Source organism: Thalassophryne amazonica, chromosome 6 (assembly GCF_902500255.1).
Source record: "Thalassophryne amazonica chromosome 6, fThaAma1.1, whole genome shotgun sequence".
NCBI lineage: Eukaryota > Metazoa > Chordata > Actinopteri > Batrachoidiformes > Batrachoididae > Thalassophryne > Thalassophryne amazonica.
This window is the reverse complement of record NC_047108.1, coordinates 90,781,491-90,925,669: the sequence shown is the minus strand read 5'-3', so window position 1 is coordinate 90,925,669 and position 144,179 is coordinate 90,781,491. Positions and strand designations below refer to the sequence as shown.

The 144,179-nt window shown below is 41.4% G+C and overlaps 4 protein-coding genes across 5 annotated transcripts in view; 3 read left to right on the top strand and 1 right to left on the bottom strand.

Moving 5' to 3' along the window:
* The window catches only part of LOC117512642 (dual specificity protein phosphatase 7-like), a 10,358-nt gene extending 8,224 nt beyond the window's left edge, over window positions 1-2,134 (top strand). The window contains exon 3 of the mRNA XM_034172791.1: window positions 691-2,134. Within this exon, the coding sequence (XP_034028682.1) occupies window positions 691-1,001 (311 nt within the window). The 3' untranslated portion in view covers window positions 1,002-2,134. The remainder of the gene's footprint in view (window positions 1-690) is intronic.
* Window positions 2,135-19,299: 17,165 nt separating this feature from the next.
* Window positions 19,300-26,004, bottom strand: tnnc1a (troponin C type 1a (slow)). The gene is made up of 6 exons (XM_034172790.1): window positions 25,879-26,004; window positions 24,555-24,585; window positions 23,909-24,055; window positions 21,375-21,489; window positions 20,724-20,860; window positions 19,300-19,935 (listed from the first exon to the last, which is right to left on the bottom strand). The coding sequence occupies exons 1-6, from the start codon at window positions 25,900-25,902 to the stop codon at window positions 19,904-19,906; spliced, it is 486 nt and encodes a 161-aa protein (XP_034028681.1). The 5' UTR covers window positions 25,903-26,004; the 3' UTR covers window positions 19,300-19,903.
* Window positions 26,005-70,964: 44,960 nt separating this feature from the next.
* LOC117512639 (sodium- and chloride-dependent GABA transporter 1-like) lies at window positions 70,965-107,912 on the top strand. Of its 2 annotated transcripts, none has more exons than XM_034172789.1 (15): window positions 70,965-70,982; window positions 97,011-97,402; window positions 97,532-97,663; window positions 97,763-97,863; window positions 97,971-98,080; window positions 98,234-98,366; window positions 98,890-99,024; window positions 99,124-99,227; window positions 100,807-100,931; window positions 101,095-101,207; window positions 101,780-101,911; window positions 102,133-102,235; window positions 106,300-106,400; window positions 106,564-106,731; window positions 106,858-107,912. In XM_034172789.1, the coding sequence occupies exons 2-15, from the start codon at window positions 97,171-97,173 to the stop codon at window positions 107,269-107,271; spliced, it is 2,103 nt and encodes a 700-aa protein (XP_034028680.1). In that variant the 5' UTR covers window positions 70,965-70,982; window positions 97,011-97,170; the 3' UTR covers window positions 107,272-107,912. The 2 variants fall into 2 exon arrangements, with proteins under 2 accessions (XP_034028680.1, XP_034028679.1); XM_034172788.1 differs by lacking the exon at window positions 70,965-70,982 and adding an exon at window positions 95,840-96,202.
* Window positions 107,913-113,687: 5,775 nt separating this feature from the next.
* On the top strand, window positions 113,688-122,638 carry LOC117512638 (sodium- and chloride-dependent GABA transporter 1-like). The gene is given in 10 exon segments (XM_034172787.1): window positions 113,688-113,884; window positions 113,981-114,084; window positions 115,656-115,712; window positions 115,714-115,778; window positions 115,941-116,053; window positions 116,626-116,757; window positions 116,980-117,082; window positions 121,134-121,234; window positions 121,398-121,565; window positions 121,692-122,638. Coding segments are annotated over 10 exon segments (1,359 nt in total). The 5' UTR covers window positions 113,688-113,782; the 3' UTR covers window positions 122,106-122,638.
* Window positions 122,639-144,179: the final 21,541 nt, after the last annotated feature.

The window sequence follows — 144,179 nt, the reverse complement described above, 5'->3', positions numbered from 1 at the left end:
CAATAAATTGAATATTGAGACATTTGAAGGAATCATCATGGGCTCTGGAAAGCACTGTTTGCTATTTTTCACCATTTTATAGCCCAAGCAACTAATTAATTGGCCAACTATTTTCTGTATTCATTGATTTGTCGCAGCTCTACTTTCAACAAGTTTGTAATTTATATATTGTTTTGTGGCTGATTGGTTAGGGAATATAAAAGAGCCAGCTGATACTGACCTTAAAAAAATTATGGCTTAGTGAAACCCAACCATGGTAACCTTTGATGTGGTCCAAGATGCACTCATGTGGTATGTTCAGTTCAAATTAGATGAATATCTTGTAAATTTTGAAGTTATCACAGGCACAAGGATCAGTGTTCTGTTCAGTAAAGTGGGTGGTCTTTAGAGGGTCTTTGTGAAACCCCGATTGTGCTCAAATTTGCGGTGGTGCAAGATGCACCTATTTGGGATGTGTTGTTCATATTTGGTGAGAATCTGATACATTTTGTTAAAATTGCTTTGGGCACAATGATCAGTACTCTGTTCAGTAAAATGTGTGGTCTTTAGAGGATCTTGATGAGATTTGACTTTTTTTTTTAATCAAAACTGCGTTTTTGTACATTCTCCTGTCCTTGTGGTTGGCAAGCGATCATATGATTTTCTGCTTGTTTGTGACTGCTGCTGACCATATTTGTGTATCTCTCACAGATGAGGCTCGGTCCAAACAGTGCGGCATCTTGGTCCACTGCCTGGCTGGCATCAGTCGCTCAGTCACAGTCACCGTGGCCTACCTGATGCAGAGACTCAACCTGTCTCTTAACGACGCTTATGACTTTGTCAAGAGGAAGAAGTCAAACATTTCCCCAAACTTCAACTTCATGGGCCAGCTGTTGGACTTTGAAAGGACGCTGGGGTTGCAGAGTCCCTGTGACAATCGTTCCACCAGTGAGGAGAAGTTGTTCTTTACCACCCCAACCAATCACAATGTTTTCCAGCTGGACACACTGGAATCTACATGAGGGCTGATAGGACGGACTTCTTAATACAACAGAGACTGTATGCAAAGGACATGCTCCCTTATGTCCAATCTGCAGTGCCTTAATGTCTAACACAAGGACAAACTTTCTTTCATCTGCACAAGACATTATTAAATGGTCATGTGCAGCCATAACAGTAGGACAATTAACTTTTCTGTTAAGTCCAGGGTTATGCTTTGTTTTTCTTATTCACCAGCTATAAAGTGGATGTCTATAGATTGCTTTTATCAATACAGTTATTGCCTTGATGTTTGATAAGAAGTGTTTGGCCAATGGGAATGTTTCCTGGGGACTAGACTGCAGTGTTTTGATTGTACCTGAGCTGAGAGGAAATAAGCTAGTAGTGATCCAGCTCTGAATTATTGTCCAGTTTGCAGCAGAAGGGAATAACCACAGAATATTTTTCTTTTGCTCAGAACAGCTACAACAGTGTCTTTAATTCTTTAAGTCTTTAAATAGTTAATCTGATGTCAGGCAGTTGTGGCCACCGGCTTCAAACGTTAAAGTAGATTCAGAAAACCTCATAAATATTCTCTTGGTTGTTACTGCATTATTTGCATGTGATTATGATTATTAAAGGACCTTCTTTTGTACTCTGTCGTATCCCTTCCGGTCTTGAACTCGCCTTATTTTGAATACAATGTCAGATCAGGTCAAGGCGTAATTTATTAGCTCAGAATCGGTGTATAAAGGAATGCATGTTGGCTGTGCTTGTGTCTGCTGCACTGTGTGGCGCAGTAGCATTAGGAAACGTGTAATTGGCTGTTCTCTGTTGTCACTCGGAACAAATGGGTCGTTTGGATGTGTGCGGGGGAATGAAAGGAAATTAGTTTGGCTATCGTGTTCATACCTCACAAAGTTGTTTTCAGGGATTTTTATATACCTCATCTGTATCTCATCACAGCCTTTCTGGATGCGTCTAAGGGCTGCTTTGCTTGGCATGCTTGTAAAAAATGTACATAAAACCTGGCCGTTATGGAGACGCCATTTGTAATCGAGGAAAATGTGAAAAGTGGCACTATTTTGTCCCCAGTGTGTAATATATGTAAAAGTAAATGTTGAAGACCTTCTGTAAAAGTTTATACAAGAAATATATTGTATATTTTTTACTTGAACATTGCTTATTTGTCTTTATTTAGGTTTGACTTTAGAGTTAATTTGAAGGCAGTCAGGACTTCAGAAGTCAGAGAAGATTAGTTTTACATTCTAATCGACTGCGAGACATGCGTTGTTGTTTGGTGCATGTCCAGCCCTGGGGTTGGGTGTGGTTAGATGTCTGTTTTCTGGCCCCTCTGATTCTTGGCTTCCTGTCTCTCACAGGCGTTCTGACAAACAGACGAGTGACAGGGTCAACAGCGCAGTGCAGACACGCCCACCAGCCATCACTCAAACAGTGTACAAAAGGAAGAGGAAGATGACAGCATGTGCCCAACCACAAAGATCTTGTTTTATACTTCCAGCTGGTCTGTGCTCTGCAGCGTAGCGTTTTAAAAACATTTATGTTGTTCAATAGGCGTGGAGGTGTATTAGTCTGCTTGCATCGTTTTTTTTTTTGTTTTTTTTTTGAGGAAATAAAACTTCCTTTATTTTCACCTCCATGGTGCCCTTTAAGAGAAAAGGAAGTTCACAGTTCTTTTTTTAATTTCTTTATTTATTTTAGCCTTTTTGTGCTGTGTTTTTACGATTTTCATGAACCAATGTGTGTTTGTGGAGGAACCATTGATTTTTCATAAGTATTTTGCTCAGTTGTTACTGTTTTCTCTGTACAGCAACACAACAGAGTTGAATTTAAACAATCAGCATCAGCCTGTAGTGCGGACTTTCAGCATTTTGTATATTTAAGAATTACAAACATTTTTATAGAGTTCATAATTAGATAACCTAAATATTAGTGCAGCAGCAGTTACTTAATTGATTATTAGTCGGTGATTGAGGGCGTTGAGCTCCAGGGTGTTCTGTCTGCACCAGGACACCAGGTGGTCGATCTACCACCTGTAGGCAAACTTGTCTCCATCAGAGATGAGTCCAATGAGGGTCGTACCATCCGTGAACTTCAGGAGCTTCACATACTGGTGACTGGAGGTGCAGTTGTTGGCATGCAGGAAGAAGAGTAGAGGAGAAAGAACGCAGAACAGCACACAGATTATCTGTGATGGTGTTTGTTTTGCGCCGATATCTGTGTATAAAGACTTGGAAACTTCCAGAATAGGCTGTTGAATAGATGAAAACAATGACTTAAACATTATAAAATAAAAAAAAAGCCTTTTTTAATTTATTTATTTATTTTTTTTTTACTTTTTGGAAGTATTTATACCAAATTTATTGCTTCTATAATCAACTGAGCAATTCTTACACTTGTCTGCTGCATTAATCTAGTCTCGAGTCTCCTTGTCAAGCAAACTCTGGCTAAATGCAGCCTGAACTTTCATGCCTTCTGTTGTTATTAATCCTTCCAAAACTATATCGACTTGGAAATGTTTTTGGATATATCCTCTGACTTGTTTTAAGAAAATTGCCTTTAAAATTTATTATTTGTATAAACAACAATACTTATATTTTGTTTGTCCAATTACTTACAGACTATGAAAATGGAGGGAATGTATGTAAAAATGGCTGACATTTTTGCCAAACCCCTTGAATTATTCAAACTGACAGTTTAGAGTACAAGGCCATCTTGATTGTTTTCTTAGAACTCCAGTGTTGTGTCACTGTTCAAATATTTGTATATATAACTGTCGGCCTCTAGAAGATGTTATCTGAAAAACTACTACAGCTTGGTTTTTACATTTCCATTCAAAACAAGATTCAGGTGTTCGCGGACTGAATAAGAGTAGATGTTAAGATTGCTTGAGGCTATACTTCTTAATCCGAAAATAAGACTAGATGATATTTGAAAAGTTCCTGGAAAACGCGTTCTTAGTATTTACTCAGCTTAATGTTGCTTTCTGCTTCCCCGAGTACCCATTTGAGTTAGGTATTGTTCCTTTTCCATTAGGAAGATTTATTCATGTGTTCTTTTCCAGATGACCCAACAACTCCCCCCCACCCCACCCTAAAAAAGAACCTGAAGCAATGAATTCCCATCCCTGAAGAAATGATTATATGAAGGGAACCCAGCCAAGCCAGGAAAAATAGGTGGGCAAATGTTCTGTGTTTGAGCTATGCAACAGTTTCTGGTCCAACAGCTGTCACGATATGAGATTTAATGCCTTCACAATACTAAAATGGAGACGAAAGGTCTTTAGTTCCAGCTCCAGGCTAGAGATGATTGAATATTGTAGTGAGTTAAAAGTAAAACCTGAAAAAAAAAAATTCACAGCAGTGGCAACATGAGTAGACTTGCTTAGCAACACCTTGCAATTGTGATAATAAAAGGTGTGTAATGGTTTTTCCAGCATTACTGAACCTGGCTGTCCACATACCTGCGGGGGAAAAAGCTGTGATCAGGCCGGAAAGACACCCACGTTAAGGAAGAAACCGTGAGAACACAAACCATTCATTAGTGTTCAAGTAATGAATTTGCTTCGTTGAATGGAACATTCCACCTTTCAAGGAATGGAAAGCATTTTTTCCATTGCGCAAATGGAAAGAACACATGTTTGTCATTTGATATTTTACTTCAAATGAGGCAGAAAAAACATACTAATGTCTGGTTTCCTCAATCCAGTAAAAAAAAAAAAAAATCATGATAGGAACTTCTTCACCTGAAGGTGCTTCAAGGGCCACTACAGATGTTCCTGAGAACACTGAGACATCAGTGGAGGGAAACATAGAGCCAGAATGAACAGTAAATGGAAATAAATCGCAGGGAAAATGCCATCATTGGATTAATTTTCTCTACAGTGGTACAAATAATCAAAGCTACAAGACATAAAATCCACCAATGAAATGACAAGAATGTAGGTGTTTTATAATGAGGATTCATGTTCTGATATATACTGCACATGAAGGTTAAAATCACAAATCTAATGAGTGATAGTTGTTAAAATGTATTAATAGTGAAGATATTTTATTGCTGTCTAGGTACATAGTAAAGTATCTGTGTGTGTGTGGCACTTAATTATTGAGGCATTTCTGTGAGGTTTACTTGCAGCAGCTTTTTTTTTTTTTTTTTTTTTTCGGTACTTTTTTGGCAGCACCTCATCCACACTGGTGGTCTCACCTGAGCTTTAATGAAAGTGTTTTGCGTTCTGTAATTCTAAATCCTTTGCAATGCTCTGGCCTTCACACTTGAATTTACCTTGAGAAGCCACCAGGAAACAGAGTGGGTACTCAGAGAGCACTTTTTTTTGGGGGGGGGAGTACAAAGTCAGTGCACGGCATCTCTGGACTACACGTCACAATTTGGACTCCTATTTAAAGTTTGTGTTGGACTTTAGCAGCAGTGGAACACCAAAATGTAAGTCCCTTTTCTGTTGTTTATAAATTAATAAAATATCAAATGACAAGGATCTATTTTAGCTGTTATATAAAACAAATAATGAATGTTTTTACATTCTTTCAATGGAATGAATATTTCATGAGGTGAAAACTGAAACATACCATTCAACGAGGCGAAGCCTTCCGCTGAACTCATATACATTCATTATTTGCATATTACCACTCTACATATGCTTATTATTTTTTTATTTCTTTTTTTGATACAACAAGCCCCTCGGCTGCTTCCTTGTTTTCACTCAGGGTCGCTACAGCAGATCCAAGATGGATCTGCACATTGAATTGGCACAAGCTCTACACTGGGTGTCCTTCATGACCCAGCTTCACATTACACAAAGAAATGTGACAGGGGTGAGGTTTTGAACCGGAAATCAAGCGCACTCTTGGCCACCACCTCTGCACTACTTTAAAACTACTCAACCTATTTTCTTGAAACTTGGCAGAAAAGTGGAGTACAGGCTAAGGAAGAAGCCATTAACTTTTGGAGTGAGTACAAAAAGGGGGTGGATGCAGGAATTTCTTTCCCCCTTACAGAAATTTAAACCAGGCAACAGACCGACAGCTAATGGTAAAAACAGGACCTGGTGCAGGTAGAAATCAGTATAGATCTTTACCGGTGATGACATAGATTGATCGGTTGAACATTTGATACATTGTTGTCATTTTGCGTGTAATCTGAAGCACCGTCGGGGTGTTACAGTATGTTCTGTGTGGCAGCTAAACGAAGAAAAGCAGATGCATTGCAGTGGGGGCATGGGGAACAGATGTGCATCAGAGTGGACGGGTTTTCGTTTTTATGTCGCTATTTGGATACATGCATGTTGAGTGATGCTGTGATTTAGAGGAAGAGAGGTGGAGCAGCAGTCAGTCAGCTGGCTCACACCTGCTGTGTTAAGAGCATATTTAGCATACTGCATAACCGACAATAACTTCACAGCTGGTTCTGACGCTGATGCACAAATCGCTCGCCCTCACAGATAATGAATAGACTGCAAGCAACGAATCACCCTGTCCACCTGTCTGTCCATCCATGAGCCTTGTCAGCACAACTCCTCCTAAATCATTTGGTGGATTTCACAGAACCTGCATGCAAAGGTGGCACACCATATGAGTGTGTGCAAGAAGGAAAATAAAAAGGGATCATTGGACTTTTTATTTTGTTTGTTTGTTTTTAATCCAGCACATTTGTCAATTACCATATTTTCTGGAGTATAAGTCGCACCAGACTATCAATCACACCTTCGGGATAATCAGCTGTTTAATTTTCTGTTTTTTGTGTCTTGTTGTACTGTATTTTTTTATTACTGGCATTTATTCTTTTATTTTGTTTAGTGCATTGATTCTTGGAAAGTTCTATATAAATAGTCATTACAATTACTATTATTAATAACAAACTTGTGAATTTTCAATATATAAGTTGCAGGGTAAAATAGAAATAAGCGTGACTTATACTCCAGACATTATGGTGAATACACAAGAGATGCAATGATTAATCCATTTCTATGTTATTAAATTAATTGCCAGCTATTCAATTTTAGAATGTCTAAATTCTCTGATTTCAGCTTCGTAAATGTGAATATTTTCTTTTTTTTTTTTTTTTTAACTCCTCTAGGACAGTAAACTGAATATTTGGGTTGCTCTGTGTAAGCCTGATCCTGTCAGATCTCAGAAGCTAAGCAGTGCAGGACCTAGTACTTGGATGGGAGACCTCTTTGGAACACCAGCGGCTGTGTGTGTTTCTCCAGGTAACACTGGAGTTGCGTCAGGAAGGGCATCCGGCATGAAACCTGTGCCAAATATCAGTGTGAATCTGGTTGTATCTGCTGTGGCGACTCCGAACACAAAAAAAACCAGGAGCAGCCGAATGGTCAACCGGACAAAAGAAATTTGAGGAGGTCATCTTCGGCTTTGAGAAACACCAATATTTTTTGTAATTTCATGAGCCAAACAACTAATGGATTAACCCGCTGCTGAGATCATGTCACGCAAGAGCTAATGACATCATTGATTCAGTGGTCTTCACTGAGCCGTGCTGGCTTTTATATTTTAGGGGAGGCCACTTTACAGTGGTTATTTATATTTACGATGGCCCTACCTCACAAGCAGGAAGAGGGTATTAAAAAGGATTATTTGTGTCTTTTAGCGCTCTCTAAACTCCAAAACTATTTCTCCAGTTTTTATCACTATCTCACAGACATTAAGTTGCAATTTGGACTAATTCCTCCTCCAGGATGACCCAGATTAGCATCCAGTCATTAATTTTACACTTGTATGAAATTATTCCTGACCTTGAGAGATTGGGCCATGTTCAGATAGCTATACTGCTCAGATTGACACAAGTTAAAGTATCAATAGATCGAAGCATTGCTTCAATCTGCGAACCACTGCTTGGATTGGTTCACGGTTCAAAGCAAAGCCGCGCTGCAGAAAAGTTGATTACAGGCGCACATGACGTGAAATATATATATATATATAAACATTAAACTGAAGCCAAGAGTAACGAGGCTGTTTGTTTTAAAAATGTAAGGAATAGAAAGTACAGATACTTGTGTGAAAATGTAATAAGTAGAAGTCAGAAGTAGGCAGAAAAATAAGTAAAGGAGTAAAGTATAGATACCTAAAAAGTGTACTTAAGTACAGTAACGAAGTATTTGTACTTCGTTACTTGACACCTCTGATATTAGGCCATGGAAGACTCCATTAAATTTTGGAGTGAATCAGGATCAAGATCCTGATTCTGGACCATTTCTTAAATTTTCACCATTTCGAGGATCATCTCAAATCTGCTTGATGGATCTTGACAAAATTTAAATCACATGTGGCTATTGTACAAAGGAAGACCCTGTTAGTGTTGGATGTTGGGAGTGATCTGAATCAATATGCAGGTTCTGCAGCAGAAACATACATCACAATGCAAAACCAAGATCAGGAAGACTGTTTTGTTTCGGCTTGTGAATGAAATATCAGATGGCAGCATCTTGATCAGTCGGTCCAGTCTGGATCAGTATGCAATTATTGCATTGTGTTATGGAATCTGGATCCATGTAAAGTCGTAGTCACAACATGAATCACATATCTTTTATTTTGAGTCCTCGTCAACCCTTGGCGGATGTCACAAATCTCTGATTGCTCTTGTTTATATGTGTTTTTTCAAGAAAACATGGCAGTTTTCCAAGATTTCCAACTTGGGAATTGAGTCGTCTTGAATGCAGACACAGTGAAATCTCACATCTAACACCACCCTGCAATTTTTTTTTTTTTTTTCCCTTTGGCCAGTTTTCATATTTATTACCAAGGCAGGAGGCAACAATGGCACTTTTGGTATTGATACTCTTTCAAATGAGTATGTAATTTGGCAGTAGTTATTTTATTTTGCGTTGATTAGTATCTGAGTTGTTTTTCTTTGTTGTTTTTTAATTTATTCATTAATTTATTTTCTATACCCGCTGACTCCAATCAAGGGTCATGGGGTTTGGAGCCTATCCCAGCAGTCACAGGGTGAAAGGAGGGGTACACCCTGGCCAGGAAGCCAGTCTACCACAGGGCTACATATACACAGACCAAATGCATTATACACAGACAAACATCTACAGTCAGTGTCTTCCAAAGTTTTAAGAAATTATTTGGGTAAAATCTTTCATCTCACTTTAGCGGTCAGACATAACATTGGTACCGTAATCGATATTGTGATTCCAGTGACCTCAAAGTGAGGTCATGATCTGGGATCATTCTTTTTTAAATTCTTTATGGCTGTTTTAAAACTGTAGCTATAATATATATATATATATATATATATATATATAATATATATCATATATTATATATATATATATATATATACACTCAACAAAATATAAACGCAACACTTTGGTTTTGCTCCCATTTTGTATGAGATGAACTCAAAGATCTAAAACTTTTTCCACATACACAATATCACCATTTCTCTCAAATATGTTCACAAACCAGTCTAATATCTGTGCTAGTGAGCACATCTCCCTTTGCTGAGATAATCCATCCCACCTCACAGGTGTGCCATATCAAGATGCTGATTAGACACCATGATTAGTGCACAGGTGTGCCTTAGACTGCCCACAATAAAGGCCACTCTGAAAGGTGCAGTTTTATCACACAGCACAATGCCACAGCTGTCGCAAGATTTGAGGGAGCGTGCAATTGGCATGCTGACAGCAGGAATGTCAACCAGAGCTGTTGCTCGTGTATTGAATGTTCATTTCGCTACCATAAGCCGTCTCCAAAGGCGTTTCAGAGAATTTGGCAGTACATCCAACCAGCCTCCAAACCGCAGACCACGTGTAACCACACCAGCCCCAGGACCTCCACATCCAGCATTGTTCACCTCCAAGATCATCTGAGACCAGCCACTCGGACAGCTGCTGGAACAATAGGTTTGCATAACCAAAGAATTTCTGCACAAAACTGTCAGAAACTGTCTCAGGGAAGCTCATCTGCATGCTTGTCCGTCCTCATCGGGGGTCTCGAACCTGACTCCAGTTCGTCGTTGTAACCGATTTGAGTGGGCAAATGCTCACATTCGCTGCCGTTTGGCACGTTGGAGAGGTGTGTCTCTTCACGGCTGATACGAAGGAGATGTGTTGCACTGATGAGGCAAATGGTGGTCACACCAGATACTGACTGGTTTCCCCCCCCAGTAAAACAAAACTGCACCTTTCAGAGTGGCCTTTTATTGTGGGCAGTCTAAGGCACACCTGTGCACTAATCATGGTGTCTAATCAGCATCTTGATATGGCACACCTGTGAGGTGGGATGGATTATCTCAGCAAGGAGAAGTGCTCACTATCACAGATTTAGACTGGTTTGTGAACAATATTTGAGGGAAATGGTGATATTGTGTTGTGGAAAAAGTTTTAGATCTTTGAGTTAATCTCATGCAAAATGGGAGCAAACCAAAGTGTTTGCGTTTATATTTTTGTTGAGTATTATATGTTTGTTTGTTTTTTTTTTATTAAATCATAACATTGAGTTCATTGGGTTGCCATTCAGTTCTCAGAAACCTTGAGTCACAGTGAAGCTAGGGCGGCACGTTGGCTTTAGTGGTTACCACTGTTTGCCTCACAGCTAAAAGGTTGAATGGGAAAGTGTCCAAACCTTTGACTGGTAGTGTATCTGCTTTAGCAACACCCATCGAGTCATACTTGACTTGCTGTCCCAAGTACACAGGAAGTATCTTATCTTGACAGAAATGCACCACAGATAGCCTTTTCAAACAGTCATGCTACGTCTTGTGAAACAAGTCTTTGCTGAGAACCATGTATGTCATCTGAGGAGGAAGAGAAATGTGAGTTTTGGCAAAGAGAAGAGTGGGTCATGTGTAAAGTACAGCCACATGGAATATTAGTGACAGAGTGAGGAAGCCATCTGTTAGTACCAGAAGTCTCATTTTGTGGCCAATTCTACCATCCGGTGAAGTAGAGTAGGCCGTTTTTAGCCATCAATGGGACAAAGCAATATTTGTTTTCAGTTTAATCGGTCCAACTGAATAAAAGTGAGAAATCCTCATGCCCTGCTAAACCAACATGAATTAAGGTCTTGTGTGTTTTATGTGCTTCTACGAGACCTAATAGGCATGTTGGGATCTGGTATGTCGTTCACATTAGGCCGTATGTTGGTGACAGTAAGGACTTTTTGAGTGAGCTATCCTTTGCCTCAGGATGTTGCCTTTTTCAATACTGACCACAATAATGACATCATAACAGAGGGCAGGAATCTCTGAGTGTCTGAGTGGAATAAACATCTCCAGGTCAAATATACACAATATGATTCTCCACTTTCTACAACAAAATACTAAATTTCACTCATGAAGTGGTAAAAATAGATAAACCCTGCAGTGGTACACTGAAACCAAACAATGGCTGTCATTCATTTGATTCTGTGAATAGTTATTGTGGAATTGTGAGAATCTGTCTTTGTAGTCTTGGTCTTCTGTGGCCCATTATGGATGGCCCGTCCAGAAACAGTACTTCAGTGTTCTCAGCGGCACAAGTGGGATGGAGCATCACCATACAATATTCTGTCTGTTCAACTTTGACTTGGAGTCCTTCCACTCTTTCTTTGTCTGAGCGCACTGCTTCCTCATTGTCTATTAATGGCAACAAAAACAACCTCGCCTTTTCAAGCCCATAACAGGCAGTCCTACAAGACTTATTCAGAATACGACACCTTATTAATATTCCATGATTCCACTTTAGCTTAGTGAGGTTGTTGTTGTTTGCAAACAACATAATCAGGCACAAGAAGCATGAATCATTATTATGCGACCTAAAAATAATAACAGCTTACAATCTGAGCATTCTTAGAACTGTTATCTATTTAAACAGTGGGTAAAAACCTGCGTATTACTAGCCCTCCTTTACATAGGGTACAGTTCCTCCTAGCATGTATCTAACATTGTGAATGAGATTTCTACAGGTTTGGCTGTTGCATTGGGAACTGGACAGCTTCCAAGGCCATGTAATACATGAAGCTAGAAAAACAGGAATCCTCTACATCCAAAAAGGCGGAAAGCTTTAAGCAAGGTCGGCATGCGTGGGAGGGAGATGGTATGATTAGATCACACCTCTCAAATTCCAAAACCTTTTCCAGGGTATTTCCGTCACTGCTGGAAAATTTTATGACTTTTATGTATCTGTAAATCATACAGTACTGTGCCGAAAACATTTCTGTAAACAGTGTCTCAAAGCAACAATTTATAAATGGTATTACTTTTATTTGATATGTGCTGTAATATGAATCAAAGATTTTTCTTTTTTTTTTTTTGGAAACTAAAAAAAATTATAAATTGTTGGTTTGATAACGCCAGTATGCTAACTGAACATTTAGCTGAAGCTACCACTAACACGCTACCTTTTATTTATGAATAGGCTGTTGGCTGTTTTATTTGTTGTTTAGCTCTAAAACCATGAAAACAGACCCAAAGAGGTGAAATTTTAATTTTTTGAACCGTAGACATGGAGGTTCCCGAAATTTAGCCTTACAAGATCACATGATACTCGAATGTACATATTAATTAAATGAACAAATTGAAGTAAATAGTAGTTGACATTCAACATAGTTTATGCAGCACAAAGAAAGTATTAAATAATTATGAAATGTGAAATAAAATGCACATGAAAAGTAATTTGGATAATCAATGCATTTATTTTGGTTTGACCCAAGGTGTTGCATGTTGCTCTTTGTGGGATGTTGATTTCACTTAGCTGATTTGTGTATAAGCTCCAACAAGGAACAAATGTGATCACCGTGCTCAGAGTGCCGCTCTCATTGGACCGACATCTCTGCTATTTGGAATTGTGGGATAGCTTGCTCGCACAGTTTGAACTCGCCGGATTACTTTGGCCACACTCTCACGAGCGCCACTATTCCCAGATAGATCTCTTTCAGTGCAGCTTCTTGTTCTGACTTTAACATGAAGTTAACACCCAAGTCTTACATCACCAACTGTAAATGGTAATCAAAACATTCCAATCATATCTTTCTGAACTCAAACTCCAATTGTGTCAATGTTTACATTGTGCTTGAGCAATAACAGGTGAAGTTGCTCATAAATATGTTATTACAGCCACTCTAAACTTCAGTTATCTTTATAATTTTATTACTGGTAAAATTTTAAAATTGATTTAGATGAGATATACTCATTATTTCACAGGAATATATCACAATTATCTGGTAACTACTTTTTTGTGCAGGAATTCATCAAGCACGTCGGCCGCGGGTGCGTACTAACACAGAATACCCAGAAACTGCGGACAGTTGTTTGGCCATAACGAGAGCGTCCACATTTAGTTTGCCATAAGCTAAGCTAGTGGCGCTCGTGAGTAGTGTGAAATGTGTAAGCTACACAATATTTTTCAGCAACTAAGTGTTAGCTGACTTAAATTTAGCGGAAATGTATTGGAAACTAACTGGTCTGTCTGTGGTTTTCAAACTTGCTGGAAAAGCTAACTAATAACAAAGCTGTCTTTGCTAATTAGCTTTTAGCCACTGTGCCGACCACTGCTTAGCCAACAGAATGGCTCCTTATATGAAAACTGAATGAATTCTGATGCATAATATGGGTTACTGACTATTACCTAAAGTATTTAAATCCCTTATGTTATGTCATAACGGTCCATGTTATGGACGTCGCTGTTACGCACCACAGTGAAACAGGTTAACAGCAGCTTATGTGTCCCTAAAGTCTACATATCAAAGATAGCTCTAAACCACTGTGTGGTGTGTGGTGGTGTGTGTGTGTGTGTGTGTGTGTGTGTGTGGGTGTGTGTGTGTGTGTGTGTGTTGTGTGTGGTGTGTGGGTGTGTGTGTGTGTGTGTGCGTGTGTGCGTGTGTGTGTGTAATAACAGCAGGCATGAGTCATCAGCCTTGTCTGCGTAACTGCGTCACTTCTCCACCCAAATAGCTACTAGTGCACCACACCCCAGGTTCATTCACAGAACCGCTCTCCGGACTGCCAGGCCTCCCATTGACGGCAAAAACAGCACATCTTATTTTTGTTCCACGCCTCACGAGTCTATGAACAAGTCCGGCAGCACAGCTAGTCTGATCTGCAACGGAAAAGATTCAAACCATCATAAATTTTCGTGACCTATTTTCAGTGTTTGGAGTCTGTGTGCGACTACTTTAAGGAGACAACGGCCAATGGAGGGTGTAATTCTATGATGGTGAGATTGGAGCCGCAGCGCAGCTGTGCTTCATTGCTCAAAAAGATTATAATCCCATGACTAGCACAGAGCACAGGGACTGAACTGAGCTAAAGGGACTGTCGGGGGAGCAGACGGAGTGATCGTGGGAGGAGTGTGTGAGTGCGGTGGTTGGGATTTGTCACTGACATACAACATAATATTAAAAAAAAGCTGTTGTATCACAGAGCTTTGCATATCCTCATTGTACAGTACATACTGTCTGTCACATATCTGTTCATTTTCTGTATTTACACTAAATTTTATAATTCCGATGTGTGCAATGATATACCCCCACCCCCCAACAAAAAAAAAAAAACACACAGTTATATATCAACACATTTTCCATTTTGACTTTGTCTTGGGGAAACAAAATCTGAAATTGTTTGATGGAACAAAAGGTCTTTTTTTTTTTTTTTTTTTTTTTTAAAGATTTGGGATATGTAGTCGTATTCTTTAAAGAAGAGACAGCCTTGCTGTCCCACTTACTAATCCAAACATTCCAAATGGTGGTGTTTTCTGCTGACATCAAGTGGCCAGTTTGCTTCACTACATCACTCCTTACCATGTAACAATCTGGAAAAATATCTCAACTAGAGTGTGCCAAGAGCACGTACTGAACCTCCACCAACACTTCACACATATCTCTGTAACTGTTCAAGATCAAATTTTTTAGGATTGTGCAGAAACTATGAAACCAGTTTCCTTCAACTTGGTGAAAGGGTGGGGTACGTGTGGGCCAAGCAAGGAGCTGTTAACTTTGTCGTAGGGTTTTTCCCACTTTTCTTGAACATTTTGAGAAAAGACATTTTCATAAATTTCTCAAGAGATCTTTATGAAAACAGAAATGATGAGCATGTAGCTGAGTGGATAATTCGCTGGCCTTCCGATATACGAGGTCTGGTCCGTAAAGTATAGGGTCCTTTTTATTTTTTTCAAAAACTATATGGATTTCATTCATATGTTTTTACGTCAGGACATGCTTGAAACCCTCGTGCGCATGCGTGAGTTTTTTCCACGCCTGTCGGTGACGTCATTCGCCTGTGAGCACTCCTTGTGGGAGGATGTCGTCCAGCCCCTCGTCGGAATTCCTTTGTCTGAGCAGTTGCTGAGAGACTGGCGCTTTGTTTGATCAAAATTTTTTCTAACCTGTTGAGAACAATCGAAGTGGGACATGGTTCGAAAATTAAGCTGGTTTTCAGTGAAACATTTTAACAGCTGATGAGAGATTTTGAGGTGATTCTGTCGCTTTAAGGACTTTTCACGGTGCGAGACGTCGCGCAGCGCTCTCAGGCAGTGTCATCAGCCTGTTTCAAGCTTAAAACCTCCACATTTCAGGCTCTGTTGATCCAGGACGTCGTGAGAGAACAGAGAAGTTTCAGAAGAAGTCGGTTTCAGCATTTTATCCGGATATTCCACTGTTAAAGGAGATTTTTTTAATGAAAGACGTGCAGGCGGATTGCAGCGTCGGCTCACAGCTGCCGTGACGCTCCGCCACAGGAAAAACACCTCTGTTGGAAGCCTTGAGGAAAAGTTGGAACATCTCCAGCTGATAAACAATTTCTCATATACTCTCTCCACTGAAAGCCATCAAAAGCCGCCTGGATTTTACAAATGGTTATCAACACGGAGGTGTTTTTCCTGTGCCGCCGCGTCGACCCGTCCGCACGTCTTTCATTAAAAAAATCTCTAACAGTGGAATATCCGGATAAAATGCTGAAACCGACTTCTTCTGAAACGTCTCTGTTCTCTCACGACGTCCTGGATCAATAGAGCCTGAAATGTGGAGGTTTTAAGCTTGAAAACAGGCTGATGATGCCGCCTGAGAGCGCTGATGCGACGTCTCGCACCGTGAAAAGTCCTTAAAGCGACAGAATCACCTCAAAATCTCTCATCAGCTGTTAAAATTTTCACTGAAAACCAGCTTAATTTTTCGAACCATGTCCACTTCGATGTGTCTCACATGTTTAGAAAAAATTTTGATCAAACAAAGCGCCAGTCTCTCAGCAACTTCTCAGACAAAGGAATTCCGACGAGGGGCTGGACGACTCCTCCCACAAGGAGTTGCTCACAGGCGAATGACGTCACCGACAGGCGTGGAAAAACTCACGCATGCGCACGAGGGTTCAAGCATGTCTGACGTAAAAACATATGAATGAAATCCATATAGTTTTGAAAAAAATAAAAAGGACCTATACTTTACGGACAGCCCTCATATAGACCTGGATTTGAATCCCACTCAAGTGACCTGTTTGTGTCCTTGGACAAGACACTTAATGTACATCATCTCAGTCCACCCAGCTGTAAATGGCCTTGGCTGGGGAAGCAACCTGCGTTGGACAGGCGTCCCGTCCACGGGGAGTCGTGGACTCTCATCCGACTGACGCTACAGAATCCGGAGATGAGCACAGGCACCAATAGACCTCCAGGCCTACATAGGACTTAACTTCTTTATGAAAACGATCAGGCATATGTAGAGTACTAATGTCTGTTATCTCTTGAAAATGTCACAAATGTTGAAAAATGACCTGTCTCGCAAAGAAAGCAACAAAAATCCTAGACCCACACCCTTAATCGAATTTGTTCCAAATGTTAATAGGTTTCTTCCTTGGTCCATACCCACACTTTCACCAAGTTTCAACAGGAACGATTTTGTAGTTTGTGTGTAATCCTATGAAAAAGTCAAACAAACAACACAGGAAACCTTTTTTAATAGAGTTAACTAAACACCATTTACAACAGTCACCAATTCAGTATGTAATTAGGAGGTTGTGATTTTTGTGGCTATGAGCCTAAAGTCTTTGAAAGGAAAAAAAAAAAAAAATATATATATATATATCAAGAATTGTGTCCAAATTAAAGCTACTGCATCAACAGGAGTGTTATGTCTTTGTACTGCAGCTGCCTTCTGTATAAGGCCAAGGCATCTGATGTCAAGTGGTGTCGGTCAATCCAGATCCCCTAACATGGGCACTAACATGATTAGACATAAATAGCTCCTGTCTCAATACACTGTGTAACAAGATACTTACACAGAGACCATGTGAATACTTCACATGCCGCAGACAAGCAACACTATCCAATATAAATTACACATAGATATCTAACATGAAACAAAATTGAAATTAGACAACTCCATTTATGTCAGACTGTGTTGTTTTTATGTGACAGTGATTATGTCAGGACTCTTGCTTCTTTATTTTCTGTGTGAGCAGTTTTTTCCCTGCACATTGTCAGCATTTAAAATCTGAAAGGAGTAAATCTCACAGCAGTTACAACTAGCGCGTTGCCCGTGGGGATCCAACGGGCTCTAGATTGGGTAGTGTTTATGAAAGAGTAGCTGACATTTTTTCAAGGGTGGTAATAAATTATGCCAAAGTTTCTATAATGAGTTGTGAATGTCGTGTGAGTTCAGAATGTTTTTAGAACCTTAGACCTCACCAGTTTTTAGAGGAAGAACAACAACCTCAACAGTTTTATTTCCTGATAATTACGTAATTTTTAATGTTAAATGACTGTCTTAATGTATTTATAAATTGTTTAGGTTCTTGTTATCATATACACAGTATTATTATTGTTGTGTTGTGCAATAGGCACATATCAGTCTATTTGCATCTTTTTTTTTCTTTTTCTTTTTTTTAGGAAATAAAATTTCCTTCATGTTTTCACCTCCATGGTGCCATTTAAGAGAAAAGGAAGTTCACAATTTTTTTTTTTTTTTTTTTTAGCGTAGCAGGGGTGGTGGCCAAATGATTAATGCACTTGGTTTCAGTGCGGAAGGCTCCTGGTTCAAATTCCACCCACTGCCACATTTCTCCATGTAATGTGGAGTTGAGTCAGGAAGGGCATCTGGCATAAAACTTGTGCCAGTTCAACATGCCAATCACCTTGGATTTGCTGTAGCAAAACAAGGGAGCAGCCGAAGGGACTTAATATTATTATTATCATTAATATTATTTTATTTTATTATTACTTCTATTTTGTCATTTGATTTGTAAATGGACCACAATGGAAATAAATGTTTTCACTTTCTTGTGTCATCCATGTATTTTAAACATATTTACAAATATATTATGTACTTACATTGAACTTACTTAATAAAATCACGCATACATGTACACAGATGCTATTTCTCTTTTAATATATAGATGATTTACTACCCCCTGCTAGAATGGCGTGTGAATCCAGAATGTAATTATCAATGTCTATTGTTCAGTGTTGATAGCTAATATCCATAGTTTTCTAAAAACAATCTTATCAACATTCTATTTTGGTGGCATTCATCCTTGACCCAAAATACAGAAGCATACCAAACAGCAAATGTCAGCTCTCCCCAGTTTGTCTGTGATCAATGTTATACACACACATATATGTGCACAGGCGCCACTTCACTTTTAATATATTGTGTCAACCTGCGCAGAAGAATGAAAACTGAGCTAGAGCTTTTTTACCTTTTGTGCATTCTGCCCCAAGCAAGTGCTTTTAGTTTTACACACCCACATACAGAGACAGTGGTGGAAGACATCAAATGCTCTACACTTCTCACTCATGGTAACAGCAACATGACACTTAACTGACTAAACCAGTTGAACTACAAAATCACAATAAATCAGTAACACTAACAACACTCTTAAACTAACATGAACCACAATAACAACATTTAAAACCCAAAACTTCCATGGTACATTGCAGCACAACATCCATTGTCCCCTGTTATTAGCTCATATCGCTAATTTCTCCAAAAATATTTGTCCTGTCAACTTTCTGTTTTCACAGCATTCTTCCTTAACCCAAAATACATAAGCATGGCAACGAGCAAATGTCAGCTTGCCCCAGTTTGTCCATGATCAAAGCCGTACTCGCACATGCGCACATACAGACGCAACTTGGCTATTATAATATAGATAATCAACAACACATAATAACACATACGGATATAGTCTTAAAAATGCAGAGAACGTTGTGTCTTGCCATCCTGTTTCCAAGTTTGCACTTCACAAAGAACAACAATGAGCACAACACGTACGCAGATGATAAAATCTTGTGCTCACCAATCTTGGAAGAAGAGCAAAATGAGTTATTTTTGAGGACCCACAAATGTATGAAAACACAAACCAGGTGAGTTCTCTGAACAATTGCATCTTGTTTATTCTTGGTAAATAATGAATTCCTTTTTATGCAGGACTATTTTTCAGGGGAGAGTGGAATACAAAGTTGTGAGGGTGTGAAACACACAGAAACATATGCAGCGGGCAGATCATAACATGTATCCTGTAAAGATCCAGTACACTGCTTTTGCTAGAGTTTAAAATTGTGTTGACTCACGGATCTGCCTTGCATTGTGCACACGTGTACTTTCTACTCAGATGAAAGCAATATAAGCCTCTGATGTGCGATCTGGCTGCAGTACTCGAGTGATGTTATATAATTGCAAATATAAATTGATATTCACAGCAGTCACACTGGTCTAGAATTAATTCTTTGCAGAAAATTGAGTCATTTTGATACATTTACACAAATCTAGTATACTCAGGAACTACAATTACTTATAAACTGTATTTACAACAGTGCAAGAGATGGAAGAAAAGTACAATTAACAGATAAATCTTGCAAAGTCATCCCATAGTTCTGTAAACTGTGTCAAAAATCAGCTTCCGGGTTTCCACAGATGACATATGGAGTCACATAAATACAAAATTAATACTATCGCTGTGGATCTTTAGTCACTCAGGGTTACTCCACTCCTTTCATGAACTCCAAGAACTCTATATGCAGGAAAGAGAGAATGTAGTGAATATCAACTGAACTCAAAAGTGTAAACATCTGCTTTGAGTTATATTTTTGGCAATTCTGTTGCTTCTGTTGTTTTTGGCAATACTGTTGACTGTTTTTAAAGGGGTCTTATTGTGTGCTTATTGAAGTCTTTCTTCTACAGTTAAATATATTTAGGGTTACATGTAACATTATCAAAGTTCAAAATCCTATATTTCTCTGCTTTATTTAGAAACTCATCTGCTGTAAGCAAAATTTTGGCCAGAAACAGCTTGTTTTAGACTGCCATGACAAACGTAACAGAATCCAGGTCTGGATTTTTGCTCACTTTGACACAGCGAAGTGAGACACTGAACAGGTGTATGCTGTGTAGGACACACCTACACAATCTGTGCCAAGAGGTACCTGGTCTGGAAAGGCAGAGGGGGTGTGGCAAACAATACCTCCTTTCAGTTTAAAGTGACAGGCACAGAAATAGGTCACTTATTAAACACCTGAAATTCTGGGTGCGTGTCAGGTGGTATTAGCGACCGATTTAAATAACTATTAAAAATGCTTTTTGACGTGGGTGATTCTATGGTAACGGAATTACAATCTGAGCACATTTTTAATGGGGAGCTAAAATATGGCCAGATTTTCCCGTCGTCATAATTCCGTTACCATAGAATCACCCATGAATTCACAGAAATGTTGGACAATATGATTCCTTGAAATGAAGGATAATTTGAAGAAAAAGCATAATAACTATCCAATCTTCTATTAGTGTAGAAAACCTCCTCACCATCGTAATCAATTTTGCCGTCATTGTTCTTGTCTCCGTCTTTCATCAGTTCTTCTATGTCATCCTCAGTGATCACTTCCCCTGTAGACTCCAGCATGATTTTCAGTTCTTCCAGGTCAATGTAACCATCTGCGTTTCTGCAAAAATCAAAGCAGTAAAAAAAGTGCAAAACAAATCTGAGTTAAGCTTTGCAGATGGCAGTGGAGGAGGTACATAGAGTTGGATATATCACTATATCCAACTCCATGAGGTGGTATGAGCGTCTAGTGCATGTGAGTGGTTTTATCCTAAATCTGAGTATTTGACAATGATCATAGCAGGAAAAAAGCAAGTTTGTTCTTTGATGCTCAGGCGAGGTGTCTGGCTTACATGGAGTGGGTGTTTGCAGTATTCTCTGCTGTCAAAAAGGATTAGGCAGCAAACCACAAGATGTACTTTACACAGCTTCAGTATTTGGCATTTTGTCAGTACACATAATCACGTATGGAGAGAGTATTTTGATACAACCACTCGATGAAGAGGGGGTTGACTATATCACTGGACTGTGGTGAATTTCCGGTGATCCTTGTCCTGTGTTGCAAATTGATGCCAAAACTTGTCGTCATGTTTCTGGTTCATTCAGATTATTAAAGCACAACACTCGTGACTTACTTGTCAAACATGCGAAACAGCTCTGCCAGTTCCTCCTCTGACTTCCCTTTGCTGTCATCCTTCATACACCTCACCATCATGACCAGGAACTCCTCAAAGTCCACCGTGCCACTCCCTGCACACATGTAGGTCTTTGCATTTATGGAATTTTCTCAACAGCTCCCTCAAACTGTAATTTAATCTACAATGACAATACAGGAGCTAAACTACCAGATTATTGTGAATGTTTTCTGATGCATTTGTGTGTTTGCATTGCAGTGTTAATAAAACAGCAATTAAGCAGGCTTGTTCCTAGCATTTGGAAAAACCTAGGCATGTACCCTGTAAAATGCTTTGAGTCAATAGATGAGTCCATCCCTCCAGTTTGTTAAAATGGTAACTCAGAAAATGTATATGTTATCATTCTGTAACTCACCAGATTAAAAGGACATAAAATTAGGATAAACTCATTAAAATTTGGTGAAATTTGAAGCACCAGAGCTGTTCAAAAAACTATATTGCTTCACTAGTGTAATATCCTTTATTTCAATTACATTACACTTTCAATTCTGTCAATATTTTTCTTTACGTTAGGTGACCAGACTTGACTTGCATATTCTAATATGGATTTAACACAATTTGTATACAATTTCAGATAAAATGCAGAATCAATTTCAGATAAAATGCAAATTAATTCTAACCAAATTTGCAGCACAGATAGATATTAGGTCTTGGAAGACTCCACTGAATTTTGGAGGTGATCCAGATTCAGATTGGCAGATGTCAGGAATCTCGGCTTGCTGTTGTTTGTGTCTGCCACCTGCTGAATGGTTCGTGGATGTTGTATTGATGATGGATTAGGAGCAGGTGTGAATGTCAGTGAGAGAGACAGAAAATGTCCTCACAAAAATTAACTAAATCTAAGAAGGAAACTGTTGTTTTCAGATTGGTTGATAGCTGTATTTTCTAAAACACAAATAACATGGTCATATCTCTGCAGAAACCCAACAGAAAGGATTTTGCATTGGTTTAGTCGCAAAAGTAAAAAATAGCAACTGAGGTGGTTGAGTTAGGTATGCAGTGAACAGACACCATTTCTGCAGAAAAATTAACTAAATAAGAGAATTAAATTATTATATTCTTATTGTTTAACAATCCAGGTATTTAGGGTTCTGGTGCTTCTTGTCTTACTGTATGGTTGTGAGACTTCAGCACTAACCAGTCACCTAAAACAGTGACTAGATGTCTTTGGTACTAGGTCTCTCCAGAGGATCCTTGGTATCATTGGATTGACTTTGTATCAAATGAGCAGTTGCTTATTAGGGAGACTCAGCAGAGAACTATTGTGTTTGACAGTCAACTATGACATTTTGCCAATGTGGCGTGCTTCTCTAGGCATGACTCAGCACACAAAGGCTGAGTCAAAAATTTCACTTTTGTGGAACCCAGTGGATGGACAAGGCCAAGAGGATGCCCATGGTTTACCTGGCTGCGGAAAATAGATGGTTACTTTCGAGAGTCGGAGATGGGCCAGTGGTCTGCCTGGGTGGTTGCTGTTCAGAACTCAAGGTGTTTCTGTAGTGTGGTGGATGCGGTGACACATGGCGCCAGAGTGTGATCCCAAGCCTGACCTAAGCTTTTTAACCGTGGTTGCATTCTAAAACTCAAATAACTTCTACAAAACTGTGGAAAGGATTTTGTATGAATGAGCCAAAGAAAGCACTTCTTCATTCTCTCTCTTACTGTCTCAACATATTTGTCAGTTTGAGGTTACAACTAGCTTGAAATTAACTTTTGTCCTTTTTATTTACACCCCCCCCCCCCCCAAAAAAAAAAAATCGCTGATTATTATCAGTCATGCAAACAAATATACCTGACAAAAAATAAGAAAAGGTGCTGTAAATATCTCATTATTTCAAAGTTAATCAAACAATTACTACACAATTTCACAATATTATAAAATTGAGATTGTATATTTTGTGTTCTATAACACCTAAATATATTCTTGCTATTTGATTAGTGGATTGTTTGTCACATGACATTTATTTGTCCCACTGTATAGAAAAAAAAAAAACAAATATGATTTTCATAATAATTCGTGAAGTCTGGTTCCATTTACTGTTCAATTTAGTTCCATATGTTTCGCTTCATTGGACGATGCCACTATTTAGGTGTCATATAAAGCAAATAATGAATGCTTTGGCCTTGTTGAGTGGAACATGCCATCTCTCAGCTCATGAAAATATACTGCACTCATAAACACTCATTATTTGTGTACTCTTTCAATATATCAACATGAAATACGTCATTCTGTATGCTGACTCTGTGAACTACATGGAAAAGTCACATTTGTGTGTTTGTCATCTGACATGTACTTTCATTATTGACATATACTGATGTATTCCAAATGTTAAAGGATGACTTAAAATAAAATTCAGCAACCGCACAAAGTAATTATTTGTAACGGTGGACTTGTAGATGGTCCAAAGGGGGTTGAATCAGTTGACAATAGCCAGTAAACTGTTTGAGGTATTGATCAGTAGTGCTTGATTTACCGTCTTCATCCACCTCGTCAATCATTTCCTGCAGCTCCTCCGGCGTGGGGTTCTGGCCCAGCATCCTCATCACCTTTCCCAGCTCTTTGGTGCTGATGCAGCCGTCCTCTGCATCTTGTACAAAGATGTCAAAAGCAGCTTTGAACTCTGCAACACAACACAGTAAAAACACAAAATCACCAACAAGTCAGAGCCTCATTGGCCCAAAGCTTATTCACGATGAGATGATCTTAGTTTTGGGCTAATTGAGATGATTTAAGCAATGGATCCAATGTGAATGTCGCTTCAACTTAAAATTAACTTGTTGGTAAGGTAAATTTAATATTTTAAAATGTTTAAAAAAACATACAGTATGATATATACAGTCACTTTTAAATCCTGACTAAATACAACCAGATTATTGTGGATGTTGTCTTAATCTCAAAGAAATTATGTTTTTTTTTAATGGAGAAAAGTGGTTACAAGTTTTTCTGATTTATATTTTGTACAAATGAGAGATAGATACCTGCTTTGTATTATTTGTGCAAACTGAGTGCAATGATGCATTTGTGGCATGCTTGAAGTTATTCATTATGTATATGCAGTTCTAGTGTGTGGGCGTGTGTGTGTGAGAGAGTGTGTGTGAATTATTGCACAGTTTACCCACCATTTTTCTGTTCATCAGTCAGCTGTTCAACCTATAAAAGGTGAAAAATGTTTGGTTACTCATTACCATCTACGGCATTTATATTTAGTTAACATCTTTAAAAGCAGCCTCTGGACTAAATGGCTTTTTTCTTTAAAATTCCCTTAGCAAATTACTTCACATCCATTCCTGACTAGACTGTATCTATCATGTGAGCAGCAGTAATAGGCGGAGTTAAAAATAAACAGGAGGATCAGGAACCACCGATAAAGGACACAATACAAAGTGCTTTAAATTGGCATAGCTGTGGATCTGGATCAACAATGGCACAGTAATCCTGGAAAAGCTACCACGAATGAGAGAGGGAGACAGCAGCTTATGTAAGAGTTACTGTCTGTCGTCCACCATAGATTAAGTGCCGACACACTTCCTTTTGATGATATACAATAAAATCACGAAACATCACTGGTATGTAACGTACACTCGTTTGCTGGGGATATAAGCGGTGTGGACATTCATCCAGGAAGAAGAGGACAGACAACTATGCAGCTTTCAGGCTCTGGGATAATTCCAGAATTTAGTCATGGGTTGGGGGAATGTGGGGGGTGGGGGGTGAAACCCTTCTGTGGCACCACACGAAGGCAGAGAAGCATTCTGAGCAACCATCCAAAATTAGCCATGTGAAGAAGGACCGTTCCATTTGAAGTCATGAATGAAGCAGTGTAGTAGGGCCAAGGGACCCACTGATAAGGGCCACCTCCTCAGGGGCCCCCCATCAGCTCTGGTGTAACTGAAACAGGAGGACAACTCGGCGTCAAAGCTCGACAGCACCTGATGATGTTCGAGCCGCGTTGGCGGGACTTTTTCAGCTATTTCAGTGATGTAACAAGCAAAGTAAAGTGGGATTAGATGCTGCAGTGAACTCGCATTGATGTATTACAAGAAAAAGAAGAAGTAAGGTCTTATATAGGTCCTGAGACCCATTGGTGACGGCGTTTATCCCTGGATTCCACAGCGTCCCATCCAGGAGGTGTCAAAGACTCTAATCCAGGGTGGTTATGTCCCTAGCCAAGTACCCGTTTACAGCTGGGTGGACTGGGACAATGCGTATAAAGTATCTTGTCTGTGGACGCAGATCAGACATGTAGTGTGATCTGGGAATCGAACCGAGGGTTACATATTGATAGTTCGACACCTATCCCTCTTAGCTACCTACTCTGTCGTTCTTGTGGGGTTTGACCCAAAACATCTCTCGTCCCAGCTACAGTACACACACATATTTAGTGAATATCCAACAAACTAAAACTAAAAACACAAAACCCATCTGCTGTGTAAGAGGACGTACCGCCGCCTTATAGATGTCGTTCATGTTGGAGGCTCGTCCGTGACCTTTCCAAAGGCGTCCTGACAGAGGGAACGTGTAGAGTCCAGCTCAGGGCAGCACGCTGGCCTCGCTCGGTCGGGGTTTTATAGCTGGAACCCAGTGCTGTCTGGTCCCTCCCCAGACCAAGCAGCCTCCCTTCTGTGTGCGTGCGTGTGTGTGTGTGTCATTTGGCTGATCTGTCACAATCACATCGGCTCAGATAAAAATGCAGCAGCTCTTAGGGAGCATACTTTGGAATGGAATGAGGGGAGGAGACTGGGGGGTGCGTGGTGAAGCCCTAATCTCTGGGGAGGGGGACAAAGAGATACTCAACATTCCAGTAGACCTGGACCAGAGATTCTGGGAATGTGTGCTTACGAGGGGTGGCTGAGGAGGACAGAGGCTGAAGACTGGGTTGGAGTACAAGACAAGACTGGAACATGACAAGAAGAGAACTGCAGAACAGGAAGAAGAAAGGAAGAAAAGAGTGTGTGCAGATTACATTTTGGGTTCTTTGCCCAGGTTGACAACCAAATTGGTTGTCTGCCTAGGTGGCTGCCATCCAGGACTCAGGATGTTTCCACAATGCGGTGGATGCGCCAGTGTGCGGCATCAACATATGTTCCCAGACTTGTTCAGGTGTCAAACTGATTCCAGAAAAGGCATGAAGAACCTGAACATTAATTTGAACAATTTATGGTGACCTACTGTCATCATGGACTTGAGTGTGTCTGAACAAGCCCAGACATGTCCTACTGGGCCAATGTCGACTAGTTAAACGAATAAATAAAACAATGACAGCAAATTATTATGTTAACTGATTTCAGCATTGCCCAAAAGAGGAGGAATCACCGATACCTGTATTTTTAGGAATCCGCTAGCTTAGCGTAGCTACTAGCTCTTAGCCGATTTAGCATGGCGGCTTCTCCTGTCTCTCCCGCACTTTTCTGCTCTGGGTGTGAAATGTTTAGTTATTCCTCGGCCTCCTTTAGCAGTAACGGTACTTGTAATAAGTGTAGCTTATTCGTAGCTTTGGAGGCCAGGCTGGGCGAATTGGAGACTCGGCTCCGCACCGTGGAAAATTCTACAGCTAGCCAGGCCCCTGTAGTCGGTGCGGACCAAGGTAGCTTAGCCGCCGTTAGTTACCCCCTGGCAGTTCCCGAGCAGCCGGGAAAGCAGGCCGACTGGGTGACTGTGAGGAGGAAGCGTAGCCCTAAACAGAAGCCCCGTGTACACCGCCAACCCGTTCACATCTCTAACCATTTTTCCCCACTCGACGACACACCCGCCGAGGATCAAACTCTGGTTATTGGCGACTCTGTTTTGAGAAATGTGAAGTTAGCGACACCAGCAACCATAGTCAATTGTCTTCCGGGGGCCAGAGCAGGCGACATTGAAGGAAATTTGAAACTGCTGGCTAAGGCTAAGCGTAAATTTGGTAAGATTGTAATTCACGTCGGCAGTAATGACACCCGGTTACGCCAATCGGAGGTCACTAAAATTAACATTAAATCGGTGTGTAACTTTGCAAAAACAATGTCGGACTCTGTAGTTTTCTCTGGGCCCCTCCCCAATCAGACCGGGAGTGACATGTTTAGCCGCATGTTCTCCTTGAATTGCTGGCTGTCTGAGTGGTGTCCAAAAAAAAAAAAAAAAAGAGGTGGGCTTCATAGATAATTGGCAAAGCTTCTGGGGAAAACCTGGTCTTGTTAGGAGAGACGGCATCCATCCCACTTTGGATGGAGCAGCTCTCATTTCTAGAAATCTGGCCAATTTTCTTAAATCCTCCAAACCGTGACTATCCAGGGTTGGGACCAGGAAGCAGAGTTGTAGTCTTACACACCTCTCTGCAGCTTCTCTCCCCCTGCCATCCCCTCATTACCCCATCCCCGTAGAGACGGTGCCTGCTCCCAGACTACCAATAACCAGCAAAAATCTATTTAAGCATAAAAATTCAAAAAGAAAAAATAATATAGCACCTTCAACTGCACCACAGACTAAAACAGTTAAATGTGGTCTATTAAACATTAGGTCTCTCTCTTCTAAGTCCCTGTTGGTAAATGATATAATAATTGATCAAAATATTGATTTATTCTGCCTTACAGAAACCTGGTTACAGCAGGATGAATATGTTAGTTTAAATGAGTCAACACCCCCGAGTCACACTAACTGTCAGAATGCTCGTAGCACGGGCCGGGGCGGAGGATTAGCAGCAATCTTCCATTCCAGCTTATTAATTAATCAAAAACCCAGACAGAGCTTTTAATTCATTTGAAAGCTTGTCTCTTAGTCTTGTCCATCCAAATTGGAAGTCCCAAAAAACAGTTTTATTTGTTATTATCTATCGTCCACCTGGTCGTTACTGTGAGTTTCTCTGTGAATTTTCAGACCTTTTGTCTGACTTAGTGCTTAGCTCAGATAAGATAATTATAGTGGGCGATTTTAACATCCACACAGATGCTGAGAATGACAGCCTCAACACTGCATTTAATCTATTATTAGACTCTATTGGCTTTGCTCAAAAAGTAAAGGAGAACACCCACCACTTTAATCATATCTTAAATCTTGTTCTGACTTATGGTATGGAAATAGAAGACTTAACAGTATTCCCTGAAAACTCCCTTCTGTCTGATCATTTCTTAATAACATTTACATTTACTCTGATGGACTACCCAGCAGTGGGGAATAAGTTTCATTACACTAGAAGTCTTTCAGAAAGCGCTGTAACTAGGTTTAAGGATATGATTCCTTCTTTATGTTCTCTAATGCCATATACCAACACAGTGCAGAGTAGCTACCTAAACTCTGTAAGTGAGATAGAGTATCTCGTCAATAGTTTTACATCCTCATTGAAGACAACTTTGGATGCTGTAGCTCCTCTAAAAAAGAGAGCTTTAAATCAGAAGTGCCTGACTCCATGGTATAACTCACAAACTCGTAGCTTAAAGCAGATAACCCGTAAGTTGGAGAGGAAATGGCGTCTCACTAATTTAGAAGATCTTCACTTAGCCTGGAAAAAGAGTCTGTTGCTCTATAAAAAAGCCCTCCGTAAAGCTAGGACATCTTTCTACTCATCACTAATTGAAGAAAATAAGAACAACCCCAGGTTTCTTTTCAGCACTGTAGCCAGGCTGACAAAGAGTCAGAGCTCTATTGAGCTGAGTATTCCATTAACTTTAACTAGTAATGACTTCATGACTTTCTTTTGCTAACAAAATTTTAACTATTAGAGAAAAAATTACTCATAACCATCCCAAAGACATATCGTTATCTTTGGCTGCTTTCAGTGATGCCGGTATTTGGTTAGACTCTTTCTCTCCGATTGTTCTGAGTTATTTTCATTAGTTACTTCATCCAAACCATCAACATGTTTATTAGACCCCATTCCTACCAGGCTGCTCAAGGAAGCCCTACCATTATTTAATGCTTCGATCTTAAATATGATCAATCTATCTTTGTTAGTTGGCTATGTACCACAGGCTTTTAAGGTGGCAGTAATTAAACCATTACTTAAAAAGCCATCACTTGACCCAACTATCATAGCTAATTATAGGCCAATCTCCAACCTTCCTTTTCTCTCAAAAATTCTTGAAAGGGTAGTTGTAAAACAGCTAACTGATCATCTGCAGAGGAATGGTCTATTTGAAGAGTTTCAGTCAGGTTTTAGAATTCATCATAGTACAGAAACAGCATTAGTGAAGGTTACAAATGATCTTCTTATGGCCTCGGACAGTGGACTCATCTCTGTGCTTGTTCTGTTAGACCTCAGTGCTGCTTTTGATACTGTTGACCATAAAATTTTATTACAGAGATTAGAGCATGCCATAGGTATTAAAGGCACTGCGCTGCGGTGGTTTGAATCATATTTGTCTAATAGATTACAATTTGTTCATGTAAATGGGGAATCTTCTTCACAGACTAAAGTTAATTATGGAGTTCCACAAGGTTCTGTGCTAGGACCAATTTTATTCACTTTATACATGCTTCCCTTAGGCAGTATTATTAGACGGTATTGCTTAATTTTCATTGTTACGCAGATGATACCCAGCTTTATCTATCCATGAAGCCAGAGGACACCACACCAATTAGCTAAACTGCAGGATTGTCCTTACAGACATAAAGACATGGATGACCTCTAATTTCCTGCTTTTAACTCAGATAAAACTGAAGTTATTGTACTTGGCCCCACAAATCTTAGAAACATGGTGTCTAACCAGATCCTTACTCTGGATGGCATTACCCTGACCTGTAGTAATACTGTGAGAAATCTTGGAGTCATTTTTGATCAGGATATGTCATTCAAGCGCATATTAAACAAATATGTAGGACTGCTTTTTTGCATTTACGCAATATCTCTAAAATCAGAAAGGTCTTGTCTCAGAGTGATGCTGAAAAACTAATTCATGCATTTATTTCCTCTAGGCTGGACTATTGTAATTCAATTATTATCAGGTTGTCCTAAAAGTTCCCTAAAAAGCCTTCAGTTAATTAAAAATGCTGCAGCTAGAGTACTGATGGGACTAGAAGGAGAGAGCATATCTCACCCATATTGGCCTCTCTTCATTGGCTTCCTGTTAATTCTAGAATAGAATTTAAAATTCTTCTTCTTACTATAAGGTTTTGAATAATCAGGTCCCATCTTATCTTAGGGACCTCGTAGTACCATATCACCCCAATAGAGCGCTTCGCTCTCAGACTGCAGGCTTACTTGTAGTTCCTAGGGTTTGTAAGAGTAGAATGGGAGGCAGAGCCTTCAGCTTTCAGGCTCCTCTCCTGTGGAACCAGCTCCCAATTCAGATCAGGGAGACAGACACCCTCTCTACTTTTAAGATTAGGCTTAAAACTTTCCTTTTGCTAAAGCTTATAGTTAGGGCTGGATCAGGTGACCCTGAACCATCCCTTAGTTATGCTGCTATAGACGTAGACTGCTGGGGGTTCCCATGATGCACTGTTTCTTTCTCTTTTTGCTCTATATGCACCACTCTGCATTTAATCATTAGTGATCGATCTCTGCTCCCCTCCACAGCATGTCTTTTTCCTGGTTCTCTCCCTCAGCCCCAACCAGTCCCAGCAGAAGACTGCCCCTCCCTGAGCCTGGTTCTGCTGGAGGTTTCTTCCTGTTAAAAGGGAGTTTTTCCTTCCCACTGTAGCCAAGTGCTTGCTCACAGGGGGTCGTTTTGACCGTTGGGGTTTTACATAATTATTGTATGGCCTTGCCTTACAATATAAAGCGCCTTGGGGCAACTGTTTGTTGTGATTTGGCGCTATATAAAAAATTGATTGATTGATTGATTGATTGATTGATTGATTGATTGATCAGATAGTCTATGAGTCCTAAGCCAAGTTTTACCTAGTCGGTACCACTCAAAGGGACTAAACAACACTTACAGTCCAGACTCAGTATACCATGACCTGTGCAAAATGTATACTGGCCATCTCAGGGTGGAAGCTATAGCCAGGTAGGTGTTAATGAAGGACGACACAGGGGTCAACAATCAAAAGTGCTCCAGTCGTATTGAGACATAGACCACATTATTCATCTGACCATAAAGATTCCAGAAAGGTGTAGTTTGGACTATGTGTGACCAAATTTTATGGAGTTATGGGGTGAAAACAGCTAAAATGGTGAAATGTCAGTTTCAGTTTTTGCAACGCTTAAAGTTGCTCTAACTGTGGTGAAAAAATAATTGGTTGAGCTAATAAGATTAATGAATGAAATAGGTTTCGATGTGTTGAATACTTGGTCTCCAAGGTAATGGACAAACAGGGTCCACATCCGGTGGATTCTACGACATACAGAGGGGTAACTGAGAAGTTTTGAGCCTGACCCAGAAAAAGTAAGACGTGATTCTCCATCTTTTGCATTCTGAGAAACCAACATTTTTTGAGAATGTGTGAAACTTTGACTCATTAGGTGCAATGTTGAGAAATAAAATGTTCTATTTATTATAGATTTTGGCATGATGAATGCAAATATGACAATATAAATGCCTGATTGGCTACTGTTTCCAAGACACTTAAGGGTTTTTTCTCATGTCTACATAATTATATTGTGTTTATAGTAGAGTTTTCATGATAAATTATAAACATATGTCTTTTCATGTTTCTCTAATTGTTTATATAATAATATTTCACCTGTTATTTTTAGGAAGACTTTAAAATCAGCAGTAGAATAGTAGTAACATGTTAAAAATTAGAGTCAATTAACAATTTCAACAATTTCAAAGACCTTTTTTCTCAGTGGATAAAAATGAGTCAAGTTTGACTATTTGTTTAGGAATCATTTTGGCTGTGTAATCATAAAGTGCACAGGCATGTTAACAACTATGCGTTACAATTTTAATATTTGGGGGAAAAAAAACGGGGTTTGAGTTCATTTTGTGCTCTACAGCAGGTTTATGGAAAGAGAATTCTCTCATGTGATGCCAGTTTTCAAAATGTATTCAAGCACTCAGAGACTGATGCAGAGGAGAAATTTTGTTGTATGTATGTATGTGTGTATGTATATGTACAATGGTGATGAAAGGCTATTTTATAATATGTATATGTCGTGGACATGAACGAGCGAAGCTCTTCAGCATCTCACCATGTCAATTAGGTCTAGAGATGGGTATTGATAAGATTTTATCCATATCAATGCCGTTATCAATTCCACTTATCAATCCGATTCCCTTATCAATACCTCTTGTGAATTTTCTGTGTACTAAAAGTAGGCTTTACAGGTTTTCTATGTCAACATTTTATTGAGTCTTAAAGTAGATAAATATGAAATTGGTCACTGGATCCTTCATCTCTGGACATAAATAAAAATAAACAAAATCTGTTGTTTTTGTCCAAAGCATTTCCTTTCAGACATTAATGACATGAATGTCACTCCATAGCACTGAGCTGAGCTCAGCCGGATGTGCTGCACGTCAGCATCAGTGTAGTTCATAAAGAACGCAGGACGTCTGATTTTGGGAGGAAAAAATGTTTTCGTCAATTGTAGTTTATTGTCTGTGTTACAGTGTTTTTGGAAGGAGGTGTCATTTGATTTAAAACAGTGATTCGCTTTGAAGTTATTAATTCCGGTCGGACTCTAACTTGACTCGGCAGAAAGCGGCGCAGCGTTTGGAACATTGCGAACGGAACGGAGGATGATTCTCCTTTCTTGCCTGCAACAAGTGACTTTAATCAGCACAAAAATGACTCATGATTGGCATCTTTAAATGGCTTTGAGAGGGGTTAAGAAGCAGAGAACCAACGAAGCAGTGGGTCGGAGCACTGCTTCGTCGGTTCAAGTTTCAAAGCGGAGCCATTGCAGAAGCGGTTGATTACAGACCCGCTGCAGGGTCTGTAATCAATGTAGAGAAATGATCATTTATCCTGACAAACACCCTCAAAAACAACGGCCACTCTGAAGGACTGATAAGGGAATCGTTAAGCTTAAAGACTATTGATGTTGGTGCATTGAATAATTTCGTGCCATTTCCGGTTTGCAGCTTCGTCTACCATCGGTTTGTGGCTTTTTACGACAATGTTGTCTGGTTTGTGGCTTTTTCTCCACTGGGCAGATTTTTTTGTGCCATTTCAGGTTTGTGCCTTCGTCTACTTGTACCATAAGATCGAGCTTCGCTTGTATTATTATACACCTTGCTTTACATTGTTCTCACTGTAAAAACAAAAACTATGTTTCTGTTTCGGCACTCTGGCAAAACATTTTCCTTCAAGATTAATAAAGTTGTTTCTTATTCTTATTCTTTAGATTTTCTGTCGGGGTTTACTCCCTTAACCTTTAACTTTCCACAAGTCAACCTGCAAGGCAGCCGGTTAATATGAAAAAGTAAGTCCTTTCGGCTGCTCCCTTGTTTGCACTCGGGGTCGCCACAGCAAATCCAAGGTGGCTCTGCATGTTGAAGTGGCGCAACTCCACATTACATGGAGAAATGTGGCAGGGGTGGGATTTGAACCCGGAACCTTCTGCACTGAAACCAAGCGCATTAACCACTCGGCCACTAAGCCCAAAGAAAAAAGATGAACTTGTCCTTTAAATTTGGCAAGAACACAGTCCAGCCAGTCTCACATTTTCATGATCCACGAGGATTTCGCCTTCAAATGCAGCTCCTATGTGCTCGACAGAGGGCGCTGTTATCAGCAGCGGTGGAGGTGAGAAAATCTGGGTCAAACAACCAAACGCAACGCAGGCACGAAATTAAATAGGACTCGTGCACAAGATTCTCCCTGTCTGCATTCTTCAACGAACTTTAAAAAGCAATTAAAGGCCGCCTCGATCGCTCGACTGTGTGTCTGCGCGAGCGCGAGCACAAGCTGCGACACGCGTCCTTAACCGACGCTGCTGCTTTCTAATGGGGCACTAATGGGCACTGGCACAGCCTCCAAGAGAGGGGGGGGCAGGATGCACACGCACGGAGGGGGAGGGGCGCACGCCTTTCTTGTCACTGTTTTGTCCAAATGAATCAATAGCAAAATAAATAGAAGGATTTAGTGGAGAAATAAGACGTCATCAAATGAAATGATCGAGTACTGATGGATCCACGCGCGCGCTCGCGCACGCTGCTTTGGAGAGCTCGGCGCAGTGCGCGCGGTGCCAAGAGCGGCGCGCCGCAGGGGGGCGCCAGATTTCAAACGTTTAAAGCTCTTAGTCTCTCGTGGGGCGCGCGCACGGACCACGCGCCGGCGCCGCCACATTAAAAAAAAAAAAAAAAAAAAAATTAGAAGAAGGAGAGTGCGCGTGTGAGAAGCCGTTTCGGCCGAACTCTCCACCAATTTCCTCTTCACAGGAAGAGGATGAGGAAAGAAGCTGCACATCTCCTGCGCGCGCCGCGCGATCATACGGCGCTTTGGAAGCGTTGCCATAGAAACTCTGCTGGTAAGGAGCGGGGCTGCTTCCCTCTCTCCTCCACCTCCCCTTCCTGCCACCAAGAGTGACTGTGTGATTTTATTTTCTTTCTTTTCTTTTTTGTTGTTCTTTTTCTGCGCTTTGCCCCCACGAGCGTTTGAGTTCAAACTGCACGCACGTTGTGCGAACACAATAAGCCCAAATGATTTCCTCTCACGTGTCAGGCTGTTTGCATGAACCAAGTTGCGTGCAAGTTTTTTTTTTTTTTTTAAGGTGATTTGCAACTTCCACCTGTTTTTGTGATTGCTGCACAAACACTATGCAAAGATTCTAAATGCATCCTGTCACTCGTGTGATGGACTGATTGGTTTGTTGTACATCTGTGGTAGAAGCTGTAGGTCTCTCCTCCATCCTTTTCCTCTGTGTCCTCACCTCCTAGGCTGCAGAGGGGAGGAGGGGAGCTCAGGCTGTCAGCCTCTCTTTCTTCCTCTCGATTCCATCTCCCATTGATGATCATCCTGTGGCAGCCCGTGAACGCGCCGAGTGTGACTGATGCTCTCTGTTCTTCGCAATGTTCAGCTCTGTCTGTTCCACCGAGACGCTCTCTCCCTCACCTCGTTTGCTCTCTCCGCGTTGACAAACATGGAAGTCAAATTGAGTGGTTTGTCTTTCGGGGACGTCAGACTGCCTCAGTGGGTCCCGCGGTTCTGTTTTGAGACCCTTGGTTATGTCAGCGCTCCGATGAGCCACCGGATGCGTTGACTGTCTCTGCCAAAGGCCAATGTTTTCCAGTCCACTGGGCCACCATGTCACCAAAAACAACCTACGCAAAACCTACTTCCCAAATGTCCAAAGACTCCATGAAAATTCAGTAAGGTATACGACGTCTATTAGAAAAGTATCCGACCTTATTATTTTTTTCAAAAACCATATGGATTTGAATCACGTGTGATTGCGTCAGACAAGCTTGAACCCTCGTGTGCATACGTGAGTTTTTCCACGCCTGTCGGTTGCATCATTCGCCTGTGAGCAGAAAAACCACAGACAGCTGTCTGAACGCCATCTCAAAGCCGTCCTGTGAGACCAAAACGGAGGTGTTCCTTTGTCTCGCTCCATCAGCAAATCGGGTCGTGACGCACGAAGCCTCCGCTCGGCTTTCCATGACAAAATCTCTTGTTAAAAGTGAAATCTGCCGGAAAATGGTTGATGTCCAGCTCTTGTGATAACCAGAGAAAGTGCACACAACGGTCCGGCTCCACAGAGCCATCCGTTTAGAAATGATCCGGTGGTTTGTGGCTCTCGATGGTGGCACGGAGCGCAGCGTGACGAGCGTCCTTAAAGCCGTCCTTAAAGCTGTAGTAACAGTCCTTATTCTCTGTGAAGCCCGTAAAATTTTCACCGAAAGCCAGATAAATTTTTCGAATGGTTTCCAGGTGCCAGTCTCTAACAGTTTCTGAAAAAATTCTGATGAAAAAAAGCCCAAATCATTCCGCCATTTCCTGACAATGAAAATCCGCCGAGGGGGTGGACCACTCCTCACTCAAAGCCTGCTCACAGGCGAATGACGCAACCGACAGGCTTGGAAAAACTCACGCATGTGCACCGTCGTCGGCCTGTTTCGACCTGAAAACATCCTAATTTAAGGTTTAATTCACCCAGGACGTCGTGATAGAACAGAGAAGATTCAGAAGAGGCCGGTATGAGGACTTTATGCAGACATTCCACTGTTTAAGGACATTTTTTAATGAAAGACGTGCGCGCAAATTTGCCAAGTCGTTTCCGTGACGACTCGACGAATCTGTGTGTGCCGCGACAGGAAAAACACATCCGTGTTGAAAACCATTTGTAAAATTCAGGCGGCTTTTGATGGCTTTCAACAAGTGAGTAACTGCGAAATTGTTTAACAGCTTGGGCATGTTCCAACTTGCCTGTTAAGGTTTCCAATGGAGGTGTTTTTCCTGTCGCAACCCCCCGCGGTCGGGTATGGCCCGACATGCGACCTTGCCCGCATGTTCTTTCATTACAAAATGTCCGTTAACAATGGAATGTCCGAATAAACTCCTCATGCCGACTTCTTCTGAAAGTTCTCTGTTCTCTGACGACTTACTGGGTCAACAGAGCCTGAAATGTGGAAGTTTTCAACTTGAAACGGCAAGATGCTGCCACCTCAAAGCACAGATCGCTGTCAGGTGCCGTGGGCCGTCCTTACGGCGACACTACCAGACCATATTCTCTCATCAGCCGTTAAAATTTTTACCGAAAACCAGCTGAATTTATCGAATGGTGTCCACTCAGTTGTGCCTTACAGTTTTGAAAAAATTTTGATCAAACAAAGCAGCAGTCTCTGAGCCATTCCTAAACAATGAAAAAATCGACGAGAGGGTGGGCCACTCCTCACTCAGAGACTGCCCACAGGCGAATGACGTAACCGACAGGCATGAAAAAACTCTTGCATGCCCACGAGGGTTCAAGCATGTCTGATGTAATCACATGTGATTCAAATCCATATGGTTTTTGAAAAAATAATAAGGTCGGATACTTTTCTAATAGACCTCGTAAAAGGGAAGAGTAAAATAGGAGAGAAGAAAAGAGTAGAGTAGAGCCACTTAGGTGCCTGGTCTTGAGAACCACGGATAGTGGGTTAAAAAGCTTTTTTATCCCATGGGAACTCTCCCTACCCACCCAAGCAGCTCAAGATAAAGGTATATATAATAATATAATACGTAATAAGACATAAGAAGGATAAGACATCACAGGAGAAGATTGTAGTAAAGGTAATTAGTATGTAGACTAGTAGTGAAATCAAATATAGCTAGTAGGCTAAGCTGTAGAAGCAGAAGCTGTGAGTGTGTGAGTGTACTGGTATCTATCTAAAGTAACTCTGTTAGCATACTATAGGAAAATAAAAAGTATAGTCATTATGCTATCAAATGGAAACCTAAGAACTGAGGTACTATATGTTGATGTCTTTAGAGGAACACATAAACTGATGAATCATTAAAAATCTACACCATGTATAATAGAATTGTAAATTGTAAAAATAAGCTAGTTATGGTAGAAGAGCTAAATTAGCCATGAATAAGCCAACCGTACCCAGCAAGCTAACATGATAAACAAAAATGGTAATTAGCGTATAAAGTATAATAGCATAGTTAAACCTACAGTAACGGTATTAACAAATACATACAAAATAAATGTGGGCAAAAGTATGAATTAATGTGGGTTATCAAATACAAAAGAACCAACTATTTTGTAAGCTACGATGAACGTTGCTAAGGCCGGCTAGATTAGCTAATGTTGCACGACATGACGTATTGACACACACTTATAGGCAAACAAGCAGTTTGTCCATCGCACCTCATCAGTTGTTCATTTTTGGGCTATTAAAGCATTGTCAGGAATCAAGCCTTTGAATGTTCGACATGACAATACCATGTCATACAAAGGCAGATCTTACGCCCTGGTCACATTAGCTACAACCGACAGAGGCAGAGCTACGAGCTGCCATTCATTTTTTGTTTTACAGAGTCAAGAGACAGATGGTCGTTATGCACATTAGCTACAAACGGCGGCAACACATGGTTGCTTTTGTCACTTTGTCACTTGATGGGCGTACCCACTACATCTACCAAAGATGTCTTGTAAATCACTTCAGTTGTGTTATCTGGTTCCAACAACAGTGTTTTTCATTTTAGGAGTGTTCTCGCTAACTTTTACAAAATATATTTGAAACATTAGATTTATACAGAAACGTCTGTTTCTGAGCATTTTTTGATATTTTGCATTATTTTGCTCGAGCAAACAACCAGCTGACGTTACACTGCCTATTCACTCTGATTGGCAGTTGCCGTGTTGCATCGCTCAGAGTGTCTGTTGTCTGTTGTCGCTGTAAAACGCCCACTCTAATTGAAAATGAATGGCAATCTGGGGCTCCACGCAAGATGTCATCCCGTGGGGTCAAAATGATCATGAGAACAGTGAATAAAAATCCCAGAACTACACACAGCAGAGAGGGACTCAAATCCTGCAGTGCCAGGCGTGTCCCCCTGCTTAAGCCATTACGTGTCCAGGCCCGTCTGAAGTTTGCCAGAGAGCATATGGATGATCAAGAAGATGACTGGGAGAATATCATGTGGTCAGATAAACCAAAATAGAACATTTTGGTAAAAACTCAACTCCTTGTGTTTGAAGGAAGAAGAATGCTGAGTTATCATATCTACTGTGAAGCATGGGGTGGAAACATCATGCTTTGGGGCTGTTTTTCTGCAAAGGGGACAGGACGACTGATCTGTGTTAAGAGAAGAATGAACGGGGCCATGTATCACGAGATTTTAAGCCAAAACCTCCTTCCATCAGTGAGAGCATTGAAGATGCAATGTGGCTGGGTCTTACAGCATGACAATGATCACAAACACACCGCTCGGGCAATGAAGGAGTGGCTCCGTAAAAAGCATTTCAAGGTCCTGGAGTGGCCAAGCCAGTCTCCAGACCTCAACCCCATAGAGAATTTGTGGAGGGAGTTGAAAGTCCATGTTGCCCAGCAACAGCCCCAAAACATCACTGCTCTAGAGGAGATCTGCATGGAGGAATGGGCCAAAATACCAGCTACAGTGTGTGCAAACCTGGTGAAGACTTACAGGAAATGTTTGACCTCTGTCATTGCCAACAAAGATTATGTTACAAAGTATTGAGTTGGACTTTTGTTATTGACCAAATACTTATTTTCCACCATAATTTACAAATAAATTCTTTAAAAACCCTACACTGTGAGATCCTGGATTTTTTTTTTTCTCATTTTGTCTCTCACAGTTGAAGTGTACCTATGATGAAAATTACAGACCTCTCTCATCTTCCTAAGTAGGAGAACTTACACAATCAGGGCTGACTAAATACTTTTGGCCCCACTGTATATATAGCATGCAAAAAGTGATTGCACCATTGACCAGCAAAAACGGGGTCAAAAGGCCGTCAGCGCCCTATTTGGCGTTCATAATGCATGCTCTCTAAACAGCAAAATGGAGCGAACACTCCTCAAATGCATCTGTACTTTGCATTTAGTCCTAGTTCATAGATCATCAAGATAGGGCCGTTAGCATCTACAGTTGAAGATGTATTATGGCACGGGTCATAACCAAGGAAAGAAAATTTAACTTAAAAAAAATGGGAGAGGGGTTTGGTATGAGGTAATATTTTCCTCTCCTGGTGAAAATTTTCATGGTGTTCAAAAACCTTTTTAGGATTCACGAATGTCACTTCCTTCTCTGCTTTCCTTCAGTTAATTCTTTGAAGTGGAATCCACATAGTCTGTGAGAATTCTTTGCACAGCCAGATACAAAACAACAGTATACTGTACCTTCATCTTTATATAATTTTGCTACTGCAGCTTTATTTAGTACAATGAGTCGAGCCACTGCTCCTCCACGTCGAAAGGAGCCAGTTGAGGTGGCTCGGGCATCTTTTCCGGATGCCCTCTGGACGCCTCGCTGGAGAGGTGTTCCGGGCACGTCCCATCGGGAGGAGGCCCCGGGGTTCCAGGACATGCTGGAGGGACTACGTCTCTCGGCTGGCTTGGGAATGCCTTGGGGTTCCTCCGGAGGAGCTGGGGGAGGTGTGTGTGGATCGGGAGGTCTGAGCGGCTTTGCTTGAGCTGCTGTCCCCGCGACCCGACTGCGGATAAAGCAGTAGAAAATGGATGGATGGATGGAGGTAACTGACTGAAAGTTAAATCATCAAATATCTCTATGGAGATTCTGGAGAGTGGTGGCAATAATCCCAAATTATTAATCAGATATGATCAATCACAAAGTTAAACATTTCAAATAATCTTCAACTAGTTACAATGAACTATGTTGGAATGTGCAACAAAAGCCTTTTCTTGTTTGGAATGGTGATGCACAGATGGGATCAGGCAGGACATTCCGTGGTCTCCATGGATGATAATGTTTGCAGAAGGAGAAGGATGCTGAGGATGGAGCCACCAGCCAGGAGTAAAAGAGGGAGGCCAAAGAGGAGGTTTATGGATGTGCTGAGGGAGGACATGCATGTGGTTGGTGTGACAGAGGAAGATACAGAGGACAGGGTGAGACAGATGATCTACCGTGGTGCCCCCTAATGAAAGTACATGAAGACCTTAAGACTCATCTTGCACAGAAACCGTTTAACATGATGCCATAGTCAGAAACACTCAGGTACTCTTTAAAAAAATAATCATGGTGCTCCTGTCATGATCTGTATCTACTCCCGTGCTCTGAGCTTTTGTGTTTTATTCCCATCATGCTCCAGTTATCATTGGTTTTGTTTCATTTACCCTCTGTGTTTTGTATATGGTTATGTGCCGTTAGTTATTTATAAAAGTTCTCTGTTTATAATTTATTTCATGTTGTTCATTGCATTTACATTTATACTTTAGCCACGTGTTTAGTTCTGTCTTAGTTTCTATGTTGTCTTCATTTATTGAATTACCTTATTTGTTTTCACTCAGGTCACTTAAGTCTTAGTTTGGATTTGTTCATCTCGTTTCTTGGGTAATTCCTGTGTCACTGGTTTTGTTCTCTATCTTTTATTTTGTTTTGGCTCAGCCAATAGTTTGTGTTGGCACCTTATTATCGTTTATTGCATTTATATTTATTCTTTAGCAAGTATCAGTTCTGTTTTGGTTTTGGGTCATAGTCTTTTATTTGCTTATCTTTCTTTTTGGACTGGACATGTTTGTTCATGTCACTTATTGTAGGTCTTTGAGCACATCATGTTTTTCACCATTGGGTTTTTCTGTCACTTATTTTTCTTGCTTTGGTTTGCTTTGCTTTTTGTGTCACTTCTCTATCTTGCACCTGCCTTTGTATTTGTCAGTCACGCCCCTTCCAGAAGCTTCCTAGCACCTGTTCCTCATTTCACAAACTGATTACCCTGCCCATTATATAAGCCCTCACAGTCCCACAGTTCACCAGATTGTTGAATGTTTTTCACTTTCCAGCCTCTGTACCGTGTCTTGTTTTGCCTTTTCATATCAGCCTGCCAGTATTTGACTTTGTTTTGCCCTCGACCACGTTATTGTCTTTACCTCTGAACGCCACCACGCTGTGCATTTTGACCTCTGCCTGGTTTTTGAACCACGCCTCAGCCTCACGCCTGTCTGTACCTTTGCCTCACTGCTGGACCCCCCCCCATGTACCGACTCCCTGCCTGTTATTCCATTAAACCTTATTCTAACTCCATCAGCTGTGAGAGTTTACATATGTGTCCACCCAGTTTGACCACACCTGACAGTTCCTTCTACAGTTATAGTGTTTGTGATCTCCTGCTGAATTTCTGGAAGGTTCCAGGATGATCTTGGTGTCTGGTACAGGCCCGGCGCCAGAAAAAAAAATATTAAGGGGGCGATGAGTTTATCACAGGGGCAGGGTCGCCCCCCCTCCCCCCCAAAAAAAGTGCGCACCAGAGGGGACGTGCCTCTGAGCGTGCGTAATGAATTGGGTGCGCTCCTGGAAAGCCCTTAGGCTACACCATTGTAAGAGACTGACTGAGTAAGAGTAAAGAGTGATGACAGTATTTTTTAATTATTATTTGAACGTATAGACCCTTGGTCAAGTGATCTCCTGCATACCACAAAACCAAACCAACAACTGATCTGAGAAACGACACGAGACAGTAGATTAACCCCACTTACAGCCCTCCATCACAAGCGCAAACACAGCGCAATTGGGCATGACAGTCACACAACGGGTCAAAGATCAACCTTTCATGTAGATATATTTACAACAATACATAACTTTTACCTTACCATAAAAGTCCATATCTTAACATAAAATTCTGTGTGGAAACTGGATGCTAGCCTACCTCAGAAGAGTTGAAGCCTTCGCTTGGATGCCGCGTTGAATCTTCTGAGAAGGACATCTCGCCACTCTCCGTTGAATTTCCTGGTTAAGTCATTCTCAAATGCCAGCCTTATTAACGGCCATCGACCGTCATGGCTCGTGAGGGTTCCGTGCGCGCTACAAGCGCGTCTACACGCTGATTACCTCGCGCACTGTCGATGAGCAAACACCAGAGAGAGCAAACAGTTCTCTCATGTAAAGTCTTGTGGGGTTTTTTTGTGTGTGTGTGTGTGTGTTCCCTCGCAATAACCTAATATCTTATTAAAGTTCATGCCTATCAGCGCGCACAGTGAGTGGAATCAAGTGGTGGGAGACTGAACGTATATACGCGCGCGCACACACAGCAGACAACAGCAGGATTTGTGGGCAAGTGTAACAGTGTAAGTAGCAACACCTGTTATGAATGTTTATGTTTTCTTTGTTTACTGTCCTCTCAATCATGTTGCTGTCTGCTGTGTGTGAGCGCGCGCATATAAGTTCAGTCTCCCCCCACCTGATTTCACTCACTGCGCGCTGATAGGCATGAAATAAATTTTTTTTTAAAGGAAAAAAAAACTTCCAGCATGTGGTTTTGAACGTACAATGTGAGCAGTCAGATCGCATCAGAGCATCGGGCCGTACAGTGTGAGAACATGAATCGTGCAAACTTTTAAACCCTGCGGTTTTGTCGCACAGTTTGAGCTGGAGCTGAGTACGATTGAAAATATCGTACAGTGTATGCCCAGCCTAAGTTCGCCTTTCGTTCATGCAGCATGCTGCGTCTGTGATCACTGAACACTCTTTTTAATGCTGAGAAAGAGTTCTCGCACTAACTGGACTTGACGAATCCCAGGAAATCCAGCTCTGACACTGCTTGAATAAATTGAGCATGCTTTAATTCGTCCACCTTGCCATAATCGCTGGACTCGGGATCCTTGGCCTCTGCTGCACTGACAAGCGCAACCCTCAACCTATCAAATCACTTGAACACAGACACACGCCATATCTGTTTGTTTTAAAATTAATTACTTTAGCTAATTAATTTGGTTTATTTGTTAAATACGTGATATTATTGAATAAATAATATTTTGCTATATTTTTCAGTATTTCTTTTTCTTTCCTTTTTATTTTTTGATAACTCTCACATCCGAGGGGGCAGGGTTGATGATGTGAGGGGGCGTCGCCCCCAAACTCCCCCTCGTGGCGCCAGGTCCAGTCTGGTGTATTTGTCGGTGTTGGTCTGTGCTTTGTGTTTTGTTTCCAGCAGGAAATGTGATGAAATGTCTCTGTAACTGGGAAACAGTTGGAGCCAGAACAGACTGTCAGCATTAAAGAAGCACCTGACCAGATTTCATGTCACAGGTCACGTGTCTTTTAAAGTATTGTACCAGGAAAAGTGTGATGAGATCAGTCCTGACTGTCTGTTTGTGTGTCTGTGTGTAACTCACAAACTAATGATGGATGCCTTTTGAATTTTTTTTATCTTAATTTCCTTTTTCATCTTCCCTTAAAGGGGGGGGGGGGGGGGGGGACTCTAGCTGTGTTTTTCAGATGTTTTGCGTTCATCTTTTTGCTTGGGGACAAAACTGTTTTAATCGATGTACCAGTGAGGTAGAAAGTGAACACTGGCTAAACACCTACATATTGTAATTGTATGGAGCAAGATAAAAACACAGGGTAAGTCACTTCTTGTCACAAATGAAGAGGTGCAGATGACATGAGGAGTGTTTAAACTTTCGAAAATGAGTCACAGCACAGTTACACTGTCCTCCAAAAGCATTGGGTCTCTTGGTGTTTCACACATTTTAATTTGTTTATGCCATTTCAAATACAAAAAGTAAATCGGGTTTTACAGTATAAATATTTCTAAAATTATCTTCTGTTGGGGAAAGTGTAATGCACGGACCCACAACAGGGGGCGTAAATGAACGGTCAATAGATAACCAATAAATACAATTTATTGCAGCAAATGTGCACAACAGGTCAAATACTGCTTTTAGTCAGTCAATCACAAAATACAACAGGTGATGTGTGGGCAGGCTCGAGGGTAGGAGACGCCTATCCAGAGAAGAGCCGGGACCCACAAGGTTCCACCGCCAACGGAGACCTGCAGTACGCCGAAGCTGCCAAGTCCTGAGTCCCCAGGTGGCCTCTGCTTCCAGCTGTCAGATCCGGTACTGCTGGCAGGAACAAAAACAGGTTTATGGTGGGTGTGTGGACACCCAGTAAGCAGTCAGCAAAAAATCACAGTTCCTTCCTGAGGGAAAATCCACCACTCCCAGAAACAGGAACGCTGAGAACGTGCAGTACCAATAGTATACTTAATGTTCAGGAAAGTGAGGAGTGGGAAACGCCAACTCCCTCCAACCTCCACAAACCCAGCTCCAAGCTGCGAGCATACAAAGGTTACGACTGCAAACTCAGTAGCAAGTAATGTGCGAACGGCACAAAAATGGCTGAGAAAGGTTACCTGAGTGGTAAGCTGTCATCTCGGCAGAGATGTGGTGTCTCCTCCAGGCTTTTATGGTGATGATAATGTTGATTGCTGACAGCTGTCAGTCCTGGCTCCTGGATAGCAACTGCGCCCTCTGGTGCCTGAAACTCAACAACAGGCAGGGCGCCCTCTGGCGTTGGCCAGCAGTACCTCCTCTTCGGGCGGCCCACATAACAGGACCCCCCCCCAACGGGCGCCTCCTGGCGCCCAACCAGGCTTGTCGGGGTGTCGCTGGTAGAACTCGGCCAGGAGGGCCGGATCCGGGATGAAGCTGCTCTTCACCCAGGAGCGTTCTTCAGGTCCGTAACCCTCCCAGTCCACCAGATACTGGAGACCCCGACCCCTCCGTCAAACATCCAGGAGCCTGCGGACTGTCCACGTAGGCTCGCCGTCGATGATGCGGGCAGGAGGCGGCGCTGGTCCGGGGGTGCAAAGGTCCGAGGTGTGGTATGGCTTGAGTTTGGAGACATGGAAAACTGGATGGATCTGCAGTGAAGCTGGGATTTTCAGCTTCACTGCGGCTGGACTGATGATTTTGGCGATCTTGAATGGTCTGATATATCTGTCCATCAGTTTTGGCGACTCCGTGTTGAGCAGGATGTTCTTTGTTGACAGCCAGACCTCCTGCCCGGGCTGATATTCTGGGGCTGGGGCGCGTCGGCGGTCTGCATGGCTCCTCGCCCTCGTCCGGGCTTTCAGCAGGGCAGAGCGGGCTGTTCGCCACACCCGACGGCACCTCCTGAGGTGGGCCTGGACTGAGGGAACCCCGACCTCTCCCTCCACAGCTGGAAACAATGGGGGCTGGTACCCCAAACACGCTTCAAACAGGGAGAGGCCGGTTGCAGATGAGACTTGGCTGTTATGAGCATACTCGATCCAGGCCAGATGTTGACTCCAGGCCGTCGGGTGCGTGGAGGTCACATATCACACGGCCTGTTCCAGCTCTTGATTGGTCCGCTCTGCTTGTCCGTTGGTCTGTGGGTGGCACCCGCACGAAATGTAGGTCTCCATTGATTCGCACTCGGGGTGTGAGAGGTTGTACAGCTTGCTGGACAGATACTCAGCGCCCGGGATCAAATCAATGGCACATTCATATGGTCGATGTGGGGGAAGCGTGAGTGCCAGATCTTTGCTAAAAACATCAGCAAGATCGTGGTACTCAGCCGGCACTGCCGTGAGATTGGGAGGGACTCGAACCTCCTCTTTAGCAGTTGCACCGGGTGGGACCGAGGATCTTAAACACTCCCGGTGGCAGGTTTCGCTCCATTGAGCCACAACCCCAGACGGCCAATCGATCCGGGGATTGTGCTTACTAATCCATGGATAGCCTAAAATAACTCTGGAGGTAGAAGGTGTTACAAAGAACACGATCTCCTCCCTATGGTTTCCAGACACAGCCAGTGTTAAGGGCTGTGTCTGGTGTGTCATTAGTGGAAGAAGGGTGCCATCTAGTGCCCATACCCTCACTGCTGAAGGTAGGGCCACCAGAGGGAGCCCCACTTCCTTAGCCCATCTGCTATCTAGCAGATTCCCTTCTGACTCCGTGTCGATTAGTGCTGGGGTTGAAGGGTTAAATCCCCACAGAGGATCACAACTGGGATCCGTGCAGATTTTCGTGCATTACCCGCATGTGTGTTATGGCCCACCCATAGCCCAGTCTCTAAGGGCGAGCGTTGGTGTTTAACCGCTTGGGGCATTGTTTCTGCAAATGCTCATTAGAGCCGCAGAAAAAGCACTCTCCGCGGGCCAGCCTCCTTTGTCTGTTTTCTAATTTTATTTTGGCCCTGCTCGTGTCCATAGCTTCGTCAGCAGGGGGAGCTGTCGTCCCACGGAGCACTCTGGCTCTGGAGCGTGGGGAAGGCACGGCTGCTTTGGACCGGGAAGGGAGAGGGGCGGCGCGTGCCCAGCCACGTCCTTCGTCTCGGTCCCGTCGACGTTCTTCCAATCGGTTGTCTAAACGTATGACTAAGTCAATAAGCCCGTCTAAATCCCGCGGCTTGTCCCTAGCCACCAGGTGCTCCTTCAGGACCGGAGACAGTCCGTTTACGAAGGCGGCGCGGAGCACTGCCGCATTCCAGCTGGCCCTCGTGGCCGCGATGCGGAAGTCGACTGCATACTCCGCAGGGCTCTAACGCCCCTGTCAAATGGACAGCAGCATAGCGGAAGCAGATTTGCCTCGATTAGGGTGATCAAACACCTGTCTGAACTCCCTTACGAACCCAGTGTATGTCGTTAGGAGCCGTGAATTCTGCTCCCAAAGCGCCGTAGCCCAGGCGCGTGCCTCACCTCGAAGCAAATTGATGACATAAGCCACCTTGCTGGAGTCTGATGCGTACATTACTGGGCGCTGTGCGAAGATGAGCGAGCACTGCATTAGGAAGTCCGCGCACGTCTCTACACAACCTCCGTACGGCTCCGGGGGACTTATGTATGCTTCAGGGGATGGGGGGGTCCGTTGAACGACCACTGGAGGGTCCCTGTTCAGCAACAGGTCGGCAGGAGGAGGAGCAGCAGCCGCGCCCTGTGCACGCGCTTCCACCTGTGCAGTGAGAGTCTCCATCCTATGATTGAGTAGTACATTCTGCTCGGTTACCAAATCCAACCGAGCAGTGAAGGCGGTCAAGATTTGCTGCAACTCACCCATTATTCCTCCTGCGGGAGCCTGTGCACCTTGCATCTCCATTGACTGTTCAATGGGTGGGTTGTGCCCTTCGGGATCCATGACGTTGGCCGAGATATCCTGTTGGGGAAAGTGTAATGCACGGACCCACAACAGGGGGCGTAAATGAACGGTCAATAGATAAGCCAATAGATACAATTTATTGCAGCAAATGTGCACAACAGGTCAAATACTGCTTTTAGTCAGTCAATCACAAAATACAACAGGTGACGTGTGGGCAGGCCCGAGGGTAGGAGACACCTATCCAGAGAAGAGCCAGGACCCACAAGGTTCCACCGCCAACGGAGACCTGCAGTACGCCGAAGCCGCCAAGTCCTGAGTCCCCAGGTGGCCTCTGCTTCCAGCTGTCAGATCCGGTACTGCTGGCAGAAACAAAAACAGGTTTATGGTGGGTGTGTGGACACCCAGTAAGCAGTCAGCAAAAAAAATCACAGTTCCTTCCTGAGGGAAAATCCACCACTCCCAGAAACAGGAACGCTGAGAACGTGCAGTAACAATAGTATACTTAATGTTCAGGAAAGTGAGGAGTGGGAAACGCCAACTCCCTCCAACCTCCACAAACCCAGCTCCAAGCTGCGAGCATACAAAGGTACGACTGCAAACTCAGTAGCAAGTAATGTGCGAACGGCACAAACACGGCTGAGAAAGGTTACCTGCGTGGTAAGCTGTCATCTCGGCAGAGATGTGGTGTCTCCTCCAGGCTTTTATGGTGATGATGATATTTATTGCTGACAGCTGTCAGTCCTGGCTACTGGATGGCAACTGCGCCCTCTGGTGCCTGAAACCCGACAACAGGCAGGGCGCCCTCTGGCGTTGGCCAGCAGTACCTCCTCTTCGGGCGGCCCACATAACATCTTCCTTAAACTCAAACTCAAAGCAGATCTCTACAACTTGATATAAATCAATTAAAAATATAAAAGCCAAGGTGATGGGTTGCATAAGTAATGGGCCCTTTTGGCATAATACCTGTAAGTAATCAGTTTTATTGCTAGTCAGGGGAAGGATACATAAACATTTCCAAGTCAATGAATATGTGTAACTTTATTTACATCAATTATGAAGAAATACATGGAGGATTTTCTTAAAAAGAAGACCTGACCTTACAGCTACAATTTGCCAGAAGGGACATCTTAGATGCAAGCCTAGATTTGATGTTTTGGTTTAAGAAAATCCTCCTGTATACCACGTCATCATAAAGCTGTATAACTGGGGATACAAAATGCAAAGCATACACTCTATTTCTCCAATCACAGCCAGAGAAGCCTATAACTTCTTCTCGGTTGTCTGGGTGTCTTGGTGGCTTTCCTCACTATTCTCCTTGTTGCACAGTCACTCAGTTTTTGATAACTATCTACTCCAGACTAAGGTCCTTCTCCCAGATTGCTCAGTTTAGAGGAGCGGTCAGCTCTAGTAAGAGCCCTGGTGGATCTGAACTTCTTCCATTTATGGATGATGGAGGCCACTGTGCTCATTGGGAGCTTCAAAGCCACAGAAATGTTTCTGTACCCTTCCCCACATTTGTGCCTTGAGACAACACTGTCTTGAAGGTCTACAGATAATTCATTTGACTTCATGCTTGGTTTCTGTTCTGACATGCTCTGTCAACTGTGGGACCTTATATGTAGACAGGTTTGTGTCTTTCCAAATCATGTCCAATCAACTAAATTTACTGCAGGTGGACTCCAATTAAGCTGGAGAAACGTCTCAAGGATGATCAGTGGAAACAGGATGCACCTGAGCTCAGTTTTGACCTTCAGGGCAAAGGCTGTGAATACTTAGACTTAGACAACTTTATTCATCCCACCAGGGGCAATTAATTTCAGCAGCCTGCATACCGGCACATCACCAAAAAAAAAAAAAAAAAAACCCATACTACATCCACATAAAATGTGCAACATACTACATCCACATACCCATACATCCACACCTTACAAGGAATTTAAAAGACGGATAGCAGAAGGAATAAAAGATTTTAACAACCGATTCGTCCTGCAGACAGGTGAAACATAACGACGGCCCGAAGGCAACAAAGAAAATTCACCTGCCAGCACATGTCCGGGAGAAGACAAAACACAATTTGCCTTCCTCACCATTTGCTGTTCACAAAAACTAGCTAGGTCTCTGTTTCCACTCCAATGATCTTTGAACATGTCTTTGTGATACTATGCAAGCTACTTTTATCTTTCAGTGCCAGGCTAGGAAACCAGCAGATGAAAGAAAAACATAAAAGACTTTCAGTAAAGGACTGATAAAAACGACCCATAATAACAGAACTGACAGAGAAGGACTTCAATTTGCGAAGGAGGTACACTCTCTGTTGCCCTCGCTTCACAATGTCTGCCGTATTTACGTCGAATCTTGTTTGTTTGTTTTTTCAATAAATTAGCAAAAATAATAAAAAAAGAAAACCTTTTTTCACATTATCATTTATATTGTCAGTAACATGCCAGTCGTGTGTTACTGAATCACTGCCATTCAACATACAGAGAATGTCTCTCCTTCTTCTCTGTCTTTCCGTTTAAGACACTCTTAGGCTTCTTAAAAGTTCTCCTCCCTCCTCTTAACAGTTTTTCACCTTCGGAGCTCTCTTAAGGCCTAAGATGCTTTGTGAATAACTTTATTGTTACCAAGGGAAAATTCTAAGAATTTGAGGAATTCTAAGATTTTTCTTAGAATGACGTCACTAAGAGCTACTTTTAGTCTTAGGATGCTTTGTGAATATGTGTCTTGGGATGTTGAATTGCACAGAATCTCACCACGTGGACCAATTTGGATGATCTTGACTTACAAAAGTAGCCTTTTGATTATGATGAAATACATAAGTCCTGTATAGACCCTGAGTCCGGTGCTTTATCCCTCTGTATCATGGCATAAAGGAGAAGTTTTTGGAAGTTTTTAACCCTCTGTGAGAATTCAAAAGTACATTTGTATGCAATTCACAACTGTCTCAGGATGGGTTCCCTCCAGAGGCTCGTTTATAACATAAATAGGTCTTAAAGTCATGCAGTCCTTCAGAATAGCATCACAACAACAAACAACATATATGCACACACATTTTTTACATGTTCTGTGCTATTCAGGTTTTGCTCAGATTAAAGAGGTGAAAAACACTTTTACTTCACAGAGCTGTGTCGCTAAAGTCCAGCCTAAGGCCGACTGGGCTTCAGTGAAGTGTGCTGTAGCTTGACAAGGCCAGTGACGAGTTGCACTCCGAATATCCAGCTGTCATGTGACTCATTTTGTGGCCTGAAGGACCCAACAAAAGGTCAGTGTTTCCTGATGCCATTGCCAACAACTAAATTAAGTGATTTCATCATTTGCTCATGCGTCTGTCTGCTCCAATTTAGGAGATGATACATTGGAGGTGCTGCATCACTTTTCTCTCCACACTTTTCTCTGTGCATGTAGATGTACACACGTACCACACATTATGTTTGTTAGGCAAGCTCACCGCTGTCACTCCTGCGCAGTTCAAACCCGTTAAATAGTGCAAAACAGCTCGGTGAAAAGCTCATTTAAGTTTTGGTTTATTGAAAAGATTCAAGATGCAGCTTCATGATGGAACAGAGAAGGACTTTCATATGAGGGTGATTCTTAGACTACGGGCACTTATTATGTCCTTTGATCATATTGTATGAAAAACAGAAAAAAGGGGAAATTTCACACTTTTATTGTTATCTTTTCAATGAACGTGTGTTAAGAAATTTGTTCTAGTAGTCTATGATGACTTTTTCACCTTTTTTCAGCATCATTATATGCAAATATTGCCATTTTGTGCTTGTCCCACACCCAGACTTTTGATCTTCAATGATAAAAATGAATGGTAAAGAAACATTTTTTCTAATGTTTTAAAATTTCTCTGAATAAAATATCAGTAAAATAATCAAAACATAATTGGGGTATTCAATGTCATACAACTGTTGTGATTTTTTTAAAACAAAATGTAGTTGTCCCACACTATTGCCGTAATTTCCACCACAACACTGTAATGTCCCTTTAAACAGTTTGTATGAAAGATTGTTTGGGTAGTTTCTATGGAGATAAACAGTGACATCAGAGCACATGTATATAGCGCCAAATCACAACAAACAGTTGCCCCAAGGCGCTTTATAATGTAAGGCAATGGTGTGGTGGAAATTACATTTACAAGGCCAATAGTGCCCGTAGTTAAAGAATCACCCATGAATTGAATCAAATCTCAGCTCAAGTCTTTCAGGTGCAGTCCAGCAAACTGCAGCTGAAATTTCTTTCAGCTAACTACTGGAAACTATACATATAATTTGTGATTTTTATGCCTTGTGGTTGTTGAAAGGATAAAAGGAACAAACTTGGCTTTCCAAAGTAGTCCCTTGCCCCTATGATTATATCAGCTATTGATGAATGATGGTTCTTGATGCAGTGCCATCTGAGGGATTGGTAAGGTTAGACCTTACTTGTGTGAAGCGCCTTGAGGCATCTTTGTTGTGATTTGGCACTATATAAATGAAATCAATTGAATTGAATTGAATTTCTTGTCTTTTTGAGAAAATCCTTCTCCGGTGATGCAACAGACAAAAGATAAACTGAGGGATTCTCTCATCACAGCCACAGAATCACCCTCAGAGTTGTCATGAGTGACGTAGTAGCTTCCCTCACTCTTCTGATTTTTGAATGGCTGTTGTCTTGTAATAACATCTTTCACTGCTTCAGTCTGCCATGATGCAGTGACTGACTGGAGGTGAAACAGACACAGTCTACACTACAGTTTCTTCAGTCACAACACAGAGTCTTATAACCCCTTCAGAGTTGTCATAGGTGTCTTGACGGCTTCCCTCACTAGACTCATTCTTGAACAGTGACTCAGTTTCTTGAACAGTGACTCAGTTTTTGATAACTGCTGACTCCAGACAGATTCACTATATTGTAAAAGAGGACAAAATTTTTATAATTGATGTAAATAAAGTCTAAAACATCTTCAGTGACTTAGAATTGTGTTCAAAATGGCTGTAATTCCTTTAAGGTGAATTTCTCTTGAGCCCTTTGAATTAAAGCCAAAAGTCTACAGTCATTCATCTCCACTGTGTTGGTATACAGAGGCAAAAAAAAAAGGTAATTTTTCCAAATACTTATGAGTCTGACTGCACATTCAGACAAATGACAAGACTAAAAGAGGTTACATTGTGCAAAACAGGTTTTAATTTACATTTTGACAGTTAATATGGTTGGATTTCATGTTAAACGTCCACAAGGTCTCAAAGTCAAAGTTCCATCCATCCATCCATTTTCTTCCGCTTTATCCGGAGTCGGGTCGCGGGGGCAGCAGCTCAAGCAAAGCCGCCCAGACCTCCCGATCCACACACACCTCCCCCAGGTCCTCCGGGGGAACCCCAAGGCGTTCCCAAGCCAGCCAAGAGATGGAGCGTGTAGAGCTGGTCCAGTGTGCCGCGACCATGATGTACTCCTTCCACCGCCCGAGAACATCTCCAGTCAGAGTCAACAGCTCCCCACCCGCATCATAAACAGTGCTGGCGGAGAGCTGCTTCCACCTCCTGAGGCGTCGGATGGTTTGCCAGAATCTCTTCGAGGCCGACTGACAGTCCTCCTCCATGGCCTCCCTGAACTCCTCCCAGACCCGAGTTTTTGCCTGTGCGACCGCACGGGCTGCGGCACACTTGGCCTGCCGGTACCTGTCAGCTGCCTCTGGGGTCCCACCTACCAACAAAGATAAGTAGGACTCCTTCTTCAGCTTGACGGCATCCCTTACTTCCAGTGTCCACCACCAGGTTCGGGGATTGCTGCCGTGACAGGCACCAGAGATCTTGCGACCACAGCTACAAGCGGCCGCATCGACAATGGAGGTGGAGAACATGGTCCACTCGGACTCCATGTCTCCAACCTCCCCCGGGATCTGGGAGAAGCTCTCCCGGAGGTGGGAGTTGAAGACCTCGCTGACAGAGGGTTCCGCCAGTCGTTCCCAGCAGACCCTCACGATACGTTTGGGCCTGCCAGGTCTGACCGGCTTCCTCCCCTCCCAGCGGATCCAACTCACCACCAGGTGGTGATCGGTCGACAGCTCTGCCCCTCTCTTCACTCGAGTGTCCGAGACACGAGGCTGAAGGTCAGATGATACGACTACAAAATCGATCATCGACCTCCAGCTCAGGGTGTCCTGGTGCCACGTGCACTTATGGACACCCTTGTGCTCGAACATGGTGTTTGTGATGGACAAACGGTGACTAGCACAGAAGTCCAACAACTGAACACCACTCGGGTTTAAATCGGGGAGGCCGTGCTTCCTGATCACCCCCTCACTGTCGCCGCCCACGTGGGCATTGAAATCCCCCAGGAGAACAATGGAGTCCCCAGTCGGAGCACTATCTAGTACCCCTCCAGGGACTCCACGAAGGTCGGGTACTCTGCACTGCCGCTCGGCCCGTAGGCGGAGACAATGGTGAGAGACCTGTCCCGACCCTCTCGTTCACCGGAGTGAACTCCAACACATGGCGACTGAGCTGGGGAGCAATAAGCAATGCGACCCCAGCTCTCCGCCTCTCCCCATGGGCAACGCCAGAAAAATGAAGCATTCAGCCCCTCTCCAGGAGTTGGGTACCAGAGCCCAAGCTGTGCCACGAGGTGAGCCCGACTATCTCTAGTCAGTATCTCTCAACCTCCCGCACAAGCTCAGGTTCCTTCCCCCCCAGCGAGGTGACATTCCACGTCCAAACAGCCAGGGGCTGTGAGCATGGCCCGGCCTCTGGGCCACCTGCCCTCGACCGCCACCCAATCCTCTCTGCACCCGACCCCCATGGCCCCCTCTGCAGGTGGTGAACCCACAGGAGGGAAAAAGTCAAAGTTGCTCGATTAAAAGAAATTTAGGTTTGAATTGTTTTTTCTTATTTTACACTTCTGTGACACAGCCCATTTAATAAGGATTCACGTCTGGGCTTCTGTTTGCTCTGTTTGTAATGAAGAGTTCTGTGTTTTGCTCAACAGTGGGGATGTGACCAGCAGCAGTTCCTTTCCATTTAAAGATACAGGCACAGAAACACATTGTTTCTTCCAAACCTATAAATGTGTTTGTTTTGTTTACAGAAACCTGGGGCTACATGCATAAAACTGTAAGATCCATGTGCACTTACAAAGGTAGAAATGTGCACAGGCATTTTTTTTCACCAGAATTATAAACCATACACATGGGTCACCTTCTGCTTTCCATGTCCATCTTTAGCCATGAATGGATGTAGAAACACAATGCAGTGATTCTTACACTGACTTGGGTTTCATTGCAGACAGCATGGATGCAAAATATTTCATGTTTTTTGTTATCACCTTCATTTCATTTGTTAATATACGTACATCAATTTTTGTATTTAAAACCTGCAACACATTAAAAACATTGGGACATAAAAGAATTTACCACTTCATAATGTTACCATTCTTTCTCACAACACTGAAAAGATGTTTTGGCATTGAGGATACCAACCGATGAAACATGTCAGGTGTTATTTTGTCTCATTCGTCCCTCAAACACATCTTACAGAGTACAGGAGTATGGGTTTGTCATCGTTGCATTTTTTTTATTGCAAAATCCTTCACATATTCTTTATTGGGGGCAGGTCAGGACTGCAGGCAGGTCAGTCCAATACCATCATGCTCTTGTTCCACAGCCGTGCCTTTGATATTTGTGCAGAATGTGGTTTTCCGTTGTCTTGTTGAAAAATGTGTGGACATTCCTGGAAAGATGCCTTGCAGGCAGCATGGCAGCATATGTTGGATATGTTGTTGATTTTCATACGTAGCAATGTCACGTTTTGATCCTTTGATGTCAACTCTTCCTATCATCATGAAGCAAAATTCACCAAGTGTTGGATTGTTCACCCACTAATATACAAATAATGAATGTTTCTGAGTTCAGTGGTACGAATATTTCATAAGGCAAAAGCTGGAACAAACTAAATATTCATTCCATTGAAAGAATGTAAAAATGTTGATTATTTGTTTTATATAACTAGATGCTTGTCATTTGATATTTTATTCATTTATAAGAAAAGGGACTTACATTTTAGTGTTCCACTGCTGCTAAAGTCCAACACAAACTTTAAATATGAGTCCAAACTGTGATGTGTAGTCCACTGATGCTGTGCACTGACTTTGTGTAGTTCCTCAGTCCAGCGAAAAAATCACGTCAGCTTTTCAGCCCAACAGCTCTTCATGCCTCCAGGCGGTTTACAGCGGAGTGGATTTTGTGTGTGTGTGTGTTTTTTGAAGAACTCGCACCGTCAATTTGCTCTATCAAATCGTCATCTGTCAGCAACACAAACTCCGCATTGTTTGCTTTAAAGCTATGCGCTGTTCCACTTGTGCGTGTGTCTACTTCCAAAAAAAAAGATTGTGTACTTCCTCAGTGCAGCAAAAAAAAAAAAAAAAAAAAAAAAAATCAGAAATTAGTCCAGGTTTTCATTATAACTTCCTCCTAACAGCTCCTAATGCCTCCAGATGGCTTACAGTGCAGTGGATTTGTTTTGTGTGTGTGTGTGTGTGTGTGTGTGTGTGTGTGTGTGTGTGTGTGTGTGTGTGTGTGTGTGTGTGCGCACAGAGTGCAATGGTACCAAACGTATGGAACCAAATGTGCACGCTAAATGGAACAAAATTGGACTCTAAATGCAATGCAACACAAATGGACAAATAATGTCATGTGACATACAAAGCATCAAATTACAAGGATCCACTCAGCCGTTATATAATAGGAAACGCAGCAAAGGCACCTTGTCACTTGTACAAATTTGATCCCCCCACTGCTGTGAAATTCGTCGTGCCAATGCGTCCCACTTTGTCCTGCTTGATGCCATGCTATAAAATAATTTCTTAGCTGATGATGCATTTGCTCTTAGAACTTGGCTGATGAATTCATTCTCTCATCGCTCCCAGAATCACAGAGAAATGATCTACAGTGACAAGTTGTCTCGTGCACATCGTGCGGTGGAGAACGCATTTGGATTGTCTAAAATATATATAATATTTATATAGTAATGGATTGGTTAAACAGGTGCATTTTCATTCCTTCTTATGAGTTACATAATGTATCTATAAAGTTATATTATAGATGTAACATCTCGTTATAATCTCAATTTCACGTTTGGATGTGCTGCGCTGTGCACATAGTGTTTTCGAATAGGTTGCACAATGTTCACAACTCATTCACGAAATTAATGCATGCCATAAGTTTTGAACATTTCAAAAAAAATTCTTTGCGCACCGGCATACAGCCGTGCACAGTTTATGACAGGATTACTCAGTGTGCCAGTGTGGGGATCAAATTCATGCAAGTGTCAAGGTAACAGGCTAGCAAATCATAATCCCATAGATGGTAGCTTTGCACCATCAGTCTGGGGGTGTGACCCTGTAGCCTTTGCAAAAAACAAAAAAAAAAACACAAAGAGAACAGGGACCCAAACAACTGTGTGTTGGTCTGTTTTTTTTTTCCTTTGTTTCTTTTTGTTTCACATCCCCAGGGTTGGATGGTACGGTCCCCTGGGGGGTGATGGGGTGGTCTTTGGGTTGTTTTTTCTCTTTGTTTTTTGTTATGCCCTCTCTTCTCCTCTGACTCCAGCCGGGTGTGCCGTAGTGTCGGCATTGCTGGAGGGGTGCAGTTAGGTTGTGCTGGGCGTTTCCCAGGTAGCCTCTGCACCCGGGAGGGGAGGGGGGGGGTTTGGGGTTTTTTTTGTTTTCCCTCCCCCAGTTTCCGCCCTCAGGGTTTGACTGTGGTGTCCTCTGGGGGGGAACGGGCGTTGGGTCCATCTAGCCGTGGACGGCCGGGGCTGGGTCCATTAGTCATGCGGGGAGGCGTCTCCTGGGGTTGACGAGTGGTCCTCTGGGGGGCGCTGGTGGTCCCCGTGGGTGACGTTGGATCCCAGAGGGACCTCGGCCGTGGTTATTACTCCTGGAGCTGGCGGGTGGCCCTCTGGGGGGTGTTGGTCCCTACGTGCCGTTTGGGGGGGAGGAGGGGGGGGTATTTTGGCATTTGTTTGTGAGCTTAAATTTGGATTGTTTTTCTTTTCTCCCCTTCCCTGGGGTTTGATGGAACGGTCCTCTGGGGGGGGGGGGTGTTTTAGTGTTTTTGTTTGTGGGCTTGGGTTGGGTTGTTTTTCCTTTCTCCCCTTCCCTGGGGTTTGATGGGACGGTCCCCTGGGGCGGGGGGGATGTTTTGGTTGTTTTGTTTTCTGACTAATCACACATGTTTGGTTAAAGGCTGACCGCACAGGTGTAGGAACTCCTGGCCACACCTGTGCTGAGACTGTCAAACAAGGGCAAAGATGCAGCTAGTTCAACCAGTCTGTTGGAGGACGAACGCAGACGCGGTTTCCAGCCATGGTCCCTGGAGGGGGGGTGTTTCTCCTGGGCCAGGTGTGTGTGGTCGCCGGGAGGCTTCCCGTGAGGGTGGGGTACTGTTATATGGCTGGGGGGGCCTGGCTGCCGGTTTGTTTGTCTTTTTGTTTTCCTCCCAGGTGGCGTGCATTTGGGACTGAGTGGCTGTGTTGCTGAGGCTGTCAGGACCTCACCCTGATCACCTGCGACTCGTCAGGACGCAGGTGATCAGGTGAACGCAGCTCGGAGAACCGACCAGCGTTTGAAGGACCCAGTATGAAATAAGCAGAGCACGGTACAAAGGCTAACTGAATTTAATACATAACAGTGATAATACAAAAAGGTGCGGCCTGGCGTGGTGCGCTCCCAGCAGCGCTAACGGTCCGGAGCCAGAAGCTGTTTCGGACCCAAGGACCCCGCCGACACCCCCCAGGTGGCCGCAACAACCGAGTCTGTGAAAGAAGGAACCATTATGTGAGTCCACACTCTACACACAGAACACTTAAAGGTGTACAAACAGCAAACACTTCCTGGCTTGATTACTGATCAGCTTCCCAACCTGCAGGCATGGAACATCCCGTTCACAAAACTCCACCGCAGTGGAAGCTGATACATGACTAACATACAGCTCAATACAATAAGGTGTGAGGGACACCACATTTACTGACTGTATAACTGTTAGTCACAAAATCCAACGTACCTCAGGAAGTGTGCTGACGAGCGTGAGACCTCACCCCCTCCTCTTTCACAGACCGTGCATCAAACCTGGACATTCTCAGCGTCCGCTGCTGATGAGATGGCTCCCAAGACGACGATCTCACCCGTCTGGTCACAAGGTCGAGTCTCTGGCAAATACACACTGTGCACTCCAGTCTTAAATGCCAACATGCTCCAATCCATCCAGATGCACCTCAGCTGTGAGTCCTGACGAGTCGCAGGTGATCAGGGTGAGGTCCTGACAGCCTCAGCAACACAGCCACTCAGTCCCAAATGCACGCCACCTGGGAGGTAAACAAAAAGACAAACAAACCGGCAGCCAGGCCCCCCCAGCCATATAACACTGAGGCTGCCAATTTTAGATCTACTGGCTAAGGAATTAATTATGCCATTGAGAACATGGCATAATTAATTTGGAAAACATTCCAAATACTAGAGACATAAGTGATACATCTGTGTGTTTTGCTGTATGTCTTTGTCACAAAATACCATTGTGGTCTTGCATTTATGGTGATGTTTATTTTTCTATCTCTTAGTTTGAATGCTGAATGCAATGTTCAAATGCAATTTTCAGCATGAATGCAAACATCAAAACTGAACAAATGCATTACAGGTCAAAATAAAAAAAATTGTAATTCAGGAGTGTATGTGTAAAGTGATGCAAAAAAAAATGACAGACGTTTAAAAATATGAAGATGTATGGATGGAAGGAAACTCAAAGAAATAAAACAGCTGGAATTTTATAAGTAAGTGGATGCTGGGGAAAATATGTATTAAAAACCTCTAAAACTCTTCAAATGAGATATCTTCCCGTGTGCTAAACAACTCATCACATCGATTAATTGAGCAATTTAAAAGCAACTCCAGTGCTCTCTGCCCATGAAGAATTCAAAACAGGAGAAAAAAGTTATTTTCTTAATGGGTTTTTTGCTCCACCACAGGAAGACATGGCACACACCATGTTATGTGGAGGATGAGCAGTGATAAATGTAACAAGTTTGGGATTTGTGCTTCATGTGTATAAGCCATTATTATGTCAAATTGACACTGACTGAACACTGATATAGGTCAGCCATACAGAAATCCACCTCCAGGTTTAGCTGGAGTTTGTGGTGGAGGTGTCAGAATCAGAATTGAATTTATTGCCAAGTAAGTTCTCACATACAAGGAATTTGATGTGATGTCTGATAGGAGGATGTTGAGGAAACCACTCAGCATCCTGGACAACACTTCCTGCCCCCTGGATGCCACACTGACATCCTGTCAGAGCACCTTCAGCTGCAGACTGAGACCACTGAGGTGCACCACAGAATGGGCCTCATGTATCAATGTGGTGCACTTGTGGCGTAAATTTACGGTGTAAATTTGAAGTACACCAAAGTTGCAGTGACATGTATCAAGCAGTGCGCACCTGCCCATTTCCGGCGTACGCCTGACGTGACCTTCATAAATGCGGCGGGTGAAAACAATCGTAATTATAATAAACATGCCCATAAATATTCAGACTCCGCTTCAGACACATCCTCATTTTACGACATGGAAACCAGGAAGACGGCAAAGAAAAAGAACTCCACCAATCACGACGCGTGCCAATAGAGCGTCAAAAGCGGCCGTCGTATTAATTGTTTTGTAGTATAATCAAAAAAGTGTTACAGTGGTCCCTCGTTTATCACGGGAGTTACGTAGTCAGTGTTATTTTTACAATTATTATAGACGTTTTAAAGCTGTAAACACTCTCAACGTTCAAACCTTAGTAGAAAAATAAGACCAACCTGTTTTCAGGCCCAAACATTTGTTTATAAATAAAATAAATGTTTTATATTTTATACTATATATATATATATATATATATATATATATATATATATGGCTTTTAGAACTAATGAATTTAATTCTAACGATCAACGTACGAGGTTGGACACATAAGAAATTATTAAGAGTGACTGACCAGTATTTCACAGATCGCGCCTCTACGTCCTGACGCCGCGCCTTTTTCCTCTGAGTCAAACCTCGCTGCAGGTGTTTTTGTCCGAGTGAAGGACACAGTTGTGGGTAGTTGTTGGCGCTCTTTTTTTCTTCTGGGCGAGAAGATTCTTATAAACAGACACGCAGAACACAATGCACTGTAAAAAAAAAAACATGCAAAATTGGACTAAAAAATCCGCGAAACTGCGAGGCCGCGAAAGGTGAACCGCATTATAGCGAGGGACCACTGTATTCTCTTTTCACATCAATAATTCTTGACGTGGATATTTGCTCGCTCAATTAATAAGACATGCCTAATTTTTCAGATTTCTTTATTTTTAAAATGTATTTCTTTATTTATTTTATTGTAACAAACAAATGGGAAAACAAAACCTGAGTGCAGCATGGGCGAAGGGAATGACAACACTACAGTTGTAATAATCAATTTCATTGTCTAAAACGATCACACCACATAAAGTTCAAAAAAGTTAAAGCTCAGCGCTGCTCTGGCTCCAGGCTGTGGAGAAAAAGGCGAGCAGCGCCTTCTTTGCGGTCAGCGCTGTGGCCACAGATCGTGCTCGATAGACCAACAATTTGTATTAATTATTATGTAGTATAATCAGGAAAGTGTTATTTATGTAACATATGCATTGATTTGTATAATGGCACTGTTTATCATGTTGATCATTTATATTTTTATGTGGATTCCAGCGCTGGTTCATTTTGGTGTATAATTTACGCTACCTCTCGACCTGGTGTATATTTTCAGTGCAGCGTACGCCAACGACCACATTGATAAATGCCAAGTAGCGCAGCCGTTTTGGCGTACACCTCATATACACTCAAATATCACTGTACGCAACGTTGATACATGAGGCCCAATGTCACTGGAGGTCTTTCCTACCTGTGGCAATCAGATTCTATAATTCCTCTCCCTTCTGCAGGATGAATACATAATGAAGTTATTCAGTTACTCAGAGTTATGTGCAATATTATTGAACATCTTGTGGAAAGCAAAATATCATCTATTGCTCTTACAGACTAATTATACAAATAATAAATATAGAAACAAGTAGTCACGTATTAAGTTATTGTCCAGATTATTTGTTTGGTACAGATTTTAAGTACAAATGTCATGTAACAACTAACTTATCTCACCCATTTCTGATTAAATCAATCAATCAATCAATCAACTTTTTTCTTGTATAGCGCCAAATCACAACAAACAGTTGCCCCAAGGCGCTCCACATTGCAAGGCAAGGCCATACAATAATTATGAAACACAGTCTACGTCTAAAGCAACATAACCAAGGGATGGTCCAGGGTCACCCGATCCAGCCCTAACTATAAGCCTTAGCGAAAAGGAAAGTTTTAAGCCTAATCTTAATAGTAGAGAGGGTATCTGTCTCCCTGATCTGAATTGGGAGCTGGTTCCACAGGAGAGGAGCCTGAAAGCTGAAGGCTCTGCCTCCCATTCTACTCTTACAAACCCTAGGAACTACAAGTAAGCCCGCAGTCTGAGAGCGAAGCGCTCTAATGGGGTAATATGGTACTACGAGGTCCCTAAGATAAGATGGGACCTGATTATTCAAAACCTTATAAGTAAGAAGAAGAATTTTAAATTCTATTCTAGCATTAACAGGAAGCCAATGAAGGGAGGCCAACACGGGTGAGAAATGCTCTCTCCTGCTAGTCCCCGTCAGTACTCTAGCTGCAGCATTCTGAACCAACTGAAGGCTTTTTAGGGAACTTTTAGGACAACCTGATAATAATGAATTACAATAGTCCAGCCTAGAGGAAATAAATGCATGAATTAGTTTTTCAGCATCACTCTGAGACAAGACCTTTCTGATTTTAGAGATATTGCATAAATGCAAAAAGGCAGTCCTACATATTTGTTTAATATGCGCTTTGAATGACATATCCTGATCAAAAATAACTCCAAGATTTCTCACAGTATTACTAGAGATCAGGGAAATGCCATCCAGAGTAACGATCTGGTTAGACACCATGCTTCTAAGATTTGTGGGGCCAAGTACAATAACTTCAGTTTTATCTGAGTTTAAAAGCAGGAAATTAGAGGTCATCCATGTCTTTATGTCTGTAAGACAATCCTGCAGTTTAGCTAATTGGTGCGTATCCTCTGGCTTCATGGATAGATAAAGCTGGGTATCATCTGCGTAACAATGAAAATTTAAGCAATACCGTCTAATAATACTGCCCAAGGGAAGCATGTATAAAGTGAATAAAATTGGTCCTAGCACAGAACCTTGTGGAACTCCATAATTAACTTTAGTCTGTGAAGAAGATTCCCCATTTACATGAACAAACTGTAATCTATTAGACAAATATGATTCAAACCACCGCAGCGCAATGCCTTTAATACCTATGACATGCTCTAATCTCTGTAATAAAATTTTATGGTCAACAGTATCAAAAGCAGCACTGAGGTCCAACAGAACAAGCACAGAGATAAGTCCACTGTCCGAAGCCATAAGAAGATCATTTGTAACCTTCACTAATGCTGTTTCTGTACTATGATGAATTCTAAAACCTGACTGAAACTCTTCAAATAGACCATTCCTCTGCAGGTGATCAGTTAGCTGTTTTACAACTACCCTCTCAAGAATCTTTGAGAGAAAAGGAAGGTTGGAGATTGGCCTATAATTAGCTAAGATAGCTGGGTCAAGTGATGGCTTTTTAAGTAATGGTTTAATTACTGCCACCTTAAAGGCCTGTGGTACATAACCAACTAACAAAGATAGATTGATCATATTTAAGATTGAAGCATTAAATAATGGTAGGACTTCCTTGAGCAGCCTGGTAGGAATGGGGTCTAATAAGCATGTTGATGGTTTGGATGAAGTAACTAATGAAAATAACTCAGACAGAACAATCGGAGAGAAAGAGTCTAACCAAATACCGGCATCACTGAAAGCAGCCAAAGATAACGATACATCTTTGGGATGGTTATGAGTAATTTTTTCTCTAATAGTCAAAATTTTGTTAGCAAAGAAAGTCATGAAGTCATTACTAGTTAAAGTTAATGGAATACTCAGCTCAATAGAGCTCTGACTCTTTGTCAGCCTGGCTACAGTGCTGAAAAGAAACCTGGGGTTGTTCTTATTTTCTTCAATTAGTGATGAGTAGAAAGATGTCCTAGCTTCACGAAGGGCTTCCTTATAGAGCAACAATTTTTTTTTTCCAGGCTAAGTGAAGATCTTCTAAATTAGTGAGACGCCATTTCCTCTCCAGCTTACGGGTTATCAGCTTTAAGCTACGAGTTTGTGAGTTATACCACGGAGTCAGACACTTCTGATTTAAAGCTCTCTTTTTCAGAGGAGCTACAGCATCCAAAGTTGTCTTCAATGAGGATGTAAAACTATTGACAAGATACTCTAACTCCCTTACAGAGTTTAGGTAGCTACTCTGCTCTGTGTTGGTATATGACATTAGAGAACATAAGAAGGAATCATATCCTTAAACCTAGTTACAGCGCTTTCTGAAAGACTTCTAGTGTAATGAAACTTATTCCCCACTGCAGGGTAGTCCATCAGGGTAAATGTAAATGTTATTAAAAAATGATCAGACAAAAGGGAGTTTTCAGGGAATACTGTTAAGTCTTCTATTTCCATACCATAAGTCAGAACAATTAAATGTTCCTTTATGTTGGATTTTGTACATATAATAGACACACAATTGTTTGATTCACTCCAAATGTGACTTTGTTGTGGTTCACTCACTATTCTAATCCAATTAAATTTTTTAATTTATTTGGAAATAAATTTTAAATTTTCAAATCTGATTGGTTAATCGTGTGAGATTTCAGACCATATAATATCGGGGTAACGCTGGTAAAATATTTGACCATTTCACATTTGGATGTATTACTCCGCACCCTGACCAGTGTTTTGATGAGATGTCATTGCTGTCGAATATCATTCCTGTCCTCCACGTAACTGCGCATGCACAGTTGCACAGTGGACGCAACTGTGCACGCATGCGCAGTATTGTCAGGATGCAGAACTGTCAATTTATGCAACGAGATGCACAATTCAACAGACACCGGCTGTGCATGCTGCTAGCACTGTTACCTGAGAGCAAGAAAAAGTCGCTTACCGACACCACCGAAATGGGCAAATTTAAGCTACCATATGAAAGTATTGATGTGGATTCTGATACAGAATTACCATTTCATATTTGATGGATTCGATGGATTTTCATGTTTGATGGATTACTCCGCGCCCTGACCACTGTTGGTGCGACGCTCCCTCAGCTTGACAGTAAGCTTCGCCGACCGAATTACCTACAGAAAAATAAGCCGTGCAAATGATGGAATTGAATTAGAATGGGAATAACCCCCTTGTGTCTGATGATTTGCGAACATTCATGCTGGTTATACGGTCGCAAATAGCCGTTTTATGGCTCAGTTAACATGTCGCTGTAAAACTCCTTTTTACTGGCTCCGCTTACGTGTCACCGGTAAAGCTCTATTAACGTCCACAAATCATCAGACACAACAGAGTTATTCCCTAATGATAATTATTTCAAAATGTGGAAATATTTTGATGCTGGTGGACAGTGATATAATATTTATCCATATAGGAAGATATTTTGTCACAGAAACCGTATATAGTCATATATTGGAATTATACAGTATTTTTGTCAAAAGTGTAAGACAGTATCTCTGACGTATCTAATAAAATAAAATTTATTTAGAGAAAAATATGTGAAATCAAACTTTACAATTCAACAAATCAAAACAACAACTCTTTTTAATGACAACTCACCATTCCACCATTCAGAAGATTCAGACGGGTTTTGGTGGCTTTTTAGTCGAGTGAGTATCCGAGAAATTGTGGAGAGCTGGGCATGTCACAACATGTCCTGTGAGACTTCCAACACGGACTTGCTTTTGTTCTCCACCATTAGCGGCTCCGTCCCAAGGCGCAAATGCCTCCGCACATCTTTCATTACAAAATCTCCAGTAACAGTGGAATCTGCCGAAAAATGGCTGATGTCCACCTCTTGTGCCATTTCTCTGGTAGTCAGACGACGTCCCGGATCAACACAGCATTCAGTTTGGAAATGATCTGGTCGTTTCAGCCTGTCATTCGCCGCTCGGAGCGCGGCGTGCCCTCCGTGTGGGCCGTCTTTAAACTGGCTGTACCACTCCTTAATCTCTGTGATGCCCATAGAATCTTCACCGAAAGCCATCTGAATTTTCCGAATGGTTTCCACCTGGCTGTCTCACACAGTTTCTGAAAAAATTTTCATGCAGCAAAGCAGCAGTCGCTCGGCCATTTTCCTGACAATGAAAATCCGACGAGAGGGGTGGACCACTGCTCACTCAAAGCCTGCCCACAGGCGAATGACGCAACCGACAGGCATGAAAAAACTCACACATGCGCACGAAAGTTCAAGCTTGGCTGATGCAATCACACGATTCAAATCCATACAGTTTTTGCAAAAAATAAAAAGGTCGGATACTTTTCTAACAGACCTCGTAGATAGATAGATTCCCCAGCAACAATAATCAATATCAATTGAGCAGTGTAGTCTTGCTTGAGGGCTGGCGCTAAAGGGGTAAAATATGACGCATATGATGTAATTTTTATACTTCCAGGGACAAAAGCATGGTATTTTCTCTGAGTTTTTGGGCAAATTACATGCAAACAAAGTGAAAATGCAAAGAAAAAGTGACGGTGCATTGGAAAGTGGACAGGTGTTGCGGTTTGTTTATGACCCGGAGCTCAAACGTGTCAAGATAGTTTTGCAGGCGAGAGAACGTAGCTACTCTGGTTGTAGGCTAACACTTACCGACACAACGTCTCCCATTTGCCTCGTCTTCCCTTCTCCACTGGGAACTGAAAAAAAACACTTTTTGTGACTGCATCGGTGATTGCAGCCGAAAACAAAACAGCACACCATTTTTCCGTGTGAAGTTATGCTGTGTATATATTGCACAACGGGAGCAAGAGGTCCGCATAAGTGGTCCAATCCCATGATATCACACAGGGTTCAAACAAGACTGTGCTGCTGTATCAATCAATCAATTTCAATCAGTTTTATTTATATAGTGCCAAATCACAACAAACAGTTGCCCCAAGGCGCTTTATATTGTAAGGCAAGGCCATACAATAATTACGTAAAAACCCCAATGGTCAAAACGACCCCCTGTGAGCAAGCACTTGGCGACAGTGGGAAGGAAAACCCCCCCCCCCCCTAACAGGAAGAAACCTCCAGCAGAACCAGGCTCAGGGAGGGGCAGTCTTCTGCTGGGACTGGTTGGGGCTGAGGGAGAGAACCAGGAAAAAGACATGCTGTGGAGGGGAGCAGAGATCGATCACTAATGATTAAATGCAGAGTGGTGCGTACAGAGCAAAAAGAGAAAGAAACAGTGCATCATGGGAACCCCCCAGCAGTCTACGTCTATAGCAGCATAACTAAGGGATGGTTCAGGGTCACCTGATCCAGCCCTAACTATAAGCTTTAGCAAAAAGGAAAGTTTTAAGCCTAATCTTAAAAGTAGAGAGGGTGTCTGTCTCCCTGATCTGAATTGGGAGCTGGTTCCACAGGAGAGGAGCCTGAAAGCTGAAGGCTCTGCCTCCCATTCTACTCTTACAAACCCTAGGAACTACAAGTAAGCCTGCAGTCTGAGAGCGAAGCGCTCTATTGGGGTGATATGGTACTATGAGGTCCCTAAGATAAGATGGGACCTGATTATTCAAAACCTTATAAGTAAGAAGAAGAATTATAAATTCTATTCTAGAATTAACAGGAAGCCAATGAAGAGAGGCCAATATGGGTGAGATATGCTCTCTCCTTCTAGTCCCCGTCAGTACTCTAGCTGCAGCATTTTGAATTAACTGAAGGCTTTTCAGGGAACTTTTAGGACAACCTGATAATAATGAATTACAATAGTCCAGCCTAGAGGAAATAAATGCATGAATTAGTTTTTCAGCATCACTCTGAGACAAGACCTTTCTAATTTTAGAGATATTGCGTAAATGCAAAAAAGCAGTCCTACATATTTGTTTAATATGCGCTTTGAATGATTGTAGCTATACAATAGCATAGGGAGTCATGATGTCATGGGCAAACTGAAACATTACTGTGGTAATAGCCAAAACCAACAAGTTCTCCCACTATTCAGATTTTGTTAACAATTGAGGGTACAGAGGTCATGCTTAAATTACTCAGGGACCCCAAGTTTCTATTTGGCTCAGTTAAAAGGTTTCATGAAACCATTGGCAGTTCCTGTTTTGACCTTTGACCCAGTGAAATGACCCCTTGCTACATCTCAGTAATGACTGAGGTTAGGGAGCATATTATGATCTTACGTTACCTAGCAACCCCAAGTTTCCACTGGTCTCAGTTAAACATTTTTCATAAAACAGTTCCAAAATACCTGCTTGACCCCATGCTGTTTCTCTGTAAGGGCTGAGGTCAGAGAACACATTTTGATTCTAAATTACTGAGTGAACACCAAGTTTCTATTTGCCTCAGTTAAAAGGTTTCATGAAACCATTGGTAGTACCTGTTTTAACCTTTGACCAGTGGTCGACACAGCTAACCAAAACGTTAGCTTGGATAACCATTAATCATATAACTGAAAAGTTATCTTTTATGACACTAAACCGATAAACTGCTAAAAAAAATTATCTTTATTACAGATAACTAATAACTTTTAGCACTGATTCAGCCACATCAAATTACACTGTCGGCTTCTGATAAACCAGTTTCACTTTAAGCGCCGCAGGGGCTGCTGGGTAAATTTAAGAATCACGAACACAAAGAACACACAAAAAATAAAAAAATAAAGCCCCAAACACTGTCATTCAAAAGCAGTAAAACACAGTATTAGAAGTCACAGTTTATCTTGGTATTATTACACCGTCATTTACGAGCTAAAAGCTGCCACTTTTTTTCCACACGCTTTAAACAACCTTAATACATCCATTAATACATTGATTGGCAGAGTAAAAGACACATGTAGTAAATATAAATTTTTACCTGTTAGTTTCAGTGGGATTCATCTGAAGAAATAATCCATATAAAGCGTCCTGCTTATTGAAACCGTGTCTAAACGGTGAAGAAAAGTCCCTGTACACAGCTGCGCCATGAGAGCTCCTCTCTCCCACCGAGTCTTTGCGATAAAATTATCCCGTGCCACAAAGAAATAAAATAATGTTAAAATAGTCCATTTTGTTTTTGTGTCGAGCAGATAACACTGTAACATCCAAAGTGAAGCTGAACTACACTACCCACAATGCTCCCTGCGTCGACCGGCCAATCACGTTTTGCACTTAAAGATGACGTCATCAGCAAGCGACAGCCAGTCTGCCAAACACCACTGATCTAGACACAACAGGGATTAAAATGTTTGATTTTAGGGTTTACAAACGTTTTGGACCGTTAAACTTTGCTCACTTTACCAGGAAAAAAAAATGTTATCGATAATTAGCGGTTATCGGATTAGCTGAACTGTGCCCACCACTGCCTTTGACCAAATGAAATGACTCCTTGCTACATCTCAATAATGACTGAGGTTAGGGAACATAGTATTATGATTTTAACATACCTAGCAACCCCAAGTTTATGCTGGCCTCAAACATTTTTCATAAAACAGTTCCAAAATATCTGTTTCACCCTTTGACCCCAATGAAATGACCTCACGCTGTTTCTCGGTGATGACTGAGGTTGGAAATCCATACTTTTGCCATTCCTTAATGCGTAATGACTTTGTCATTTACTGCCACTATGGTCTTGGGTCAAAATCTCCCAAAATTTCCTGTATAATTTCCTGTATTGTCTATTGTGTCAAGAGCATGGCCCAAGCAGAAGGTCACCCCTTTGAGTCTGGTCTCCTTCAGGTTTCTTCCTCAAATCATCAGAGGGAGTTTTTTCTTACCCCTGTTGCTTGTGTGCTTGCTCTAGGGGTTGGTAAAGTTAGACCTTACTTGTGTGAAGCACCTTGAGACAGCTTTGTTGTGATTTGGTGCTATATAAATGAAAATAAATAAAAATAAAAAAATCTCACCCAGGCAGGTCATTTCATTCATGCTTTTTGATGATAAAGGTAAATGTAATTGTGTTATTTTCTTGATTTAATATCAGAAGGCTGAGAACAGTCTGAAGGTGCTTGAATCTAGCACAGCTTTGTGTGGAGCCTACATCAACGTGACCTATATTTAGGCCGTGTTTACCTGTGGGCTCTGCTGGTCGCAGCTCAGTTCATCTTATCTCAGGGTAAAAGACAGCTGACCAGGCGGATGACGCCACTGATTACTACCATCTTATTTTCTTCTTTTATTTACGGCAATTACTAATTACTCAAGCTCTTCTCCAAGATGATGAGGGGGTTGAAGACGTAGTTTGGGATGGATTAAAACTGACGTCAACAGCAAATGCAAATGTGCTTCTGTGAGCTTTATGCAGAAGCTCTGAATTGGGAGCTTAGCTCGGGAATTTGGTCCATATGCTCGAACCCATTCTTGTCAGTGCTGGAAGGATTGCGTGATCTCACTGATGGGTTGGACGACCAGCTCCCTCAGCTTTGAAGCTGATAAACCTTTTAAAACCATGACAAATATTCCGCTGCAGTTTCGCCAGAGGAAAAGCACAGAAATGAAATAGGTAGCAGTGGCAGGAATATGAAAATGTGTCGCTCTTTCCACCTCAGACTCTTTGAGTCTGTACTTTCACTCAGTTTGAATTTCTAAGCACAAGAAAATCCACTTTTGATTGCCCAAGTAACTGTCACACAATCGCCGCTGCCCGAATAACGAACCTGCGTCACTATGGCGGCCAATAAAGCCATAGTGTGGAGACGTGGCAGGCAGCAATCAGGACGCATTATGCTGCACAACCTGCATGTCGGTGACATGGCTGCATGGTACACGTTAGGCAGCAAGGGTGACACATCCACTCAGTTTCCATAGTGATAGGGTTGAATGGAGGGGATTAGCAGGGGTTTCTGTCACTGCTCGCACTGAAAGAGCTCCATGTCGTGGCTCACTCCTATTTGGTGATGCTGATGATGGACCCTTCGACTCCCTTCACTCCTCCTCTGATGCAGATGTGTGTGTGTGTTTGTGTGTGTGTGTGTGCTCAAAATGCTGTCTCCTTTTCCACAGCAGTGTGAAATGACTGATTGAGTCTGTGTTACACAGCAGTATTAGACCCAGCAACGTAAGAAATGTTCATATTTAAGTGGAAAGTGTTTTTCCTGAATGATATTTTTTTAATGTGCAGTAACTGCAAATGCAAATATGCACTCAAATTTCATCTGTAACGCAGAATTGTGTTTACCTTTTAAACTTAAATATGTGTGTGTTTTTGAGAAGGTCCTGCCTAAATGACATACCCAAAAGTGATGACATTACTATCGAACATATAAAAATATAATGCAATGCTAAAATACCCTCATAGTATGAACATTGTGTTCTTTATAATTTGCAGCTGTTGAATTAAGTATTAAGATCCTATTGTCTTATGTACAGTTTGTACATGTTCAATAAAGCCCCCCTATAAAACAATCAATCATAAGCAATATTTATGTTTTAAGAGTGGAAGCTGTGCAAATCAAGGAATATTTGTTGATCACACTCTGTGTATTTGCAGGTTTTAATGAGATAAATTTAACTCCATAGGAAGCTTTGAGCTAGCGGAAAATGTCTTGAAAATGACTCCAGAGGTGTTATCACATTACAAAAACAACATTTTCAGTTTGAGAAGTGTTCATTTCTTGCAAGCTTTTACATAATATATGAAAAAGAGGTTATGTTTACACACAAATTAAACAGTTTTACAGCTAGCTACCAACCCGTGATGTCACCACGCTAACGTCCGCAAAATGTCTTGTAAATAAGTTCAAATGTGTTCTCAGGTTCCAAAAACAGCGTTTTCAGTTTTAGAAGTGTCTATTTCTCGCTAGCTTTTACATAATATATGTGCAACATTTATATAAACACACAAACAAAGCAATTTTGTTGAAATCAGCCACTGACATTATAATAGTGCTTCTCTACTCTACTTGGCTGTGACGCCCACCGCTCAAAACAAAGTTGAACAGATTGAAACAGAATGCGAATCTTTAACCTCTTAAAATACCTCTTAAAACAGGTCAAGGTTAGCCATCTTTGAACTTGTCCAAGGTCTGTGTCCCAAGAATGTTCCCTGTGAAGTTGAAGACCCTGGCAGTAATAGGACTGGACTCATGCTGAGCACATACGGATGGATGGACTAAAAGCCTTCGGAATACCCGATGGCCATATTTGATGGCATTGGGTAAAAATTTAATGAACAACAACAACAACAAAAATCATTTTAAAATTTCAGGAAAATGAGTTGACTTGAAAATTAGGTATTTTCCACTTCAACAATAATGGTAAAAACACAAAAATATTTGATCAAAGCATTTTATTTCAAATTATATGTAACAGGACTTGCACAGCCATCACCATGATTACTGGAATGACAGTTATCACAAGAGGACAAAACCCAGTATTTGCATACAACCCCAATTCCAATGAAGTTGGGAAGTTGTGTGAAATGTAAATAAAAACAGAATACAATGATTTGGAAATCCTCTTTAACATATATTCAATTGAATACACCACAAAGACAAGATATTTAATGCACAAACTGATAAACTTTATTGTTTTTGTTCAAATATTTGCTCATTTTGAAATGGATGCCTGCAACACATTTCAAAAAAGCTGTTGTTTACCACTGTGTTACATCACCATTCCTTCTAACAACACTCAATAAGCATTTGGGAACTGAGGACACTAATTGTGAGTGTCATGATTGGGTATAAATGGAACATCCCCAAAAGGCTCAGCCCTTCACAAGCAAAGATGGGGCGAGAATCACCACTTTGTGAATAACTGCATGAAAAAATAGTCCAACAGTTTAAGAACAATGTTTCTCAACATTCAATTGCAAGGAATTTAGGGATTCCATCATCTACAGTCCATAATATAATCAGAAGATTATGCTGTGTTCTGAGTCCACATTTCAAATTGCTTTTGGAAGTCATGGATGTCATGTCCTCCGGACAAAACAGGGAAAAGACCATCCAGATTGTTACCAGCGCAAAGTTCAAAAGCCAGCATCTGTGATAGTATGGAGGTGTGTTAGTGTCCAAGGCATGGGCAACTTACACATCGTGATGGCACCATCAATGCTGAAAGGTACATCCAGGTTTTGGCGCAACACATGCAGCCAAGCAATGTCTTTGTCAGGGACGTCCCTGCTTATTTCAGCAAGACAATGCCAACTTACATTCTGCACATGTTACAACAGCGTGGCTTCGTAGTAAAAGAGTGCGGGTACTAGACTGGCCTGCCTGCTGTCCAGACCTGTCACCCATTGAAAATGTGTGGCGCATTATGAAGTGCAAAATACAACAATGGAGACCCCGGACTGTTGAAAACTGAAGTCGTACATCAAGCAAGAATGGGAAAGAATTCCACCTACAAAGCTTCAACAATTAGTGTCCTCAGTTCCCAAAAGCTTATTGAGTGTTGTTAGAAGGAAAGGTGATGTAACACAGTGGTAAACATACCACTGTCCCAGCTTTTTTGAGACGTGTTGCAGGCATCCATTTCAAAATGAGCAAATATTTGTACAAAAACAATAAAGTCTGTCAGTTTGAACATTAAATATCTTGTCTTTGTGGTGTGTTCAATCGAATATAGGTTGAAGAGGATTTGCAAATCATTGTATTCTGTTTTTATTTACATTTTACACAACGTCCCAACTTCATTGGAATTGGGGTTGTAATATCAGCAGCACGGTGGCTTAGTGGTTAGCACTGTTGCCTCTCAGTGAGAAGGTCATGGGTTCAATTCCCATGGCCTTTCTGTGTGGAGTTTGCATGTTCTCTCCGTATGTGCGTGGGTTTCCTCCGGGTGCTCCTGTTTCCTCCCACATCCAAAAACATGCAGGTTAGGTGGATTGGAGTCTAAATTGTCTGTAGGTGTGTGTGGGGGTGTGTCTGTGTTTGTTTGTCTGTTTGTGGCCCTGCGACAGACTGGCGTCCTGTCCTGGGTGTACCCCACCTCGTGCTCTATGACTGCTGGGATAGCCTCCAGCCCCCACGACCCTTAATTGGACTAAGCAGTAGAAGATGAATGAATGAATGGAACGGCTGTCATTTTGCAGTTTTGTTGACATTCTGAAAATATTACTTAAATTTTGTGCAAATCTGTAACGGAAACACGCCTAATGACTTTCTGGATTCGGCCATCAGAAGTGTATCTGTATGTGGCAAAAGTATGTGGCAGTTGTCTAAAGTTTCACTTACCTCGCCAGTGACATTCATGTCTCTGGGCCCTTAACTTTTGGGGTCAAGAGACAACCGGGAAGCCTGTCATTAGGACAATGGACAGATGTGTTTACTCATTCCAGTATCTTTGCAGGAGAAGTCTTCAGGGCTCTGGTGCTTTCAGCTTCACTAGATAGTTGTGAGAGTTGGACGCTGAGCAGAAACCTGAGACAATGACAAATGTCTTTTGCACCATTTGGACCCACTCCAAATAGAGTCACATAATCTCTACAACTCAATCATAGTGCTAAATCAACTTATTTGACTCGTACAAGAGTCATTTACACTGTGGCTGGGATCCTGCAGATGGATGAGCTTGGACTACATGGGATCTCTGTTGAGTGATTCACATCTTTGTGGAGTAACTTCCTGGATATCTCTTAACTCAATGGTGCAACAATGGTGCTACCTGACTCCAGTCAGGTAGCATGCGATGGTGTCACACATCGCTGTATGCACCACACTATGCAACAGCCTTGTATCTTGGATGGCCACCACCCTGGCAGACAACTGCTCCATCCCCACCTCTTCAAAAGTAGGCATCTAAAGAATCAATTTTACCTATGAAAATTTACTTTGCCAGTACTGTGTTTGACCTGCATTCAAGACATGTCAAAAATCGAGGAATTGAAAGCTCCAACTCAGACAAAATGATATGAATACAAGGTCAGGGTGGAATTTTTGGCTGAGAAACTTGCAGAAATTCAGTGCCTGATTCAAGGTCATAACAGATATAGTCATGGCATCCTCTCCCATGACTGTTACGATGTTCAATCAAATATACTTTACTGTCCTAGCAGAGAAATTTTTCTTTGAGCAAAAGTGCTACAACAGCTGGACAGCAGAAAACCAGACAACACAAAAAGACAGATCAATAAAATCACACACACAATAAATTAAAACTGAGATATAAAAACATACCTTAAAGCAGGCTAGAAGATTGATAAAAAATTAGTTTAAAACCTCAGTACTATCTCCTATGAAAATGGAAAAAGCCCTATAAAAATTATGACATTAAAAACCAGTGTGCAAAAAAAAGTGCAGACAGATGCTAAAGTGCAAAATAAGAGTGAGATCCTATCAAAATTGTTTTTGTTTTGTTTTTTTCCCTTCTTGAGTAGTGTGATGGACATTATGATGAATGACAGCTTAAGATGATTAGGTCTATGATGTTTGCAGATGACATTGTGATATGTAGTGGTAGTAGAGAGCAGATTGGGTCTAGCCTGGAAATGTGGAGATATGCTTTGGAGGGCAGGGGTATGAAAGTGCCTAAAGAGTGGCAAACTGGGGTGATGGCCCCCATATTTAAAAAAGGGGACCAGACAGTGTGTGCCAATTACAGGGGCATCACACAACTCAGCCTCTCTGGTCTACTTTAGTGTGCTGGAAAGGAGGGTTCAGCCGATAGTCAAACCTCAGATTGAAGATGAACAATGCGGGTTCCATCCTGGTTGTGGAACAACCAACTAGCTCTTCACTCTCACAAGGATTCTGAAGGTGCCTGGGAGTATTGCCCATCCATTCTAATGTGTTTTGAGGATTTGGAGAAGGCATATGACTGGGTACCCCGGGAGACACTGTGGGAGGTGCTACAGGAGTATGGAGTGAGGGGGTCCCTTTTCAGGGCCATCCAATCTCTGTACTCACACAGTGAGTGCTGTGATCAGGTTCTCTGCAGTAAGTCGGACTCGTTTCCAGTGGGGGTTGGCCTCTGTCAGGGCTGGGTCTTGTTACCAGTCCTGTTTGTGATATTCATGGGCAGGATATTAAGGCGTAGTTGAGGGGAGGAGGGTCTTCAGTTTGGTGGGCTCAGGGTCTTTTCACTGCTTTTTGCAGATGATGTGGTCCTGTTGGCTTCATCAGCCTGTGACCTCCAACACTTACTGGGTCGGTTCGCAACTGAGTGTGAAGCGGCTGGGATGAGAATCAGCACCTCTAACTCTGAGGCCATGGTTCTCAGCAGGAAACCGATAGATTACCTAGGGGTAGGGAATGAGGTTTTGCCCCAAGTGAAGGAGTTCAAGTACCTCGGCGTCTTGTTCATGAGTGAGGGGACAATGGAGTGTGAGATTGGCCAGAGAATCAGCACAGCAGGGGCGGTGTTTCATTCGCTCTACCGTACTGTTGTGACGAAAAGGGAGCTGAGTCGAAAGGCGAAGCTCTCGATCTACTGGTCAATCTTCATTCCTACTCTTACCTACGGTCATGAGGGTTGGGTCATGACTGAAAGAACTAGATCGCGGGTACAAGCAGCTAAAATGGGCTTCCTCAGGAGGGTGGCTGGTGTCTCCCTTAGAGATAGGGTGAGAAGCTTGCCCATCCATGGGGAGCTCAGAGTACAGCCACTGCTCCTTCGCATTGAAAGGAGTCAGCTGAGGTGGTTTGGACATCTGGTAAGGATGCCCCCTGGGGGCCTCCCTAGGGAGGTGTTCCAGACACATCCATCTGGGAGGAGACCCCAGGGAAGACCCAGGACTAGCTGCAGAGATTATATCTCCACACTGGCCTGGGAACACCTTGGGATCATCCCAGTCAGAGGTGGTCAATGTGGCGCAGAAAAGGGAAGTCTGGGGTCCCCTGCTGGAGCTGTTGCCCAGTGACCCAATCACGGATAAGCAGTTGAAGATGAGTGAGTGAGCTATATCAGAGGGACAACTCAGGTGGGATGGTTTGGAGACAAAGTCAGAAGATTGAGATGGTTTGGACGTGCACAGGAGGGACCCAGAGTATATAGGGAGAAGGATGCTGAGGATGGAACCTCCAGGCAGGAGGAGAAGAAGGGAGGCCAAAGAAGAGGTTTATGGATATGCTGAAGGAGGACATGCAGGTGGATGGTGTGACAGAGGACGATACAGAGGACAGGGTGAGATTGAAACGATTGAGTTGCTGCAGCGACCCCTAACAGGAGCAGCCGAAAGGAGAAGAAGCACATTATATTAAAATATTGTAATAATATATTCATTCAGCTTGGGACTCCGACGAGGGCGGTTGCATCTCCTCCACTCTCCCTTATCTCTGCTCTCTGCTTTAACCTTCAAGTCCCTACATCACCAGACTGTGAATTCCTCAAATTATATTGGATACTGGATCTATTGGACTACTATTGGATTAACCATGGAATTGATCAGCTGGTCTCTGAATGCTATTGACACCATCTTTGTTGTGTGGGTCGCCAGAAGAGGAGGTACTGCTGGCCCACCACCAGAGGGCGCCCTGCCTGAAGTGCGGGCTTCAGGCACGAGAGGGTGCTCCCGCCACGGACACAGCCGGGGGTGACAGCTGTCATGAGATAATGAGTGACAGCTGTCACCCATCTACACTTCATCTTACTGCTCCATAAAACCCGGACGTCATCTCCGCCTCATTGCAGAGATATCATCTACCTGTGAAGGTAATATTCTCTGCTGTATTTAACGCTGACTAATAGTCTGAACTTCTTTGCAGCCGTTTTCCTGTGGTGTTTGCCTTATCTGTGGGATTGGAGTTTGGTGTGATCAGCAACGGCTTCGCTTCACACCCCAACCAGATAAGTGGTTAACAGGAGCTGCACGAGTGTGTGATTAGGGGTGGAGGTGACTTTCCACCTTCTGACTGTTTTTGTTACTGGGTGTGCACACACCCACATCTCACTGTTTGTGCTCCTCGCCAGCAGTACCAGATCCGACAGTCGGGGACGGTGATCACCTGGGAATTCGGGACTTGGTGGCTCCAGTATTCACCAGGTTCGGTGGCGGTGGAAATCGTGTGGTTCCGGCTCTTCTCAGGACGGACGTCTTCTATCCTCGAGCCTGCCCACACGTCACCTTTGTGTATTGACTGCTATCAGATTCTGAGATTGTCTGTATATTCGTTGTGCACATACACAACATTAAATTGTTACCTTTTGGCTCATCTATTGACCATTCATTTACGCCCCCTGTTGTGGGTTCGTGTCACTACCCTTTCCCCAACAATCTTTTCTACAAGAAAGTCAGGACCGGGGGAGCCTACCTGCCCAGATGGAACGCATCCTGCTGGCTATGGTCTCAACTCCTGGGGGTCTTGGCGTATTGCATGCTTGGTGCCTTTCTCCGTTGAGGATGTCAAGGATTTATTCATATTTGGTCTTATGGTAGCAGGGCTTATGTGCTGCCCTGATCTATCGGAAAATTGGAAAGACGGCGGCATCAAGAACCACGGCCCCTCGCTTGTCCATCATGATTAATGAGGTGGATTCTCAGACTGCGATGACTCTTGAAATTAGACGCAAGTTGGATGACATCTTGGAGAAGATGCGTGCCTTGCAGATGAAGTTGAAGATTTCGGAGGCCGGGAATATTCTTAATTCATAATTGGGATTTGGTTGTTCAAGTGAAGCTGTAAAAAGTGTTTTTCACTGCTCAAACCACAACACGGCAGGCTTATCAGCCTGAAGGACAAATTGCCCAACTGTCTTCAGGCCTTGGTGATTATTTGGCTCCTTCTTATCTCAACCCACAAAGACAATAAACTTTTTTTCATAGGACTGAAGCATGCTCCACTCCCTCTCCCCACCCTCCTACCCCCCATCACACACCCCCACTCCGGCTTCTGCTCATGTCATCCCTTCCCTTCTGCAGGGGCAGGGTGGTTTTAGCTGCAGCTGGTCCCCTCCACCCCCCACCCCCCCATCCCTCAAGCTGACAGTGGCGCAACTCAGGGTTGCTGCGCGACCTTCACCCACTTGCCTCAATTCGGATAACGGACTTCTTCAAATTTAGTGCACATAAACAATGTCATATGTGTACGAGGCCTGTTAGAAAAGTATCGGACCTATTTATTTTTTTCAAAAACCTGATGGATTTGAATCACGTGTGCTTGCATGAGCAAACCTTGAACCTTCGTGCGCATGCGTGAACTTTTCCATGCCTGTCGATTGCATCATTTTCTGGTAAGCAGCCTTTGTGTGGGACGTGTGTCGTGCGCTCGGCATTTTTTCATTCCAAGGAAAAAGACGGAACGCCTGGAGCAGCGCCACATCAAATTTTGCCAGAAACTGGGCGACAGCCAGGTGGAAACCATTCGGATGATTCAGACGGCTTTCGGTGACTTTTCAGTCATGTGACTATCCGAGAAATTGTGGAAGAGGTGGGCATGTCACAGCTTGTCCTGTGAGACTTCAACACGGAGGTGCTTCTGCTCCGCCGTCAGAAGCTTCAGGAAAGAATTTCACCGCCACTCTTTTCATGCCAAAATCTTCTTTCACAGTGGAATGTACCGAAAAAGTGCTGATGTCCACCTCTTCCGCAATTTTCGGATAGTCACACGATGGTCCCGCATCACCACAGCGTTCACTTTGGAAATGATCTGGTCATTTCAGCATGTTGATGGTTGACCAGAGTGTGGCTCGCTCTCCACCGTTGTGCGGACGTCTTTAAACCGATTGTACCACTCCTTAATCTGTGTGATGCCCATAGCATCATCACCAAAAGCCGTCTGAATAATCCGAATGGTTTCCACCTGGCTGTCGCCCAGTTTCTGGCAAAATTTGATGCCGCACTGCTCCAGTCGTTCCGTCTTTTTCCTTGGAATGAAAAAAACGCAGAGCGCACGACACACACCTCACACAAAGGCTGCTTACCAGAAAATGATGCAATCGACAGGCGTGAAAAAGTTCACGCATGCGCACGAAGGTTCGAGGTTTGGTCATGCAAGCACACGTGATTCAAATCCATCAGGTTTTTGAAAAAAATAAAAAGGTCCGATACTTTTCTAACAGACCTCGTATATGCTGCCTTTAATTCTGATGTGTGCCATTATTACGGTAAACAAGTAATAATTGTGGACTAATTGCTGTCTGAGGTAACTGGAGTGTAAATGTAATTTCTCCACTGTGAGATCAATAAAGTATATCTCATATATTACAAATACTGTTGAATTATGATATTTAAGTCGTCATTGATTTTTGTATGCATTCTTTGTATGTCAGTGAATTTGCAAGCATTACATTTTTTGCAAAGACGTCTGCAATAATCGATACGTCACTGACGTAAGACTACAAATAACAAAACAGTCATCTAAGACATTTCCATCCAAGCTACTGTAATAAAATAATTAGGACTTCTTTGTAAAGATGACAACAAATCGTGAATATGTTACTACAGGTATCCATATTGGGGAGAATTGAGTCTAACTTTGATGTATTTTCTCATATTAAATTTCTTTTTACATGCTAAATAATATAAATGAAGTTCCAAACGTATTCAGTTGCTTGTAAATGTTAATGTATCATCCCCCACCAGGCTGCAAAAGTGACAATCTAGTTGTCTCATACTAAATGGTGCCCACACTGACACAAAGTTTCCCCCAAAAAAAGAATCTATAAAAACTGGAATAAACCCTACAAAGGATCAGAAAATGTCTTGAAATTTGCTGGACTTAAAAATCAGTCTGTGTGTGATCATTCCCCAATGTTTCAGTTATCTTAGTCGCTTTGTAGGGTTGGTTATCGAGAACCGGTTCTTTTCGGGTAACGTTAAGAAATGATTCAATCCACCGTTATCAATAGTCTTTTCGCTTAATGATTCTCTTATTGGTCCTTCAGAGCGGCCGTTGTTTTTGAGGGTGTTTGTCAGGAAAATGATCATTTCTCCACATTGATTACAGACCCTGCAGTGGTTCTGTAATCAACCATTTCTGTAGTGCGACTCCACTTTGAAGCATGAATCAGTGAAGCAAAACTTCCATCCTCTGGCTCATTGGTTCGCTGCTCTTCAGAAGCAGCAAGTCCGCTTCTTAACCCCTCTCAAAGCCATTAAAATATGTTAATCGTGAGTCACTTTTGTGTGGATTAAAGTCACTAACTGGGACTCTTGTCTTGTTGCAGTCAAGAAGCGAGAATCATCCTCCATTCCGTTGGCACAGCTCCAAATGCTGCGCCGCTCTCTGCTGAGACAGAGTCCGGTCGGAATTAATAACTTCAAAATGAAATGCCTCTTTCCAAATGCTGTAATACAGACAATAAACTACAATAGACTAAAACGTTTTTTTTTTCCTCCCAAAATGAGACGTCCTGTATTCTTTATGAATTACATCCAGACGTGCAGCACAGCAGCTGCAAGAGCTCAGCTCAGATGTATGGAAAGACATTCATGCCAATAATGTCTGAAAGGAAATGCTTTTGACAAAAACTACAGATTTTGTTTATTCCTATTTATGTCCAGAGATCAAGGATCCACCATGTAGAGTTTATTATGTCCAAAGTTTAAGGATCCGATGACCAATTTCATATTTATTTACTTTAAGACTCAGTAAAATGTTGTTGACATAGAAAACCTGTAAAGCCTACTTTTAGTACACAGAAAATTAATAAGAGGTATTGATAAGGGAATCGATAAAGAATCTGATCAATAAGCGGAATTGATAATGGTATCAATATCGATAAAATCTTATCAATACCCATCCCTACTTTGCATAAAAGTTATGTTCTTTCAAAATTATGCTCCAAATGATATGATTTGTTTGGCGAAAGGGGCCTCCAGGCAAAATGTCTTTTCCTTGACAACCAAGACATGTTAGGGAAGACAATCTTCTCTTTGTAGGATTTATTACAATTTTTATGGGTTCTGGGGTTTTTGTTGTTGTTGTTTTGGTTTTTTTGGGGGGTGACCCTGTACATTCCATTATTTGTGATCTGATATTTTTACTTACGTTGTATCATATTGTAAAGATTTGCTTTTCACCATGAGTTTAAAAGACATAATTTCAGAAAGATGAATGTGTCTGCCTGCCCCCCACCCCCACCCCCACCCCCAATGTTGGCATGATAAGAAAAAATTAAATATTATATGAAGAATCAAGTTTTTCCATATCTTTTTAGGCCACTATATTTTGCCTCATATTATTATTATTATTATTATTATTATTATTATTATTATTATTATTATTATTTTAATTAATATTACATTCTTCTTTACAGCAGTTATTCAAGCTGTATGTGCAGTAATACAGCTGGACACATGGTTCTACCAGAATTAATTTCAAGAGATTGTAATCTTTGAGATTCATGTTTATGCAGCCGTATGTTTCGACACAGTCTAGATGTGCTTTTTAACCCTCCAACACCTAATCTGCACCATTAATGGACTTTTTGTATAAGTTAATTAACAATTTTCAATGATAGCAGCACTGAAATCCCAGCAGACAGCAATAAACGAAAGAGAGAGAGAGCGATTATGCTGTTGCCTAGCAACACGTACAAAATTTGAAGCGATTTAGTGCCCCCATACTGGTTATCCCGAGGTCATATGTTTAGTAAATCTACAGCGTGTGCTGGCTGTCACACAGGGCTGTCAACAGATCAACACGGCTACCTGTCCTAGATGTTAAACCTGCAACCAGGCTGCATGTCTCCGAAATCGTTCCTGTCTTTTATTCCATGGATTTATGGAAACTGTGCGTCTCTTTGGATGAGCATCAAATGCTGTATCAGGAGACTAAACGCTTTTCCCTCTATTAGTCTTTTGCAGCTGTGGGATTTAACATCTTTGCATAGTTGATTTCTTCAGGAAGGTAAAGTCAGAGTTTAAAAAAAAAGATGAGCTTTCTGCACAAATTCAGTGGATGATTCACTCAATATTCCCTCACTGGTTCTTGCATCCCACAATACTTAGACGTGTAAGTAATATCTGGCAAAACAAAAGCCGTCTGTTATCAGAAACTGTCCTCTCAGCTTGTTTTGCCTGTTAATAATTTGTATTATCGTGTGTGTGTGTGTGTGTGTGTGTGTGTGTGTGTGTGTGTGTGTGTGTGTGTGTGTGTGTGTGTGTGTGTGAGAGAGAGAGAGAGAGAGAGAGAGAGAGAGAGAGAGAGAGATAGTGGAGGAAAGGGAGGGAGGCATGCAAGGAGGAAAAGAGAGACGAGACAGAGCTGCTGAGGCGCTCACTTCACAGCAATTTAGGTCATCCTAAACAAATGCTACAGAAAAAGAAGCACAGACAAATAAAGGAGCACAGCGCCAGGAAGTGGTTTCACCTTTGTTTTGAAGGTTCCTTAAGATAATGGTTCGGGCGTATCTGAGCAGCAGATCCAAGTGTGAAGTCAATCAGATCAATGGGCCCTAAAGGGGGGAAACCACAGCATAAAATATGGAGCGATCACTTACTGGCTTATGCATTTGTCTCAGCAGGAACGTGTCGAGACACAGGTGGGAAACAGCAGTACTTTTCATCATTGCCAAGCCGAGAGACAAATGTAGACAAGGTGAAAACAAAGATGAGACAGAGAAAACGGCTGCTGACACTAACTCTGTGCTGAAGGCAGCTTTACTGTTAAAATGAGGCCTTCGCTAAGACGAAGTGTAGCTGGGTTTATTTACATAATTTTTGATAGCATTTGTTTTGTTTTCCAAGTGTTGTTATTACTATTACCTAGAAAAATTAATAAAGTACTCAACATAAAACATCTATATACAACAAAACAAAACCCTCCGACCTGTTCATGTCAGGATTGTGGTCTCTGGGGGAGTGTGTTTTTGTTTTTACTTTATTTTGTCTCTGCTGGTTTTCTGTCACTGTCATGTTTGATTGGGGTTTTGGTGGAGGGACTTTTCTTGTTTGCTGTCTAATGCTGTCTAATGTCTAATTGGGGATAGGCCTCTCCCTCCCTGCCCTCTCTCCTGCTTGCCACGCCCCTTTCCAGATCTTTCCACACACACCTGTCTTGCATTTCCTCCTAATCACTCTCTCTATTTAAGTCACACCTTTCACCCTGTGTGGTTTGTGCAATTGTTGAGCCTTGAGTCACATTTGAGTATTTTTCCTAGTTGAGCTGTGTTTTTTTTTTAACTTGTTTGCTGTTTTTTTGTTTTTTTACTTTGTCTCTGCATAATGCTTTGGATCCTGTTATTTATCTTGACCTGCCTACCTGTGTACTGAACTCTGCCTGAACATTTATTAAACCCCATTTTATCATCATCTGAATCCTACATTTGTGTCCAGCCCTGCTGTACCAGTAAACCTGACATTTCAAATTAAAATATCAAGTGCAGATATACTTAAAATAAGATCAATCAATTAATGCACTCTAAAATCACAAAATAAAATGCTGATCAAAGATTCAAATCCTACCAATATCCAAATAAAGTAGTTCAATAATTTCAAAAAAAAAAAGGCCATAAAGCAATAAATGTGAATAGCACAACAAATCAGCAGCAATGCTTCAGAAGAAGTACAAAATACAAAAACATATTTGAAATATGTTTTTGTATTTTGTACTTCTTCACATATGTTCTGTGAAATATGATATTTCACAGAACATATGGCTGATGTCCAAACTGGACTAAAATAATAAATGATCATATATTACATAAAGAGGAGTGTAAACAACTGTATTATATATATATCTTTTCAGCAAGCTAATCAGGTGTCCTAAAAAGCACCAAGAAGTAAAGCATGCACCCAATAATAATAATGGCCTTATTTAAAGAGATTTAGCAAAAATATCACATTATCCATTTAGGAAATACAAATATTTTTGTATATTGTCTCTCCAATTTCATACGCTGTAAGTAGTTGGAGAAACTAAACATAAACTTTCATTTCAATACAAATCATCACTTCTATAGCCAGCTTTCATTGGACAATAGGAGGCCGCCGTCTCATTTGAACCCTCCATGATATCACAGGATTTGACCACTTACAGGGACTTCCATTTAATCTATACACAGCATAACTTCACACGGATAAATGGTGTACTGTTTTGTTTTCCGAAGCAATCGTGAAAAGTTGTTGTTTTTTTGTTTTTTTTTGGTTCCCAGTGGAGAAGTAGTGAAGGGTCACCGCTCATCTGTTGAAAAGGTGCAGGATTTAGTAGAGACTTCTAAGTAAAAAGGAAAAAAATCTGCACACTTCAGGTCTGTGCAAAATAGCTTTACTGAAGCTACAAGCTTTCAGTCTGTGAGACCATCAGGCAGAGTGCATGTTACAAACAGTGCTTGAAGTTAATAATAATAGTTAATACATTAACTTCAAGCTTTCCTTTTTACTTAGAAGTCCCAGTGGAGAAGAAAAGACGACGTGAGTGGGAGACGTTGCATCAGTAAGTGTTAGCCTACACAGCTAACCAGAGTAGCTCTGTTCTCTCACCTGGAAAACCGTCTCAACACGTTTGAGCTCCGGCTCATAAACAAACAGCAACACATGTCCACTTTCCCACCACATCGTCACTTTTTTCTTTGCATTTTCACTTTGTTTGCATGTAATTTGCCCAAAAACCCATTGAAAATGTTGTGGTTGGTCCCCTGGAAGTAGAGAAATTACATCATATCTGTCATATTTTACCCCTTTAGCACCCACCCCCAAAGGAGACTGCTGTCTCCTATACCAGAACATGTCCGAGTCACTGAATATGGCTTTGACTTTATTTAAATCAATTATTATTAAGAAATGTAAACAGTATGGTACTGTACAGTAAATATGTCTGGAGTAGGCAATTCTCAAAAACTGAGTAAGTAGACAAGTGAGGGGAGCCACCAAGACACCTATGAAAACCCACAGTGCATCCGGAAAGTATTCACAACGCTTCACTTTTTCCACATTTTATGTTACAGCCTTATTCCAAAATGGAGGCTATTAATTTTCCCCCTCAAAATTCTACTCACAACACCCCATAATGACAATGTGAAAAAAGTTGTTTTTTATTTTTGTAAAGTCATTACAAATAAAAAAAACCTAAGAAATCACGAGTACATAAGTATTCACACCCTTTGCTCAATTATTTGTTGATGCACCTTTTGGCAGCAATAACAGCCTCAAGTCTTCTTGAATGTGTTGCCACAAACTTGGCACACATACAGTGCATCCCGAAACTATTCACAGCACTTCACTTTTTCCACATTTTTTATGTTACAGCCTTATTCCAAAATGGATTAAATAATTTTTTTTTCCATCAAAATTCTCCACACAATAGCCCATAATTGACTATATGAAAATTTTTTTAAATTTATTAAAAATGAAGAAATCACACGTACATAAGTATTCACAGCCTTTGTCATGAAGTTCAAAATCTCAAAGCTCAGGTGCATCCTGTTTCCACTGATCATCCTTGAGATGTTTCTACAGCTTATTTGGAGTCCACCTGGGGTAAATTCAGTTGGAAAGGCACACACCTGTCTACATATAAGGTCCTACACTGTGCTCATTGTGATCTTCAAAGCAGCAGAAATGTTTCTGTACCCTTCACCAGATTTGTGCCTCAAGACAATCCTGTCTCGGAGGTCTACAGACAATTCCTTTGACTTCATGCTTGGTTTGTGCTCTAACATGCACTGTCAACTGTGGGACCTTATATTTAGATGGCTGTGTGCGTTTCCTTTATTCCGTTTAGGAATAAGGCTGTAACATAACAAAATGTGGAAAAAGTGAAGCGCTGTAAATACTTTCCAGATGCACTGTATGAGTTATAGCCTTATGTGGCTATCAGTGGACAAATTGTGCATAGTGCAGCTTTTGTCAGTTACACAGCTTCATTGTCACTGTAAGTGTGAGAGGCGTGAAGATTGCCCTCCTTAAAAGATGAACCAAGTTAAAATTTGACAGGGACACTACAAATCCAATATTAGAATATCAGGGAGAGGAAACGGAGTGATTTATATTCTCTGTCATATTCAATCTGTAATATTTAAACTTGTGTATCGATAAATGCTGACATGCTGCTAAGACACACTATCAGCAAGACAATCACAAAAAAACATCTAACGGAATGTGTACATACTTTAAGCAGGAGAAAAAAACAGTCTGACAATATGAATAAAATATGCAAAATGTCTTATGATTAGCATACTAATGACTAATCATCATGTTAATCAGGCCATTTGCGGCCTCAAATTGCAGAATGGTGCTGAGAATGAGTTCATGAAAATACATGTGAAATCTGGCGAATGCTCTGATTGCACAGATGTTGCAGAGCAGTTAAAACAATCATTTTAAGGTATGTCCTTAAAAAATCGGCGTCAAGGAGAAAAGGCAGTGATGTTTTATTCCTGCATAAGGCAGATTTCACCTCACCGTATGTTAATAAAAATTTGTAAAATATGAAGCATCCATCTGATTGTAAATACATTTGAAGTCACGCTCTCCAGGCCCAGAAAAATGTGCCACATGGCCATTACGCTGTAGCTCATGTTCCCTCACAATGATGGTGATACTCCTCATCTGAGTCTCCCAAACCATTTCTTTCCAGTTGGTACCCAAGAATCCTCTGCAGAGGCCTACTACCAAAGACATCCAGTCATCACTTTAGCTAAATGGTTAATGTTCACGTCTCACAACCATACAGTCAGACTAGGAGTACCAGGACCCTAAAGAGTTGGACCTTCATTCTCCTGCAGCAATACTGACATCGCCAAATACCTTTGTCCACTGGCCTCATGACTCCATAAGGTCTTCCGTGTCATCACTCCATCTCAAAAGCCAAGGCAAGCAAAATGAATGCCTCTACACTTTCACTGCATACAGGCAGACTTATGATAGCCAAGTCCAGGAAGATCATTTCAAGCCTGGATCTGGATCGCTGAAGCAAAGTCACTTGAAAATCCAACATGGCTGATCATAAATGTGACTTTTCCCACATACATTTTTGGAACTAGCACCATTTGATTCCTTGGCCCTGATAAATGTGTACTGAGCCTCTGGTCTCTGACAAACCTGAAAAAGTAACAGATTCATAAACCTGGTACAGGAGACAAGTCATGGAAGATTTCACAGAGAAAACTAGTGTTAAAATCTCAGTCATTTGTTGTTAACTCTCAAAGTGTTACTTTAATCTACTCTGTATTGAACCTTACAGTGTTGGATTTGTTTCTCAGTGTTGATTCTATCAATGTCAGTTCAACTCTACAAATTTAAGTTAACTCTGTGAAGGTGTCATTTTAACCCTCTCAATAATTGACAGGAGACAGACTTAAAAACCAGATGCTGTATTAAGAGATGTCTACACTGATGAACAGAGTCACTAAAACAGCGCTGGGGTCTTGAAGCAAAATGCCACATGCACCGCAGCAAATAAGAGCCCCGACATTTATTCCTACTCTGGATCTGCCCCCAGGTGGGCAGTCTTTTCCCTGCCGTGTGTATCAATCAATCGATCAATCAAATTTTATTTATAGAGCCCTTTTACAACACACAAGGTGCACAAAGTGCTTTCCATTAAAATCAAACAAGGAAAAGACAGTGTGCATATACACTTAACATTCAAAAAATAAAGTGCAAAAAAATAAATAAATAAATACACCATCACTGCTTAATAAGTATCAAAAGCCAGTCTGAACAAACAAGTTTTGAGTCGAGCTTTAAAAAGATCAAAATCTGTCATGGTTCGCATGTCAGGGGGAAGTTTGTTCCAGAGTCTAGGCCCAGCAACAGAATAAGCTCGATCACCCCAGTGCTTATATACCTGGTTCTTGAGACTTCCAGTAAAAGCTGGTCTGTAGACCTTAAGGCCCTGGTAGTGTTACAAATACACAACAGTTCAGAAAGGTAAGAAGGGCCAAGACCGTTAAGAGCTTTAAAAACAAAGAGCAAAATTTTTAAATCAATTGTAAAAGAAACAGGGAGCCAATGAAGAGAATAAAGAACTGGAGTGATATGTTGGCAATGGGAAGTGTTTGTTAAAAAACATGCAGCTGCATTTTGAACCAATTGAAGCCGTTTGAAAGACGACTGGGAAATCCCAACATAAAGTGCATTGCAATAATCGATCCTCGAGCTGATTAAAAGCGTGAATGGTTTTCTCCAGGTCTGCACGGTTTAAAAAAGGTTTAACCTTTGCCAAGAGATGCAACTGATAAAAGCTGGTCCTGACCACACTATCAATCTGCTTATCAAATCTGAAGCCACTGTCAAGGTGACCCCAAGGTTTTTTACAGTGGCTTTCAGTTTAGCAGGCAGGTGGTTAAAATCAGTGGCGCAGTCGCCAAATAAAATATCAGTGGAGCTATGTGATTGGCTGCAAAATACTGGTGCGTCGACGTGGTAAGCGGGTGACATGATTGCGTTGTTTGTTCAGGCAACATGTATTATATAAAAACTTTGTGATGAATGTGTTTGTGTCAGCGTGATAAGCAATGACGTTCCATGGTGCCGAGGTTTGTCCCAGACAAATATGAAGCACTTGGTTTTTATCAGTTTAGACTGCATGCAAATGATGGCATTTGGGCAACATGACTGTATGTAAAGCAGTCAGGTGAAATCCAATTTGTAACAGTAAGTGGTCTGAGGATATTTGGACATACGTAATGGAACATTCCAACATTTCTATAATGATTTTAATTGAAAGTTAGTGCAGGAAATTAAAGTGAGAATATTTTGTGAATAATTGTATTTATTATTTGGCACATTTAGTTGATGTCGTTTTACAACTGGCTTTGTTCAGAGCTTCTCTGGTTACCAGGGACTGAATAATGGTGATATTAACCCTCTGGGGACGACGCCATTGTATACGACGGCTAAGACCAAGCTTTACTAAATTATAAATAACTTTTTAATGATATGAGATAGAAACTTACTTTTATTGCTGAAAAGTTAACTCTGCAGACTTTCGAGCCAGCCATTGGCCATCTTTGTACTCCTCATAGAAGCTGTATGATGACGTGCGCATTGTGAGTGTCCAGTCGGAATTGTTTCACCGTCACATGGTTTTACATAATCCAATCGTAGGGCAGATTTACCTCACGTGAAAAGCCAAAGATCATTTTCAGGAGTGATATGCTACCAGTTGGCCTGTTTGAATAGCCCCCTGGGTGCTCCAATGAGTACATACTATTAGTACATACTCAGTGTGCCCTGCGCCATTACGCACAGCGATCAGTGAAAGCAGAAGCAGACGGAGAGCCTCTGATGACAATGTCACGTGCTCAAACAAAGAGTGTGTAACTATCAGGATTGCTCCACTAGTTTGCATGTGAAAGTTACTGGATAACGCTGTTGCTTTCTCTGCGTAAAGCACTGTTTACCATATCAATAGACAACAAAACGCATAGACCATTTTGTATATATTGTTCAAAATGTGCATTTGTGTTTATTGTTTGAACCTTTTTGTTGTACAGTCTTTCACACGAGACCTCAAATTACCTTTATAAAGTGTCAAAACAGTTGTTTATTATACTTTGCTGTGTGTTTGAATAAATGTGTGTGGAAAATTATTTTTCGCTTTATTTTTTCCTTGCCTATTTTTTATTGTAAACCTTTATTACACTTATAAAACACAACAAAACCATATATATATATTCTGAAAGCACAGGTTGTCCTGAAAAAAAGAGACATAAAACTTGATTGTGGGATGCAGGGAGAGCTGTTAACAGCAATAATAAAACATTTATGCCAGGCGAATGAACTGTCCAAAAAATGCCCTCAGACCCCAGAGGGTTAATGTTCCTTGTTCAATATCCATAATTTCTCAAAAAAATATTAGTCCTATCAACTTTCCGTTTTTGCAGCGTTCATCCTTGACCTAAAATACATAAGCACACCAAATGGCAAATGTGAGCTCTCCCCAGTTTCTCCATGATCGAAGTTACACACACATACACAGAGGCCACTTCACTTTTAATATATACATTCACTAAATGCCTATATGCACAACAACGAGGCGAAACCTCTGAATGCTGTCCCAATTCCTTTGCTGTTTAGTCATGGTAATAACGGAGTCGGTCCCCCACATTTGTAAATTTACTAGTGAAAAAGCAGCAGGATGAATTCTGATGCATTTAGCTCAGTATTATCTGCTCATTCGTATAAAGGCTTTGAAGGCATTCATAGTGCAGATGGAAAGGTAACCTGAAGCGTTCTGCAAAAGCAATACAACACTCAGCCTAATCAGTCACCTGACCTGAATACAATTGTTTTACACAGGCTGAAGGCACAACAGTCTGAGAACGGCAGGAAGTGATGCAGAAGACTGGCAGAGCAAAACCAGGACAGAAAATGAGCATTTGATGATGTTTCATACTCAGAACTCACACAGTCATTGAATGGTCGGTTATCATTTCATCCTGTAAAAATACCTCGAAATAATGTAGAACAGTACATATAAATAATACAAATACAGTGCGTGTATCTCAGTTCAAAATAGCAAAACCAGTATTGTGCAACATTATGAAAGAAAAAAAAAGAAATTAGTCATTCAAGAACACAAAATATTATGTTGCCTTATGCTGTAAGGCAGCAGCATGTTGGCTGTAGAATGATGTTGGTTTTATATCCGTATTTTTTCTGATTATATTTGTGTAATTTATTTTATTGTATTATGTGTGTTCTGTTTCCCAAAGTTTTCACAAAAAATAAACAGGAAAAATTGTATAAAATGGGTGGAGACACATTTTAATAGAGACACAGTTTAATAGATTTGTTGAAATTTGAATCTATTTTTTATCAGATGATGAAAATTGTATTTTTAAAAGAGTTTTAAAGGGCAGGCAGCTGTAGGATTGCACTTCACTGAGTGCCCTTCTATACAACTGTGTTGACAGTTTACATACACTCACCATGAACATGAATGTTGTGACAATACTGGGCTTTCACTTCATTACTTTATGGGGATGAGACCAGAGTCATGCAGTCATGAGGGCAACAGAGAAGTTAGGGCCAGGCTACCAACCACTGGTGAACTGGCAGAACAGCGCTGTTTGTCAAGGGCAAGAAGGATAATCAGGAACACTTCACATCCCTTTAACAATGTGTTTTCCCTCCTGCCCTCAGGTAGATGGTACTGTAGCCTGAAGTGTAGAACACACAGATTCAGGGACAGCTTTTACCCAACCGCCAGAAGACAGTTAAATATAAATCGATAGAAAGAACTGTGCAATATAGAATACACTGTAGCAACTTTATCCTTGTAGCATTTTCATATGTGCAATATCCTGTGTCCTTTATTTATTTATTGTAAGTTATGTATACACAGATACAGAGACAGTTATCGATAGGTTTAAAAAATATCACTATCACACTCCTTGGACTGGACTGATATTCTGTGCTTTATTCTGTTTATCTATTCATGCAGTGCATTGATATTTTGTTCTGTGACAGGATCTGTGATGGTTTTTACTGAATGACAACAAAAACGAGTCCAAGTCCAGTACATTTTTAACAGGAAAAATATTTTTTAATTGTTTTTCATTTAAAAAAATATTTATATTTTTAAATAATTTAAAATTCTAAATTTATTTGGGGTTTTCTGTCGACTATATATAGTCAGAAAACATCCATCCATCCATTTTCTTCCGCTTTATCCGGAGTCGGGTCGCGGGGGCAGCAGCTCAAGCAAAGCTGCCCAGACCTCCCAATCCACACACACCTCCCCCAGCTCCTCCGGGGGAACCCCAAGACGTTCCCAAGCCAGCCAAGAGATGTAATCCTTCCAGCGTGTCCTGGGTCTTCCCCAGGGCCTCCTCCCAATGGGACGTGCCCAGAACACCTCTCCAGCGAGGCGTCCAGGGGGCATCCGGAAAAGATGCCCGAGCCACCTCAACTGACTCCTTTCGACGTGGAGGAGCAGCAGCTCGACTCTGAGCTCCTCCCGAGTGACCGAGCTCCTCATCCTATCTCTAAGGGAGCGCCCAGCCACCCTGCGGCGGAAACTCATCTCGGCCGCTTGTACCCGCAATCTCGTTCATTCGGTCATGAGCCAAATCTCATGACCATAGGTGAGGATCGGAACGTAGATTGATCGGTAAATCGAGAGCTTTGCCCCCCTACTCAGCTCTCTCTTCACCACGACGGTCCGATATAGCGACCGCATCACTGCAGACGCTGCACCCATCCGTCTATCGATCTCACACTCCATCTGTCCCTCACTCGTGAACAAGACCCCGAGATACTTAAACTCCTCCACTTGAGGCAAGGACACTCCACCGACCTGAAGAGGGCAAAGCACCTTTTTCCAGTCGAGAACCATGGCCTCGGATTTGGAGGTGCTGATTTCAGTCAGAAAACAGTGCATCTAATATTTTGTTGAATGTTCCACTTTGACCAAAAACTTGTGATAACCATCCACAAGCTTCTGAAGGAATTCTGGTTGGTTATTTGTTCACTGTTCTTGGCAGAAATGGTGAATTTCAATTTCATTTGTTGGTTTTCTGCCACAGACCTAACTTCTGATACTCTGGATAAGGTTGACAGTAATAATAATGACATTTATTGCAGCTTTTATGGCACTCAAAGACATCTAACAATACATTAAACAAAAAAACAAAGTTACATGTTTGGAAAAAGGTTAAAATCATTTGGAGAAGCACAGACAAAATATGGTTTGATGAGGTTGGATAAGCAGGTCTAAACTCCTGTTTTTGGGATGGGATTTGAACAGTCCAGTGAGTCTATCTGAGGTATTTGAGACTGTGAAGAGTTCCAGAGTTGTGGCGTTGAGCATCTTAAGGATCTAGCAGGTATTGTGCTGGTTTTAAAGCAGCCAAGGAAGAGTGCAGGGCATGAGAATGGGTGTAGGGTAAGATACAGCAACGCTCACCTTAAACTGTGGGTTTAAAGTGACTATTTTTGAATGGCCATTCCCACAATGGGGAGCATTTCACAATGGTTTTAATATATTTTCTTCACTTTCACATAATCATAGGGGTCAGGATAGAGTAAGAGAATCATTTGTGTATGTTTCATATGTCCACAGATGCTGTCCATACAATCCATGGAGTTGTCCATGATGGACTGTGGCACTGACTGCTGTCAGCTCTCATACATTGCTGTGCAAGTGGGCTGCATTGTACAGATGCACACAAGACTTTCTACTTATATTATTCGTACTCACAAAGATGAGACAAATATCACATTTTTTTTATTTAGGCAGTGGATATTTTGTTTAAAAATAGCCCACTATAAATTATTTAATCGTGGTGTTTTCTGTGTTAAAGAATTTTTATATAGTGAAAATAAAGAAATGCATACCGAAACAGCTCACAAGGAATGACCTTGAATCAGATTTGGGTTTGTCTGCACTGACTGAGCAACAGTGAAAATAAAGAAATGCATACCGAAACAGCTCACAAGGAATGACTTTAAATCAGATTTAGGTGTGTCTGCACTGACTGAGCAACACTGGGTAAGATAGCACCATGGATTCAAACATGCAAAATTACGGATGCATTTTTTTTGTCCCTGAAATTGCTTTTAGACTTGACATATCATGTTGCATGTGCAAACCGCAACTTGTTTGCATGTTTTACGCCCACAGTGTAGCGTACCTGGGTGGACACAGCCCAAATTGCATATTCATGAAGGAATATGTTAAATGGACAAAAGATGCTGTTTTGTGCATTTAAAAGATGCATTCTTCAGTGCACACTTTTAGTAAATCAGCATGCACTTATTTTTATGTATGTATTTATTGCAAGAGCTGTGGTATTTAAGCATATTTTAATACATGCAAACCTTTAGTAAATCAGGCCTGTGTGAGTGTTTTTATGAGGACAACCTGCATGTCCATGATGCGTGTATGTAAACTTCTAACCACAACTGTATGGAAGCCTGCAAAATGATAATGTCTTCACAGAAATGCAACATCATCATAACTTAGAAATTTAAAGCCAGTCCAGAGAGACAACAATCAGAATTACACAAACAACCAGCCTGGATGGAGGAAGTGCAGCTGAAATTAAGAGACTGCAGGTCAGTGAGCCAAACTGCAGCCAAGGCTGCAGGGTTCAGAGGTCAACTGCTTGCCACCAGCCCACCTGCTCCATCAGCAGGTGTATAAATATGTGTCAGCTTTCACACAACGTGTCCTCAGGGATGTTAACCCAGCTGGAGTTTTTAAATGCTTGCATTCCATGTTGGTATCGTTTAGCGGGTTAGTTCACCCCTCACTGGTTTGCCATCTGGCGCCCTGTGATCTGGAAGCATGCATGCTGTGGACTAAACACCCCTCAACCGAATGCCAAGAGCTGCGCCACTAGTTTGCATCCACCTCAGGTCAGTGACATTAAAGCAAAGCGCATCCTCAGCGGCTGACACATGCGGTGAAAACAAGTGCGCCTCTTTCAGAAAGTGGAGGAGACGGACCACCAACATGACATCACTGCACATGCAAAGAAACTTCAAAAGTAAAACAAACATGCACTTACCAAAAAAAGTGAAGCTCCTCTCAAAGAAATATGATTTTTTTTCTCCCCCTTCAAAATAAAAATAACCAAGTGGATCCACTGATCTCTTGTCCACATTCTCCCCAAAAACAGATGTGATTACTCCAGGACTTGTGATAGCATCCCTTCACTTCTCCAGAAGTGAAGGGATGCTTTGGTCGGTTACAGCAGGCAGACTTAGACAAGCAGCCAAATGTTTCCTCCCTTTATTGACGGGCTCCCTTTATCACAGTTGAGCAGATTTGCACACAGACGCTGTCTGGCCTCATCTTCCAAAATAAGACGTTTGGGAGCGCACCATACACATAATGTTTGCATTTTTGCGCCTCTTTCATATATTAGTCTAGATGAGAAAGGAAGGGTTGTTTATGTATTTATTGCAGACGGGGTACACAAACAATATTTGAACAGAAGCTGTCTGATATTTATTATTGTAACATCATATTTCAGCCTAACTTGAGCGTAAAACTCGTGCGCACAGGTCAGCGCGTAAAAGCGCTAGAATGTTTTTTTTTTTTTTTTTTTGGTTTTAATAAATAAAGGGATTAATGTGTAAATATGACACAGTGAAGACGCTGCTGGTGCCTACAGATGAGGAGGAGGGGGGGCGACTTTGAGATGACATTGAGGCTGTGTGGATGGGAGTTGAGTCTCTGGTTGTTGATGTTAGTCGCACAAGGCGAAGCGGCTGCTGCCCGCGTTGATTCAGCCTCCTCCTCCTCTTCGTCCTCTTCTTTTTCTTCTTCCTCCTCCTCATCTTCCTCCTGTGTCTTCAACACTGGACAGCTCCTGCTTGGACAACCCCCCACCCCCCCAACGCTACATGGTCCCTTTAAGTCTTAATGGAAGTAAAATCTATTTATGCTCCAAGAAAATATTGGGAGTTTACAACTTCATCTGCAGGTGGAATCTGGAGCCCCTCTTTTCGACGTTCGTGGCAGGCGGTTGAGCGGCACGTAGGGCACATCATTCATTGTGAGTAAACTGGCTGAATTGTTGCGGGTGCGTTTTTGAACGCAAATGCATGCTTTTTGTTTTTTCGTGGAGATGGCGATTAAATTGTGAATGAATGATGTTGCGCCGCGCGAGGACTTCTGCGCCTTTATTAAAGCTGAATTGATTACTGATCTGTAGTCAGTTTTCTTTGCACAAATGTGGACGCGCATCCTCGTGCCTTTTTAATAAGGCGATTGGATTCAGTTTTGCTGCCTGCGTGTGCAGCTTGATGCGTAAAGCTTTTACGCATCGGGCATCCCTTTGTCTCCACTGTGCGTGCGTTTTTGTGGTGTAGTGTCTGTCTGTCTGTCTGCGCCCCCGCTCGTCGCCTTTTTTTTTCTCCCCCCTCCGTGGAGAACTGTTCAGAGAATCTGCAGGTGGTCATTGTTGGAGCAGAATTCGTTATGCGTAATTCTCACAGGCTGCTGCGCTGGTGCGTGCTTTTCTTGCACCTGCGCCGCATGTTTTGGATCCTGTAAAGTTTTCATTTTTAACGCATGTTGGCGCAGACTTTAATGAGGCTCTCACGTGCGCGCTGATCCGGTTTGGACCGCTGCTAATTTGCGCGCAATCTGTCCTCTATCTTGTGGTTGCGATGACTTTGCCATCGGTGGATTTTCGGTGTGTGTTGAGTCCGAATGTGAATGACATTCTTTTTGTCAAGCATCCGTAGAGCAAAATCAAGTGTCAATATATTTGCTTAATAAGTGCAGATATTTGCAGTGCGTCCCGGGGAGGAAGAAAAAAGGGGCAAAAACCGACAACTGCTCTATATTCACGATTCTAGGTTAACGGCGATTGACGGAGCCGTGTGCGCGCAGCCTGCATCTCCTCTCCCAGACATTCGGTCCAAAGGTTAGGTCTTAAAAACCGCGAAGCTGCTGTCTGCGTGGACTGGTGCTGAAGCCTCCCGTCCGACTGTCAGGACCTCTGCCAAATCCAGAGACATGGCGACCAATGGCACCAAAACTGATGGACAAGTCACAGAACTGAACGAAGTGGCCACGAATAATGACAAACCCAAATCCCTGGATGTGAAAGCCGACAAGCAGAAAAAGGACGTGCCTGCTCGAGAAACATGGGTGGGAAAATTCGATTTTCTCCTCTCGTGTGTGGGTTATGCAATTGGACTGGGCAACGTGTGGAGATTTCCATATCTGTGTGGAAAAAACGGTGGAGGTAACCAGCTAATATTCCTTAAAAAGCCTGCAGCTGATGCATGAATGAACATTGTATTTGCTGCATTTTTTTTAAATGCATCTGTGGTTTTAGGCATGCATAACTTAAATGTACTTTTTGTCCATCCAGGAGCCTTCTTGATTCCTTATTTTTTGACTCTCATATTTGCTGGGATGCCCTTGTTTCTCCTGGAATGCGCTCTTGGTCAGTACACCTCAATTGGAGGGCTTGGTGTGTGGAAATTGGCTCCAATGTTTAAAGGTATACCTCAGTCACATTGCATGAATAAAGTTTGAGGTATTTATGTGGTTTTTGCAGGAAAAAAAATACAATATCTGGTGTGGTATTTGTGTATGCTAGGTGTTGGTCTTGCAGCAGCCGTCCTGTCCTTCTGGCTGAATATTTACTACATTGTAATCATTGCTTGGGCCATTTACTATCTGTACAACTCCTTCACGACTGTAAGTATGGTGCAGTGTGCACATATGGTCACAGGTCGTGGCTGATTATTTGATATATTTAAGTTGTTAAGAAATTACACATTTGCAGGATTTCATTTGTTTTGCAGGAACTTCCCTGGAGCTCTTGTAACAATCTGTGGAACACAGATAAGTGTTACACAAACTACACCATTGCAGATACAACCAATCTCACCAGCGCTGTGGCAGAGTTTTGGGAGTAAGATATCGACTGTTTTCTCTTGTTTAATTGCTTCACAACATGCATCACTGAGAAATATCTTTTTAAAACAACAGCACCGACAAAAGCAGGCTCCTCTGGTTGCGGTTGCTGCTTTGTATCCCTCTTATTGTTGCTCGCTCTGACTTGTAGGCACAACGTGCATGAAATGACTGACGGCTTAGAAAAACCAGGCCAGATTCGAGTGCCACTGGCGATAACGCTGGCCATCGCCTGGGTCCTTGTGTACTTCTGTATCTGGAAAGGGGTTAGCTGGACAGGAAAGGTAAGATTTAGTTGCCCGAGGCCTCTATATGTTACACAGCTGTCAAAGAGAAAAGGAGTAGTGTGTCTGTCTGGCAGCTGTTCAGTATAAAACGCCTTCATTTCACCCTCATCGATCATTTAGTTTGCCGTCAGCATTGCCCGGATTGATTTTAAAATAAGAGGAGAGACCTTCAATGTTCGCTAATACCGCTCAGAGTCATCCTTGATTCATCTTGCTGTGGATCTCGTGACACACGGCGTCTACACAGAGAGTGCGGATCTGTGATAGGAGGAGCTACGCAATCTGGTTTTGTCCTCTGCTGTCACTTGGAGCGGATTCGTTCCTTTGCAGTGTTGCATTATTTAAAGTCTAGCACCTCACATGAGCACGGCAAATAAAATATTTTTGGTGACAAATGCACCCCACCCCAATCCCCAGTCCCCAAAAGGCCTTCCTCGTTTTTCATAACTCCATAACTGCATGTTGTGCATGCATCATCGACGCAATGGTTCCCTGCTGAAAACCGTCTCATATTTTATAGGTCGTTTACTTCTCGGCTACATACCCTTACTTCATGCTGTTTATTCTCTTCATCCGTGGGGTGACTTTACCTGGAGCTAAAGAAGGCATTCTGTTCTATATTACACCTGAGTTTGAAAAACTGAAAGAATCTGAGGTAATGACAGGTTATTATATGATTCACATCTATATGCTGCACGCCTGGGAGAGCAGGCGCTCAGCCTCCTACGGCTAAATGGTTGTGCTCCTTTGGCAGGTCTGGCTGGATGCAGCGACACAGATCTTTTTTTCTTATGGATTGGGATTGGGGTCACTTATAGCTCTGGGCAGCTACAACCCTTTCAACAACAATGTTTACAGGTGAGACTGGTGATGAAATGCTGTTCATTATAGCTGAAGGTGGTAATAATTATGTAATTATGCTCTACGCCCTCATTAAAGGCTCATATTTAAGGGTCCCGTTAATGTGACTTACTGCACGGCATCACATGTCTCTTGCTGTCAGTTTGCACGCAGCTTGCAAAGCCTGTGTGTTTTCTGCACCAGTATACAATCTGTTGCATAAATTTGGGGTGCTTATTTTAAATAGATCTAGCTTAATCTACAGTAATGTACAAAAAAGGCATCATTATTATTATTATTAAAAAATTAAAGCAAGAATGCTTCAAAAACACTGAAAGTGAAGTATCAAAAAATTATGATGAACAGTGTTAATCATTCAAGAATAAGCAAAATAAATATCTTGTGGCTTCCCTTTACCTTTAACACTGAATTATTTTGGATCAATTCTTCCATGGGTTTACAAGAATGTCATGTTGATCAATTCATTGTTCTTTGATTATAATTAGCTGTTTGTTGTCGTTGTGGAACTGTGCATTTGGCGTAAACACACACACACACATCTTCAGCTGCTTACTCCAATACAACATAAACAGTTTCTTTTTATTAATGTCTTAATAAAGTACGTATACTAATTTGATAAAGTTGGCAACATTTTGGAACATTTTTAATCTGTTTTGTTTATTTTTATTTCCATACCAGATTATCTAATTTCTTATTATTGTTATTATTATGTTCGCCATTACACCATGGAAGACTCCAATAAATTTTGGAGGTGATCCAGATCTGGATTCTGGATCAAGATTTAACTTTATATAGGCTTTGAAGGATTATGTCAAAACTACTTCACAAATTCTCACCAAATTTGCACCACAGATAGGTATGAGGCCATGGAAGGCTTCATTAAATTTTGGAGGTGATCCAGATCCGGATTCTGACACAGGATTTTACTTTACAGGCTCTTAAGGATTACGACAAAACTTGATGGATTTTCATCAAATTTTCACCACACATTGGTATTGGGCCTTGGAAGACTCCATTAAATTTTGGATGTGATCTGGATCTGGGATCAGGATTTCACTTTGTGGACTTTTAAAAATTACATCAAGACTACTTCCCGGATACGACATCACCATGTAAAACCAAGATCAGGAAAACGTTATTTTGGTTCAGCTTGTGAATTAAATATCAGATTGCAACATCTTGATCAGTCGGGCCATTCTGGATCAGTATGCAGTTATTACACTGTGTTGTGGAATCCAGATCCAGGTAAAGTCCGGGTCATGATGTGAATCACAGATCTGTTATTTTGATTCCTCATCAACCCTTGGCAGACGTCAGAAATCTCGGATTGCTCTTGTTATCATTATTATTAGTAAGCAGCTGTTAACTTTTTCAGTTTTTATTAATATTTAGAAATATCAAATTTGGTCATTTGCTGAGTACATTTTTGGGTGCTAAACACTTATGCACAGTACTGCATCTCATATTAGGAAACTATTTTCGCCAGCTCTTTCATCAGTGCAAATCCTCATGATGAAAAAATGACACAACACCTGAAATCTGACAACAAGCCCGTTTTTATATTTGCCTTCCCCAGAGACTCTGTCATTGTGTGCTGCATCAACTCGTGCACCAGCATGTTTGCTGGCTTTGTGATCTTCTCCATTGTTGGCTTCATGGCACATGTGACAAAGAAAGACATCGCCGATGTTGCAGCTTCAGGTAACTCTTAACACCTGTGATGGTGCTGTCAGTGCATGACAAAGGTTTGCCATCACTGCTAACCGCTTTTGTCGTCACCTCTGCACAAAAGAAAAAAAAAAGGGTATTTGTGCACCTCAATGTGAGTGAGAATAACCATGGCGAAATGTGATTTATGATCCAGGTCCAGGTTTAGCTTTTCTGGCCTACCCGGAGGCAGTAACCCAGCTGCCGGTGTCTCCTCTCTGGGCCGTTCTGTTCTTCTCCATGCTGCTCATGCTGGGGATCGACAGCCAGGTAAGGCGGCTTGAAGATGATCTTCTCATGGGATGACCTAAATATTTAAGTGTAGGTACATATCCCGCTCTCTGCATGATAAGCATGCAGTTTGCTTCTTGTGGACAGATAGAGCTGAGCTTTGACATCAGCTGTTAAAGCACCTTTCCCACCTTCATTTGCCCACAGGTATCACTGTCTCTGTTTCTTTCTTTTATGTTCCATTTTTGGGTTGGAGAAATCAGCAAAAGTAGAAAATCCAGAAAATGTGGCTATATGAAAGCAAGCACATCAATGCTTAAATGTCATGGCAACAGTGCTGCTGTATGAGATTGAATCCAAATGGCCTCCATTGAGTCGACATTTCTGTTTGTGTCATTGGTCCTGTAAAGTGCTGTCTGCTGTAATTGTCAACCATCAACCTAACCAATAATGCTTCAAAAATACTTTTGCAAAATATAAAAAAAATACTAATAATAATTTGACATTTTATGTGAAGTTAAACCATTCTGATGACAAATACAAAGCAGAAACGTGCAAAGATTGCACCTACAAATCCAAATTAATGTTGTATTTGTGATTGTGTCCTTCAGTTCTGCACTGTTGAAGGCTTCATCACCGCTCTGGTGGATGAGTTTCCCAAGGTTCTTAGGGGTAGACGAGAGATCTTCATCGCAGTTGTCTGTCTGGTGTCCTATGTGATCGGACTTTCAAACATCACACAGGTACAGCAGGGCAGCTCTCTCACTTACTTTGACCGGCACGAGAAAATCAGCATGCAAAAGCCAAATAAAGGACTCGAAAAAGGCAAAGAAAATCATCTGTACAAGTGGGCAAAAAAAAACCCTGCTGAATATTCAGATTTGCAGACTTACATTACCAGAGCAGGTTGTGCTGTATCTGTACGTACCCTTTTTGTAACACTTATCCATTTTTCTGTAACCAGGGTGGAATCTATGTGTTCAAACTGTTTGACTACTACTCTGCCAGTGGAATGTGTCTGCTGTTCTTGGTCTTCTTTGAATGCATCTCCATATCCTGGTGCTACGGTGTGTATCATCAATGTATCATCCAATGCTGCAAAAGGAAAAAAAACAAACACTTTTTTTCTTTTAAATTCCTTTACGATATGCCAAAATTTAGGAGGAAGGACCATCTCATTTAATAATGAAAGTTTTCTGAGCATTAGAGCATGTGTAGCATGATGCAATTTATATTGGATATTGTTTCTTTGACATACTAGCACATTTGACTGCTGATGGGCCACATAAGAAAATGCTAACCATGGTTAGTGTTAGCATATATGGTCAAACGTTAGTAGTTAGCATTAGCATTTGTGTTCGCATGTTAACAGTTAACATTAGCGTATCGCTCATTAGCAGTTAGCTTTAGCATATACAGTCATGCATTAGCAGTTATCATTACATATACAGTCGTACATTAGTAGATAGTGTTGGCATATTTGGTAACACATTAAGCGTTAGTGTTAGCATAAGCAGTGCATTTGCATGTGTACGTTAGCAGTTATTGTATATGCAGCCGTGCATTAGCAGTGAGCACAAAGTGAGTCTCACTTTAACCCTTTTATGGTCAACTTAGCTGCTTGGTAGAGCATTATTGATATCTGTATTGTATTGAAAATGTGAAGATATTAAAGGGTTAAGAGTTAGTGTAGGCACATGCCGCCATGCATTAGCATCAGGCGATCAGGATATGCATTAGCAGTTAAATAGACTGCATTTCTATACTGCCTTTGCCATCTGATGCAGATGCTCAAAGTGCTTTACAATAAAGCCTCACATTCATTCAGTCTTTCACAATCACAAATACACACATAGTCACATTCCAGTGTCAGGGTGCTGCCATGTGAGGTGTCCAATTGCACACCTGGAGCAGCAGCAAGCATTAAGCACTTTGGTGGTCAAGGGCACCTTGCTGATATTTCAGTAAGGTGTAAGGAATGAGGGGTGGGGAGTTGATGGTCAAGTGGTTAAAGCTGTGGGCTTGGAGCCAGAGGAACCTCGATTCAAATCCCTGTCAGACCAGGAAAATTACTCAGCGCCCTCGGGCAAGGTCTTTAATATCCAAGTGGCTCTTGGTGTGTACTAAGTGCACTGCCACCCTAATCTTCACACCATCACCGCAACATAGCGTAGCACATGTTAGCATATGAGGTCACATGTCAGTGTTAGTGTGACCTGTGTTGTACATTGTCCCATAGTGGAGCTGAACTCACGACCTCTGGTATGGGAGGTGGATGTTCTAACAAGAAGGTTAGCATATGTCGCTGAAGTTGGAAAGTGAGGTTTAATTACTGCACAACTCCCACTGGCTACTATTACACTCACCACTCCCCGGACAAAAATGTCATTCCCTCTGGGCCACACTGCTAATGCATCCTGGATTGAGTTTGACTGTGTACTGTCCCGCACTGGACTCAAACTTACAACTACAAATAGACGCCTTTACGGTGTCAAATCTCGCGCGTAATCACGTTCTCACTGGGGAGGCCAAGATTTTGTTATCAGTGTAAACAAGCGTTTGCGGCAACTTGTTTGCAACATTGCGTCTTTATGGAGATGAGTTCAACCTAAATATGTATTTAGGTGTTTAGCTAGATAATCTTGAGTCTTTAATGTGAGTTTTATTAAAATTTTTAAAAAGCGTGTTGCTGTTAGGATTGGGAACTGGTTCTTTTCAGGTATTTTTAAGAAATGATTTGTTCCATCGACATCAATAGCCTTTTTGCTTAACAATTCCCTTATCAGTCCTTCAGAGTGGCCATTGTTTTGGGTGGTGTTTGTCAGGAAAATGATCATTTCTCTACATTGATTACAGACCCTGCAGCAGGTCTGTATAATCAACCGTTTCTGCAGCGTGGCTTTGCTTTGAACCTTGAACCAATGAAGCAGTGCTTCAGTCTTCAATCTGCTGCTTCGTTGCAGATTTTTATTTCCTTATTTGGAAATAAAAGTGTGCGTTCCGTATTGACCTGAAACGGGACGCAGTTTGTCCCGTATTTCTGTGAGAATCAAAAAGTCTGTAAAATGTCAATGGAATTGACTGGCGCTTTATATGGAAACTTACAGGTAAATTTGATCCCAGCCTCTCTCCTGCTTTTCACCAATGAGCTGACAGACACGAGTTGACAATACAGAATCACTCTTATCTCATTGGTCGAGGGACATCTGCTCGCAAGAAGATACCGACGTCATGAGCCGACGACGGTCGCTGGACGACAATAACAAAGCAGCATGGCTGATATCGATACAGACACCGACTCTGGCACTGCAGATATGCCTACGGACAGCAATGTCTGCAACGTCGTTACTACTCCTCCTAAAAAAAACAAACAAAAAAGAATGCAAAAATACAGGGGAGAATGAGAAAAGGAAAATGGCTGGGTGGAAAAGGTGCGCGACAACAGTATTGTTTACTTTTCAGACTTTATTTTTTGCACTTTTTATTACACTAAATGTGTAAATGTGCACTGTTACATTGTTTTGCACTGTTACATTGTTTTGGATGATGCAAATTTTCTATTGGTTTTTTTTTTGTTAATTTATACAATTTTAAGTTAAGCAATAGCACTACAGAGATTTATTTTTAAAGAAGACAGAATGCTCATACTGAAATTGTGAGTGAAAATTTATTTTGCACTAAAAATAAATTGCTAAATAATAATTTGTTTTCCACGTGTTCATATCAGAATAAATGCATGTATGCATCTACCTAAATTCAGGGTCAAGTCAACAGTCAAATGGTTAAAAATCGTTTCACACAGACGCTGGGAAGGGTGAAGGCAACGGTCAGTCGGCCGGTCAGCCCTGGCGGTGAGGTGTCCCTTATTTATTTTTCAGAGAGTTGGCAACCCTACATATGTCTGTGAGTAATATTTACCTTTTTATGTTAAACCAACCTGTTATGGTCTTCTGAAACAGTTGATAGATGTATTTTATAAGTTAAAAACAGTACTGATGCTAACATGTTAGCATGTCTATGGCTTTTCAATGTTAAAGTTAGCATTAAGCTGAGCTATTATCAAGCCTCCCTCCCCAGCGCGCAAAGGATCCTGGGATACTCTAAAACCGTGAATATGAGAGGAGGACTTTCTAACAAGGAGGCTAAAACTCAAATCTGTTAGCGTTTGCCCCCACAACATCTTTTGGTGTCAGGAGTGAGGTATACTCACTGCACAGTACCAATTAGCAGCTGTTACATTACGGTCAGCAGATGTGGTCAGGTGTTAGCTGTTAGCATTTGAGGTCAAGTGTGAGTAGTTATCAAACATGTAGTTTTATGCTAACTACATCCGTGATGGTTAGCTTTGCCAACAAATTGTTAAGATTAACCACAATCAGATGCCTTTGTACAATAGTTAGCAATTTTCCTTTAATACTGTGAGGTAGCGATGGTTAGCTTTGCCAACAAATTAACATTAACCGCAATGAGATGACTGTGATGTAGCGATGGTTAGCTTTGCCAACAAATTGCTAACATCAACTGCAATCAGATCACTTTATACAATAGTTAACAATTTTCCTTTCATACTGTGAAGAGTGAGGTATACTCACTGCACAGTACCAACTAGCTGCTGTTACATTACGGTCAGCTGATGCAGTCATGTTAGCTGTTATCATTTGAGGTCAAGTGTGAGTAGTTACCAAATGTGTCATGCCAGCCATGGTTGATGCTAACCACATCCATGATGGTTAGCTTCGCCAACAAATTGTTAACGTTAACCGCAATCAGATGACTTTCTACAATAACTAACAATTTTTCTTGAATACTGTCTGTCAGCAGTCAAGTATGCCATGTCTGTATAACAATGTCCAGTATAAATAGTGGTATGCCCTACATCCGGAAATCCAGGATATTCCTGGAAAACTTACATGTCTCTTTATGAATGCTCAGGCTAAATATGAAGGTTATGAAAAGAAATAATGTCACACCTATCCAGAGATATTAGTGCATCTTCAAATGCTATTCAGCCTCAAAGTCACAAGCAGTCATGTTCCACCCCGTCATCCTCATCTTCATGCATGGCACAAGAGCAGCAAATTGAAATAAATAGGCTATGAATATTTTAATCACAGATTCATCTGTCTCGCAGGTGTGAACAAGTTCTACGACAACATTGAAGAGATGATTGGCTACAAGCCATGTGTATGGTGGAAGTTGTGCTGGGTCGTGTTCACCCCACTCGTCGTGGCGGTGAGCACTCTGAACTAATTCAACTGTACATCTAAAGTTATGACACAGAAAATGAAATCATAAATAAAGTCAATATTACCTGCCTCGAGTCGTGTCAGGCTGAGACAGAGCTCCCTGTAGTCGCCAGTGTCAGGGTGCATAAAGCGTCTCATGTCTCCCACAGGGGGTGTTCTTGTTCAGCGCCGTACAAATGGTTCCTCTCACAATGGGAGATTATGTGTTCCCAAGCTGGGGCCAGGGAGTGGGCTGGCTTATGGCTCTGTCCTCCATGGTTCTCATACCGGGATACATGATCTATATGTATCTTGGACTCAAGGGTACCTACGAAGAGGTAAGAATTGAATTACTGAGGGTTTGTTGGGCAGAGCTTCCCAGCTTGTCTGGTTTAAGGTCTGACCTCAGTGTCCTGACCTGTCTTGTGTAATTAATCAGAGTTATGGTTGTATTTCTCCTCTAGCGATTGAGGATAATGCTTCGGCCTCCTGCAGTTGTCAAGCGACGTCAAGAAAATGGACCAGAGCAACAGGTGGAAACCAACACAGCAAATCTAACCAGCCCTACCAATCCTGCTAATCTAGCTCCGGCAAACCCGACCAGCCCAACCAATCCAGCTCCTGTCAACTCAACCAGTCCAGTGACCACCGCAAACCCAGCAGTGCCAAGCACTGCAGCTACGGTTGCTAGCCCGGTGAACCCTGTAGCTATCCCCACCATCACCACCACAGCCACCACAGTTTGTCCGGTTAACCCCATCGCCATGTTTATCCCAGCCAGCCCGCCGCCAAACCTCACTAGCCCAACGGCGCCTGTTAACCCCCCAAACCCAGCAAGCCCAACTTCGAACCTGCCCAACACTGAGGCCAGTGTGTAGACAACAACACAACCCTCATGGAGCATGTAGAAAAAAAGAGAACATTACAAAGGACTTCCAAGATTTTAATTGAGTCACCTACCTCCATGGGAAATATGTGATCAAAACAGATTTTCAAACCAGATTTAATTTCTCTGCATTTTTAAAATCAAACCAGTGATGTCTCATTTTTGGTTTGCATTCTGATAACAACAAGAAAGACTGTTAATGTCCAGAAATACAACTATCAGTCTGAGCAACAACAACAACAACAAAAAAAATGCTGTGTAATACTGTGAGGAAAAAAACAGAACAAAAACAACCATAGAGGTATAGATTAGGAATTTGTGGATTATCTTCATGAATCAAGTCATTACAGTGTGAATATAGTAGATGCCATAGTGAACAAAATTGACGTAACTGAAGAGTGAACTGAAGAGATGCATCAGTTTTATTGTGGATGTTTACCAAACCTCACGCAGCGATCGCCTTTCCAAACATCGCACTCCGTGAGGCAAACCACAGTGAGGAGCTCGAAGAAAGCACAATGCCAATAAGAAGTTCACGTTTTGGAGTTCTGGAGAAATCCAGTGTTTGTTGCAAAAGATTTTGTGTGTGAGAGAGACTGTTATTTTTCTTTTTTGGATTACTTTTTTTCCAGTAAAAAATATAAACAAATCTTTTATGTGATATATATAGATATATAGATATATATATATATATATATATATATATATATATATATATATATATATATATATATAAGAGACATTTTTAGAATTATTTTTAGGATGTTTTATACTATATGTGTTGTGATGGAGGACCAAAATCAATATAGGCAGACAAAAGCAAAAACTATGCCATTTAGTGTTTGGTTGGCGAAGCGCAGGGTACAAAGAGGGACAGAAAAAAATAAATAAATAAAAGCACAGGATTAGAATTGCAATTTACAAATATTGACTATCCCTTATAATGCTGACAGTCAATCCTGTTTACGTTTTGCATGCTTTCCTCAGGAATATCAATGACAGAAATCTGAAATGTCTCCTGAAAAATCAAACAAATAAATAAATGAATAAAAAAGAAGAGAGATGAGCTTAAGCCAATGCTTTCATCTAAATCAGAGCTGGTTTAGATGACTGGGTAGATATACAAAAACATTTTTGAATACTCGCACAAAAACCTGGACCAACTCTGTGTTTGACTTCTTTTCATATCCTTCATGTGTGACAATGATCAATTATCACTTGATCGATATGTATTCAGCAATACATATGTAGACGTATCAATGCAGGTCGTCAGTAAGCAGTCGGTCTGTTTCTCACTTTATGTTGTCTTTGCTTAGTGACCAGTGGTGGGCACAGCTAACCTAAAAGTTAGCTTTGTTAACCAATAATCCGTTAACTGAAAGTGTAACTGTGATGGCACTAAACCAGTAAACCGCTAAAACATTTACCTGAAGCTACAGTTAACCGGTAACCCAGACTTGTATGACTCTAGCTTTGCCTTGTTTTGTTGTTTGTTTGTTTGTTTAGATCTAAAACACTAAAAAGCAAACAGAGATGAAATTTAAATATGTTGTAGCATAAACACACGGGTCCTTAAAAAGTTTTAACACACTAAGATCAGATGATGATCAAGTACATAAATAATTAAATGAACCAATGAAATTAAACAGGGGTTAACATTCAACATAGTTTATTCACAGTACAGAAAGTATTTAATGAATACAAATATTTATAAATAAAAATACAATTGGAAAATCATTTCAATGGCGTTATTATGATGTTATGCTCCTGAATCTCATTGCATGATCTGTTGATTTCCCTTATTGGATTAATGTATAAACTACAACATAAACAAGCTTGTATGATTTTAGGAATTAGATAGTCTTAACTGCTAAACTTTATTCCACAAAATGTTAGCAAACTTGTAGAAAGCAGAACTACATGAAGTGGAAGCTAATCTGTCCATTAATGGTTCTCAAAGTTAGCTGAAAGGCTAAACTGCTAATGAAATATTAGCTTTGCTAATTAGCAGTTAGCTGATTAGCTTAACTATGCCCACCACTGCTCATAATGAAAGCAGAAAGCTTTAATTTTCCCACACTTTTTTGTCGCAGCGTGTTCGGACAATGTTAGTTTGCTTCTATGGCAGCTACCGCGTGAAAAAATAAGGGCACACGGTTTGAAAGGATCACAAAAGCAAAACAACTGAGCGAAAATATGAAATGGCTCCAGTTCATGTCCTGTGAATTTGTATAAAGTTGCCACAGTTTTCTCTGAAACTTTGTTGTAAAACTGTGCTGTGTAAAATGTAACTGTGAATGTCCGTAATTCATTGGAAGTTATTGTCTCAATGTTGAAACAAAAAAGAGAATTGCTGTTTTCTGCAATAATATTTTGACCACAGAAACTAAAGCACATATCTTACAGAAATATGCGAAATGATGATTAAAATGAAGATACTGAAGATTATATTAAAAATAGAAACTATGTCTAGTAAAACAGTATTGTTTTGTATATTTTTAACTGTCTCTAATGTAAAACATAATATGTATCTAAATGGTGTCAAATGATAAGCACGATTGTTATGTTATATAAAGAGAAAACGACTGAAAAAATAAAGAATTATAGAAAATATAAGCAGAGTACACGGCTCACATATAGTAACTCTATCGTGTGTTTAAAGCAGCTTTCCAATAGTGTCACCTGGAAATTAGGTCACATTCAGTGTTGTATCAAAGGACACGTGCAGCGCTCAAACCGCCTGCAATAATTGACTCTTGTTTGTTCTCCTGTTATCCACAGAGCAGTACAATTTCACATTTAACCGATTTAACAGATCCTGACTACTAACCTTTAATCATTTGCTTTGATCTTGATCACCAAGCTGTAGAAGAGTATTTGGCAATCCTCTATACTGACCTTTGATCCTTACTGCTGTCCTTTTGATCTTGATTGATGTCCTTTAATCATGGTCTTTGATCCCGATCACCAAGCTTTGGTCCTGATTGCTGAAATAGATCCTGATTGCATGATTAAAAGGAGCATTTAAAGATTGAATGAATTGACCTTTGATCCTAATTTTTGATCATGATTACTGATCTTTAATCCTCATTGCTGAACTTAGATCCTGATATTTTATCCTGATTACTCATGTCTGATCCTGACTGGCAAGCTTTATCCTGATAGCTGAGCCTCTATCCTGGTATTTATTTGTAATCACTGAGCTTTGATCTGTTTCAGAGGAGGTCCTGTTTTTGTTGCCATTTGTCCATCTTGGATCCTGTAATTGTGATCAAAGGAATCAGTATCAAGGAGCAGATCCTGACCTTTTTGCTTTTTGCTCTGGGTCACCACACCAGATCCAGAATGGATCTGCAGGTTGATGTGGCACAGGTTTTATGCAAGATGCCCTTGCTGACGCAACTCCACATGACATGGAGAATGGCACAGGTGGTCTTGAACCAGGATCCTTTACTTTTGGAAGCACCATGAGACCCTGACCTCTGATCCTGATATTTGAAAAAAACAAAATAATACAAAAAATTCAAAAATCCTGATTACATGATCAAAGTAATCAAGGCCAATGATCAAATACAATCTCCTCCTCTTTGGATTTGCAGGGTACAATGCAACAGAAAATATTCACAATGCTTCACTTTACCCACGATTTATGTTACAGCCTTATTCCAAAATGGAGTAAATTTATTTTTTTTTCCCCTCAAATTCTATTCACAACAACCCATAATAACAACATGAAGTAAAATGATTTTTTTTCCAAATTTATTAAAAATAAAAAAAATAAGAAATCACATGTTCACACCTTTTACTCAATAGTTTGATGCACCTTTGACAGCAATTGCAGCCTGAAGTCCTCTTCAATATGATGCCACAAGCTTGGTGCACCTATCTTTGGGCAGTCTTGTCCATTCCTCTTTGCAGCACCTCTCAAGCTCCATCAGGTTGGATGGGGATCGTCAGTGCACAGCCATTTCAGATCTCTCCAGAGATGTTCAATCAGATTCAGGTCTGGGCTCTGGCTGGGTCACTCAAGGACATTCACAGAATTGTCCTGAAGTCACTCTTTTGATATCTTGGCTGTGATTAGGGTCATTGTCCTGCTGGAAGATGAACCTCTGCCCCAGACTGAAGTCAAGAACGCTCTGTAGCAGGTTTTCATCCACAATATCTCGGAACATTGCTGTATTCATCTTTCCCTCAATCCTGACTAGTCTCCCAGTTCCTGCTGCCACCACCATGCTTCACTGTAGGGATGGTGCCTGGTTTCCTCCAAACATGGTGCCTGGCATTCACACCAAAGAGTTCAGTCTTTGTCTTAGCAGACCAGAGAATTAGTTTCTTATGGTCTGTGGCTTTCATCTGACCACTCTAGCATACAAGCCTGAATGGTGAATTGCTGTAGAGATGGTGGTCCTTCTGGAAAGTTCTCCTCTCTCCACAGAGAAATGCTGGAGCTCTAACAGCGTGACCATCAAGTTCTTGGTCACCTCCCTGATTAAGGCCTTTCTTCCCCAATCACTCAGCTTTGACGGGCGGCCAGCTCTAGAAGAGTCCTGGTGGATCCAAACTTCTTCCATTTTTGGATGATGGAAGCCACTGTGCTCATTGGGACCTGCAAAGCAGGAGAAATGTTTCTGTACCATTACCCAGATTTATGCCATGAGACAATCCTGTCTCAGAGGTCTACAGACAATTCCTTTGACTTCATGCTTGGTTTGTGCTCTGACATGCACTGTCCACTGTGGGACCTTATATGTAGATAGGTGTGTCCCTTTCAAAACCATGTCCAATCAATTGAACTTACTGCAGGTGAACTCCAGTTAAGCTGTAGAAACATCTCATGATCAGTGGATACAGAATGCACCTGACCTCAATTTTGAGCTTCATGGCAAAGGCTGTGAATACTTATATATATATGTGTGTGTGTGTGTGTGTGTGGTGTGTGTGTGTGTGGTGTGTGGTGTGTGTGTGTGTGTGTGTGTGTGTGTGTGTGTGTGTGTGTGTGTGTGTGTGTGTGTGTGTGTGTGTTTTCTTAGTTTTTTTAATAAATTTCCAAAAATCTAAAAAAAAAAAAAAAAAAAAAAACTTTTTCACCTTGTCATTATGGGGTATTGTGTGTACAATTTGAAAGGGAAGAAATGAATTTCATTCATTTTGGAATAAGGTTGTAACATAAAATGTGGAAAAAGTGAAGCGATGTGAATACTTTCCAATATAATGTACAATCACCTCTTACTTGATCCAAGGCGTGTGGCTTCTCCTAATTTCACTGGAATGTGTTCGCTTCCCTTTGTGATATCCTGCTAAGAGACAGACAGGACAGACAGACAAACGGCAATAAAAATGGAACCTCCTTGATGGAGGTAAAAAATACATATTACATAAGAAAAGTTTGTGGGGTGTGTAAAATGAATAAATGTTAGTTCAATTGTCTGGGTGAAGTTGACATCGACAGTATCTCAATCCTTCTGTGTGCTTTACAAAAGAAAAGCTTAACAGCTGCAGTGAGAAAACATCAAACAAAAAGGAGGAGGAAACATCTGAGGCTCGTCCTCATGGTTTATCGAGTGTCAGAAACACGAGCTGATAGAGAGGTTTCTGCAAGATAGAAAAACATCACCGCACACACAGCTCAGGCCCCGGGGCCTCCCACCCATCTCCCCAGCCTGTCATGACTCTGTGTGTGTGTGTGTGTGTGTGTGTGTGTGTGTGTGTGTGTGTGTGTGTGTGTTGTGTGTGTGTGTGTGTGTGTGTGTGTGTGTGTGTGTGTGTGTGTGTGTGTGTGTGTGTGTGTGTTCCTACAGTGTTGCTTCCATTAGCTTCCAGTGTGATAAAAGAGACGGCACCAGCTGACACCACCACAATGATTCGCCGTGGGTAAAAGAATGAGATGACCGCTGTAGTAGCTCGTGGCAAAACAGAGAGCGATAGATGCAGAGAGAAAGACAGAGATCACAAACAGAAAGCTGGACTGGGGGTTTGAATAACGCCACGAAAGGCAGCTCATATAAAGTAGCCGCTGATAGATGATTTACTTGCCTCCTTTATTCCCAGGAGTGTAATTTAGCATCATTATCGATGAAACCGCTACAACGGCCCAAACTGATGCTTTATGTCCACAAGAGCAATGGATCATCATTTTCAGCATTAGGGCAGGCCAGCAGGAGGAAGCGCGATCTCGTGACACACGGCGTCTACACAGAGAGTGCGGATCTGTGATAGGAGGAGCTACGCATCTGGTTTTGTCCTCTGCTGTCACTTGGAGCGGATTCGTTCCTTTGCAGTGTTGCTTATTTAAAGTCTAGCACCTCACATGAGCACGGCAAATAAAATATTTTTGGTGACAAATGCACCCCACCCCAATCCCCAGTCCCCAAAAGGCCTTCCTCGTTTTTCATAACTCCATAACTGCATGTTGTGCATGCATCATCGACGCAATGGTTCCCTGCTGAAAACCGTCTCATATTTTATAGGTCGTTTACTTCTCGGCTACATACCCTTACTTCATGCTGTTTATTCTCTTCATCCGTGGGGTGACTTTACCTGGAGCTAAAGAAGGCATTCTGTTCTATATTACACCTGAGTTTGAAAAACTGAAAGAATCTGAGGTAATGACAGGTATTATATGATTCACATCTATATGCTGCACGCCTGGAGAGCAGGCGCTCACCTCCTACGGCTAAATGGTTGTGCTCCTTTGGCAGGTCTGGCTGGATGCAGCGACACAGATCTTTTTTTCTTATGGATTGGGATTGGGGTCACTTATAGCTCTGGGCAGCTACAACCCTTTCAACAACAATGTTTACAGGTGAGACTGGTGATGAAATGCTGTTCATTATAGCTGAAGGTGGTAATAATTATGTAATTATGCTCTACGCCCTCATTAAAGGCTCATATTTAAGGGTCCCGTTAATGTGACTTACTGCACGGCATCACATGTCTCTTGCTGTCAGTTTGCACGCAGCTTGCAAAGCCTGTGTTTTCTGCACCAGTATACAATCTGTTGCATAAATTTGGGGTGCTTATTTTAAATAGATCTAGCTTAATCTACAGTAATGTACAAAAAAGGCATCATTATTATTATTAAAAATTAAAGCAAGAATGCTTCAAAAACACTGAAAGTGAAGTATCAAAAATTATGATGAACAGTGTTAATCATTCAAGAATAAGCAAAATAAATATCTTGTGGCTTCCCTTTACCTTTAACACTGAATTATTTTGGATCAATTCTTCCATGGGTTTACAAGAATGTCATGTTGATCAATTCATTGTTCTTTGATTATAATTAGCTGTTTGTTGTCGTTGTGGAACTGTGCATTTGGCGTAAACACACACACACACACATCTTCAGCTGCTTACTCCAATACAACATAAACAGTTTCTTTTTATTAATGTCTTAATAAAGTACGTATACTAATTTGATAAAGTTGGCAACATTTTGGAACATTTTTAATCTGTTTTGTTTATTTTTATTTCCATACCAGATTATCTAATTTCTTATTATTGTTATTATTATGTTCGCCATTACACCATGGAAGACTCCAATAAATTTTGGAGGTGATCCAGATCTGGATTCTGGATCAAGATTTAACTTTATATAGGCTTTGAAGGATTATGTCAAAACTACTTCACAAATTCTCACCAAATTTGCACCACAGATAGGTATGAGGCCATGGAAGGCTTCATTAAATTTTGGAGGTGATCCAGATCCGGATTCTGACACAGGATTTTACTTTACAGGCTCTTAAGGATTACGACAAAACTTGATGGATTTTCATCAAATTTTCACCACACATTGGTATTGGGCCTTGGAAGACTCCATTAAATTTTGGATGTGATCTGGATCTGGGATCAGGATTTCACTTTTGGACTTTTAAAAATTACATCAAGACTACTTCCCGGATACGACATCACCATGTAAACCAAGATCAGGAAAACGTTATTTTGGTTCAGCTTGTGAATTAAATATCAGATTGCAACATCTTGATCAGTCGGGCCATTCTGGATCAGTATGCAGTTATTACACTGTGTTGTGGAATCCAGATCCAGGTAAAGTCCGGGTCATGATGTGAATCACAGATCTGTTATTTTGATTCCTCATCAACCCTTGGCAGACGTCAGAAATCTCGGATTGCTCTTGTTATCATTATTATTAGAAGCAGCTGTTAACTTTTTCAGTTTTTATTAATATTTAGAAATATCAAATTTGGTCATTTGCTGAGTACATTTTTGGGTGCTAAACACTTATGCACAGTACTGCATCTCATATTAGGAAACTATTTTCGCCAGCTCTTTCATCAGTGCAAATCCTCATGATGAAAAAATGACACAACACCTGAAATCTGACAACAAGCCCGTTTTTATATTTGCCTTCCCCAGAGACTCTGTCATTGTGTGCTGCATCAACTCGTGCACCAGCATGTTTGCTGGCTTTGTGATTCTCCATTGTTGGCTTCATGGCACATGTGACAAAGAAAGACATCGCCGATGTTGCAGCTTCAGGTAACTCTTAACACCTGTGATGGTGCTGTCAGTGCATGACAAAGGTTTGCCATCACTGCTAACCGCTTTTGTCGTCACCTCTGCACAAAAGAAAAAAAAAGGGTATTTGTGCACCTCAATGTGAGTGAGAATAACCATGGCGAAATGTGATTTATGATCCAGGTCCAGGTTTAGCTTTTCTGGCCTACCCGGAGGCAGTAACCCAGCTGCCGGTGTCTCCTCTCTGGGCCGTTCTGTTCTTCTCCATGCTGCTCATGCTGGGGATCGACAGCCAGGTAAGGCGGCTTGAAGATGATCTTCTCATGGATGACCTAAATATTTAAGTGTAGGTACATATCCCGCTCTCCTGCATGATAAGCATGCAGTTTGCTTCTTGTGGACAGATAGAGCTGAGCTTTGACATCAGCTGTTAAAGCACCTTTCCCACCTTCATTTGCCCACAGGTATCACTGTCTCTGTTTCTTTCTTTTATGTTCCATTGTTGGGTTGGAGAAATCAGCAAAAGTAGAAAATCCAGAAAATGTGGCTATATGAAAGCAAGCACATCAATGCTTAAATGTCATGGCAACAGTGCTGCTGTATGAGATTGAATCCAAATGGCCTCCATTGATGTCGACATTTCTGTTTGTGTCATTGGTCCTGTAAAGTGCTGTCTGCTGTATTGTCAACCATCAACCTAACCAATAATGCTTCAAAAATACTTTTGCAAAATATAAAAAAAATACTAATAATAATTTGACATTTTATGTGAAGTTAAACCATTCTGATGACAAATACAAAGCAGAAACGTGCAAAGATTGCACCTACAAATCCAAATTAATGTTGTATTTGTGATTGTGTCCTTCAGTTCTGCACTGTTGAAGGCTTCATCACCGCTCTGGTGGATGAGTTTCCCAAGGTTCTTAGGGGTAGACGAGAGATCTTCATCGCAGTTGTCTGTCTGGTGTCCTATGTGATCGGACTTTCAAACATCACACAGGTACAGCAGGGCAGCTCTCTCACTTACTTTGACCGGCACGAGAAAATCAGCATGCAAAAGCCAAATAAAGGACTCGAAAAAGGCAAAGAAAATCATCTGTACAAGTGGGCAAAAAAAAACCCTGCTGAATATTCAGATTTGCAGACTTACATTACCAGAGCAGGTTGTGCTGTATCTGTACGTACCCTTTTTTGTAACACTTATCCATTTTTCTGTAACCAGGGTGGAATCTATGTGTTCAAACTGTTTGACTACTACTCTGCCAGTGGAATGTGTCTGCTGTTCTTGGTCTTCTTTGAATGCATCTCCATATCCTGGTGCTACGGTGTGTATCATCAATGTATCATCCAATGCTGCAAAAGGAAAAAAAAACAAAACACTTTTTTTCTTTTAAATTCCTTTACGATATGCCAAAATTTAGGAGGAAGGACCATCTCATTTAATAATGAAAGTTTTCTGAGCATTAGAGCATGTGTAGCATGATGCAATTTATATTGGATATTGTTTCTTTGACATACTAGCACATTTGACTGCTGATGGGCCACATAAGAAATGCTAACCATGGTTAGTGTTAGCATATATGGTCAAACGTTAGTAGTTAGCATTAGCATTTGTGTTCGCATGTTAACAGTTAACATTAGCGTATCGCTCATTAGCAGTTAGCTTTAGCATATACAGTCATGCATTAGCAGTTATCATTACATACAGTCGTACATTAGTAGATAGTGTTGGCATATTTGGTAACACATTAAGCGTTAGTGTTAGCATAAGCAGTGCATTTGCATGTGTACGTTAGCAGTTATTGTATATGCAGCCGTGCATTAGCAGTGAGCACAAAGTGAGTCTCACTTTAACCCTTTTATGGTCAACTTAGCTGCTTGGTAGAGCATTATTGATATCTGTATTGTATTGAAAATGTGAAGATATTAAAGGGTAAGAGTTAGTGTAGGCACATGCCGCCATGCATTAGCATCAGGCGATCAGGATATGCATTAGCAGTTAAATAGACTGCATTCTATACTGCCTTTGCCATCTGATGCAGATGCTCAAAGTGCTTTACAATAAAGCCTCACATTCATTCAGTCTTTCACAATCACAAATACACACATAGTCACATTCCAGTGTCAGGGTGCTGCCATGTGAGGTGTCCAATTGCACACCTGGAGCAGCAGCAAGCATTAAGCACTTTGGTGGTCAAGGGCACCTTGCTGATATTTCAGTAAGGTGTAAGGAATGAGGGGTGGGGAGTTGATGGTCAAGTGGTTAAAGCTGTGGGCTTGGAGCCAGAGGAACCTCGATTCAAATCCCTGTCAGACCAGGAAAATTACTCAGCGCCCTCGGGCAAGGTCTTTAATATCCAAGTGGCTCTTGGTGTGTACTAATTGCACTGCCACCCTAATCTTCACACCATCACCCGCAACATAGCGGAGCACATGTTAGCATATGAGGTCACATGTCAGTGTTAGTGTGACCTGTGTTGTACATTGTCCCATAGTGGAGCTGAACTCACGACCTCTGGTATGGGAGGTGGATGTTCTAACAAGAAGGTTATCATATGTCGCTGAAGTTGGAAAGTGAGGTTTAATTACTGCACAACTCCCACTGGCTACTATTACACTCACCACTACCCCCTACAAAAATGGTCATTCCCTCTGGGCACACTGCTAATGCATCCTGGATTGAGTTTGACTGTGTACTGTCCCGCACTGGACTCAAACTTACAACTACAAATAGAACGCCTTTACGGTGTCAAATCTCGCGCGTAATCACGTTCTCACTGGGGAGGCCAAGATTTTGTTATCAGTGTAAACAAGCTTTTGCGGCAACTTGTTTGCAACATTGCGTCTTTATGGAGATGAGTTCAACCTAAATATGTATTTAGGTGTTTAGCTAGATAATCTTGAGTCTTTAAATGTGAGTTTTATTAAAATTTTTAAAAAGCGTGTTGCTGTTAGGATTGGGAACTGGTTCTTTTCAGGTATTTTTAAGAATGATTTGTTCCATCGACATCAATAGCCTTTTTGCTTAACAATTCCCTTATCAGTCCTTCAGAGTGGCCATTGTTTTGGTGGTGTTTGTCAGGAAAATGATCATTTCTCTACATTGATTACAGACCCTGCAGCAGGTCTGTATAATCAACCGTTTCTGCAGCGTGGCTTTGCTTTGAACCTTGAACCAATGAAGCAGTGCTTCAGTCTTCAATCTGCTGCTTCGTTGCAGATTTTTATTTCCTTATTTGAAATAAAAGTGTGCGTTCCGTATTGACCTGAAACGGGACGCAGTTTGTCCCGTATTTCTGTGAGAATCAAAAAGTCTGTAAAATGTCAATGGAATTGACTGGCGCTTTATATGGAAACTTACAGTAAATTGATCCCAGCCTCTCTCCTGCTTTCACCAATGAGCTGACAGACACGAGTTGACAATACAGAATCACTCTTATCTCATTGGTCGAGGGACATCTGCTCGCAAGAAGATACCGACGTCATGAGCCGACGACGGTCGCTGGACGACAATAACAAAGCAGCATGGCTGATATCGATACAGACACCGACTCTGGCACTGCAGATATGCCTACGGACAGCAATGTCTGCAACGTCGTTACTACTCCTCCTAAAAAAAACAAACAAAAAAGAATGCAAAAATACAGGGGAGAATGAGAAAAGGAAAATGGCTGGGTGGAAAAGGTGCGCGACAACAGTATTGTTTACTTTTCAGACTTTATTTTTGCACTTTTTATTACACTAATGTGTAAATGTGCACTGTTACATTGTTTTGCACTGTTACATTGTTTTGGATGATGCAAATTTCTATTGGTTTTTTTTTGTTAATTTATACAATTTTAAGTTAAGCAATAGCACTACAGAGATTTATTTTTAAAGAAGACAGAATGCTCATACTGAAATTGTGAGTGAAATTTATTTTGCACTAAAAATAAATTGCTAAATAATAATTTGTTTTCCACGTGTTCATATCAGAATAAATGCATGTATGCATCTACCTAAATTCAGGGTCAAGTCAACAGTCAAATGGTTAAAAATCGTTTCACACAGACGCTGGGAAGGGTGAGGCAACGGTCAGTCGGCCGGTCAGCCCTGGCGGTGAGGTGTCCCTTATTTATTTTTCAGAGAGTTGGCACCCTACATATGTCTGTGAGTAATATTTACCTTTTTATGTAAACCAACCTGTTATGGTCTTCTGAAACAGTTGATAGATGTATTTTATAAGTTAAAAACAGTACTGATGCTAACATGTTAGCATGTCTATGGCTTTTCAATGTTAAAGTTAGCATTAAGCTGAGCTATTATCAAGCCTCCCTCCCAGCGCGCAAAGGATCCTGGGATACTCTAAAACCGTGAATATGAGAGGAGGACTTTCTAACAAGGAGGCTAAAACTCAAATCTGTTAGCGTTTGCCCCCACAACATCTTTTGGTGTCAGGAGTGAGGTATACTCACTGCACAGTACCAATTAGCAGCTGTTACATTACGGTCAGCAGATGTGGTCAGGTGTTAGCTGTTAGCATTTGAGGTCAAGTGTGAGTAGTTATCAAACATGTAGTTTTATGCTAACTACATCCGTGATGGTTAGCTTTGCCAACAAATTGTTAAGATTAACCACAATCAGATGCCTTTGTACAATAGTTAGCAATTTTCCTTTAATACTGTGAGGTAGCGATGGTTAGCTTTGCCAACAAATTAACATTAACCGCAATGAGATGACTGTGATGTAGCGATGGTTAGCTTTGCCAACAAATTGCTAACATCAACTGCAATCAGATCACTTTATACAATAGTTAACAATTTTCCTTTCATACTGTGAAGAGTGAGGTATACTCACTGCACAGTACCAACTAGCTGCTGTTACATTACGGTCAGCTGATGCAGTCATGTTAGCTGTTATCATTTGAGGTCAAGTGTGAGTAGTTACCAAATGTGTCATGCCAGCCATGGTTGATGCTAACCACATCCATGATGGTTAGCTTCGCCAACAAATTGTTAACGTTAACCGCAATCAGATGACTTTCTACAATAACTAACAATTTTTCTTGAATACTGTCTGTCAGCAGTCAAGTATGCCATGTCTGTATAACAATGTCCAGTATAAATAGTGGTATGCCCTACATCCGGAAATCCAGGATATTCCTGGAAAACTTACATGTCTCTTTATGAATGCTCAGGCTAAATATGAAGGTTATGAAAAGAAATAATGTCACACCTATCCAGAGATATTAGTGCATCTTCAAATGCTATTCAGCCTCAAAGTCACAAGCAGTCATGTTCCACCCCGTCATCCTCATCTTCATGCATGGCACAAGAGCAGCAAAATTGAAATAAATAGGCTATGAATATTTTAATCACAGATTCATCTGTCTCGCAGGTGTGAACAAGTTCTACGACAACATTGAAGAGATGATTGGCTACAAGCCATGTGTATGGTGGAAGTTGTGCTGGGTCGTGTTCACCCCACTCGTCGTGGCGGTGAGCACTCTGAACTAATTCAACTGTACATCTAAAGTTATGACACAGAAAATGAAATCATAAATAAAGTCAATATTACCTGCCTCGAGTCGTGTCAGGCTGAGACAGAGCTCCCTGTAGTCGCCAGTGTCAGGGTGCATAAAGCGTCTCATGTCTCCCACAGGGGGTGTTCTTGTTCAGCGCCGTACAAATGGTTCCTCTCACAATGGGAGATTATGTGTTCCCAAGCTGGGGCCAGGGAGTGGGCTGGCTTATGGCTCTGTCCTCCATGGTTCTCATACCGGGATACATGATCTATATGTATCTTGGACTCAAGGGTACCTACGAAGAGGTAAGAATTGAATTACTGAGGGTTTGTTGGGCAGAGCTTCCCAGCTTGTCTGGTTTAAGGTCTGACCTCAGTGTCCTGACCTGTCTTGTGTAATTAATCAGAGTTATGGTTGTATTTCTCCTCTAGCGATTGAGGATAATGCTTCGGCCTCCTGCAGTTGTCAAGCGACGTCAAGAAAATGGACCAGAGCAACAGGTGGAAACCAACACAGCAAATCTAACCAGCCCTACCAATCCTGCTAATCTAGCTCCGGCAAACCCGACCAGCCCAACCAATCCAGCTCCTGTCAACTCAACCAGTCCAGTGACCACCGCAAACCCAGCAGTGCCAAGCACTGCAGCTACGGTTGCTAGCCCGGTGAACCCTGTAGCTATCCCCACCATCACCACCACAGCCACCACAGTTTGTCCGGTTAACCCCATCGCCATGTTTATCCCAGCCAGCCCGCCGCCAAACCTCACTAGCCCAACGGCGCCTGTTAACCCCCCAAACCCAGCAAGCCCAACTTCGAACCTGCCCAACACTGAGGCCAGTGTGTAGACAACAACACAACCCTCATGGAGCATGTAGAAAAAAAGAGAACATTACAAAGGACTTCCAAGATTTTAATTGAGTCACCTACCTCCATGGGAAATATGTGATCAAAACAGATTTTCAAACCAGATTTAATTTCTCTGCATTTTTAAAATCAAACCAGTGATGTCTCATTTTTGGTTTGCATTCTGATAACAACAAGAAAGACTGTTAATGTCCAGAAATACAACTATCAGTCTGAGCAACAACACAACAACAAAAAAAATGCTGTGTAATACTGTGAGGAAAAAAAACAGAACAAAAACAACCATAGAGGTATAGATTAGGAATTTGTGGATTATCTTCATGAATCAAGTCATTACAGTGTGAATATAGTAGATGCCATAGTGAACAAAATTGACGTAACTGAAGAGTGAACTGAAGAGATGCATCAGTTTTATTGTGGATGTTTACCAAACCTCACGCAGCGATCGCCTTTCCAAACATCGCACTCCGTGAGGCAAACCACAGTGAGGAGCTCGAAGAAAGCACAATGCCAATAAGAAGTTCACGTTTTGGAGTTCTGGAGAAATCCAGTGTTTGTTGCAAAAGATTTTGTGTGTGAGAGAGACTGTTATTTTTCTTTTTTGGATTACTTTTTTTCCAGTAAAAAATATAAACAAATCTTTTATGTGATATATATAGATATATAGATATATATATATATATATATATATATATATATATATATATATATATATATATATAAAGAGACATTTTTAGAATTATTTTTAGGATGTTTTATACTATATGTGTTGTGATGGAGGACCAAAATCAATATAGGCAGACAAAAGCAAAAACTATGCCATTTAGTGTTTGGTTGGCGAAGCGCAGGGTACAAAGAGGGACAGAAAAAAATAAATAAATAAAAGCACAGGATTAGAATTGCAATTTACAAATATTGACTATCCCTTATAATGCTGACAGTCAATCCTGTTTACGTTTTGCATGCTTTCCTCAGGAATATCAATGACAGAAATCTGAAATGTCTCCTGAAAAATCAAACAAATAAATAAATGAATAAAAAAGAAGAGAGATGAGCTTAAGCCAATGCTTTCATCTAAATCAGAGCTGGTTTAGATGACTGGGTAGATATACAAAAACATTTTTGAATACTCGCACAAAAACCTGGACCAACTCTGTGTTTGACTTCTTTTCATATCCTTCATGTGTGACAATGATCAATTATCACTTGATCGATATGTATTCAGCAATACATATGTAGACGTATCAATGCAGGTCGTCAGTAAGCAGTCGGTCTGTTTCTCACTTTATGTTGTCTTTGCTTAGTGACCAGTGGTGGGCACAGCTAACCTAAAAGTTAGCTTTGTTAACCAATAATCCGTTAACTGAAAGTGTAACTGTGATGGCACTAAACCAGTAAACCGCTAAAACATTTACCTGAAGCTACAGTTAACCGGTAACCCAGACTTGTATGACTCTAGCTTTGCCTTGTTTTGTTTGTTTGTTTGTTTGTTTAGATCTAAAACACTAAAAAGCAAACAGAGATGAAATTTAAATATGTTGTAGCATAAACACACGGGTCCTTAAAAAGTTTTAACACACTAAGATCAGATGATGATCAAGTACATAAATAATTAAATGAACCAATGAAATTAAACAGGGGTTAACATTCAACATAGTTTATTCACAGTACAGAAAGTATTTAATGAATACAAAATATTTATAAATAAAAATACAATTGGAAAATCATTTCAATGGCGTTATTATGATGTTATGCTCCTGAATCTCATTGCATGATCTGTTGATTTCCCTTATTGGATTAATGTATAAACTACAACATAAACAAGCTTGTATGATTTTAGGAATTAGATAGTCTTAACTGCTAAACTTTATTCCACAAAATGTTAGCAAACTTGTAGAAAGCAGAACTACATGAAGTGGAAGCTAATCTGTCCATTAATGGTTCTCAAAGTTAGCTGAAAGGCTAAACTGCTAATGAAAATATTAGCTTTGCTAATTAGCAGTTAGCTGATTAGCTTAACTATGCCCACCACTGCTCATAATGAAAGCAGAAAGCTTTAATTTTCCCACACTTTTTTGTCGCAGCGTGTTCGGACAATGTTAGTTTGCTTCTATGGCAGCTACCGCGTGAAAAAATAAGGGCACACGGTTTGAAAGGATCACAAAAGCAAAACAACTGAGCGAAAATATGAAATGGCTCCAGTTCATGTCCTGTGAATTTTGTATAAAGTTGCCACAGTTTTCTCTGAAACTTTGTTGTAAAACTGTGCTGTGTAAAATGTAACTGTGAATGTCCGTAATTCATTGGAAGTTATTGTCTCAATGTTGAAACAAAAAAGAGAATTGCTGTTTTCTGCAATAATATTTTGACCACAGAAACTAAAGCACATATCTTACAGAAATATGCGAAATGATGATTAAAATGAAGATACTGAAGATTATATTAAAAATAGAAACTATGTCTAGTAAAACAGTATTGTTTTGTATATTTTTAACTGTCTCTAATGTAAAACATAATATGTATCTAAATGGTGTCAAATGATAAAGCACGATTGTTATGTTATATAAAGAGAAAACGACTGAAAAAATAAAGAATTATAGAAAATATAAGCAGAGTACACGGCTCACATATATGTAACTCTATCGTGTGTTTAAAGCAGCTTTCCAATAGTGTCACCTGGAAATTAGGTCACATTCAGTGTTGTATCAAAGGACACGTGCAGCGCTCAAACCGCCTGCAATAATTGACTCTTGTTTGTTCTCCTGTTATCCACAGAGCAGTACAATTTCACATTTAACCGATTTAACAGATCCTGACTACTAACCTTTAATCATTTGCTTTGATCTTGATCACCAAGCTGTAGAAGAGTATTTGGCAATCCTCTATACTGACCTTTGATCCTTACTGCTGTCCTTTTGATCTTGATTGATGTCCTTTAATCATGGTCTTTGATCCCGATCACCAAGCTTTGGTCCTGATTGCTGAAATAGATCCTGATTGCATGATTAAAAGGAGCATTTAAAGATTGAATGAATTGACCTTTGATCCTAATTTTTGATCATGATTACTGATCTTTAATCCTCATTGCTGAACTTAGATCCTGATATTTTATCCTGATTACTCATGTCTGATCCTGACTGGCAAGCTTTTATCCTGATAGCTGAGCCTCTATCCTGGTATTTATTTGTAATCACTGAGCTTTGATCTTGTTCAGAGGAGGTCCTGTTTTTGTTGCCATTTGTCCATCTTGGATCCTGTAATTGTGATCAAAGGAATCAGTATCAAGGAGCAGATCCTGACCTTTTTGCTTTTTGCTCTGGGTCACCACACCAGATCCAGAATGGATCTGCAGGTTGATGTGGCACAGGTTTTATGCAAGATGCCCTTGCTGACGCAACTCCACATGACATGGAGAATGGGCACAGGTGGTCTTGAACCAGGATCCTTTACTTTTGGAAGCACCATGAGACCCTGACCTCTGATCCTGATATTTGAAAAAAACAAAATAATACAAAAAATTCAAAAATCCTGATTACATGATCAAAGTAATCAAGGCCAATGATCAAATACAATCTCCTCCTCTTTGGATTTGCAGGTACAATGCAACAGAAAATATTCACAATGCTTCACTTTACCCACGATTTATGTTACAGCCTTATTCCAAAATGGAGTAAATTTATTTTTTTTTCCCCTCAAAATTCTATTCACAACAACCCATAATAACAACATGAAGTAAAATGATTTTTTTTCCAAATTTATTAAAAATAAAAAAAATAAGAAATCACATGTTCACACCTTTTACTCAATAGTTTGATGCACCTTTGACAGCAATTGCAGCCTGAAGTCCTCTTCAATATGATGCCACAAGCTTGGTGCACCTATCTTTGGGCAGTCTTGTCCATTCCTCTTTGCAGCACCTCTCAAGCTCCATCAGGTTGGATGGGGATCGTCAGTGCACAGCCATTTCAGATCTCTCCAGAGATGTTCAATCAGATTCAGGTCTGGGCTCTGGCTGGGTCACTCAAGGACATTCACAGAATTGTCCTGAAGTCACTCTTTTGATATCTTGGCTGTGATTAGGGTCATTGTCCTGCTGGAAGATGAACCTCTGCCCCAGACTGAAGTCAAGAACGCTCTGTAGCAGGTTTTCATCCACAATATCTCGGAACATTGCTGTATTCATCTTTCCCTCAATCCTGACTAGTCTCCCAGTTCCTGCTGCCACCACCATGCTTCACTGTAGGGATGGTGCCTGGTTTCCTCCAAACATGGTGCCTGGCATTCACACCAAAGAGTTCAGTCTTTGTCTTAGCAGACCAGAGAATTTAGTTTCTTATGGTCTGTGGCTTTCATCTGACCACTCTAGCATACAAGCCTGAATGGTGAATTGCTGTAGAGATGGTGGTCCTTCTGGAAAGTTCTCCTCTCTCCACAGAGAAATGCTGGAGCTCTAACAGCGTGACCATCAAGTTCTTGGTCACCTCCCTGATTAAGGCCTTTCTTCCCCAATCACTCAGCTTTGACGGGCGGCCAGCTCTAGGAAGAGTCCTGGTGGATCCAAACTTCTTCCATTTTTGGATGATGGAAGCCACTGTGCTCATTGGGACCTGCAAAGCAGGAGAAATGTTTCTGTACCATTACCCAGATTTATGCCATGAGACAATCCTGTCTCAGAGGTCTACAGACAATTCCTTTGACTTCATGCTTGGTTTGTGCTCTGACATGCACTGTCCACTGTGGGACCTTATATGTAGATAGGTGTGTCCCTTTCAAAACCATGTCCAATCAATTGAACTTACTGCAGGTGAACTCCAGTTAAGCTGTAGAAACATCTCATGATCAGTGGATACAGAATGCACCTGACCTCAATTTTGAGCTTCATGGCAAAGGCTGTGAATACTTATATATATATGTGTGTGTGTGTGTGTGTGTGTGTGTGTGTGTGTGTGTGTGTGTGTGTGTGTGTGTGTGTGTGTGTGTGTGTGTGTGTGTGTGTGTGTGTGTGTGTGTGTGTGTGTGTTTTCTTAGTTTTTTTAATAAATTTCCAAAAATCTAAAAAAAAAAAAAAAAAAAAAAACTTTTTCACCTTGTCATTATGGGGTATTGTGTGTACAATTTGAAAGGGAAGAAATGAATTTCATTCATTTTGGAATAAGGTTGTAACATAAAATGTGGAAAAAGTGAAGCGATGTGAATACTTTCCAGATATAATGTACAATCACCTCTTACTTGATCCAAGGCGTGTGGCTTCTCCTAATTTCACTGGAATGTGTTCGCTTCCCTTTGTGATATCCTGCTAAGAGACAGACAGACAGACAGACAAACGGCAATAAAAATGGAACCTCCTTGATGGAGGTAAAAAATACATATTACATAAGAAAAGTTTGTGGGGTGTGTAAAATGAATAAATGTTAGTTCAATTGTCTGGGTGAAGTTGACATCGACAGTATCTCAATCCTTCTGTGTGCTTTACAAAAGAAAAGCTTAACAGCTGCAGTGAGAAAAACATCAAACAAAAAGGAGAGGAAAACATCTGAGGCTCGTCCTCATGGTTTATCGAGTGTCAGAAACACGAGCTGATAGAGAGGTTTCTGCAAGATAGAAAAACATCACCGCACCACAGCTCAGGCCCCGGGGCCTCCCACCCATCTCCCCAGCCTGTCATGACTCTGTGTGTGTGTGTGTGTGTGTGTGTGTGTGTGTGTGTGTGTGTGTGTGTGTGTGTGTGTGTGTGTGTGTGTGTGTGTGTGTGTGTGTGTGTGTGTGTGTGTGTGTGTGTGTGTGTGTTCCTACAGTTGTTGCTTCCATTAGCTTCCAGTGTGATAAAAGAGACGGCACCAGCTGACACCACCACAATGATTCGCCGTGGGTAAAAGAATGAGATGACCGCTGTAGTAGCTCGTGGCAAACACAGAGAGCGATAGATGCAGAGAGAAAGACAGAGATCACAAACAGAAAGCTGGACTGGGGGTTTGAATAACGCCACGAAAGGCAGCTCATATAAAGTAGCCGCTGATAGATGATTTACTTGCCTCCTTTATTCCCAGGAGTGTAATTTAGCATCATTATCGATGAAACCGCTACAACGGCCCAAACTGATGCTTTATGTCCACAAGAGCAATGGATCATCATTTTCAGCATTAGGGCAGGCCAGCAGGAGGAAGCGCTTGATTAGCTGGTGGCAATCTGGCAGAACTCAATTAGTCTTCAATTATGCCACCAATTTTCAACAGCTTCAGCAGTGATGGATCAAATCTTATTTTATCAGAAAACAGTGCCGTGTTTTGCCTTGATGTAAAAATAATGCAGCTTTTCAGTTTGTTTTATTTATATAACACCAAATCACAACAAAGTCATCCCAAGTCTGCCCCCAAGCAAGCACATAGGCCACAGTGGTAATGAAAAACTCCCTCTGGCATTTTTTTTTTTTTTTGAGGCAGAAACCTCAAGCAGACCAGACTCAGAGGGGTGACCCACTGCTTAGGCCATTCTAATAGTAATAGAGTGTATGAAGTGTATATGAACAAAGTACATACAAAAAGTCATCAGCATGTAAAATAGAGTCTAGCACAGATCTGATTCTAAAATGACCCAATTCTATTATTGATTTTTATTAAATGTTGAAGGTCAGCATTATCCAATGAACTGACTGTCATGGGCAGGGAGCAGTTGAGACATCCAGTGGTTCCGCATGCAGTACCACACTCCCTAGTCGCAGGTCCCAGTTTCAGAAAGAGTGCCTCAGACAGAGAGAAAGAGAGCAGAACCAGTCAACCAGAACACTCAGACAGAGTGGCCACCAGCAGCTTGCCCTTTGCTTCACTAACAGACCCAAAGTGGTTCCACTGTTAATAACATAGTTTAAAAGGAGAGGAAAAATGGTTTGACACTACACAGGTATTCCACCCATATGAAGGGGGAAATGGATGAGTCTTTATCTAGACTTGAATGACTTCAGTGTATTAGACTGTTGTATCTCAGCAGGCAGCTCATTCTACAGAACAGGTGCACGGGAAGAAAAAGCTCTGTGGCCTGCTGACATCTTTCTAAAATTTAGGGACATATAATAATCCTGCATCCTAAGAATGCACATGTAAGGATTAATTAAGTCAGTCAGGTAGGGATGTGTCAGTCTGTCAAAGATTTTGGAAGTTAGTAACAAAACCTTTCAATCAGACCTTGCAGAGACAGGAAGCTAGTGCAGGGAGGCCAAAATCGGGGTAATATGGTCAAACTTTCTAGTTCTAGTCAAAGTTCTAGCAGCAGCATTTTGAACCAGTTGGAGACCTCTAATGCTGGACCACTGAAAGCCAAAGAATAGGACACTGCAGTAACCCAATCTAGAAGAGACAAAGCCATTGATCAGAGTCTCTGCATCAGCAGTAGACAGGATAGGATGAAGCTTTGCAATATTATGGAGGTGGAAGAAAGTAGCATGTGTAGGTCAAAGGACAGTGTGGAATCAAAGATCACTTCATTTTTTACTTTGTCACTATGATGTACAACACATGAGTCTAGGGTTAGCATTAGCTGGTCAAACTGATGCATGTGTCTCATAGGACCAAGGAACATCATCTCAGTCTTGTCCAAATTTAAAAGTAAGTAGTTACTAGACATTCAGTTTTTCACTGAAGACAGGCAATCCTCTAAAGTCTTAATGTGCTTGAAATTACCTGCAGTTATCGGCATGTACAACAAAGTGTTATCAGCGGAACAGTAAAAAGTAATCCCAAAACATTGCAGTATCTGCCACAAGGGGTGAAGGGAGAAAAACAGGGGGCCTAAAACAGACCCTTGTGGAACCCCATATTTCATAGGAACAAGATTAGAAATGATGTTATTGTACAGGATACAATGAAATGAAAGCCACTAGTTAAGTAGGATGTCAGCCACGCGAGGACATTACCAACAATCTAAAAATGTGGTTCTCAAGTCTATCCAGTAGTATACAATGATCCACTGTGCCAAACGTAGCGCTGAGATCTAACAATAGCAGTACTGTTGTGGGGTCAGAGTCCACAGCAAGCAGAAGGTCATTTACCACTTTAAGAGCTGTCTACCTGGAATAGTTTATTCTAACAGCCGACTGCAATGGCTCAAAGAGGTTATTCTCAGTAAGATGGTACACAAGCTGCTCTGAGACTGCTCTTTCAAGGATTTTAGAGCAAAAGGATAGGTTTGATATAGGTCAATAATTTTCCGGAAATTGTAACTGTAAACTTAATTAGTGAGGGATCTGAAACAACTGACGTAAGAGAAACAATATCAATATCTGAAAGGGTTGCACGACGAGCACGGACCAAATCCAGGGTGTTTCAATCCCTGAATGCGCTGATGATATCTCAGCATATCTATAATGTCCATAAATGATTTGCAGAGGGGATCAAAAAGCTTATTTACATGGATATAAAAGTCACCAACACTCAAAATGCTATCAGCACGAGCTGCCAAATCAGAGATAAACTCACCAAATTCAAATAAGAACTTGGAAAATGGGCCTGGGGGCCTATAAATGGTGATAAATTAACATGTCTGCTTTCTGCTATATACATCTTACTTGCAGCATCCAGTTCCCATGATGACCTTAATTGCGTTAGATGCGTTTTTATTTTATTCATATATTTGTTTGGTTCTTTGTTTGTTTTGAGGGGTTTGTTGTTGTTTTTTGTTAGATATTTTATGCATGTCAAATGTATCCAGAACCTTTGCACAGTATTTATCATTGGTCTTTACTCTACTTACTAATTCCAGAATGAGGGAATAATCCCAAAGGGCCATATGATGGTTTTTATTCCCATGAAACGTGAATGTTTATGAATGACCACGTGCATAAATGTGCACATTCCTAAAGAAACCTAGAATTAATTAGTGCAGGGTTTTGCTTGTATTTATTTGTGATCACATTTTACGGACTCCACTTCACAGCCACATCTTAGCGGGCGATATGACTTGTTCTTTGCACTCTCTGTTGCAAGCCTATTTTAAAGTTAAAAATTGCTCTCAGTGTGGCCACGAGAAAGGACAGCGAAGCAACAAACTGATGATCCATGATGCTTTTATGAAAGGATGACAGAACACTACAGCTTAAAAACTCACAGAAGCTCAAATGATTAAACCTCACAGCACACTTAGTGTGAGAAAACTATTTCTGCTGTGAAGATGAAACAGCCGATAATTAACTTTATGCTTTCTCTGTTTTTTAAACCAGTGGAAAAAGCCTTTAATGTATTTTTCCCCTATGCAGTGCTCTGGTGGGTTCATATTGTTGTGGGTCACCGAACCTGCATATTTTTGATGTGGATTCTGTGTGATCGTTTGTGACATTTTTCCTCTGATGCATTTGCTTTTCCCCAGACTTCTGTCTGAGGTACGCTCACCCGAGAATTCAAAGCAAATACATTAATGAATAACTAATCTTTGCAGATGCATGAATCTACATATCAATGTAATCAGAGGATGTTGTGCGCATGGCTATTTCCAGCAGAGGGGCTGAGAGGATGTCAAGCATGCAAAGCCTCTTTGCATATATGCTAATTGGGCTCCATTTTCCAATCTGAACATGAACTGTGCTTACTACAGGCACCAAAATTGTGATTCTTGCACACAAACGGGAGCGCTGTGCACATATGCAAGCTTCAAAATTAAAGGGGACACGCTGGAACGCTGCAGAGCAGAAGATAACCGATGATTTTATTGATGATTACATGTTCTCGTGACACAGCAAATATTGCAGTTATCTCAGACTAAAAGGCCAGTTCTAAATGTGTGTTTACTGTCCCATTAATAATACATTTTGCTTTACTGCACAGCAGCTACAGGCCTGAAGCCTCTTATTGTAAAGATTATACACAAATCAGGTTAATTTGCTGCACATCCCCCCCCCCCCCCCCCCACACACACACACACAAACTAACATTATCACAGAGAGAAACCTGCAGGTTGTCTCTTCTGTGCCATCTAACCTAAATATTGCTGCCATTTGGATTTCTGCTTTCCAGCGCTGCAGGAATCCTACAGGAGGCTAACACGGTGTAGCATTTTCAATCAAGAATTATTGCAAAGGAGCAGCTGTAAATAAAATGGACCTCTGCAAAGCGAAAGCTAATTTAATGTCACAATAACACGTCAGATTTGAGCTAATCGGGAGCCCGTCCCCTGCTACCGTTAGTTTGCTTTAGCCCTTCTTGTCTTTTGTCACACCTTATAACATCTCCCTAATGTGCCAGAGGCTTATGGAGGAGTCATTGTAGATTACAGCCTGGGTCAAACACTGAACGCAAATCACGCCTAGGCAAAGCGAAACAGAAAAAAAAAAAAGGTGCAGGATATATTTAGAAAACAGCATCAAATCTGGAAAGGTAAAAATAAATCCTTCTCAAAACTGCAACTGCTTGTTTGCACATACTGGAAAAAAAAATGTATTTCATATTTAAAAAAATAAATCATTTGAATTTGTGAACAACATTAATTTACAGGAGAGAAAAGCGCATACAGCCAAGGAACAGGAAGCAAGTGCTCTGGATTATCTGTGTCCTGGTGTGAAGAACAGTGAAATGGTTTCTAACCTCTTGCTCATCCCTGGGCCTCAGGTCGTGGGGCTGCATTATAGCTGAGCAACGGAAAAAAGTGCAGACATCAAATGGAGTTATTCGTTTCTCTGCTCTTACACAGAAATGACAAAAATAAATAAAAAGATGCTCTATTCTGCTGGATTTCACTATTGTGCAGCTAATCTGGAGTTTAACGCACCCTGACAAACAGAGATGTACCTTTGAGCATGTGTGTGCATATACAGTAGTGTTCAGAGTAACAGTAGTGCTATGTGACTAAAAAGATTAATCCAGGTTTTGAGTATATTTCTTATTGTTACATGGGAAACAAGGTACCAGTAGATTCAGTAGATTCTCACAAATCCAACAAGACCAAGCATTCATGATATGCACACTCTTAAGTCTATGAAATTGGGCTATTAGTAAAAAAAAAGTAGAAAAGGGGGTGTTAACAATAATAGTAGTGTGGCATTCAGTCAGTGAGTTCGTCAATTTTGTGGAACAAACAGCTGTGAATCAGGTGTCCCCTATTTAAGGATGAAGCCAGCACCTGTTGAACATGCTTTTCTCTTTGAAAGCCTGAGGAAAATGGGACGTTCAAGACATTGTTCAGAAGAACAGCGTAATTTGATTAAAAAGTTGATTGGAGAGGGGAAAACCTATACGCAGGTGCAAAAAATTACAGGCTGTTCATCTACAATGATCTCCAATGCTTTAAAATGGACAAAAAACCAGAGACACGTGGAAGAAAATGGAAAACAACCATCAAAATGGATAGAAGAATAACCAGAATGGCAAAGGCTCACCCATTGATCAGCTCCAGGATGATCAAAGACAGTCTGGAGTTACCTGTAAGTGCTGTGACAGTTAGAAGACGCCTGTGTGAAGCTAATTTATTTGCAAGAATCCCCCGCAAAGTCCCTCTGTTAAATAAAAGACATGTGCAGAAGAGGTTACAATTTGCCAAAGAACACATCAGCTGGCCTAAAGAGAAATGGAGGAATATTTTGTGGACTGATGAGAGTAAAATTGTTCTTTTTGGGTCCAAGGGCCGCAGACAGTTTGTGAGACGACCCCCAAACTCTGAATTCAAGCCACAGTTCACAGTGAAGACAGTGAAGCATGGTGGTGCAAGCATCATGATATGGGCATGTTTCTCCTACTATGGTGTTGGGCCTATATATCGCATACCAGGTATCATGGATCAGTTTGGATATGTCAAAATACTTGAAGAGGTCATGTTGCCTTATGCTGTACAGGACATGCCCTTGAAATGGGAGTTTCAACAAGACAATGACCCCAAGCACACTAGTAAACGAGCAAAATCTTGGTTCCAAACCAAAAAAAGTAATGCTTCGCAGATGTGAAGAAATCATGAAAAACTGTGGTTATACAACTAAATACTAGTTTAGTGATTCACAGGATTGCTAAAAAGCAGTTTGAACATAATAGTTTTGAGTTTGTAGCATCAACAGCAGATGCTACTATTATTGTGAACACCCCCTTTTCTACTTTGTTTACTAAAAGCCCAATTTCATAACCTTAAGAGTGTGCATATCATGAATGCTTGGTCTTGTTGGATTTGTGAGAATCTACTGAATCTACTGGTACCTTGTTTCCTATGTAACAATAAGAAATATACTCAAAACCTGGATTAATCTTTTTAGTCACATAGCACTACTATTATTCTGAACACTACTGTATATGTTATTTATGTGGATATAACTATAGTTTGTCTGCGTACAGTTGTGGTCGTATAAACAGATGTTCAGTACTGTGCAAAGGTTTTAGTCACGGACACGAATGGGATAAAATGTGATGTTCTGCCATGATCAAAGTACATAATGTCCAACCACATTTTTTCCTACGGGTAACTTCTATTGGCCCAAGTGAGATCTGCAAAATCTCAGTATTCTTTCACCTCATTTTTCAGATATTATTAACGTTAAACGGGATATTTTGATGCAGACATTCCCAAAAGTAAACTAGAATGAGCACTCAGGTAATGCAATATCTGCACTTTAGATGTTTGACACAGATTCATACAAATAAATTCTTTGTAATTCAGTTATATACCACATGTGGTTGTGTGTGGCCTTGAAATTTAATCACTTCTGTCCAAAACTGAACTGCTTTATTCTTGACTAATAAACAACCCTTCCAACGTGTTTGTCACATGGGCTCCAAACTGTTTGAGTTTAACAGTTAAGAGCTTGAGTTTGACCTTTTTAGGTCACCAGACACCAAATATCATGGGATCAATAGGGAGGAGATATATGAGTTCATATTAGTGCGCAACAGTAACTACAGGTCTACGAGGGGCGACTGAAAAGTTCATCCAACATTTCTCAAGAATGTGTGAAGTTTTGGCTCACTGGGTGCAATACTGAGAAATGTTGGTATCTCAGAATGCAAAAGATGGAGAACCATGTCCTACTTTTTCTGGGTCAGGCTCAAAACCTCTCAACTGCTCCTCGTATCTTGAACCAATACCTCAAAATAGACATGCAACGAACAAAAGCCTGTATAAGCTTTTGAATCAAATTTTGAAATTTGTGGGAGGTCATGGTCTCATGGTTGAGTATTGGGCTGAAACCAGAGGAGTGTCTGTTCAAACCTGAGCCAGACCAGACAATCATTAAGGGCCCTTGTGCAAGGTCCTTAATCGCCAAGTTGCTCCCGGTGTTTTGTGATCACCTTGCATGGCAGCACCCTGACAACATTATGTGAATGGGTTAATGTGAGGCATCACTGTAAATCAGTTTGAGTTCTGATTCAGATGGAAAGGTGCTATATAAATGCAGTCCACTGAAATTGATCCATGATCTTAGACCATTTTTTCTCACAATCAGTTTGTAGGTGACCCTTAACTTTTCCACCAATTCATTCCTAAATTGGAGCACGCTGAGTTATGTTGTTCACACACCCACAGACACAGACTGGCAGGCCCCATTAAGCCCAACCACAACCACCTGGGTTCACAGTAAGAAACAACAGGGGGATAATAAAGCAACCATGAACATGTTTTGAGAAGCCTTCATGGTTATTTATCGAGTTATTTAATTTGTTATTAAAAATCTGCTGAAGACACTTGACGAGTTGCTCTGGAATAAATCTATGAATTCCATAAGTCATTGTGCTAAAGAAACTAAGGCCATGCCCAGGTCCTACACCCAAGTAATGTCTCACCTTAGATCAGATGTTCACACACATTCACTACAAGTACTATATCATAAAATTCAAAATAACGATATTTTATCTCATGCTTAGTGTTTAGCTGTTCAAAACAGCAATAACATCCAATAGAACTAAAACTGAGCTTTTCCCATTGTTGTCACCAACAAGCATTTCGAACCCTCAGGAGAGCGGTTTCAGCTTCGCCATCATCGCAGACTGAAATCCCTGTCACGCATTTATGTGTGTGCATGAATTTACTGTATCAGGATGTGTTCAAAAACTCCTGTTTGGTGTGAAAACAAGGCTCGACATGTGCTCCAGGTGTAATTTTAGTAAAGACATGTATCCTAAATAAATCCTGTCAAATTACGCCGGCACATGCTAAGGATGTTGGCTGAGTCGCTACAGTTTATTCCAGTTGGAGAGTGAAGTGGAAAGAGCAGGTGATTCATGGAGTTCATGACCCTAAACGGCTGTCTTGTTTTGTTTTGTTTTTACAAGTATTATAAATTAATTTTATGTTATTTAAGCATAAATTGCACAAACTAGTAGTAATGCACTGCACCACATGCCTTTTTTTATCAAGGTACATAACAAATGACTTACTAATAGTAAATATTTTGTTTTTTGCTGAAGTTTTGTTTTTTTTTTTTTTGTTTTTTTTTTTTTGTATATATATCATTACATGCAATCCAATTAAATAAGTTAAAGCCACATAGTGTATAATTTAGTGCCATCTAGTGGTGGGGCTACAGATTGCAATCTGCCATTGCCAGTCATTACTTTCTTTCCTTTCACAATTTTGCTTCTTTATCAATGAGAATTCTTTTCCTTCTCTTAATATAAGCAATACATAATATCCTCCATTTCACAAACACAAGGGTTATCAAACTTAGCCTGCACGAGCAACCAGTACACAGTGTATAAGGGAGCAACCATTGATGCAAAAGGTAGGGTAAGTATGTCCCTTTTGGGCAACTGTATCAATATGGTGCCCTCCATGAGGGGGCCCACTGGCATCTAATTATGAACGGGTCATTTCAAGATTAGGAAAACACATCAGTTCATTGTTGCACGTAATTATACACAAATGAATAGATGGTTATTAATGCTACCTTCCACCAGGGACGTCAGACTGGGGGGGTAAAGGGTACTATGTACCCAGGGCCCAGAGCATGGGGGGGCCCACAAAAAACTGGCATAAAATACATTTTTGTGTTGCGTGTCATTAATGTTCATACAATTCATGTTGTAAAAGAATATAATTAGAATAAATGTATAAATGTTGCGAAACATAATTCTGCTCTAACAATAATATTGAAAGAAATCTGAGGGCCCTTCCCACCCCTGCACAGTTGTACAATGGTTTAGTCCAGGCACACAGGCGGCACTCTGCCCCCCCCCCCCCCCCCACACACACACACACACATCCCAAACGGGATCTGACAGAAAGAGGAGTTGTTTAGTAGAGCTGAAACAACTAATCGATTTAATCGATTATTAAAATAGTTGTCAACTAATCTAGTCATCGATGAGTTGTTAAATAACTTTGTTTTACCGCAAATGTTTCATTTCTTCCATATAAATCAACCGGTTGAACCTTGAACCAATCAAAGCAATGATTCGCAGATCGAAGCAGTGCTTCGATCTGCTGCTTTGTTGATTCATTCATTTTTTTATTTCACTTTATCTTAATTTTTCCCCACTAAAACCCAAAGAGCATATGTCTGTGAGTAACATTTACCTTTTTATGTTAATCTGACCTGTTATGGTCTTCTGAAACACTTGACAGATGTATTTTATAACTTAAAAACAGGACCGATGCTAACGCGTTAGCATGTCTATGGCGTTTTCAATGTTAAAGTTAGCATTAAGCTGTTGCAGCTGTCAGCACATTTGTGTGCTAAGAGTCAAATGTATTACAAATTGTAATATTTTTTAATTTATTTTTTATTTATATATTAGTAATAATAGCAACAACAACAGTAGTAATAATAACCAGTAATGCTACAATACAATTTTAGAGAAACAAAAGAACCTGATTAAACACAACAGAAAAGATCAATCCAACTAACAATGAACATAAATAAATAAATCTAGAAATAAATAACTGTTTCCTGTGAACACATTGTGACTCTTAAACCTCCACTTCACCCGTTTTACCTGTTTTATTTAAGTTTAATGACAGTTTGTTTCGGTCGAACTACATCTAAGCTGTGTTTTTACACAAGGAAAAATAAAATGCAGTTAACTGCACATTTGTGTCTCTTTTCATGACAATATGTTTTTAAAAATCACATATTACACTTTAATTGGGTCTTTAAAAAGATCTTTTGTGGACTCTTAATGTAATATGTTGTCAGTGGTTGAGATAGTTGCTGTAGGCATCTAAAAATGCTCATAATTGGGTGAAACCTGATAGAAATCCCTTTGTGGTGTGTCAGTGATGTATGTATGTGAAAAGAGAATATAATATCATAACTTTGTTACAAGCTCAAACGTTGATGTTGCGTGATAAAGGCCTTTTAATAATAACTCAAAGAAATAATGGCAAAACTCACATGCAAGTAAAAAAAACAAAACAAAAAAAAAACAATTAATCGAAAAAAATAATCAACCAATGAATTGATTACTAAAATAATCGTTAATTGCAGCCCTAGTGTTTAGGCTGAAATAAAATATGTCTTTCCTAAAAAAAATTCAAAGTCCGGATTTCAAAAAAGAAGAGAAAAAAAGGACAGGGAAAGAAAAGTAAATGAGGGAAAGCAGCTGCTAACCAAATTCTTTGAAAAGAGAGGTGAGCTTGAAAGCTAGCTATATTGAGTTGGGGGGTTTGGGGGACCAAATTGCACCATTTTTCTAGAAAATGGTGCAATTTGGTCCCCCAGACCCCCCAACTCAATATTACTCCCCAACTTTAAAAAGGGTTCTGACTCCCAGGTGTGATCTAAGGTATACATGATTTAGACCTGGTTTGACTACACATTAGAAATTTGGTGTTTGCGTTAATAAATAAGAACATAACAGTGTGTGTGTGTGTGTGTGGGGGGGGGGGGGGGGTCTTCAATATGGCTAGTACCTAGGGCCCAGAATTTGGTACTTTGCCCCTGCCTTCCACTGCTGCGAATGAATACCCATGATAGTTTTATAGTCCACTAACTGTTATGTGTCGACGCGGGTTGAGGAGCGGACCTGCGTCAGACAGAACCCAGCGCTAAAAATAACCAGAAAAGCGGTTCCAAAAACAATATATTTATTACACCCACTGTGCATAAAAGGTGTAAAAACAAAAATAGCGTCCTTCTGGTGGAGTGATTGTTGGCACGCTCTCCAGCGCCCGCAAGGATCAAAGCCCGGCGCTCCTGGACTCACTACCACCGCCAAACACCCCCCAGGTGGACACGACAAACTGACTCTCTGTGAAGCAAAGAAGAGGTGAGGTAAGTCAGCAGTTACAACAATATCTTTCAAAAGACACACGCTATCAGCAACACATTCAGGTCTGTATCTTTTTTAACTTTATGCAAATGAGCAGCTTCTCATAACAGGTGGAGGATCACTTATCTGCACGCCACAGCAGTGAGAAGCAAGCTGCACAATTCTCATCACAATTCAAGTATACTGTGTAACAAAACACCAAGTTACTATCAACAATTAATCAAACACTTAATTACCTTTAATGTGTGCTGACAGCATGTGTCCTCACCCTTCCCTGCTTCACGGGCTCAATGTGTCAAACCCAGGTGCGGTCCTCAGCGTCTCACAAACGAACATCACAAGGTCGAGTTCCCGGCAGTTCTGCTTGAATCACACATGACTTAAATGCAGAACGCCATCCAATTATCTGCTTCAGCTGAAAGTCTTTAAGGTTGCATGTGAGCACCCGTCACAGGTGCTACACATGATGTTGATGAGGGTGAGGACTCTTCAGCCAGCACCTTCTCCACAGACAAATCAGTTTCCATGCCACCTGAAGAGCAAAGAAAAGAAAAGAACACCAAAATATCCAGCCACACCCCCCAACACACAACACTAACCATGGCTGCTTTATATCTTTAAACACGGGAGGCTTGAAATATGGATTTGGGTTCATACGAGGTCTGTTAGAAAAGTAACGGACCTTTTTATTTTATGCAAAAAATATATGGATTTGGTTCATACATGTTTTTACGTCAGCCAAGCTTGAACCTTTGTGCGCATGCGTGAGTTTTTTCACGCCTGTCGGTTGCGTCATTTGCCTGTGGGCAGGCATTGAGTGAGCACTGGTCCACCCCTCTCGTCGTTTTTTCATTGCGAGGAAATGGCGGAATGATTTGGCTTTGTTCCATCAGACTTTTTTCAGAAACTGTTAGAGACAGGCACCTGGAAACCATTCGGAAAATTCAGATGGCTTTCGGTGAAAATTTTATGGGCTTCACAGAGATTAAGGAATGTTACTACCGCTTTAAGGACGGCCCACAATGGCGCACGGCACGCTGCGCTCCGAGCCGCCATCGAGAGGCAGAAACCACCAGATCATTTCTAAATGGATGGCTGTGTGGATCCAGGACCGTCGTGTGCAATTTCTCTGGTTATCACAAGAGCTGGACATCAGCCATTTTCCAGCAGATTTCACTTTTAACAAGAGATTTTGTCATGGAAAGCCGCGCGGAGGCTTCGCGCATCATGACGGAGCCGCTGATGGAGCGAGACAAAGAACACCTCCATTTTGGAGTGTCAGAGGACAAGTTGGGACATACCTATCTCGGCTTTCAGTGGCTTACCAGTCGAGTGAGTATAAGAGAAATTGTGGAGAGCTGGGCATGTCCCAACTTGTCGTCTGACACTCCAAAATGGAGGTGTTCTTTGTCTCGCTCCATCAGCGAATCCGTCGTGATGCGCGAAGCCTCCGCGCGGCTTTCCATGGCAAAATCTCTTGTTAAAAGTGAAATCTGCCGGAAAATGGCTGATGTCCAGCTCTTGTGATAACCAGAGAAATTGCACACGATGGTCCCGGATCTACACAGCGATCCGTTTAGAAATTAAATGGTCGTTTCAGCCTGTCGATCGCGGTTTGGAGCGCGGTGCACCCTCAGCCGCTGTGGGCCATCCTTAAAGCGGTAGTAACACTCCTTAATCTCTGTGAAGCCCATAAAATTTTCACTGAAAGCCATCTGAATTTATCGAATGGTTTCCACCTGGCTGTCTCACACAGTTCCTGAAAAAAGTTTAATGCAACAAAACGGCAGTCGTTCAGACATTCTCCTGACAATGAAAAAACGACGAGAGGGGTGGACCAGTGCTCACTCAAAGCCTGCCCACAGGCGAATGATGCAACCGACAGGTGTGAAAAAAATCACACATGCGCACGAAGGTTCAAGCTTGGCTGACGTTAAAACATATACTCAACAAAAATATAAACGCAACACTTTTGGTTTTGCTCCCATTTTGTATGAGATGAACTCACAGATCTAAAACTTTTTCCACATACACAATATCACCATTTCCCTCAAATATTGTTCACAAATCAGTCGAAATCTGTGATAGTGAGCAGTTCTCCTTTGCTGAGATAATCCATCCCACCTCACAGGTGTGCCATACCAAGATGCTGATTAGACACCATGATTAGTGCACAGGTGTGCCTTAGACTGCCCACAATAAAAGGCCACTCTGAAAGGTGCAGTTTTGTTTTATTGGGGGGGGGATACCAGTCAGTATCTGGTGTGACCACCATTTGCCCCATGCAGTGCAACACATCTCCTTCGCATCATCCGTGAAGAGAACACCTCTCCAACGTGCCAAACGCCAGGGAATGTGAGCATTTGCCCACTGAAGTCGGTTACGACGACCAACTGGAGTCAGGTCGAGACCCCGATGAGGACGACGAGCATGCAGATGAGCTTCCCTGAGACGGTTTCTGACAGTTTGTGCAGAAATTCTTTGGTTATGCAAACCGATTGTTTCAGCAGCTGTCCCGAGTGGCTGGTCTCAGACGATCTTGGAGGTGAACACGCTGGATGTGGAGGTCCTGGGCTGGTGTGGTTACACGTGGTCTGCGGTTGTGAGGCTGGTTGGATGTACTGCCAAATTCTCTGAAATGCCTTTGGAGACGGCTTATGGTAGAGACATGAACATTCAATACACGAGCAACAGCTCTGGTTGACATTCCTGCTGTCAGCATGCCAATTGCACGCTCCCTCAAATCTTGCGACATCTGTGGCATCGTGCTGTGTGATAAAACTGCACCTTTCAGAGTGGCCTTTTATTGTGGACAGTCTAAGGCACACCTGTGCACTAATCATGGTGTCTAATCAGCATCTTGGTATGGCACACCTGTGAGGTGGGATGGATTATCTCAGCAAAGGAGAAGTGCTCACTATCACAGATTTAGACTGGTTTGTGAACAATATTTGAGGGAAATGGTGATATTGTGTATGTGGAAAAAGTTTTAGATCTTTGAGTTCATCTCATACAAAATGGGAGCAAAACCAAAAGTGTTGCGTTTATATTTTTGTTGAGTATATGAACCAAATCCATATATTTTTTGCATAAAATAAAAAGGTCCGTTACTTTTCTAACAGACCTCGTATGTATGTGCTCTCATGAGTGCCTCGCTAGTGCACTGAAAAATGTAATAAGTTCACCTGCCACTCAGAAAGCTCAGGTGACACATAAGTAGAACTTCATTATTGACAATAGATTATATTTTGTTGTGATGGTCACATGCTCTTTCTTGCATTGTAATGCCTCCTTTATGCTACATACATGCACTTCTATACAGATTAGCTGAATTGGAAACTTTAAACTGACCATGGGTGTGAATGTATTTTTCTGTCTATATGTGGCTCTGTGACAGACTGGCATCCTGACCAGGGTGTATCCTACCTCATGCCCAATGAGTGCTGGGACATGCTTCCATCCTCTATCAGAGGCCTGGGAGTTTAACAGTTCAGCACAGTATCTTAGCTCTTCCTAGGACCTCTGATGTTGTGCCTGGAATCTGCTGGAGTCAGTCTTCCAATTTGCAAGTTACAGCACCTACTGCTCCTATTACCAGAGACCACTTTGGACTTTACCTTCCACATCGGCTCCAGTTTCTCCTTCAGCCCTTGGTACTTCTTAGTTTTCTCATGCTCCATCTTTCTGATGATGTTGTCAGCTGGGATTGCCACATCAATCACAATTGCGGTTCTTTCCCTTGTCAACCTCCACTATATCTGGTTGGTTGGCCAGCAGCTGCTTGTCTATCTGGAATTTGAAGTCCGACAGGACCTTAGCCCTGTCGTTGTCAACCACCTTTGGTGGCATCTCCCATTGGGACTTGGGGACTTCTAATCCACACGAAGCACAGATGTTCCTCATGATTCCTGACAGGTTGTGTCTCATAGTGTGCACTGTCCCAGCTGGCATCTTGCATCCTGCTACTATGTATGTGCTGGACAGTCTCTGGGGCACATTTGCACAGCCTGCAACTCTCTCTCTCTCTCTCTCTCTCTCTCTCTCTCTCTCTCTCTCTCTCTCTCTCTCTCTCTCTCTCTCTCTCTATATATATATATATATATATATATATATACAGGGCTTAATTTGAGGGGGAGCAAGCCGGAACCTCTGACATTGGCTCCGCCAGCTATTTATACTGGATCCGTGATCCGGCACCCCTGTTGTGTGGGCCGCTGAAGAGGAGGTACTGCTGGCCCACCACCACCAGATGGCGCCCTGCTTGGAGTGCGAGCTCCAACCACGAGAGGGCGTCAGAGCCGCTGGAGGTGACAGCTGTCACCTATCAACACCAGCTGTCACCCATCACCACCACTACAAAGGCCGGACTGCAACTCCATCTCCTCGCCGAGAAATCTTCTACCATACAGGTAATTAATTCTCTGCTGAACCTTAATCCGAGCATTAGTCTGATCTCTTTTGCAGCCGTTTTCCTGGGATGGATACCCTGTCTGCTGAGTTGGCGTTTGGTGTGGACTGTGACGGCTTCGCCTCCCACCCCACCCAGATAAGTGGTTATCTCGGGAGCTGCACGAGTGTGTGATTCGGAGGTGGAGGTTCTCCCTCCTAACTGTATACAGACTGTGGGATTACTGAGTGTGCGAACTCACACTCATCCAGAACTGTTTCTGTTTTTTGCCAGCAGTACCGGGTCTGACTGCTGAGGACAGTGGCCACCTGGGGCGCAGGGCTTGGCAGCTCCGGTGTTCTTCAGATCCGTTGGTGGTGGAAGCTGTGTGGGATCCGGCTCTTCTCGCACCGGACGTCTCCTATCTTCGAGCCTGCCACACGTCACCTTGTGTCAGATTGATATACCGCATATTTGTATTTGCCTGTACTACGTTGTGCACC

Bases quoted from the DNA above. Each gene is read 5' to 3' on its own strand.
- tnnc1a (XM_034172790.1), bottom strand. From the start codon at position 25,902: ATGAACGACATCTATAAGGCGGCG. The intron at 24,586-25,878 runs GTACGTCCTCTT...CACCTTTTATAG, and splicing joins ACGACATCTATAAGGCGGCG to GTTGAACAGCTGACTGATGA. The intron at 21,490-23,908 runs GTAAATCAAGCA...ACATGTGTGCAG, and splicing joins TGACGAGGTGGATGAAGACG to GGAGTGGCACGGTGGACTTT.
- LOC117512639 (XM_034172789.1), top strand. From the start codon at position 97,171: ATGGCGACCAATGGCACCAAAACTGATGGACAAGTCACAGAACTGAAC. The intron at 99,228-100,806 runs GTGAGACTGGTG...TGCCTTCCCCAG, and splicing joins TTCAACAACAATGTTTACAG to AGACTCTGTCATTGTGTGCT. The intron at 106,732-106,857 runs GTAAGAATTGAA...TTTCTCCTCTAG, and splicing joins TCAAGGGTACCTACGAAGAG to CGATTGAGGATAATGCTTCG.